Consider the following 112,945-nt stretch of genomic DNA (forward strand, 5'->3'; position numbering starts at 1 on the left):
TTTTATTTATTTATTTATTATGTTTACAATATTCTTTCTGCGTGTAACCCTGAAGGTCAGAAGAGGGCACCAGACCTCATCACAGATGGTTGTGAGCCACCATGTGGTTGCTGGGAATTGAACTCAGGACCTTTGGAAGAGCAGGCAATGCTCTTAACCGCTGAGCCATCTCTCCAGCCCCAAAATAAATCTTAAAAACAAGCAAGCAAACCAGTGAGTTCTTGGGGAATGGTGATGGCTGGGGTCCAGTCTAGGACCATCAGTTGTAAGATAAATAAATCTTTTTTTTCAAATTTATTCTATTATTATTATTTTATGTTCATTGGTGTGAGGGTCAGATGCCCTGGGACTGGAGCTACAGACAGTTGTGAGCTGCCGTGTGGGTGCTGGGAATTGAACTCAGGACCTCTGGAAGAGCAGCCGGTGCTCTTAACCGCTGAACCATCTCTCCAGTCCGATAGATAAATCTTATGGCTCTTGCCATCCTCTTTATTCCAGGAAGCCTCACCTGGCCTCATTTTGTGACTGGGGAAAGAACAGTCTCCAAGATGTCAGGGAAGCTGAGCGCTCCCAGGAGTCAGGGAAAAGCTGTGTAGAGCCGATGCATGGCCGAAGGGAACAGTCTCACTTACCAGGTGATTTTGTTGTAGTCCCCTGGGCTCTCTGAGACGGGGCAGTGATTTCCCCCCAACCATACCTGCTCACATTGTGGCTAGAAGGACTGGCCCCACAAGTAGTGAGTGCCATGCCAATGTGGTCAGTTCTGAGATGTTGTCACTCGGCCTTCCCCCAACTTATGAGCATCTCGAGGGAAGAGGGATGGCTTCTTCTGCACAAGGCAGGCCGTATAGCCCAGAAGCTGAGGTTCAGTTCTGGAGCCAGGCTGCCTGAATTCAAATTCCATTTTTGGGGGGGAAGATTGAAACAGGGTTTCTCTATGTAGCCCCAGATGTCCTGGAGTGCTCTGTAGATCAGGCTGGCCTTGAACTCAGAGATTTGCCTGCCTCTGCCTCCCAGTGCTGGGATTAAAGTTTTGTATCATTGATGCCTGGCTTGAATTCAAATTCTTCTTCTGACATATCCTCACTGCAGACCTCAGATAGGTCGGTGAACATCTTTGTATCTGAATTTCTTTACCCATGGAATGGGGATGCTCTTTCCCTCTCAGAAGGTTGCTCTTAGAATGAGTAAAGCGTCTGAAAATATGTTTAGCACAGGGACACAGACTACAACTATGCACACTACAGCCATGACGCTGGGTGGGAGGCTTGGAGGATGGTGGTCATGGGCTTTATCATGCCTTGCTCCAGGAAGAATGTGCAAGAAAAAAAAACTAAGGGAAGGTCAGAAGTTGTTGTTGTTGTTGTTGGTGGTGGTGGTGGTGTGTGTGTGTGTGTGTGTGTGTGTTTCAAAACACATAAAACCCAGGGCCCCTTTTTGCATGGAGTAGCTCCTTGGGTCCAGATCCCACTTCCGCTGGCTCTAGAGAAGCCCCTTCCAGCATGAGCTGTATGTCCCTCCAGGCCTCTACCCACTAACCATACACAATTCTGAGGGTCTTTATTTAGGAGGCAAGTTGACAGTCAAGAGTGCAGCCCCCACAAACACACTCTAGGCCTGGGTATTCTCCCACCCTGCTTAGCCACTCTCAACCCCACTCCAGGCCCCCCAGCTGTGCCCTGGTCAAAATTAGCCATTTCCCTTTCTCCTTGGCCACCTACATCATTTTCACTCACTTGGGAAAGAATGGTCTCCAAGGTGACCAAATCCTTTCTCTGGTCAGGACAAGGCTCTACCCAGCCAGCATGTTTGAAACCGTTCGGTTTGAGTCTTAGCCCTCTCCACGCTTCCCCAGCCTTGCCACTAGCTCATCAGCCTGGATGGGCCCGGGGTCCCTTGCTGGTACCCCCTTCATGTATAAAACACGGCCCTGCCTTGGATGGGACTCTGGAGGGTGAAGACTGTCTGCTCAGCCTCGTGGTGAGTTCTCTGATGGGCTCTATGTAAGTCATTTCTGCTGTGTCCCGGAAGGGCTGAGGACATGGGGCCCACAGGACTTGGGTCAGGAAGTCTCACTCACAGATGGGTCCCGAATTTAGTGGCTATGTAGATGCCTCCTAGAGGGACAGAGAAACGGCTAGGGAGGGGCTGCACCCCTCCAGGTCGTTTTTTGTAGGACACGACAGTGTTTGGGGTTTGGGCAAGCACCAAATAGGGGTACACAGTGTAGAGAGGCGCATAACTAGCCCATTTACTAGCCCTGGCAGCTCCCTGGCCTGGGATGGGGGGCTGCTGCCGCTCACTCAGGCTCTGCCATCTGCCACATCTCCGTGGAGATCAGAACTGAAGGGCTCATTGGAGGCAGAAATTTCTTTTTCCTTTTTTTTTTTTTTTAATGCAGCAGGATCAGGCTCAAGATGTCACTCTAGTGAAAGGGACCGGAGATGGGAGAGAAATGTCTAGGAAAACAGGGGAGAAATAAATGGAAGCTTCCATGCTCCAGAAGGAGGGAGGAACAGGGAACAGCAAAGACAGGAAAATGAGAAGAAGGAGGAGGATTGTGCAGAGAGGGACTTGATTTAGCATCCATCTTTGCTGGGCCGCTCAAGGCAGCAGCAGCCCAGGAAGCAGAGCTCTGGGTGTCAAGCGACTTCCTCCTGCCAACCTTTATTTTTGTGTAACTACAGACTGAAGTGGCTCTGTCCTGCCTTTACCCCTTCCGGAATGTCTGCTCTCCTGACCTTTGGAAATATCACAATGATGACAGTGAGGATCATAATGGAGGACCCAAGAGTGATTTTTAGGTGACCGAAAGATTCAACGCAGACTTTCCCCTTGGACTCCAGGGGCCTTTCCACCTCTGCACATTACAGCAGTGAGCTACCTGGAGCCCACAGGACACTGGCTAGCAGACACCCCAAGAGACCAGATTTCTGGAGTGAGTCCTGCTGTGGGAGACTCCTGCAAATCCAGAGGTGCTCACGTTTGTCATCACCTCACTGGGTTTGTGGGTTTGTGTTCTAAGAAATCCTCTAAGGAAATGGACTCCAAAAGCCACATGTGGCACAGGTTAGAGATGGAAACATTGATAGCACTGCCGGCAGTTTGTCTTTCTGGAGGCTTTATTCAATGCCAAGTTCAGTGTTAGGGATGTGATATTTATTTGCTCACTAACTCCTTAGACATCTATCTGCTATGTCCATTACACAGGTAAGAAAGTGTTACCCTGATCTGACTCAGGCCCAGATTCTACATGGCAGCACTCAACAATGCCAACTCCTCTCCACAGGTAGCGCAGACCTTCACTTAGAACCCCACTCTTTCCCAGTCATGGCTATTACCTCATTTCTACTTACCTAGAAAAAGCATAGGTCAGGCTGGGTGGTGGTGACAAACACCTTTAATTCCAGTACTCAGGAGGCAGAGGCAGGTGGATCTCTGTGGGTTTAAGGCCAGCCTGGGCTATAGAGCAAGATCCAGGATAGGCTCCAAAGCTATAGAGAAACCTTCTCCTGGAAAAAAAAAAAAGCATAGGTCAGGTATGGTTGGGCATACCTTTAATCTCAACACTTGAGGTGGGAGGATCTCTGTGAGTTCCAGGACAGCCTGGTCTATTAAAAAAGTTCCAGGAGAGCCACAGTTACATAAAGAGACCTCACCCACAACCCACCCCAAAAAACAGAAAAACAAACAAAAAATGTTGAGTCACCAGAAATAAACAAATTTTCTTATCTTCCCACTAAAAGACAGGTCTGCTTGTTTCTGCAATGCCTGCGCCAATGCACCCAGCTGCACTGTAGGCTGTCCCCTCTCTACTGGGTTGCCCCAGCACTCCAACTCTAAACACACTGAGGTCTTGCCTGGAGAGACCATTCAGCAGTTAAGAGCAAATACTGCTCTTGCCGAGCCAAGTCCAGACAATTCATAGCCACCTGTAACTTCAGCTCCAAGGGAGCAGCTACCTCAAGGCTGCTTCTGCAGACACATGCACTTATGTGCACAGACCCCACCGCTGACACACAATGAAAAATGTGCACCCATGCCTTGACTGCATGAATGTCTGTATACGTGTGTGACAGATGAAGAGAGCATCATGAACTGTAGTTATAGATGGTTGTGAACAGCCATGTAGGTGCTGGGAACTGAACCTGGATCCTCTGGAGAAGCAGTCAGTGCTCTTAACCACTGAGTTCTCTTCATCCCTATATATAATTTTCAAAATTAAAAAATTTAAAACATGTTCTCATTTTGTAAAACACACACACATACACCACCACACCCTCCTGTGCTCCTTTGCCTCCTCTGTCCTTTCCATCGCAGCCATACCTGGAAGATTTGTCTGGACACCTTGACCAGGTACCTCCGTGCCTCATTTGCAATCTTGCCCTGAAATGACCATAGTCACTGAGGATTGCTGTGCTGCCAATTCTCCTTTGCCTCCCTAGTGCTTGGATTAAAGGCATGCTCGCTACAGCTGCCGCCACCACCCAGCTGCTATGCTGCTGCCAATTTGAATGAACATGTTTTAGTTTTTCTTGATACTTTTAACACATTTTGTTAAATTTTCTGGTTATCATCACTTCATCACTGGTGGTTAATATATTTTTTTTTTTTTTGAGACGGGGTTTCTCTGTATACCCTTGGCTGTTCTGGAACTCCCTCTGTAGACCAGGATAGCCTTGAACTCAGAGATCCACCTGCCTCTGTGCTGGGACTAAAGGTGTGTGCCATCACCATCTGGCAATTTTTTTTCTTTCTTTCTTTTTTTTTTTTTTTTGGTTTTTCAAGACAGGGTTTCTCTGTAGCTTTGGTGCCTGTCCTGGAACTAGCTCTTGTAGACCAGGCTGGCCTCGAACTCCCAGAGATCCGCCTGCCTCTGCCTCCCGAGTGCTGGGATTAAAGGCGTGCGCCACCACTGCCCGGCCATCTGGCTAATTTTTAAAGCAAATTTTGTTAAACTCTAAGCTCCCATGAGTGCAAGGAACAGCTTTACTTGTGGCTGTGTGCCTACATACATACAGCATACTCGTCATACTGTCTGTTAGATCTGTGAGGGAGTTATTAGCAGTAAAAAGAAACAGTATAAAACCTTTAAAATATTTATTTTTACTTATGTATATGTGTATACATATATACATATGAGTGCAGGTTTCCCGAGGCCAGAGGTGTTGGATCTTCTTGGAGCTAGAATCACAGGCAGTTGTGAGCTGGGTGCTGGAATTCCAACTTGGGTCCTCTGTAAGAGCAGTAAACCACTGAGCCACCTTTCCAGCTCCTGAAGATTGCTTTTTATGGGTGTGTGTTTGTATGTTATGTGTGTGAAGGTCCCCAAACAGGCCAGAAGGGGGCACTGAACTCCCTGGAGCTGAAGTTACTGGCAGTTAGGAGCCACCTGCCATGAGTGCTGGGGACCTAATGTGGATCCTCTGCATGAGCAGTCCATGCTCTTACCAGAGCTATGGCTCCAGCTTCTCTAAAACCTTTCTGGGGCCAAATCAAGGGAAAGACTTTTCAGTTTTGATGGGAGGATTCTGGGGACCACCCACTGACAGCTGGACACACTCAAATGCCCTTTCTTTTCTAGAGAACTTTGGAAGGATGCACAGTAGAGGCCACGGCCCTGGGAGGACTGCTGGCGATGGTGGGTAACTCCCTGGTGTTGACGCCTGCTTTCCATTAGCGTTCCATCAACAGATTCCTAGTGCTGCTGAAAGACAGAAATAAAAATGTGTTAATTTACCCAGAGAGATCAAAGCATGCAATATGACTATTGGTTCATGTATCAATGTCAACAGATCTACAGATGAATAAAAACACACTATTTCATTTTGCCATTAAATGGCATAAGTGCATTTTAAAAATTTATTTTTATTTTGTGTGTATGGATGTTTGCTTCCATGTGTCTGTGCACCACAAGCATTTTGGTGCCCAAGGAGGACAGGTGGGTGCTGGGAATTGAACCCAAGTCCTTTGGAAGAGGAGCCAGTGCTCCTAACTCCTGAACCCTCTCCTCAGACACAAATGGCATTTTAAAGTACCGTGGGTCAACAGGAAGTAACCAGGTACAGATCTCAGAAGACAATCTGAAATCACACTTCTGGTGTGCTAGAGCTGGTTCACATTGGCTTTCTAGAGCCAACTGATTAATTTTCAGGAATCTTAAAAGCTGGCTGTTAAATAGCCATAGCCATCACTAAAAATTACAACTGAGAGGTGGTGGTGCGTGCGCACGCCTTTAATCCCAGCACTTAGGAGGCAGAGGCAGGTGGATCTCTGAGTTTGAGGCCAGCCTGGTCTACAGAGTGAGTTCCAGGATAGTCAGAATTGTTTTTCTTTTAATATTTATTTATTTATTTATTTATTATGTATACAATATTCTGTCAGTGTATATGCCCACAGGCTAGAAGAGGGCACAGATCTCATTACAGATGGTTGTGAGTCACCATGTGGTTGCTGGGAATTGAACTCAGGACCTTTGGAAGAGCAGGCAATGCTCCTAACCTCTGAGCCATCTCTCCAGCCCGATAGTCAGAATTGTTATAATAGAAAAACCCTATCTCAAAAAAACCAAATAAATAAATAAATAAATAAATTGTATGACCATGGCAAAGCACTCAAAAGCTCTTCCTAATCATCTCACATCTTACTGTCTATGTGTATGGGTTTTTTCCTCCCCCCCCTCCCCCGAGACTCTCTGTAGCTTTGGAGCCTGTCCTGGAACTAGTTCTTGTAGACCAGGCTGGCCCTGAACTCAGAGATCTGCCTGCCTCTGCCTCCTGAGTACTGAGATTAAAGGAGTGCGCCACCACTGCCCAGCTGTGCGGAGGTTGTTTTCATCTACGGTATCTCTACAGGGGAGATTCTAGAAAAATGGCACACTGTACATCTCTTTCCAATTTTCATTCAGTAAGGTCACCTTGAAGATGTGAAGTCAGCCATGGTGAGAGCATCTGCATCATGCAGACTGGCAAAGGGCTTCTGTATATAGGAGCCAAGTAACATGCCTTCCTTCAGTAGCATACCACTGAATCCACCACTGGCCCATGAAAACATTTAAGGTGTGAAGAAACTTCTACTTGAAAGATAGGCTGAAAAAGCCCAGAAGTGGGTCTTTAGGGAATCATTCTCAAAAGAGTGTAGACTGAAGCTGGCTGTTTTCTTCCTCATCTGAAAAGCCCCATTATTCCACAAACATGACTTTCACTACATTACAAATAGCCGTGCCTGCAGTGTTGGAGAGAGCAAACAACCAAGTGAACAGCCTGTACACCATTACACACTGAAACAAAGGAGTTCATTGACTTGACCGAAATTATGTGATCAGGGGTTGGTTCTTTTCTTCTCTCATTGTCAAAACTTGTGTCTTTGTACTCTGTTGATTTATCCTGTCAACCTTGGCTGCTTCTGCCTCCGTCATGACTGAAAATGCTTTACGGTAACTGCTGTCCTCCTAACGTATATGCTTTTGGTCCTAGTTCTAAGGGCTCTCTGGTTTGCTTCTGCCTCTAGGACTTCATTGGTAGAGCAGATATTCTACCCACTACCCTAGACCTCTCGAGCCGTATAAGCATTTGCTCTCTTAGTGGCCTAAGTGTTAGTCTCTGTCCTTTGGGCCCTTTTCCTCTTTCCTGGATGTCTGTTTTCTCAGACATGAAAAGATGAATTTTGTGACCACCTCCTTCTTCAGTTTGGGAAGTTGTCACCATTAAAACCTTTCCTCTGAGCATTAGCAGCCAAGTTCATGTTGCCATCAGACAAATGTGGCTTTTCATCTTCTCTTTGGTCCTTGGTCTAAGCTCCAAATAATTCTACTGACTGCTGTTGTTTCTTGGCTCTGGGCCAGGAGGTGTGACCTTGAAGAAGTGACATTTCCACCTTCCCAACTTCCACAAGTGCAATGAATGAGAGCTACACAAGCCAAGCCAGTAAGTGCTCAGGATGCCCGTGACATCTGTCAGCTGCAGGTACGTTCCTATACTGGAGTGGCATGTACTTTATCTTCATAATGCCTTTCCCCTAGAGTTGATCCCCTTCAACTCCTTAATCATTCCTGCTGCTTGTATTGAATTCCCTGAAGTCTACAATTCTTTTTTTCTCGGAGTGCAGGAATCAGCAAACAGTATTGTAGATGCCACTTCCTCCTCCAGCATCACAGGCAGGATTTACAGAGGGGAGCACTCATTTTGCTAATGGCTTAAAGATCCCATCAGTCAACAATATTCAAGTTCTGTTCTCATCTGGAGGTCAGAGCTTCTGGTTCTCCCAGCTCATTATCCCAAAGACTGATCTTCCTACATCTGCTTTCTTGCTCACTGTATCCAGGAGGCATCCACCTAATGGGTCAAAGGGCCCACAGTGGCAGAGTCACCTCTGAAATTAAAAGCGGGAAAGTATAGCTACCTTGTGCATGCACATACACAGCAGGCCAACAACACTTACCTGGTTGTTAGATTAGTCAGCAGGCCATTGGAAATGAATCTAAATGATGGGGGGCAGATTTCGATGAAAAGTCACGAGACAAAAGGAAACACACAGGGCCCAGGCTGATTAAGAAGATAATTAGTTTTCGAAAATAAGGTTGGGTTTCAGCCAATAATTTGTTTGTAACAAAGGTATAGGAAGGGATGCACGGCAGCCATGCTGCACGCTGATCTAGTGGCTCTTTCATAGGAGCTGACAGTGCCGGGCGCAGCTCCGCCCCTCTGCCCAGTCTGTTGTTTGAGCACATAGAAGCCGTTTTCCTTCCATTGGCACAGGGCTCATCCAATATGGCGGTCCCATAAGAGGTTGAAGCCACCGTTTAAAAGGAGCTCCCAGAACACTGGTCCAGCGAGAGATCTTCTGGCCCGTCGCAGGGTCTTCATGTTCCTGGCTGGAATTAAAAAGGACAGCAAAACAGCAGCAGCTCTCTGAGAGCTCAAGTCCAGCAGCCTTATCAGTGAAAAGGGAAAGAGACATTTCTTTCCTAAATTGTTCAAACCTATAAAGGTCTTCAAGTTGCCTGATAACTGACAGGTTTAATCTCTATGTAGGAAACAGGAAAATCCCCCCCCCCCCCCCCATGGATGGCCAGATATGAGGCAGGGACTGACCACAGGGAGGTGGGGAGATGGGGACACTGCCAGATATTCTATTTGGCCCCCAAACCTGCAACTCGGAAGGTTCTCTGGAACTACTTGCCTGAAATATTGTTTTGATAAATAAGCCATATCCTTGTGGAATTGCCATCTCCAACTGTTCCACTGGCACGGACGTCTCTGCAGTGACAGCACATGCCCCAGATTGTGGAGTTAACTGGAATTAGGTTTCAGATGTGGGGGAGCTAAGGAAAGAGGTGGTGGCAGTGGGAGGTTTATGAACAGTATGCTGGGGCTCTGATGTTGTCATAACCAGATGGCTTCAACTGTATCATTTAAACAAAAACAAACATGGCCAGAAATAATATAATAACAGGAGCAGCATTGAGCATCATCCTCTATACCTGAAATTTCATCAGTTTTCAATCTACAGTGAAGTCCACATCGGAAATTCTATAAGTATGGAAAATCCCAGAAGAGACCTTTTATCCTGCCAAAGCCAGATGTCAGGCCAGCTCCCTTCCTGAGAGCACATGCTCTGAGTCCTCCATCCTCAACCCCAGAACTGTGAGTGAAGCTCAGTGAAGCAAATCTGCTTCACCCTGCTGGGAGCTCTCAAGAACAGGCCAGTAGAGGCACCTTTCTGGAGCTTTGTTCTTACTATTCCCAGAGGAAGCAAGTTTCACTTCCAATTTTATACCTAAGCACTCCAGAAATGGAACTTCCTCTACTCCTTATGTAATCTTCAGGATATGACATTAGACGATCTGGTATTCAGTATTCATGTGACCTTAGGCATGTGCCTTCCTCCAGTTTCACCTTTTCCAGCTACAGACCAACACTAACAAGCACCTGTCCAACTACACTCGTTGAGAGGTTAGAGGTTCAAAAGGACAGTACAGACGAAGGTCTGCTGAGAACTGAAGGCTGTACAACAAACACAGAGGCAGTATGGGCAAAGCAGATGTGGTCTGTGCACCAACTTGGGAAATGGGGGCCAGAGTGACAGTGGTCAGCAGCCAATACACAGAGAACCAGACACTTCCTTACACAGGTCACACTTGGGAGGAAACCGGGAAGGACCACGGAATGCAATAAACAAGTCCCACTTGTGAAAAAACTGCCACTAACTCATACATACCCAGCCCAGTAGTAGGTACACAATGAAAACCAGAGAATTTGCAATGAGCAGTCACTGAAAGGAAATAGAGTGTGAAAAGAGCTGAGATTCCACCTAAGACTAAATAATGCAACCTTGGCCAAACAATGTATTTCTAGTGTTCCACTGTCTGGCCAGTGCTGTGTAGCTGGGAGCTCCATGCATTCTTGTGATCTCACTGCAAGTTAAGACCTTAGTTTCCTCAGAAACACATCAGTCAATGACAGGACCCATCAGAGACAATAATTTCCCTTTATTTAATCTCCATATTCATGTCTCCTAAATACTTTTTTTTTTTTTGGTATTTGGTTAGGAGAACGGAGATTTGGGATTAGGTATTAACACACATAGGGGATGGGGAGGCAGAAAAAGCTCACTACAATTGCTTCTCTTGGCAGAGTAGGGCCTGGTTCCAGTCTCTCAATAGGACACGGTTGGCAGATCCTCAAGGAGGACAAGACTGGCAGATGCTCACAAAGGAAACTTGAGATTATGGAGAATAAATAAATCCCTACTGTTTCTTGGACATTTTAGATATAATTCCTAAAAGATGAAGATCAAACCAGGGCTTCAAAACCCTGTAAGCAAAAAAACTCAGATCCGAGAAACAAGCCAAGTGAGTGAAACAAAAGACAAGAGATACCACACAGTACAAAATAGTAATTATTTATATTTTCAAAAAGAAAAAATTAACATTTGGAAGTCTCCCCTTTGGAAGAGGGGCTAATCAGAAGTGACAGGACTGGCTCCTATGCAGGCAACAAGTCAGGTACAAACAGCCGGGCAATCTGGGCTGGAATTTTTTTCACATAGCAATAATAATAAAATTTCTTTTTCTCTTCTTTTTGTTTTATGTATTTTCTGGATTTATTTCTTCTTCTTCTTTTTTTTTTTAGAAAAAGGGAGGGGGAAGGAAGAAAAAATAAAATCAGAGAAAAATGCCAAAAAAAAAAAAAAAAACCACACCATTTTCCACGATATCTAAAAACAGAACCATAGTTCTTGTCAAGACAGTATGAATTCTGGATGAATAACTTTTTTTTTTTCCAGTTTTCAACACCAATAAAGATTTTGCAAAAGCCACTACCATCAAAACACTCATCTTCCAGATCAAATAACCTCCTCCCCCCTTTGCCTTCATGTGTCACTTTTCATAAGAGGATAAAAGGATGGGCTCTGTATTTGCAAACGGTAAGTGCGAATGAGAGAGCTCTGCTGATACTTGCATGGTAGTGAGGAGTTTTCACAAATATCCAAGGTTTAGCACGGCTGGAAGGACTAAAATTTGCTTCTTTCAACATAAATACTACTGGAATTCACAAAATGATTTCTGAAAAAAATTCTTTCTTCTTTCCTTTTCCCTTCTCTTAAAACTAAATGTCCATTTTGTTTTCCTTTTTGCTCCAGGCACCTGACGATTTGTTCTGCTCAGTCAGATGCAGGCAGGTTTCTCCAAAGTACCACTGCTGGGATGTGCTTGGGGCCAGCACCTAAACTGAATCCCAGGGTCAACTTGGTCAGGCCAAAGGGAACACGGTGACACGGCAACAGGGTTTTCATTAGGTTGAGCAGCCCCGAGTCCTGGGCCCTTCCCTCCCCCCACCCGTTCCCCTAAGTTATTTAGTGCTGTTTTAAAGTCTGGGTCATGGTACAGTCTTTCCCCTGACACAGAGAAAAAGCTCCACAGATTGCGCCGTCTACCTGGTGATCAGTGGCAGCAACGATGGCTGCTGCTTCTGGAAAATAAATGGAGTCTTATAACAGGCAGGATCTTAGGATTGCTTCAGGCGTTTGCGTGGGGGCCCCAGGAAAGGGCATTGTGCTGAAGCCAGAGAGCGGTATGCTTCAGCCACTAAGTGGGGATGTGATACCACCATTGACTTCCACCCAGAGGTCTCCAAGACATCCGAAGCATGACTAGGAGAAATGCGGAGAGAGAGGTTACCAAAGGAAGTGTGCACATGGACCAAACTGCTGCCTAGATAGCCCACTTTTTTAGTGTTTGGTGTAGATGTTGTTGATACAATCAACACTACCCAAGACAGAACCCTTAACATGCATAAAATGTGCTTGCTAGACAATGTACAGACCCGTGATTAGGCTGTGGCTTTAATTCCCAAAACTTGGACTCTGAGGCACTGCACTCTGAAAACATGGCCTGTTTGACAGAGTCAACATTGTTGATGGTAATTATATTCACAGTAGACAATAAAGAGAAAGAGCAAGGGCTTCCTTGGACATTCAGCTCTGAGCTCCCACCTGGTGTTCCATTTACTAGTCTTGTTAACCACAAGGCACATCACATCCAGGACCTATCTGATGAGCTTTTTGCTCAATGGTTGAGTTACCTTCTAAGAAGTAACAACATATAGTGAGCCTGAACAGAACTGACACTGGTCCTTCCCTTCCTCTTCTGTCTCAGGCTCACACCTCAGAAACAACCATGTAACTAGATCTAGAAGATATTACTTCTGTATTAAACTTGACCCCCTCATCTACTTTTTTTTTTTTTTTTTTTTTGGTTTTCGAGACAGGGTTTTTCTGTAGCTTTGGAGCCTGTCCTGAAAATCTAGCTCTTGTAAACCTGTAGACCAGCTGGCTTCGAACTCATAGAGATCCATCTGCCTCTGCCTCCTGAGTGCTAGGATTAAAGATGTGTGCCACCACCACCCAGCACTGTGAGGACTTTTTTCACTCCAACTTTTGCTTCCCATCAGGCAAGGAAATAATAGAGTATGTCACAATGAGAAGGACTACAGTTATAACCTCCTTCAAAGCATTTTAGAAAGTGCTGCGGTAAGGTCACCTGTCCCTTGGAGTGAAGGAACAGATCTGGTAGACTGTTTCCTTTTCAAAATAGTCTCTAACAATCAGTTAATGTCCACGCCTTTTCTTTCCCTAAGCCCACCAGAGACATAAAACATATTTTACCAATTCATAAAAAATGAACCTCTGTTCTCTTGGAATCTGTCTATCTTTTATTTTGCCAGTGAAAGTAAAGTGAGGTTGCTGTCATTTGGGACAAACAGCTTTTCCAGGTCAGCAAATTATCACTACTCAGTTCCACCGCTGTTTGAAAGTAAGGGGATTCACACTCACGACTAGGACCTGATCCATGCACGCAAAACCATTTTCACACTGTCAAGCTGAACAGAAAGACAAAAATTTTCTACTTACTACCAAAAGGTTAATGAATCTCCTTGCTCACTTTACTCACTAATTCAAAGTCTTTTTTATTTCTTTATCCCAATTATTCTGAAAGAAAAACTTTGAAGATGCTACTCACTAGTTGATGAAATCCACTGCCTGAGTTTTCAGTTGATCCGCGCTGTGGAGGTCAGCCAGGATGAGAATTTCTGCAGCGTTCTCCACGGAGAGGTTACTGCAGAGGGCATCCTCACACATGACCTTCAAACGCTCCAGGGCATACTGTAAAACAAGCAGTGCTGTCATCAGAGCAGCAGTCGCTCAGGGCTGACCGCTATTGAAGTTGTTCTCTGTAGTGGCACTGCTGTATAACTGGGTATCTGAACAGAATTGCAGAGTGCAGGAAAAGCCACACCACAGTTATAAAGCACAACCACACTCGGAAGGCTGGTCGCTTAAGCTTGAAAAGAAAACAACCTAAATATGGTGGGCAGCATCTATCAAAAATTCCAAAGTTTACTGCTAGAAAATGGCAATCAGAGCAGATTTTTATTCCAAAGCTCATTGCATTACCTGTCTTTCTTAACAATCACCACCTACCCTGACAATGATACATTAGCCACCCGCAAGCCAGCAGAACATTTTATTACAACTTACAGCTGACTGAACTAAAAGCACAGCTCTTTTTGTCTAAGCAGTGTCACTACCCTGGCAAGATACCCCAAAGACCTATCAAGCTGTGAAAAGGGACTCTAGGGTAGTTTTCACCAGCATTTCTACCACACTGTTCCTGAGTGGGGTGAATCAGGGGCTCCTTTGAAATAGGAAAAGATAAATTAAGTCCTACTTTATTGGGGTTGATGTTAAGCAGCAGAAACCCTGGTTCAATTTCAGTTTAAAACTTCTATTTTCTTTTCTTTTTTTTTAATATTTATTTATTTATTATGTATACAATATTCTGTCTGTGTGTATGTCTGCAGGCCAGAAGAGGGCACCAGACCTCATTACAGATGGTTGTGAGCCACCATGTGGTTGCCGGGAATTGAACTCAGGACCTTTGGAAGAGCAGGCAATGCTCTTAACCACTGAGCCATCTCTCCAGCCCCAAAACTTCTATTTTCTTTTTTTTTTTAAATATTTATTTATTTATTTCTTATGTATACAATATTCTGTCTGTGTGTATGTCTGCAGGCCAGAAGAGGGCACCAGACCTCATCACAGATGGTTGTGAGCCACCATGTGGTTGCCAGGAATTGAACTCAGGACCTTTGGAAGAGCAGGCAATGCTCTTAACCACTGAGCCATCTCTCCAGCGCCAAAACTTCTATTTTCTAAACAAACAACACAAACATCTGGAAATGGAAAATCTAGGCCCACTGGGCACACTGATCCCGCTGACTAGGCCCTTCTGCTACCTGCTCTACCACAGCATAAACTTACTGAGGAATAAAGAAGGCACAGAGCAAAACATCATTACTTCACAGGAGAAGCGTTTGCTATGAGGCTTTCCAGGCTCTCTACAGAACCTCCACCTTCAGGCCCCAGAATCATGACACAATGCCCCTCCAGGCTGAATCATGGCAACCAAGCCAAGACAATTTTATTATGAATTTCAGGCAAGGAGGCATACCCGCTGGCACTGTCATCTCCTGAAGCAGAATGGAGCTTTATTGGTTTTGGTGCCACTTTAATTTCTTACATTTGAGTAACTGGAAAACAGTTTCCATAGAAAAGGGGAATGGCACTAGACAAGTAAGAGACAAGGGTGCTGGGAAAGTTGAATGACGTTCAGTTTTTCTGCAGTGTTACTAGACTGTTCCTCTCACCTTTCTTTACACATTCTTTTAAAAGGACTTCTGCTGTGAACAGCTCTGATCCCGCCTGCATAATTAGACCAAAGTAGCCACTCCTGTCTCTTGGGGGACAAAGTTTTTTTCTTAATTATGCTTCTGAAAACCCTGCCTAATGGCAGTACTTACTCAGGAGATTGAAATTGTGTCTCCCAGGCCTGGCCAGGGTGTTTTGTTTTGTTTTTGGTCTAATTACACATGTCCCCAGGAGATTGGAAAAGCTCAGAAGAAGCTGTTTCAGCCTCCAGGGTAAATTCTAGATGTTTAGATCCTTTTGTGAAAGATTTTTTTACTGTTTTCCTAAACTCACAGAGAGGTGTAAAGGTAAAACCTGCTTTCAAACAGGCTTGGATCAAAGGCTACCCAGTGGGAAATTCTGAACGGAATTTGAAAATGCACCTACCAGTTACTACCCCTGCCCCCATTTTCCTGAGATAGTGTTTCTCTGTGTAGCCTTGGTTATCCTGGAACTTTCTGTAAACCAGGCTGGTCTCAAACTCATGAGATTTGCCTGCCTCTGCCTCCCAAGTGTTGGGATTAAAGGTGTGTGCCACCACTGCCTGGCAACTTCTCATTTATAAATTTATTGCACTATTGGGATTCAACTTTTTTTTTTTTTTTAAAATCAGAAGGAAACACGCTACATTGAAACCAACATCTAAGTGGCAATTTGGGCTAATTCCCATTCCTCTTGCCCCAAAGGTCACAATTAGCTTTTTGGCAGAGAATGAAAATGCAGAAACATAGAAGTTTTTAACTTTGACTCTAGGTATGTGTAACTTTGAGCTTCAGTCTTTCTGTATAAAACGTGGGCTTTGTAGTACTCATCATTCTTACAGGACCTCAAAGAGAAGTGATAAATACCTGAGGTATATAAGAACAAGGGACCACTTCTTTGGAAACCAGAGGCAGGTCAGACAGAACCATTGTAACTCTATGAAAGTTTGGATACTCAGCTAAACCCAGTACTCAGGCACTGAGTAAGGTTCAGGGTGACTGTGTGGTTGAAGGCAGCTGGGGCTACAGAGAAAAGCCTTGTCTCAAAATAAACAAAAAATGAGCATTGGACTGTACTAATTTTACCCAGCTTAAAGAGAATATTTTCTCATTATCTCCATTGTAACCAAGTTTCTCCTAGTCAGAAATGAGGTTGACTAGAAGGGTGTGGAGTTTTCATGTTGCCAACTACTAATCAAGTCTCCAAAGGTGATAACAAAAATAGTTACTATCCCAATCTTCATCAAGAGCAATGATTAGGTCTATATGCCTCACATTCAGTAATACTCCAAAATGCTCAACACAGATAAAGCCTCTGTGATAAGTCTAGGTACCCTCCTTTGTCCTCAGACACAAAAGGAGATATAAGGAGACAATTATTCATAGCAAAAACTAGAAGGCTTTAGCGTTCTTAGCTAGAGCTACTTCTTCAGAAAAGTACTGGAACTCGGACACAATAGGAGAGGTAGCACCCCTAGCAAGCATTTGCTTTCTCCTGAGGTCTACTGCTGGCAGCTAAGTAAGCCTTTTAATTCTTCCACATCAACTGCTCCTGCCTAACACACAGGGAGCAATTCTACATGGCAAATATCAGTCTTCCTGGCCACCTCACAAGTGATATCTGCACAGGCCCCAGGACACAAGCAGGCAGCCATTGGGCTCCACATGCCTTCACAATACAAGTCAGTTCCCATTGTGTTCTGAGGTCCTTTTATCAGATGTGATCCTTGAGAAAAATGCTTCCAGGGTGAACTATATTGGAGGAATTCTGTCTATTGTAACTTATTTTCAGAAAACTATTAGTAAACCGAGTGTGGTGGCCTTCACCTTTAATTCCAGTCAGCACCTGGGAGGCATAGGCAGGAGGATCTCTGTGAGTTAGAGTCCAGCCTGGTCTGCCTGCCTCTGCAAAGGCATGTGCCACCACTGTCCAGCTGGTTTCTCTCTTTAAAATTACATTTATTTGAAAAAAAGAAGACAGGAAAAAAAATAAAAGCCAGGCAGTGATGGTTCACACCTTTAATCTCTGTATTCAGGAGGCAAAGGCAGGTGGATCTCTGTGAGTTTGAGGCTAGCCTGGTCTAGGGAGCAAGTTTCAGGACTACACAGAGAAACCCTGTCTCAAAAAAACTGACACACACACACACACACAAAATCCATTGATTTGTTTTGTGTATGGGGCATGTGTGTGTGTATGTGTGTAGGTCAGAGAACAACTTGTGGGCATCAGTTCCTACACTCTGTGGGTTCTGGGAATTGAACTCAGATCCTCAGGCAAAACACCTTACCCATTGAGCCACCTCATAGGCCCAAGACTATACAGTCTTTTTGATAAAGTTTGAATAAGTTAATGAAGTAAAAAATATCTTGAAAATTATAAAGTACAACCCAAACGTTAGCATTACCTGAATCTTTATTCTTGTTGGGTTAAAATTAAGACAGAGTAAGAAGAGGTGACTATCAAACATCGCCCTCCGCTCCACTGGATGACTTCGATAGTTTACCACTCAGAGCACAACACCTCGAGCACCAAAAGGTTGCTACTGTGCTGGAACAACAGGATAAATAAGATCGTCTTGTCCAACTAAGATGTATGTATGCTCACTTCATCCATGATACTGCACATAAGCCCTTTCACAAAACTGAAGAGGTCACAGGAACACCTGGTCCTATGATTATTTTCCTATTCTTTTTTATCTTACCTTGTCAGCAGCTGCCAGCAAATCATCAGCCATTTTGTCAAGGTTTGGCGCCTTCCCTGTGTAGATGAAGCACATCATTTCCTTAAAGACATCAGGTTCCACATCGTTGATTTCGACCCGATTCTGTGCCGGAAAAGTCAAAAATGAGAAGCATTCCAACAGAACACAATTCTAAACTATACTCATGATGTTAAGTTCTGGTGAAGAAAGCAGCTTGTATGAGTTAAAACCTAGCATGGATAGAAAGCCTCCTCCCTCTTCTCTTCCCTCCCATCATTGTATACTACTTTTATTTTATTTTCTCACAGACAGTAGCAAAACAACTACATGTGTGATTTTTTTTTTTTTTAAATCTCTGGACTTTCTAGTATCTTTAACCCAAACCACTGAGATGATCTGCTGAACAGTAAGTCCACATCAACTGGGACACTCCCTGCTCTCAGAAGGTGTCTGTTCAAGAAACAGCACTTTAATAACATGGCAAGATAAAAGATAATTAGGAAAATAAATCTGCAAGACTGGGAAAGGTCTTACTGTAGTCACTGGGTTAAAAAGAAACATGTCCGTTCTGTTACACACCTTTTTGCTCTCCTCCATTTCGTGTTCAAACATGGCACTGAAAACTGGAGACCGAGCTACAAAGTGAGAGGGAAACAATGAGGTTATGGCATGGGAATTGCTTGATTACCCTAGCAATAATGATGATCTTTGTTCTTCCTATTCCATTCAGAAGGAACCGATCTTGGCCTCAAATCACATCAGAATTATAAAACTTATGTTTTCAAAACATTTCTTTGGCTCTATTTTAATCATCCACATTTAAATGAAATTATTTATCTATATTGGGCAACAATGGTATATATACTACTTATGTAAACTTTGAACTTCAAACTGGAAGGTATTCCATGGTCTAAGCAGGGTGTTCTAATATCTGGACTTTTGGCTGGAACAATGACTGGCACCTCTATAGAGACCACACAGGAAGAAGGTCAAGAGCTGGGCTCAATGGCATGCACTAGCTTGATAATGATCATTAATGGCAAATTGCCTGTCCCTCTAGTTATGTGTTCTACGCTCTTTCTTGTTTGGTGAAACCATCTTCCTTAACATTTAATTTTTTTTCATCACAGAGAATTCAGTTTTTCTCTTTAGAAATGGGAATGAAGACAAAAGGTCAAGAAACAGTGCTATATATGTTCCACAGTGCTATGGTCCACATGCTTTCTATGAACACCCATGAAACACATACACACAAAAAATAAGTAGACTTAATTCCAACCAGAACAGTAATAAAGAACTCATTTTTTTTCATATTGTTGAGTAAATCAGGGGTTGAGGCCAAAGTTGACACTTCCAACCCAGTACCTAAGAGCAAAAGGACAGATAGAGAGTGGGTAGGATGGTGGCAGAGACCTAGAACTTTTGGCCTTTACATCAGAAAGAACTAATTTTAGTTCTGCCATTTTCTAATCATTTTCTTGGTAAAATCATTTAACTCTCTGAACCATTTACCCCTGCTTCTCTTGATATATATATATATTTTTTTAAATTTTTTTACAAAAAATTATAAATAAACGAGGCATAGTGATGCATTAAGTGTAAGGTAAGAGATTCCGAGTGTGAGGTCAGCCTGGTCAGAAATTTCTCCCCACTTTTTAAGATTTTGAATGTGAACTTCAGTATTTTAATCTATTTCAGAAGGTTATCTATACCTTCTGATCTTATCTCAGAAGAATTACAGACTATATGGTGCTCATGGACTGGTACTTTAATACAAAGGAAGGGTCCACAGCAGCAGGTGGGGTTTAGAAAGTCATCAGTGAGCAGACCACACTAATGAAATGGAACAGAATTCCCAGCAAAAATAGAGGGAATACTGAAGCAGACTGTTAGGGCTGACAGCCACATGAAGAAAAGGTGAAGAAAAGGGAGGGAAGGCACACAGGAGAAATAGCTGGGGCAAGCAGGAGATACAGCTTGGCGATAGAGTGCTTGTTGAGCATATGTGGGGCCTAGAGTTCGATATCCTGAACCATAAAGGGAAAGAACAAAGTAGTCAAAGAACCAGGACAAAACTGGAGCAGAGTCAACTAGGATAGGATCTGCAGCCTTTCCAACTTAGGGACTATCAGGTAGTTCACATAACTTCAGAAAATTCTTTCCTAGTAAGGAGGTGAACTGAGGACAACGTGGAGAAAGGAAGCAGACAGTGAATGTGCTACCTCAAGAAATTTAGCTCAGAGTATGTGGGGAAAAGAGCACATGCACTGAGAGAACCAGGTTTCTAGGAAGGCAGGGCAAAACTCAGAGAGCAGAAGTATACAGAACCATTCATCCTCAAGTTAGGGACACCTCCTTACCACTGAAAGACAGGTAAGGGAACAGTAGTCAAAGATGCTCCTACAAGAGGGCCTCTTGGAAGGAAATGTGGGCAAAGGCATCCTTTAGGAGTTGGAGGAATCTCGAGGGGATGACAGAAGTCTGAAACGTCTACTGTTGGGAAAAAGAAGGAGGCTGACTGTATCTACAGAAAGATACACTGGGGGTCGGGTGGGGTGGGGAGTTGAGTCAAGGAGATGGCTCAGCAGATAAAATGCTTGCTGTACAAAGCACGAGGACCTCTTTTTGGATCCCTAGTACCCACTTAAAAGCCAGATATGTATCTGTAACACCAGCACTGGGAGGACACGGGAGAGCCATGGGAGGGATCCACTGTGTCCCTCCCATGTCCTCAGATCCCTGGATTGCACTAATCAATCAGCTCAGTAAAAATGGTAAACTGCATGTCACTGAGAGACCTCAGCTCAAAAAGTAAGGTAGAAAGCAACAGAAGAAGACATGCAACTTCTGGACTCTGCATATATACACACAGTAATGTAGTTGCACAGATATGTGCAAAAACATGCTTGTACCACACATACAAGAAACAAACATTAGGCCGGGCGGTGGTGGCGCATGCCTTTAATCCCAGCACTCGGGAGGCAGAGGCAGGCGGATCTCTGTGAGTTCAAGACCAGCCTGGTCTACAAGAGCTAGTTCCAGGACAGGCTCCAAAACCACAGAGAAACCCTGTCTCGAAAAAAAAAAGAAAAGAAAAAAGAAACAAACATTAAAAGAAAGAGAAAGAGAAAGAAAGGGAAGGAAGGACGAGAAGGAAGGAGGGAGGGAAGGAAAGAGGAAGAAGAAAAAAAAGAAACATGTTGAGGGCTTCACTATACAGACAGACACTAGTCTGAGTTGCTCACTTCCTTCAGCATTGACAATCTAGTTGAGGCAGAAAATGGGAAGTTGTGGGCTGGAGAGATGGCTCAGAGGTTAAGAGCATTGCCTGCTCTTCCAAAGGTCCTGAGTTCGATTCCCAGCAACCACATGGTGGCTCACAACCATCTGTAACGGTGTCTGGTGCTCTCTTCTGGCCTGCAGTCATACACAAAGACAGAATATTGTATACATAATAAATAAATAAATATTTTAAAAAAAAGAAAATGGGAAGTTGTCACATGAGACAGCTTGAGCTCGTTTCAAGAGTAAACCTTAGAATGATAGAGTCAAGATGTCTCAACAGAGGAGTCCTGGGAAGAAGTATGTTACTTGGAGAGCCACACAATACTCTCTTATGCTCTGTACTCTGCAGAGCAGTGTGTAGCTATGGCTCCCATTTTCTATAGGGTGAAGTCAGCCTTCTCTCAGTTCCTCCTCTGGGTGGATCTTTCTGGTCTTAAAGATCAAGAACCTGATGAACAAGACCTGATCCTCTGGGTCAGTAGCAAGTCTCATTCTTCTTGTACTTTTATAGTGAAGAGACAACTTAACCATCTGAGGCCTAAGTCTCAGCTTGATAATACTTACTCCCTTGACCAGAATCCTCTACATTGCATCCAAAGCCCAACTAGGAGCTACCACCTGCTCTTAGGTACTCTAAGAGATACTTTCCCAATGCAAAGATATGCAATATTTTTATATAACCACCATTTACTCAAGACAAACCAGAAATGCTGCTTTTATGAAAAGTAGCCTTTTTGGTTATAAGAACTATCCTCAGAATACAAAAATACAGTACAGGTATGGTGGCATATGCCTATTATTCCAGCACTGGGGAGTTGGGGCGAGGATGGGGTTAGGACTAAAAGTTTGAGGACAGTCTGGGCTAGTAAGTTCCAGGTCAGTCTAAGCTGTCTCAAAATACCAAAATGAAAACGAACTTTGAAAATGTATTTAGGTGCAGAGTTCAAAAGCTAAAGTTGTTCCAAAGGCAATTTTGTAGCCACTAGTTTTCCTATTGCATCAAAATTATAAAGTGAGTCATGAATAAATACTAACCTGCTAGGATAGCCTTGTGAGCCTGGAATTCTTGGCCAGCCACACACAAGCAGCAATCTGTGAATCGGGAATTCTCCCACAGTCCTCCTAACTCATCCGCCAGCCGGCACTCAGGAACCTTCACCATATTCATGGTGTTCTGTCCAGAAATATTGACGGAATCTTGTACTACACTCACCTGTGAAATATAAGGAGACAGAAACAAAGCTTTTGTTACCAGCAGGTGGAGAGAGAACTTCTGCCACAGTGCAGAAATAGAAGATTTAGATACCACACATTTTCTTGAAACTATCTCCACAAATCAAGACTTTCTCCTTTGAATCAATTAACCATTTATTATAATCGTACTTCTTTTATACCACACTGTAGACAATGACAGCCTCACAGAGTAAGTTCTTCTCCAGTTTCTAATAAGTTCCATCTCCTTGCAAACCCAAGCACAGCTATCAAAGAGAAACTGACAGGAACAAATGCTCAATTTCAAGTATTCCCTTTACCCTGCCTTAAAAGAAAGGCTACACGCACAAAGAACTACTATAGAGGTCACTGCCTTAGTTGGCATTTCTATTGTTGTGAAGAGACACTATGACCACGGCAACTCTTATAAAGAAAAAATATTTAATTGAGGTGGCTTACAGCTCAGAGGTTCAGTCCATTATCATCATGGCAGGACACGGCAACGTGCAGGTAGACATGGTGTTGGAGAAGTAGCTGAGAGTCCTACATCTTGTAGGCAACAGGAAGCGGTCTGTCTCACTGGGCATGGCTTGAGCATATATGAGACCTCAAAACCCACCTCCACAGTGACACACGTCCTCCAATAAGATCACATCTACCCCAACAAGGCCACACCTCCTAGTAGTGCCACTCCATTTGAGGAACCATTTTTTTTCAAACCATTACAGTCACTATATAAAACTCTAAAGAAATGTAGTAACTTAAGCCCAAAAGCATTTCAGTTATTTTAATTAAGTCAGGAAACACAGATAAACTGTGGTTTCTGTAGAGCTTGGTAAGTAGCTGACACTTCTCAAAGACATTTGATTAATGAACATGATGGCTCACAACCCATAAAGATTAGACTAGGGAGAACTTCCAGTAGGGAAACTGGGTGGGTATACCATAAGTTTTATACCTGAATTCAGTCATCTGTGACAATGACATTCAAGATGGCTGACTGCAGCTTAGATATGCACTTATATATACCCCTGGAACAGAACGGCAATGCCAATTGTATGGAAGGCTCCTTCAACCTTCCACTCTGGTTTCAGAAGCATGTTTCAACTAGTTTAATTAATTCAGCCTAGACAGAAATCAAGCTAAATTTTTAGATGAGTTAGTGAAAGTCAGCTGTTGGGATACCAGTTATAAGGACTTACAAATCACATTAACATTATAAAATATGCTAGTCATTAAACAAAAAATAACATCCGACAAAGCAGCCATGCACCCAACAAACACTGTGTTTTGTTTCCTACAACAAACACATCATGTTAGAAAAGTTAAGTTCAAGCAGAACTCAAGCCTTGAGAATTAACTCCCTGCTCTTCTACTGCTAAGAATCTGATGAGAAAGACAGTTGAAGAACATCCTGGATGACCCAGATTTCTTTTGACCTTCAAGATGCAAGTCATCCTTTAGCTGCAGTCATAAACCCAGAGGCAAAGTTAATGCTTGATCTATATGACCTATAATCCCTTCTGTGTAAGAGTGAGGTATTTACTACCAGGTCAAAAAACTTATTCATTTGTTTAAAACTGTTATGATCTTGCACAAGGAGGCAGTCAAGCTAATCAATTATGAATGTGCTCAGCATTAGAGCGCATTTATCAGGAACAGATTATAACAATATTTTAATAACCCGGACCCAGCACAAACCACCCCACAGAGATCCTCTCTTGCTTTTTTTTTTTTTGTAAGATTTCTAATTTGGTTCAATCATTTTCTCATATTAGTATCCTCACTTCTTTGATATAATATTAACACTAAAAGTGAGAGTTGTCTGTTCCCAGTTATAATTCTAAATACTAATTTAGGAAAAAAAAAGGAAAAGACCAATTAAATCCTACTTCCTCACAGAGAAAGGCAGGAATCCCCAGGGATGGACAATGTAGAGAATGGAGAAAGCTTTTGGCACTATGTTTCTAGTTTGAATTAAATCAGGCTGACAGGAGCCCAAAATCATTAACACTTAATAGCAATTGAGTAGACTGGGTAAATGAATTGGCAAAAGCTAAGCTGAATTTCAAATGAACTATGGTTACCAGTGGACTTTCTGCTGGCTAGATACATGCTTGGTAATGAATGGAGCCCAAAGACTGCGACACCCCCCAGTAGGGCTATTCTCCTCTTTGGACACAGACAGGAACACAGCAGGAAGGAGAAGGTACCTTTATTGCCTGAGTCAGGCTTGTTCTGTAGATATATGGATGCTTGGAATCTCCAGAGTCCTGAATGTCTGGCACCTCTTACCAACATTAAATACGCTTAATTAAAAATAAATTTTAAATGGCACTCAGAAATGAGTCTTCAGAGCCCAAACTTTTAACTTAGAGAGGAATTGTTTTCCTTTGCAAATGATGATGCTAAAATGAGACCATTTTGAGAAAAATGAAAGTTTTTTTTTAATGCCTATAAAGTTGACTATGGAGACTCATTCAGAACTGCAGCTGTGAAGATGACGTGACTGTGACATTTATGTCGTCTTATAAATGAATGCATGAAAATGTCTCAGGAAGACTGTATAATCTACAAAGTTTCAAGTTATGGGAGGGTCTCACTTTTAAAGTCAACTTCTTTTTCTTTTCTCTCTCTTTTTTCGTTTTGTTTTTTTCAAGACAGAGATTCTCTGTGTAGCCCTGGCTTTCCAGGAACTCACTCTGTAGAACAGGCTGTCCTCCTATTCAGAGATGGGCCTGCCTCTGCCTCCTTAAGTGTGGGACTAAAGGTGTGGGCTACCATGTTTGGCTTTAACTTCTCTTTTTTAAAAAAGGAAATTACAAAGAAAAAATTTTAAAGAAAATTTCATGAACAACTAAGGACTATCAAGCCTTGTATATGTTCATCCACTAAAAGGGAAATCCATGGAAATATTTAATACCCATGAAAGACTAAGTACTGTCAAATCTTGTACAGTCATCTCTATAAAAGGGATAATCCATGAAAGGCTCTTTAGTGTCTATAGAATTAAAAATTGAAACAATAAGGAAATGCCACACATTGTTTATAGCGTAGCACATCATCTGCAGCAGAAGACTAGCAGCAACCTGAATGTCAATCAGTAAGAGAACAAACCACACAATCATAAAACAGACTTTCCCTTGTACTAAAAATAAACTGTGGTTGCATTTAAAGTATAAATCTTAGAAACAATATTTTAAAAAAGCAAGTCCTAGATGACAACATTAAATCTCATATCAGTTTTATAAAGCTCAAAACCAAGTAAATCTTAAGAATGTATTGTTCAGGCACATAAACATTAGGGAATAACATAAAAAGTGAAGTAACTGCCTCATTCTTTGGTCAGGGGACAAGTATTCCATACACGGGAACAGTACACAGGCTATCCTCTAGTTACCGAGATATCAGTGTGGTAGTGGGTTTGCCTCATAAACATGTTTTATAACCTACCAAGATGCTACATAGCAAGCTAACATCTCTGTAGGTCAATAAAAAGCAAATATTAGTTGTTCCATATAGTATAACTAATACATACGACCAATTCACTAAAAAAAAGAAAAATATGAACAGACATTATTTATTTAAAATTGGTTAAAAAAATACATATTCTCAGGTAAACAAAGGAATAGTCTATTCTTGAGAATGGAAAGGATATTTTAAAAACATAAGCTAATGTCTGGATATTTTATAAGTGGTGTTTATATTTCATATGATGTTTCCTATTTCATCTTAACTGTCACCTTACAAAAAGGACTCTTCTACCTGCATAGGCAAAGAAGGGGGAACATATGACACCTTCATAGCTAAAAGATATTTGTTTTCAATATAAGTGACTGGAAAGGGTTAACAGAAGCTGAAAATTTTCACAAAGATTTCCTATGGCTCAAATTATTAAGGAGAAAATTTTAAAAATTTAATTTAAACATGCTTTGTATGTTCTCCCTTTCAATACTAAAGTCAATACGCTCTACTAAGAAAACTTGGGAGAGCCCTTGCTCTCTTGGGTGAATGGCATTCAGCTCCACTTAGTACGGCACAGCAGACAAGAAGTGGGAAATGGAGAGCTGACATGGCCTTGACATTAATTTGCTGTACAATGTTAGGAAAAATTACCTGACCTCCTGAGGCACTGCTTCGCTTGTGTAACAGAAATGAAGAAAACAGAACTAGTCTAGCTCAAAGGATTGCGATAAAGATGATTCAAGAAATGCTTAGAAAACATTTAAGTATGTTAATTAAACAAATGCAGCTTGGGAAAATCGCCATATTTTCTAATAGAAAAAACTCATCAAGAACTGAAAGTGAACCCCATGTGGCATATTACAAACAAGACCACCCACCTGGTACTTTCAGTGATACCACTGAATTAAAGGCCAAAGAGGCACAAGCACGGTGCTCAGTCTTTCCCTTCCTGATTTCCTGTGACCTCTGGGAGCACCAGAATCTCTGAACTAGCTGCACTCAGTGCCCATCAGGAGAGCAAAGAAGTATCTGGCGCAGACTGAGGGAGCAATGCAGCATAGTGTGTACTTGTGACTAAATTCCATGTGGATATCCTTTCATAAAAACCTCTAAATAATTAGAAAATAAGGGAAACAATAGAACATAAAATATAAACAGGAATTAAAATAAACTTGTTTATAAGTACTCTACTGATACAAGAGAAACAGGTCAAAGGAATAGGACTTACATGGAAATGGTCTAGCTGTGAAAAGTGCTAAGAACTTGGATGAATTGCAGACATTTTAAAAACCCACATATCAAATACACACCCCCACACAACCGTCTTGCAGTGTTGAATGCTACTAAGTCCACAGAGAGCCTTGGAACAGGAACGAGTCTCACTAGGCACAAGACCAAGTACGAGAAGCAACACTCAGCACCTGTGGCCAACTGGGAAGTGTGAGAGGAACAGATGGCACACCTGGTTCTATGGCGAGAAACCACGGCATCAGCAGAACCCAGCAGACGTTTCCCCGTTCAACATCTCCTCATTTCCAACGTGTCATCGCACTTCCCTTCTAAGTCAGTAAGGCAAATCTAAACTTAACCACAGGATTTCTCCTAAGAGAATTTCATATGGGGAAGTGAAAAAAGAATGCTGGAACTCAGCCTCAGCCCTAACCATAGGATAAGAGTAACCAAGTGAGGGCAGGCCAAACAGTTTCCAAATCACAGATCACAATCCAGGGGTCAGAGCAGCTGGAATAGTATGGGGACACCAGGAAAGGATGGACCCACTGTAGACTTGAAAATGTTACGAGTCACGGTACTGCCTAAAATGCCAGCGGTAATATTTAGAGAAGATTCTCTTTAGAGAGAAGCTTGAAGACTGGCTTTCATTTTCAACAAAATTAGAATTTTCTACTATCTTAAAGGGTTTTTTGTTTTGTTTTGTTTTTGAAATACAAATCTTCAGCACTCAGGAGGCATAATGATAGGAGTGATCTTGAGGCCAGCCTGGGTAGACAGAGCTGCTTTTAAAACCAAAGGGGTAAAAAAAAAAAACAAAAAACAAAACTCACAAATTTCTAGGACAGACAACAGGCAAAGACTGAAACTAATGCTGTTTCTACAGCATCTAACCTCAAACAAAGCCATAGTTAATTCTTATTGTTCTATTCAGGCAAACGAGTGTGACCTGCAACTTAGCAAGACTTAGATTAGATGAAATTCACATTTCAAGTTCATTAAACATAAAACTGCCACTCTTTACTTATTTATTCAGACGCTGTTAATCTACCATTTCTTTCGGTTACTCTGGAATTAAAATGGAGAGGGAATGGCTAGTATACAAACTAAATTTTACCTTTTCAGTGTACAAAGTTTTCTAATCATTAGCAATTATTTGTTATAATCCACAGTCTGCTACTACCGGCCATGCTTCATGAAAGGGCAAGAGTTCTAAGGGACAAGTTCCTGGACTACACAGGTGTGATATGCCTTTGGAACGGTCATTGACACACAACGCAAGCCTATTATTTGATGAGCTAGCTGGCAATTGCGACACTTGCCTGAACTCAGCCTCATGAAAGTACAAAACCACTTGCTTCACTCTCAGGAAGCAGTTCCCTGACTGTGAGATATACAGGGACACTAATACTCCAGTTTAATAGAATTTTTATTTATTTACCCCAAGTTTCTTGCATTTCTCCATGTATGGAAAATGGCAGGAAATGTCTCATTACAATATATTGTACCCATTTTAATAAGCCCTTTTCAGTTGGATCTTGGGTCAAGAAATTTTTCTAAGCTTCTCCAAAGGCTCTTAGGCCACTGGTGAGAGACACTGACCCTTCAATATGATGACAGCTGACTCTCACCTTCTAAGCTACCAGTTTCCACAGCTTTTACCCTAGAAAAAGTAGCCCCTCCCTTTCCTACTTCATAATGATTCCAGCAAGACAAATCATGAACACTCAGCTCCTCCAAGCAGTCCAAAGAGCAGAAAAGGAGAACAACCCAGCCAAACACTTGCCACCCAGGAAGGAACCAGAGACTTTAAGCAACAGAAACACAAATTTAGTTGCAGTTGCTAGTCACTGCTCAGCTTGAATGTTATAGTATTTGAACCGCCCCACACACAAAAAAAAAGAAAAGAAAAGAAAGAGTGAAGATCCTGACTCAAGCATCTCAAAACTGACAGATACAATCTTCATTCTTATGAACAGTAACAAGTAGAGAGCCCAGGTGCCCAACAACCTTGAAATCATAAGGCAGTTCAATCAGTCACATAAATAACATTTGTACAGAACCACTCCCCTTGGGGATTTTTCTCATTTCACATCCTTGACACAATACAATTAAGTCTACCAATACACATCAGGTCAGGGAATTGCCAGTCTCAAAGCAGGGCAAAAGGACTCACCTCGCAGAAGAGGGTGAGCTTGTCATCAGGGAGAAGCCCATTGGCCTCGTCCAAGAGAAAGTCTCTACGAATAAATTTTTTGAATCCCCAGTCTTTGCCTTGCACGAACCTATAAGCTCGCTGACTCTCTAGAATGAAAAAGAGAGTCATATTTAGAATTCTCAAAGACCAGCTCAAATCCACAACTTATCAGTGTATGAAATTACTGGATGTGAAAGTAGAAACATTTACCCATAGCTTTGGTTTCTTCTCCCTTGGCATTCAGGATGGAGAACTTGAACTTTGCCCGAACTTCACTCTTTGGACAGCTAACCAATAACAGGTAAAGTGACAGGTAATCTTTGCTTTCTTCATCTAACCCTTTTGGGTTTACTCGCAAACACCTGCCCAACACAGAAACAAATGTGGATTAAAAAAGCCTTATGGCTCCTGAAGTCTAGCAGGAAACATCAGAATCCAGAGGGGAAGAAGTGTTTCTGTTGCTGTTGTTGTTAGGTTTTGTTTTTTAGAGTCTAAGTCCCTTACCAGGAGACTGATTCAACAGAAACTTGAAAACAATATTTTCTACACCAATTTGGATCAGCTTTTAAAAATTAGACAAAAATAAAAGGGCATTCACATCTCTTACATCTCTGCCATTTCCTTTATAATTGTCAAATCATTCACCTATCTCAGCCTAAAACATTTAAAATGTTTTTCAGACTACTCTGTTTTTCATTCTTTAATCCCAGAAAAGACAGCCCTCAGTTTCTCATGGAGAAATACTTTTTTAAAAAGTTGAGAGCCATTTAGTAACCCTGTGCGAGAAAAATGTATTCTGGAGAAGTATCCACATAGCACATACTCTTTTTTATTTGTTTGCTTTTCTAAACAGGGTTTCTCTGTTTAACAGCCTTGGCTGTCCTGGAACTGGCTCTAAAAACCACGCTGACCTTGAATTCAGAGATCCACCTGCTTCTGCCTTTTGGAATTAAAGGTATGTGTCACCACGTCTGGCTGATACATACTCTTTTATAGATATTTTATTGTGTATGTGTGTGTGACATGCCTGTGGAGGTCAAAGACATGGGATCCCTTTGGAGCTGGAGTCGGGTAGTTGTGAGCCATCCAATGTGTGTGCTAGGAACCAAACTCAGATCCTCTGCAAGAGCAGCAAGTATTCTTACCTGCTGAACCATTTCTCTAGCCTTCAGCAATTATATTTTAAGAGTTAAAATAACAGAGGTATTGTGGAAGAAGCATATTCGACAGGGGAATGTTCTAAGCTTGGCTTCTAAATAAGAGTTTAAGATGCCAATCTGTTAAGGATGATTCAAAACAGAATCTAGACAAAACTTAATAGGTTCAACTGAGTTAAATTGTAAATGTCATTAGCTGAAATGCATGGAGTTCAGACACTGCTCTACCACATAGCATACACAAGCCACATGTATCTTCAGGCTTTGCCAGGGTTATGTCACCTTTCTCAAACAGGTGGTCTAATCCAGTGACTCTCTAGGGAGTACAGATGCCAAATATACCACTATACAGTATGCTAGAAAGGTTAAATATAATGCCAAGGATAAACATTTCACTCAATAGTTAGTCTACAGTTTAATGTACAAAGTCAGAAAATATTAAATTAATAAACTCTTCAGTGGGTTATCAGAGATCAAAGTGGAAGATCTTTTTTTATTTTTTAAAAGATTTATTTATTTATATGTATTCAATGTTCTGGCTGCATGTGTGCCTACACTCCAGGAGAGGGCGCCAGACCTCATTACAGATGGTTGTGAGCCACCATGTGGTTGCTGAGAATTGAACTCAGGACCTCTGGAAGGAAAGTTAGTGCTCCTAACATCTGAGCCATCTCTCCAGCCCAAAGTGGAAGCTCAGAAACAAAAATGTTCTGATTTTTGCTGGGGACATATAGCTGGTTGTGTCCTTAACTACTTGCTCCTATTTCTCAAGATGGCACTCATCCTCACTCCCAGATGATAGTCACCTTGCAATAGGCACTAGTTCAGGAACCCCAAACTTAATCCATTCAGAGCATGAACAACATACTATACAGTAAATTCAGAGAAAGCTCAAAGACTTATTGGCACGTGGTAGATATACCTATTGTTACTTTACGCACAGGGAAGCTACGCTTAAGACATGTAATAGCATGGAACGTGAGTAGAGGAAATGAAGCCTGCTATGTAACAATGTGCCTCCTGGATAAATTTTATCTCCATCCTGCCAGTTACAAAGCCAAATAAGGATGACCTTGAACCATTGCCCTGTTCCTTTTTGAGAAAGTCTCATCATGTAACCCTGGCTAGCCTGAAACTTGCTATGCAGACCAGGATGACCTGGAATTCAGAGATTCACCTGCCTCTGCATCCTGAGTGCAGGGATGAAAGGTGTGTGCCAGCATACCCAGCCTAATCTTGAACTTTTATGAGACGTAGAGAACGACTCTACCTCTGAGCAGTGGGATTTCAGGGATCCACCACCATGTCCAGTTTATGAGTTCTGGGGATGGAATCTAAGTCTTCATGTATGTGCAGGTAATTTAAAAGTCAAGTCAAGATTTTATGTTAAAAACCTTAGATTTGTTGCTGCATGTGATGACACACACCTTTAATTTCAACACTCAAGAAGCAGAGGCAGGTGGATCTTTGTTTTGAGTTTAAGGTCAGCCTGGTCTTCATGCTGACTTCCAGGCCAGCCAACACTTCTTAGTGAGACCGCATCTCCAAACAAACAAAAAGAAACCCACAACAACTAGACTTGTTGCTTTCTAAAAAAAACCAGAAAATCTGGTGATAGTTGGCCCTTCTCCAAACAAAACTCTAGTTAGCTGAACTGGGTGACTACCAATCCTTCATACATTTACTGGAGTGCCAAGAACTAATCCTAGAACCTCCACATGCTAGTTGAGCACTCTGTCACTGAGCTACATCACCGGCCTTCTATAAACCTTTAAAAATTTTAAATTACACTTATTAATTTCTTTTTTAAAATTTATTATATATAGTGTTCTGCCTGCATGCCAGAAAGGGCATCAGATCTTATTACAGATGGTTGTGAGCCACCATGTGGTTGCTGGGAACTGAACTCAGGACCTCTGGAAGAACTGCTGAGCCATCTCTCCAGCCCCTAATTTCTTCTGTGTGTCTGTATCCGTGGGTCCATGAGTGTCATGGTTCTAGTGTGGAAGTCAGAGGACAACTTGCAGAAATCAGTTCTTTTCCTTCCACCATGTGGGCCCCAGGGATCAAATTTGGGTCTTCTGGTAACACTGGCACTCTTTCCTCATTTACCCTATACAACCTGAGTTTGCTAAATTGTATTAAACTCATTAAATTATTTCAAACACTTGTAGTTGAGTACCTACTGTGTCTGGCACTATTATAGGCAATAGGACAACAAAAGTAAAATCTGTGCCTTTAAGAACTTACATTCTGCCCATATCCTATTCAAACCAAGCAAAACAGGCAACTTATGGAACAAGTTTACAACTAGAGGTGTTCTTCCTCACCATTTCAGTTTATCATTGGCTCCTGATGAAAAAGTTGAACTTTTTATGACTTCACCCATTTCCTCCCGGCAAAAACTAAAGTTATTGATGGTCCACATGTAGGAGAATTTCACTACCTTGATCTGTTGATAAAAAATTAGGAAGGAATTAAATAAGATGTGGGGAACCTGGAAAAAACAGGTTGAAGATCAGATAAGCACCCCTCCCTTATCCCCACAGAAGACTGCAGTTCAAGCGGTCCCTCATCTACATGGAGAAATCTCTGACCTACTGCTTTTATAATGCTTTCAACTTTTGAAAACACTGGTTGGAAATGAGAAAAACACAGTCAAAGAAAGAACAGCAACAATAACAATACAAGAACAGGGTAGGTAAAGTCTGAAGCTTTGTGGTCCTAAAAGAGTCTGTAATTGACATGCTGATGCCATTCTGGGGGCTGTGAATCTCAAATACTGCTCTGAGCTTTAGAACACATACCTATCAAGGAGGATCTAAAAAAAATCTAGACAAAATTTTCTCTGTGAGTTTGAGGCCAGCCTGGTCTACAAATCAAGTTCCAGGATAGCCAGAGCTGTTACACAGAGAAATCCTGTTGCAAAAACAAACCCCAAAAAAATCTAGCTAAAGATTCCCTCTTGAATCACCATAGAAAAGCATTAGCCTTGGGGATTTAGACTCCATGTAAGGAAAATAAGAAATGCAAGGCTAATAAGGACCTCAACTTGTGCTTTTTAGCCCCAGAGAAACTAGGAAACCCAAAGTTGAAAAATGATTATGTTGCTTTTGTCCAATAGTGAAAACTTGAACTTACCTGTGTATAGCACCAGCTCTCAGCCACGGGACCACTCGACATTTCTGCCGGAGGTGGAGGACTTGGAACCCTTGACATCGCCAGTTTGAAGGTTAAACTGGGTTTTCAAAGTCAGGGGGCAGAGATTTCTGGTTTTTCTTCACCCTGGTAAGATCCAAGAATTAAGATTTATTAGCCCCCTTTTTAACTGATTTTTTATTTTATTTTATTTTTTGGTTTTTCGAGACAGGGTTTCTCTGTGGCTTTGGAGCCTGTCCTGGAACTAGCTCTGTAGACCAGGCTGGTCTCGAACTCACAGAGATCCGCCTGCCTCTGCCTCCCAAGTGCTGGGATTAAAGGCGTGCGCCAACATTGCCCGGCTTAACTGATTTTTTAATGTTAATCTGAATTTTTATTATTCTTCTCTCATATAATACATCCTGACCTCAGTTTCATCTCTCTCTACTCCTCCCAGTCTCCCCAGTCCTTTCCCTCTTCCCTATTATCCTATTATTTGTTTGATCTTCTAAGATACTGGAAACTTTGTGGCCTGTCTGAAATGTTCTGTCCTGATTTAAATATTAACTTCAGAGAAGACCATGTAGTCTCCTGGGCAAAATTACATTATTGTTCAAGCACAGTCGCTTACATTTTTTTTTTTATTTTTTATTTTTTTTGGTTTTTTGAGACAGGGTTTCTCTGTGGTTTTGGAGCCTGTCCTGGAACTAGCACTTGTAGACCAGGCTGGTCTTGAACTCACAGAGATCCGCCTGCCTCTGCCTCCCGAGTGCTGGGATTAAAGGCGTGCGCCACCACCGCCCGGCAGTCGCAGGTAGATCTCTGTGAATTAGAAACTGTAAATCAAGTTTCAGGCCAGCCAGGGCTACATGAGACCTTGTCTCAAATAAATGAATGAATTAAATAAAAAAAATAAAATGCCATTACTCTTCTGCACAATGCTCAACATTATCTTTAAAAACTGCTGGGAAGGATGTCATACAACTTTCATCCCAACACTCTAGAAACAGAAGCTGGTGTATCTCTTGAATTGGAGGCCAACCTCGTCTACACAGTCAGTTTCAAGCCAACATGTACTGCACAGCGAAACAAAACAACAAAAGAAACAGACACACGTGATCAAAGGGTGTATTAAAGCACATCTCTGAAAAGCTGTTTGACAAAGTCAGCATGGCTAGCACTAGATACCTCCTTGCCACCAGAACCTTTCCTTAGGACACAAATGCTCTGCTCCAGTGGAAAATGACCTTGGTACCTTAACCTCCAATTTTCCTGATCACCTGTGCTTCACTGCAAACTTAAGAACAGCCTTCTGTTCATCTTCTCCGCCAGCTGCTCTCTTAAAGGGCAACATTTTTACACCTCCCCTAGATGTGCTCCTTTCTCCACAACATCACGTCAAATTTTCACCTGACTTTCTAGATTTTTTCTTGCTTTCTCTGCTAATCATTCCTCAACCTCAACCCCCCCCCCACACACACACACAACAGAATCTATTATGTAGCTCTGGCTAGCATGGAACTCACTATGTAGATCATACTACCTGGAACTTAAGAGATCCATCTGCCTGCTGCCTCCTGGGTACTGGTATTAAAGGTGTGTGCCACTATATCTGGCCTTCTTCAATTTCTTTTATTGGATTTTTTCTTTTACTGTTATTCCCCATGGCTTAATTTTCAATCATATTCCCAATTTACATTCTTATGGCAACCAATCATTTCAACAGTATCAAATTTCTGCCAGTACACAAACATTCTCAAGTCTCTTAAACTTACACCTCTTCTATAGCCCCAGGCCCCTTCCAAATAGCTGCTATACATCTTGATGGGATGTACCACTAATAAATCCAACTCAAAACTATTTTTATAAATTAGGTCATGGACCAGTGTGATGGCTCAGCGAATAAAGGTGCTTGCCATCAAGCCCATTGACCTGAGTTTAAGTCCTAGAATCCACAAGGTAGAAGGAAATAACTAAGTCCTACAAATTTTCCTTGTACTACATGTGTGCCATGGTACATGCATGATATCCCCACAAAATAAATAACATATATATAATGAAATTATTTAAAATGTAAGGCCAGGAGTGCTAGTACATGCCTGTATCCCAGCACTTGAAATTCAGAAGCAGATCTCTGTGAGTTCAAGACTAGCTTGGTCTACATAGAGAGTTCTAGGTCAGCCAGAACTGAGAACCTGTCTCCAAAACAAAACAACAAAAAAACAATTAAAAGTCAAAAGATGCAAAGTTGCAGAGATATATAGGGTAGACACAGAAACTCTGTTCCACTGTTGGTGAGACACTAAATAAAACAAGACATATACTGTGTATGTAGAATTTGGTCAAAATTTGTTTGAAACCACAGAACTTAGTACTCCCACTTTGAATAGAATGTGCACTACAGCGGGGCTTGCCAAGTTTGGAAGTCACAGAATTACTTCTTAAGAAGAATGTTGGTCTTACCCCCAAGGCTTCTGATTCAGCAGCTTGAGATGGGCCCAAGAGTGCACTTCTAGCAAGGTCCCAGGTGGTCCTGCAGAGCTAATTCTGGGACCACGGTGAGAACTACTGCCCTAGAGAAGCACTTATGCACAAGACATGGGCTAGAGTGTCAATGTAACAGTGAAAAACTAGAAACAAATTAAAAGCCCTTTAGTAATGAACAGGTAAGTAAACTGGGTTATTTCCATATAATGAAAAATGAGTTTTAGTGTTTAAAATAACTAGATTCTGTAAGACTGTGGTCTCCAAACACAGTGCCAATATAAAGAACAAGTTTTTGAAAAATAAGTGTAGTTCATTATTTCTACAAATATAAGTATTGGTACAGATAAAAGCATACTGTAGAAGCAAAATAAGAATAAGAGAAACAGCAAGTTGTTACCAGTTTCATGGGGAAATAAAATTTGAAAAAAATAGAAGATACTTTGTCTCTTATGTTTTTGTTCTTAAAGATTCATTTTTATGCCGGGCGGTGGTGGCGCACGCCTTTAATCCCAGCACTCGGGAGGCAGAGGCAGGCGGATCTCTGTGAGTTCGAGACCAGCCTGGTCTACAGAGCTAGTTCCAGGACAGGCTCCAAAGCCACAGCGAAACCCTGTCTCGAAAAACCAAAAAAAAAAAAAAAAAAAAAAAAAAAAAAAGATTCATTTTTATTTTATGTAAATAGGTGTTTTGTTTGTATATACACATGTGCACACACATGTGCCTGGTGCCAAGGCCTGAAGAGGACATCAGATCCCTTGGAGCTGGAATTACAACAGTTATGAATTGCTATGTAGGTGCTGGTAATTGAACCCAGGTCCTCTGGAAGAGCAGCCAGTGCTACTAAGCACTGAACCATCTCTCCAGGCCCTCTGATACCTGCTTTAAAATAAGGGTGCTAGGAAGTAAACAAAAATTACAAATCTCAACTAGAGATAACAGGTGCTTGAGTATCTACTATTCTAACTTAAATAATTTTTAAAATGATAACGATAGTATGTGTGTTTATTACATATGTGCATGGGTATGTGTGTGTGTGAGCACATGCCATCGTATGCATGTGGAAGTTAGAGGACAACTCTTTAGAGTCAGTTTTTTCTCTTCTTCCCTTTACATGGACTGCAGGGATTGAACTCAGGTAGTCAGGCTCGCAGAGTGCGCACTTTACCTCCTGAGCTATCTCACCGGTATGGTGCTGTCTTTCCTTCTGCCTAGCTACCTGGAAGATCTAAGACAAACTCTTTGACTCATCTCCTAAAATGACAGGTTTACGTCCTAGTCTACAAGCTTCATTTTATATTTAATCACACATTCTACTCTACATTAGTTTATTTATTTTTAATTTTTAATTTTTTTTGGATTTTCGAGACAGGGTTTCTCCGTAGCTTTTGGTTCCTGTCCTGGAACTAGCTCTTGTAGACCAGGCTGGCCTCGAACTCAGAGATCCGCCTGCCTCTGCCTCCCGAGTGCTGGGATTAAAGGCGTGCGCCACCACCGCGAGGCTACATTAGTTTTAAGTTCATTATTTTCCTTTACCTCTTTGCTATAATTCTTTGCACTATTATAGTGTGTGGTTTTTTATGGGTGAAGGGATCAGCACTCAGGTCTTCATGTTTACATGGCATGTTTATCACCTGAACTGTCTCCCAAGTACTTTTTCAGTTTGCCTGATGGTATAAATGAATAATAGCAAAATTATTCAGTAGTAACACTATTCACAAACATTTGCTTAAATAGCACTGGCAGGATTAATAAGATATATCTATCTGTACTTATCCAAAATAAATGTAACTAAATGTTCCATTGGTCATAACACTGCCCTAGTAGAAGCATTTATAACTAAAGCGTCATCTGCCATCACAGATGAAGTTAGTTGTCTTACACACATGGCATGCTGTTCCAAACAACTGCGTTCACCGTGGGCTTGTGCAAGTCATGAGACCCAGTCTCACAGGCTTGTTTGTCTAGTAACAAGTTAATATACCTTAGGCAGTTTTACAAATCCCAGTTATCATTGCTACCAAGAAAGAAGTTGCAGATTTCCTACTTTTGGGTAGTGCAGCAATGAAGATGTGAATTTTACATGTGAGTTAAGAGCTTAAAACCTGGCTCGTGAAGCGTGTGTTGAGGCTATCCTCCACATTGAGTCATCACAAAATATGGATCTGAGCTCATTTTGAAGTTCTTTCTTTTAACCTTCAAATTCACTTAACAATAATTTATAGGGCTGGAGATGGAGCTGAGTGGTAGAAGGCTTGCTTAGCCCCAGTTTTAATACCCATTATTTTAACAACTACAAATTTTAATTAAAAGTCTAGGAAAAAGACATATTTTTTCTAATGCTATTCTGTTAATTTCTTAGTTTCTTTCTACTGATTATTACTCCATTATGACCAGGAATAAAGAAAGACTATTTTATTGAGATTGGTCAAATATGTGTTTTTTTCTTTTTCTTTTCTTTTTTCTTTCTTTCTTTTTTTACATTTGACTTGTTTTATAACCAACTCTTTCTTTGATCTTTTTTTTCTTTTTCTTTTTTTAAAATGCCCAACCTAGCACCTAGAAGAACCGAAGAGTCAATTTCAGCTCTGAGAAGCTCTAACCAGACAACCTGCTGGGAGGGAAATTGACTGGGATGGCAGAAGTCTAATTAATTTCACTTATAGTGAGTACCATGGGCAAAGTGTTCATCAGCAAAGTAACCTGGTGCTGCATGAACTCTTCAGCACTTCATGCCAACCACTGCAGATGCTCGGTAAAAACAATCTTAGGAAGGAAGAGATCTATTTGAGGGTCATAGTTTGAGAATGTTCACAAGAGACAACTAGAGCCAAAATATATTGTTCACAGCTTCAAACAAGTTAAGACATGACAACCCAAGTTCTCCTTAGAAAATGATTTTCCCAGCTTACCAAACTCTAGTGCACTGACAACTCTAGGCTGAGGATGCCTTTATATACCACCGTTTATTTTATTTTATTTTTTTTTTTTGCTGTCTCTGTAAAATCCTGACCTGTAAGGAAAGACCTTCCTGGATTACACAGAAAAAGATGCTCTTCAGCATATTCCTCTCAACTCCAACACTGCAGGCAGTGTTACTAGTTAATGGCCATCTCTGATGGGATGCTTCCTAGCAGTACTATAAGACCCTGAAATTACTAACCATCTTTTGACAGGGAATTTAAGTCAATAAATATCATACAATTTCTAACTAGAAGGTTAAACTGTGGAAGGTATGGTGTAGGTAAAAGATAAACATATAAATGCTGTCATGCAAAAACAATGCTTTGCACTGAGTCTATACAGTTCACTTTTCAACTGAAACATCTCTTCCTGCTTTGTTATAAACTTGTAAATATCCGATTGCCTGTAGTAGGTGGGTTTTTTTTGAAACAGGGTTTCTCTGTCGTTTGGAGCCTGTCCGGGCCTGCAGTAGGTTTTAAAGACACTTAAACATAATTTGCATCTGTTCTTTGTATCCACTCCTTTATTGCCTAACATAGTGCCTAGAAACAAAGGTATTATTCACTCTGTAAACATACTTTGGTTAAAATCCTTATCTAGTTACATTAAGTTAACTTTTCTGGGTTTTGTTGTTTCTTTTAGACAGATCTCTAAAACAAGATTTCAAACCAATACTGAGTACATCAGATGTGCAATACAATGACAATCAGTAATCTGTTCTTTTGGATAAATTGAAAAACATAGGTGCAAACTGTTGAAGGAGGCTGCTTGGCCACTTGTTCATTCCACAGCCCCCCGAAATAATCACACAGACACTGTATTAATTAAATCATGGCTTGGCCCATTAGCTCAAGCTTCTTATTGCCAACTCTTACATATTAATTTAATCCACTTCTATTAATCTGTGTATCGCCATGTGGCTGTGGCTTACTGGCTAAAGTTCCAGAGAAAGGCAGGGCTACATGGCTTCTCTGACTCTGCCTCCTTTCCCCCAGCATTCAGTTTAGTTTTTCCCTACCTACCTAAGTTCTACCCTATCAGGCCAAGGAAGTTTCTTAATTAACCAATGGTATTCACAGCATACAGAGGGGAATCCCACATCAGCAAACTCCTAGCCTATAACATCAAGTCCAAAATCTAGGGAAAATGAGGGAAAGAAGAAAGATTGACTGTAATTTTTTCATTTTGGAAATACATACCAAGTGGGCTAATTAGAGTTAGCCAATAATTAATTGGCTTCTTATATAATCAGAATTATTTCAACATGTAGACAGATTCTATTAATAATAAACAGGAAAGCCAATTGTTTATGTGTGTTTTTCACTGAGGTAAGCTAGGATACACTAGAAAAGTATAAATCAGACAGCTTGTACAGCTATTTTGTTTAATCTTTCATGAACATTCCTTCATCATTAATCTAATCTACTCATCCAGAGAATTAAAAAAATAAATCATGCACACAGTTTACCTCATACATGCTGAGTTAACTTTACATTCATCAGGTTTTAAATGACAGGAATAAATAAGATCATAAAAATATTAAGTTAAACCATGAAACTAAATAGTGCTTACTGGCAATCCCATGTGATACAACATAATACCTAGCACAAATGAACTAAGAATGTAGCATGAGCTAGGAACAGAGCTTTCTACCAGAGAAGAGTTAAGAACTTTAAAAAGCCTACCTCTACCTTTCTTCACTTTTAGACTTGTTCAGTTTCTAAAGAAAACTCCCATGTCATACCTATTTTAAACCTGAGAGATGTTAACATCTTCTAGAATATAAGATGCCAAAACAGCTGATTTACAGATACACACACACCAAAAATACATAAAAGATTTGGGTATATTATTTTCAAAAGGCTAATGTGACCTAAAAGGAGTTTCTGTTTCTTTTGTTAGTGTGTTCAAGCATATTCAGCCCAGGAAGTAATAATTTCTCATTACCTTAGGGACAGCTATTACAGGTCATAGTGACATCTATTAAATACACTTTTTTTTCTTTTTTAAATATAAACACTGTTATGGTTTTCGTCTCTTTAAGAGACAAGCCATGCCCACTCCCTGTGACCTCTGCCCTCCTCCCGCCATCTTAGATTCTGTCTGTCCCATCTTGGCGGGCATGTGTCTCTCTCTCGGGCCCTTCTCTGTCTCTCTCCTTTCTCTTCTCTCTTCCCTTTCTCCCTCTCTCCTTTCTTTACCCTCTCCTTTATGTAATAAATATTCAATTCTATTCTGTACGATGTGTTGCCTATGTCCCTTCTACCCGCCACCTGCTCACACCCACTAGCCACATGGCAGGACCAGCCAGCCCCACCAAAAGCCACTCTACCGGACACAGTGCTAGCAGCTTGGGACCCTCTAGGGTCATGGCTACTCTGTGGGGGATCTTGCAGCATTTTTAAAAAAATCATAAAAGCACTTGGGAGGCAGAGGCAGGCGGATCTCTGTGAGTTCGAGACCAGCCTGGTCTACAAGAGCTAGTTCCAGGACAGGCTCCAAAGCCACAGAGAAACCCTGTCTCGAAAAACCAAAAAAAAAAAAAAAAAAAAAAAAAAGAGAGAGAGAGAGAGAGAGAGATACTTTTTAAAATAAAAACACTCCAGGTAGTGGTGGAGCATGCCTTTAATCCCAGCACTCAGAAGGCAGAGGCAAGAGGATCTCTCTGAGTTCAAGGTTAGCCTGGTCTACAGAGCAAGTTCCAGGACAGGCTCTAAAGCTACACAGAGAAACCCTGTCTCAGAAAAAGAAATAGAAAAAGAAAAGCACTGGAGATTTCAATCAGCAAAGAAAAAGTTAAGGTTTCTTGTATGTCTATCCAGCTCATGTTCTGTACAATCCTACAGGACCACAGCTTTTTGTTTGTTTTCGTTAAAAAAAAAAATCCTATGTGCCTATACAAGGTCTTTGTAATATTAAGTGGATCTAGAGATAAAAAGAAGCAACTACTTCCAGTGTGGCAATGGTGGCCAAGGCAACCACAAACCCATTGCAGTTCCTGCATCTAGCGCTTGTGGACAAGCATACAGGATCAACAATTCATACTGTAATGAATAGTGATAAATTGTCGGTACACTTCCAAGACTTGATGACTTTGTAATATGGTGCTGGAAGATGTCCGAGTTTGAAATTACACCAGAAGGATCAGATTTTACTAATGGAAATAATGTAACAATGCTGGTTCTTGAAGTAGAAGGGCGTGAAGTATAAGTGGAGTTCCTTGACTTATGCTACATTCTGGCTTTTTAAAACAAGCTTCAGGACCTGAGTTCAGATCCCCAACATCCTCATAAAAAGCTGAATATGGCAGCACACATGCATAATCCCAATGATGGGAAAGCAGAGACAAGTAAAGCCCTGGAGCCTGCTAGCAAACTAGTCTTGCCAAGTTGGTGAGATCCAAGTTTAGTAAAAGAAAAGATCCTGTCTCAAAAAAAAAAAAAAAATAAGGTGGAGAACAATAGAGAAAAAAACCTGAGGCCTAACTCTACACACACACACCTTTAATAATAAATTTTTAATTCAAATGAGACAAGATACAAATTCTTTGGCGATTTATGCTGCTCTGAGTAAAATTTGCCTTCTTGTCCTGACCTGACCACCATGGCCTCTCTGCCTCATAGTAATGCCTACATTTCTTTTCAACTAATATGCTTTATCTAGGCTTTAATTTTGTTGGCACTAATCACTACTGAGCACATGGACTTTTTCTTCAGCCTGGAGAACTTTCTCTCCTCACGTTCCTCTCCTATGGGGGCAGGGGTTAAGATAGGGCCTCACTTTGTAGCACAGGCTGGCCTTCATCTCACTGCAATCTTCCTGCCATTTCCTCCCAAGTGCTGGGATTAGAGGTGTGAGGCACAGTACCTGGCTCCATCAGGTCTTTCTAGTTGACTCCCTTCTGTCACGGAGGTATCCTATAAAAAGTAATATAGCCTGGGGGCTGGAGAGGTGTTTAAGAGCACTGGTTGCTCTTCTAGAGGTCCTAAATTCAATTCCCAGCAACCATATGGTGGCTCACAATCACCTATAATGAGATCCAGTGCCCTCTTCTGGCCTACAGGCAAACATGCAGGCAGAATACTGCTTACATAATAAATAAATAAAATCTTTTTTTTAAAAAAGTAGTATAGCCTAAGAGATCTCGTCCCTGACCACCTAATCTAGGGGCAGTCCTCATTTCCTAACCTGTTTCTTTTTACCACATTATTCATTTTTTCCTTTCTTGTCACTAACTAAAGTTATCTTGCTTCTATTTCCACAACTATCTAGTCTTCCCCACTAGAATTTAATACCTCCCTGTCTCTATTAACAGGTACTCAATAAATATTTGTTCCATTATTCTGTTGTTTGAAGCTACACTCTTTGGGATATATTTTCCCTAAGTGGTCCTAATTACTAAATTAAACTTCATGAACTACTGAGTAAATATAGATATAAAAATTCTGGCATACCTTTTTTGTATGTATATGCATGCATGGTATGCATCCATGTGTATATGTGCATTCACAAGTGAGTGGGTACATGTGAATCTGCTCTTCTTATGTGTACGTGTGTAAAGGTCAAAAACTGATGTTCAATATCTTCCATCACTCTCCCTTTTATTTACTATGGCAGGGTCTCTCATTGAAGCCAGAAGCTTGCCAATTCTGACTAGTCTAATAAGGCAGCTTGCCCCTGGATCCTATTCCTGTTTGCTGGGATTACAGGTGGCTACCACCTGCCTGGTTCTGTAAATCCAGCTATGGTCCTTGCACTTGCTTGGCAGGCACTTTATCCAATCCCCCTGTCCCTCAAGCATACCTTTAAAAATTAAAAAATAAAATTGTCATTCTACTCATAAAAGATTTATTAAAATTATAGTCAGGGGGCTGGAGAGATGGCTCAGAGGTTAAGAGCATTGCCTGCTCTTCCAAAGGTCCTGAGTTCAATTCCCAGCAACCACATGGTGGCTCACAACCATCTGTAATGGGATCTGGTGCCCTCTTCTGGCCTGCAGCATACACACAGACAGAATATTGTATACATAATAAATAAATAAATATTAAAAAAAATATAGTCAGAATTCCTTTTTTAATCTTAGAAAAAAAGGAGAAAAGGGAAGCTGCAGGGATATGGGAGAATTCCTGAATTTACAAGGCAATACTGAGAGAAGCACACTACCCAGAACAATTTCTCTTACAGAACATCCCATTAGCAGGCGCACACCTTTAATCCTAGCACTCAAGAGGCAGAGGTAGGAGGATCTCTGTGAGACTGAGGGTAGCCTGTCCATATAGTGACTTTCAGGACAGCCAGGACTACACAGAGAGACTTCAACACACACACACACACACACACACACACACACACACACACACACACGACAGTAACTGCCAGTCTAAATTTCTACATTATTTCAAGTTAAATTCTATATAATAAAATTCCAATAAAATAATCAAACTGAGGCAGATAGTTAGCATTTACTTAGATTCAATCTATAATTTTCCTATTTGACACAGCCTGATTACTTTAAAAATGACATATACAAAAAAGATAACTAAACATGTACAATGGCAGACACATCTATGTCTAGACACTTAACTAAGTTTTCTAAACTTACTGTGTTTCAAACTACTGTATATGTGGGAAACTCTGAAACTAGGACAGCATTTAGTATATAAGATTTTCCCAGGCTACAGGCATTTCTTAGGCAAGTACAGATTCTGAGAGGGATGTGAGGACTCAGATGTTTGAAACTAAAGATCTACTGTTCCTTCTTCCCTAGTACCAAACAGACTGAAAGGGCTCATGCGTACAAAGTTAAACTGGCAAGGAACAAAAAAGTATATAAAATATAGACTATCAAGTCTTTCTCAAAATCAATAGGTTAAAGCAGAATGTTCCCACTCATTCCCAAGCTTCAAGGTATGCTGGAAGTTGACAGCCTTATTGCCCTCTATAGAAGGCAGTACGTTATAAATAACCACAAACTGTCCTTGTCCCTAAGGAGATCTAGCAGCCAGCTCAAAGATTAAAATATGGAACAATTTTCACTTTACATACATCTTTTCCAGATAGCAAAAAATAAAAATGCAAAAATTTTTATTGCCAATTTAAGGTTCTGGAAGTAATTTCTTTACCCAAAAATCTACTCTCCACTTTAAGAGTTACTGGTACAGACACACTGGCATCATTCTCTACCCTCAAAATAACACTGGGAGAAGGCAGCAATGCATCTATACTCCAAACTCAGAAGCTTGCCTTGGAAAGGAGATCCCTTCAACTACTTGTAGGACTGAAAAACTACAGATATTAGAAACACTTTTGGAGTTCTGTTTTGCTTTTTAATTTAGGCAAAAATATCTATGAAACAAAATACATGCAAATAACAATATGTGAGGAAAAGAAATTTCACCTTAACTTGGACGGGAGAATCCAGAAAAACAAAACAAGTCCGAAACAAGCATCAGTTCACAAGACTTGGGCTAAAACCAGCAGGTGATATGTTGTTTTTGTTAATTATAGAACCCCCATTGGGAAGCAAAACTCTACCAGCTGCTTAAACAAAACAAAACAAACAAAAAAGTAAAACAACAACAAAAACAGGACCTAGGACTCATCAGAATAAGCTCTCCACTTTAAAATCTATCACTTGGGAGATGTCTAAAATGGAGTAACACAAACTCAAATAAAAAAACAAACTTGCTTTTAAAGCGGCTGTTTCATTTCAAAGTGGACTATTTTTATGACCTCATTTTCGTAACTTAAAATCATGTGTTACTTCCAATGAATGGCATGGACAAAACCTTCCAAGACCACAATGAGCAAGCCTGGTAAAGATAAAGATTTTAACATCTCCCACATGTCTAACATTTCTCTAATGGACAATAATCAAAAACAATTTTTAACTGGGATCATCCTTGTAGATCCCTGGGAATTTCTCTAGAGCCAGGTTTCTTGCTAACCCTATAATGGCTCCCTCAATTATGGTAACTCTTTCCTTGCTCTCATCTCTTTTCCTCCTTCTTCTCAACTATCCCATTCCCTCATGTTCTCTTCACCTTTACCCTCCCTTCTCTCCCCACCCCTATGCTCACAATTTTGTCAGGCGATCTTGTCTGTTTCGACTTTCCGGGTGGATCTATATATGTTTTTCTTAGCTTCTCCAGGATCATGAACTATAGGCTCAATATCCTTTGTTTATAGCTAGTATCCACTTATGAGTGAGTACATACCACATTCATCTTTTTGGGTCTGGCCTATCTCACTCAGGATAGTTTTCTAATTCCATCCATTCGCATACAAAATTCAAGATGTCATTGTTTTTTACAGCTGAGTAGTACTCTAATGTGTAAATGTGGCACATTTTCTTTATCCATTCTTCATTTGAGGGGCACCTAGGTTGTTTCCAGGTTCTGGCTATTACAAATAATGCTGCTATGAACACGGCTGAACAAATGCCTTTGTAGTATGATTGAGCATCTTCTAGGTATATGCCCAAGAGTGGTGTTGGGTCCTGAGGTAGGTTGATTCCCAATATTCTGAGAAACCACCATACTGATTTCCAAAGTGGTTGCTCAAGTTTGTATTCCCCCAGCAACGAATGAGTGTTCCTCTTACTCCACATCCTCTCCAGCATAAGCTATCACTGGTGTTTTTGATCTTAGCCATTCTGACAGGTGTAAGATGGTATCTCAGAGTTGATCTGCATTTCCCTGATGGCTAAGGATGTTGAATGTTGGGGACTATGGACCCCCAGACCCTGAATTTCCTGTGACCCCTTGCCTGCCGGAATAAACAACTTGTTTTCCTTGCTGGCAGGGGCTCTGAGCAAACAACTTGTTTTATAGCTGCTCTGAGCACAAGACCCTCAAGAGGTCCTGATATCAAGGAAGTGTTTCTTGGGGGATTTGCAGCTGAGAGTTAAGGCCATTAGTCAAGGAGACCCTATATAAACTGCCTTGGAACACAATAAAGGGGGGGAATTCTTGGCATTACCCCCCCCTCTCTCTGTCTCTCTCTGTGTGTGTATGTGTTTCAATCTCCAACCCCTTGCCCAACTCGCAAACTGTACTGTAGCGCGTAGAGCAGGCGTTGTTGGGCTGCAGTTGAACATTTCCTTAAGTATCTTTTGGCCCTTTGAGGTTCTTCTGTTGAGAATTCTCTGTTTAGTTTTGTACCCCATTTTTAATTGGGTTACTTAGAATTTTGATGTCTAATTTCTTGAGTTCTTTATATATCTGAGATTAGTCCTTTGTCTGATATGGGGTTGGTGAAGATGACCCCAGCTAAGACCCTAGGCAATAGAGGAGAGGGGGCCTGATCTTGACTTGCCCTGTAGTCAGACTGATGAATATCTTAAATATCACCATAGAACCTTCATCCAGCAACTGATGGAAACAGAGGCAGTGCTCGCATCGGAGCACTGGACTGAATTCCCAAAGCTCAGTTGAAGAGTGGGAGGAATGAGAATATGACTAAAGAGGTCAAGACCATGATGGGTTCACCCACTGAAACAGTCTACCTGAACTAATGGGAGCTCACCAACTCCAGCTGGACTGGAAAGGAACAAGCATAGGACCAAACTAGTCCCTCTGACTGTGGTTGACAGTTGCATGGCTAAGGCAGACATAGAGTCCACAGGCAGTGGCACCAGGATTTATCCATACTGCATGTACTGGCTTTTTGGAAACCTACTCTCTTTGGATGAATACCTTGATCAGCCTAAATATAGTAGGGAGGAAACATCACTAAAGCAATGTGCCTTACCCTCTCTGAGGACTGGATGGGGGTGGGATGGAAGGGTATGTGGAGGGAATAAGAGGAGGAGAGGGAATGGGAACTTGGATTGGTATGTATAATGAAAAAAAAAAGATAGTTTGCTTTCTTTTTTAAAAAAATAAAAAAGGAAAAAATTTAATAGGAGAAAGTAGAAAGAAAAAGAAGAAAATCTTTTTATATTAGTTAATATTCCCAAAACTCACATGTGTGCCCCCACACACAAGATAAACAAAATGTGAGGGAAAACATAGATTATTGCATAAAGTTTTTATAGGCATAGTTGAAAAATAGAAAAAACAATTTCAAATTTAAACAAGTTTGGGGGTTTTGGTATTTCTAGCAAAAATTTCATATTTATTTAGTGTGTATGGGGTGAAGTGAATACCAGGGTTCCTGTATGAAGGCACAAGGCAATTTGTGGGAGTTGGTTCTCGCCTTCTATCATGTGGTTCCTAGGGATCCAACTCAGGTCATGAGGCTTGAGGACAAGTGCCTTTATCCACTAGCCATCTTGCTAGCTGACCTAAAATGTTTTATACAAGTAAACAAGCTAAAAAGATGCCTCTGCAATTAAGAGCCACACTGCTCTTAAAGAAGACCTGCTCGATTCCCAGCACCCATTTCAGGTGCATCACAACCCTCTGTAATTCTGACTTTAGAGAAGAATCCGAGCATTTGGTCTCCACAGGCTTCTGCACTTACGTGTACATACTTACACACAGACACACATGCCTACACATAAGAATACTTTTAAAAAAATCTTTGAACCATAAATAGATGAAAAGTTAACTCTAACACTATGTATGTGTGTCCAGCATGCAAGGTATTTAAAAACTGAAATCATTTCATTTAACAAACAGAGCTGCCTATAACCCATAGTATCCTCCAGTCTTATAAGAAAAACATTTAACGGTCAGAGAGCTGGCTGAGAGGAATGGAGCGCCGCCCACAGAGCCCAAGGTCGCCAGGTAAGTCTGTTGTGTTGTAATGTGTCTCTGTGCTGTGTGTGACTGTAACTGTGTATCAATGTCTCTGTGCTGTGTGTGAATGACGTCTGCATGCATAATTAATTCAAAAAAAAAGAAAAAACATTTAAAATATTTATTGCTAATAAAAATTGGCCACATAAGGGGTCCAAGGAATGAACATAAAAGAGAGTCAGAATCACCATTGGGATATAGAGTGAGGAGTAAATTTATTAACTTGGAAACAAAAAAGCCTCACCTACTCCAGGGTATTACCATACTACAAAAGCAACCCATTATATTCCACATTAACCACCTCAACCTATCAGGGAACTCAATTTTCCTCAGAAATACTTTTTGAAAGGAAAAGCCCTATCCTCTCCAACTAAGATAAGCAAGTACTCTACCAAAGAGTTACTTTCCCAGCCCGCCCGCCCCCCCCCCCCCCCGCCGTGTGTGTGTTTGTACGCATGTGTGTGTTGGCTCACCGTGCTTGTCATTGCCTTTCTTAAAAATAACCAAATTCAGTCAGGCATTGGTAGCACACACCTTTAATCCCAGCACTCGAGAGATGGTGGGATCTCTGTAATTTGAGGCCAGACTGATCTACAAAATGAGTTCCAGAATAATCAAAGCTGTTTCACAAAGAAAATCCTGCCTCAAAAACTAAACAAACAAATGAAAATAACCATATTCTGGCCTGGGCATGGAGCTCAGTTGGTGGAGTTCTTGCCTAGCATACAGGAAATCCTAGGTTCGATTCCCAGCACCACCATAAACTGGGCATAATAACAGATGCCTGTAATCTCCACATCTGGGAAGTGGAAGCAGAGAAGACCAGTCACACAGCTTGAGGCCAAAACTACCTGATACTCTATATTGGTGTGTGTGTTGGAGATCAGGGGGGCAGAGAGGAGATAGATAGATAGATAGATAGATAGATAGATGGATGGAATACTCACAAGAAGATGGCTCTTTGGGTAAAGTCTTTCCAGGGACCTAGACTGGAAACCCCAGCACTTGGAGGTAGATAAGGAGAGTCTTGGGGGCTCAATGGGCAGCCAGTCCAGTTAGGCAATGAGCTATGTTAAGGATCTAAATAAACTCAACAGAACAAAGGAAAACCAGTGTGCATTCCAAATTCTTGAATCAAGGGGAAAGTAAAAACATATAGGCAGACAAAACAGGAACACTGAACAGGATGTCTATCTTAAGAGAATGTTCTTAGTTCCTGATGAGCTTTGAAAAGATTAAAGGCAGTAACACCCATTTGCCCAGTAAGACTCTGTAAAAGAATACACAGATGTTTGAGGCATAAATCAGAGCACAGAGTAAACACTTGAAGAGTCATTTTGGTAGCAAGATTTTAAGTCAACATTGAAGAGCTAAGTTCTAAGGTACAATACGAAAAGGTAAAATGCTCAAAATTCAAACTCCTTTTACAGTCCAAAAAAAGCCACCACACTGCTTATGGTTTTTTGCTTTATAAACCGTAATCCTAACCCTCTAAGGAGCTCTACTTACTCTACTGCTTCCATATCATGTATTATCAACCCTTGATTAAAAATTTAAACCCAGCTGGGATTGCTGGTATACACCTATAATCTTAGTATTTGAGAGGGCTAAGGCAAAAAAAGGATGATGAGTTTGGGGCCAGCTTGTGCTATACAGCACCATTATGTCTCAAAAAAAAATTTAAATTCAAACACAATTGCTTCCCCCATCATTAGTACATATAATCTTTTCCTAGTATATATTAGTCACCAGAAAAAATATGATCAAAAGGTTCTAGCTTATTCCCAGCAGGGATATTTAGAATAAAACCATTATTAGAGTCATTTACAAAAATGTTACTTTGGGTTGGGCTGGAGAGATAGCTAAGTTGGTAAAACACTTACCTTGTACGAATAAGGACCTGGGTTTACTCCCCAGAATCCATGCCCATATAGCTGGACATGGTAGTACTCGCTGCTGGCAGGCAGAGATGGGGGAATCTCTGGGACTCACTGGCTAGCCAAACTATCCTAATTGGTAACTCCAGGCCAGTAAGACACCCTTGTCTCAAAGGAGGTAGATACTGTTACTGAGGATGACAGATTACCTCTGGCCTCCATAAGCACATACATACAAGTACATACACATTAAAAAGAAAATCAAACCTATATTTTCTTTATATGACTTCAATTTTACCTTCCATAGGCACTAAAATCAAACAGTAAATTGCACTAAAGAAGTGCATTTTACAATCACGACAAATATTTCTATCTCATTCTGCTTTACCCCTTTATGATCAAACTGTATAAATAAAACTTCATAAAACTCACCAAGTCAAATCAGTAGGAAAGCTCTAATTTGTCTTGTCTAGCAGGAAATCTCTGTTGGAAATAGAAATGATGAGTCAGCTTAACTAGATTCTGAATTTCATACATGCCTTACCTTGGCTGTTCTTAAAAGGGAAAGTTTACAAAAATCAGGTGATACATTTGCAATGATATGACTGATAAAAGGACTTAATAGACAAAATTACTATTTTAATGTTCTTGTCTGAATGATCTACTTTTTATTCAGCTCTCAAAAAGGGTATACTTGAAAGTCAGAAACCCAGTTGGTTCTAACACTCTTGCTTATAAGCAAAAATAAAATCACTTGCCCCATGTTAATTTTGTTGAGAAAAATTACTACAAAGTATAAAATGTGCCTTTAAAATGTGGCTAAATTACAACAAAGCAATACCCATTTAAACAAAGTCATTTATCCCATGGTTCCAGGAAACAGCAGGAAGGAGTCCACAAAAGACCAGGTTATTAATACTGATTATACTGTGAGAGAAAGGGGTTTGTGTTGAAAATTGGTGAGATTATCTTTGCTGCTGTCTGTAGCACAACCTCTCCAATAATCTATCACATATCCTGCAAAGGGAATTGGGCTTGTGGGAACAGAACCTAGGCAAGAATGGGTAGAACAGATCCTGTTTTCCTTTAATATGGAATTCTCTGGTTAGCCTTTAAAGTCTCTTGAGTGTGTGCACATGAACTTTAACACACTGACTGAAATTAATTTTCCTTAGACTGTAACAGATTTTGGTAACGACAAATGTGGTTACTATTAGTAACAGAAAGAACCACCACCCTAAACAGGACACCCTAAACAGGATGCCAAATCAGAGATCAAAAAAATGAAACTTAGAAAAATCTCACAAACTTATATCAAGAAGCAGAAGTCGAATCAAATCCATTCAACAGATATTTGGTGAGCACCACTGTACAAGGCATTTCTTTGAAATGGAAGTAGTCAAAGGGAGACAGTTCTGGCCGACCCAAAGGCAGGAAGATAAATGCCTTACAGTACTAACTTCCAGGCAGAAGATATCCAACTTTTTCAAGTGAAAAGGCTCTGAATATGTGTGAATTTTTTGTTTTTTAAAAGATAGGGTCTCACTATGTTTCTCTGGTTGTCTTGGAACTCACAATGTAGAAGAGGCTGGCCTTAAACTTAAAGAAAATTCACCTGTCTCTGCCCCGAGTGCTGAAATTAGGGCATGAGCCACAATGCCCAGCTTATATGTGATTCTTGAAGCAGAAACCTTTAGCCCTTTCCTCAGTTTTTCTTAAGTTTCTGGGTTTTATCTTAATTTCCTAGAATTAACATTTCTAGGCCCATATACTGGAAAAGGTTAAAGTAACACTACAGTGTATAGATACGTAGCTATCCTCTACTGCTTACAGTGAACAAAAGGTCTCCCACAAAACACACCTTTGACTTTTCTCTTTTTCAAAGATAATTCAGGATTGAGAACTCAGTAATAAAGCAGGGTCACCCAAGAATAAATATTTACAGACCAATATCCTATCACATTACTTAAAATTTTACAATATAAGACCTGTATTTCAGGAGTTTTCTCTAGTGACGTAAGTGTTGAAGTCTAATGCATGTGACTATTCTCTAGGAGCCATCACTTACTCCAATTTTATGAGAAGCAATGCTTCTGGAAGAGCAAGATCAGGACATACAGATTTTCTTTTGCTTTGTGAAATGTAACAGCAGTCGAGGGAACTTTCAGTCACCCCATCTCACACTGAGTAAAAGCCACAGTCTATACAATGGCCCAAGGGCCCTGCACAAGCAGTACTCTATTACCTCTCTGGCCTCATCTCTACTCCATCTTCTAAGCTCGCTATGTTCCAGCCGTGCCACTTTTCTTTGTTGTAGTTCCTCAGCACAGGCTCATTCCTGTCTCGGGGCTTTGTACTTGCAGTCTGCTGTCTGGGTAATGTTCTCAGTCCCTGAGAGATTATTGGGGCACATGCCCCGCTACTGGTGATTCCTTAATTGTCACCACCACTGTGAGAGCTTTCCTTGACACCCTTAAAATACAATTCTCTCTCTCAGCCACAGTCTTATTCCTGCCTTGTTATTTTTCTATATTAAACAAAGTCATTCAGCATACTATATTTTTTTACAATCTGTTTCCTCTAACTGAAAAATAAGCTGTATAAAGGTAGATTTATGTGTTCTGTTGCTGCACCTAGACAGTGTCTGGCACATGAAAGACCAGAAACAAGCCTATTTAATACGTGACTAAATTCAGCTTTCCTTCTGAACTTCCATCCTTTAAAGACGTGAAAGTAATTCTATGCATTCCTGTGGTGGCAGATGCTTGTTACCCAGCACATGGAAAGGTAAGGCTTGAGAATAAGTTTGAGGTCAGTAATAGTTACAGACTAAAGCTCCAGTCCAGCTTGGAATACATAAGGATACCCTGTGTCAAAACAAACAAAAAATTTACCTCTCTATAAATTAGGAATTTTTTTGTTTTATTTTTTGAAACAGGGTTTTTCTGTGTAGCTCTGGCTGTCCTGGAACTCGTTCGGTAGACCAGGCTGGCCTTGAACTCAGAGACTCGAGCACTGGGATTAAAGATGTGTGCCTTCACACCTAGCCTAAAAGATTTATTGATTTGTTTGTTGTTTATTTTATGTAATGGAAGTCTTATCAGCATGTAAGTCTGCACACTGGAAAAAGACATTGGATCCCATTAGACTACAGTTATAAGTGGTTGTGAGCTTCCATGTGGGTGCTGGGAAGTTGAACCCAGGACCTCTGTAAGAGCAGTCAGTGCTCTTAACTACTGAGCCATCTCTAGCCTCTTAAAATTAGCATTTTTAAGGAACAAGGTTTAGGCTTATGCTTTTAATATCCAAAAAGTTGATAAAGTATAATTATATTTTCCTCCAACAAAGAAAAATACTTGTTTTTTATGATAACATCCTTGAAGACAAAAAAAGTTAAGAATTCCTATGTTAAGCCAGGCGGTGGTGGCACACGCCTTTAATCCCAGCACTTGGGAGGCAGAGGCAGGCGAATCTCTGTGAGTTCAAGACCAGCCTGGTCTACAAGAGCTAGTTCCAGGACAGGCTCCAAAACCACAGAGAAACCCTGTCTCGAAAAAAAAAAAAAAAAAAAAAAAGACTCCTGTGTTATGGGAACTAGTTGACAATGCACAACAGAGTTCCCTTTGTACTTATTACTAGTTTTAAGTTTCCAAAAACTGAGCATGCTTTGTTTATACTATAAGGTAAAATATTTTTAAAAGATAAATATGTAAACAAAACAATTATAAGAAAAATAAATGGGCCTCAAGTAGTGGTGCATGCCTTTGATCCCAGCACTTGGGAGGCAGAGCAGGTGGATTTCTGTGAACTCAGGGCCAGCCTGGTCCACATAAAGTTCCAGGCCAGGCAGGGCTACTTAGTGACATTGTTTCAAAAAAACCAAAAAGAAAAGAAAAGAAAAGAAAGAACAGTTCCCTTTCTGCTTTTTAAATACTGTGTTTTAAAGATTTATTTTTATTTTATATGCATGAAGTGTTTTCCTTAGATGTATGTATGTGTGCTGTGTGTGCAGTGTCTGCCAGAGACCAGAAGAGAGCACTGAATCACCGGGGTCTAGAGTTAACAATTGTGAGCTACTATGTGGGGGCTGAGAACTGAAACCCAGGTCTTTTGCAAAAGCATTTCCCAGCACCCAGAAAACGTACCCCCTTTTTTTGCATTTGTTTGTATTTTACTGTGTGAGCAGTACACATGCAGAGGACAACTGCAGGAGCAAGCTCTATTCTTCACCATGTGGGTTCCAGGGAATATACTCGGGTCATCAGTGTTGGCAGCAGGCACCTTTGCCATACACGGAGCCATCTTATTGGTCCTTAAAAAGAAAATTCTTTAATATATTTTGACTGCCACAGAATAATGCATGCTGTTATGTATCCAGATGAAACAGACCAAAAGGATGACTATAGTTTAAAAATATTCTTTTGACTAAAAAGAGATTCATAAGCAATTTTTACAACAGAAAGAAAACTCCATAGTGTTAGTGTTCTTTTTGTTTTTTGTTTGTTTGTTGTTTTGTTTTGTTTTGTTTTGTTTTCGAGACAGGGTTTCTCTGTAGCTTTTTTTTGTTTGTTTGTTTGTTTCTTTTTTTTTGAGACAGGGTTTCTCTGTGGTTTTGGAGCCTGTCCTGGATCTAGCTTTTGTAGACCAGGCTGGTCTCGAACTCACAGAGATTCGCCTGCCTCTGCCTCCCAAGTGCTGGGATTAAAGACGTGCGCCACCACCGCCCGGCTCTCTGTAGCTTTTAGAGCCTGTCCTGGAACTAATTTTGTAGACCAGGCTGGCCTCGAACTCACAGAAATCTGTGTACTGCCTCCCGAGTGCTGGGATAAAGGGCATGAGCCACCACCACCCGGCTTTGTTTGTTTTTGTTTGGCTTTGTTAAAGATGGGGTTTCTCTGTGGAGCCCTATTTGCCCTGGAACTCACTCTGTAGACCAGGCTGGCCTTGAACTCACAGAGATTCAGCTGTCTCTGCCTCCTAATGTGTTAGAACTAAAGGCATGCACCACCACCACCCAGCAGCTAGTGTTAGTGTTCTAAAGAAAGATTTAAGATTCGTCTCTGGGCTGGTGAGACAGCTCAGTGGTCAAAAGCAAGTAGTGTTCTTGCAGGACTAAAATTTGTTTTTCAGCACCTGTATTAGGCACCTCACAACTGCCTGTAACTTCTGCTTCAGGGCAATCCGATGACTCTGGACTCCAAAGACACTACCCTCAGACACACCTACATTTAACAACCGAACAAAGAAACATATCTTTGCAACATAAAATATAAAGTATGGAGTTGATGTGACAAAGAATAGGTTACTAATTCCATTTCAACTCCATGATTATGGAATAAGGAAGAATATTCACTAAATAAAAGCACCTAGTAAACAACATGAGACATATTTCAGCATATAGACAGCATTTGTTATTTTGCTTTTTTTTTTTTTTGACAGGATCTGGCTGTTTAGCCCAGGCTTATCTAAAACTCTCCACTCTCCAGCCTTCCAAGTGCTGGGATTACAGGCTGGCAGTAAGCCTCACTGCATTTGCACTTTTGAAAGAATACTTCACCCACATAAAAGTGAGAATATGCCTGATTGTAAGGTACTTTCCAGATCCAGTACTTATGACCTGAGCCACGCCCTAAGATGAGAACACACATGAAAGAACACAGACATCTGGGACTCGTTTTATTAATGTGGTTTCCAATTCAAGGTCATACTGGCTGTTAAAAAAGAAGTATATAAATTCTTCCAAGTTCTTAAAGATAGTTCATATATTGATGAGACAGGTTGCTCCCCAAACTGGTTGTTAAAGAAGTCCTACTTGACACTTGCAATAGGCAGTGTATGCTATTAAAGAAGAGTAACAGTTTTCACTGTAACACTTCTAGATTCCAAGTGCTAGAAACCTCTGAACAGCATCCAGGTTTAAACGGGGAAAAGCACGCACAGGACAAATTAAAAATATACTCAACCTCTCAATAATCAATAAAGCACAGCTAATTAAAGGTCACAAAAATTTTTTTACATGAAAGTCATTGGTCACTGAAATATATGAAAATATATTTGACAAAATTTATACGAAATAATTCTAAACTAATACCAATATAAAATCATATTTTAAAAATGCCACTCCTCTCTATAGCACTTAATGTCATTAAATTTGAAGGAGGCAAAGGAATGAGGAAAACCTTCCAGAATTCAGAATAGTGGTCTTCTTTTACTAGGACGAGGCTCTGAAATTTTCTTTCCTTATAGAGTCTTCTAAGAATCTGATAATGAGGTAGCACTGCATTTTTATATGTTATATTTCTAGCGACAGCCCAGTGGTTTAGCAGCTACAACTGGGACACACTGAATTTCCAAGGCAACACAGACTGGATCAGAGGTCATTAAACAGTCCCACATTTGTGTATTAAAGTACCCAAGTAGTTAAAAGATAGTAAAATAGCTAAGCATTGTGGTACAGCCCATAATCCTAGCTCTTGGGAAGAGAAATCACCACAAGTTCAAGACTGGCCTAGTCTATATAGAAGAGAAAAATCTCAATAGTTATGGAAGTTTATGGAAAACAGATATTAGATATAAAACAATATAATGTGGGCTGGAGAAATGGCTCAGTGGTTGAGAGCACTGGCGGCAATTCCAGAAGACATGAGTTCAATTCCCAGCACCCACATGGCAGCTCACAACTGTGTATAACTCCAGTTCCAGGAATCTGACACCTTTACAAGACAACATGTAGGCAAAACACCACTGCACATAAAAATAAATCTTTAAAAAAGACTTTAAAAAGAAAATAAAATGCAAAATATTAAAATGTAAAGCTGTCATCAAATTCTACACAGGGTCCACAGGAAAAAAAATTTCAACACTTTTCATACCAGTAAAAAGGAGAAGTATTAAAATTACATAAAGGTTTTCCTCATTCCTCTTCCTCCTTCAAATAATGACTATAAGATATTGGAGTAAACAGAAAATTCAAATGAAAGTCTAGATAAAAATCAAACAAATTCAAACCACTGAAGGAAAAAAGGAGCAGTACTCCTACACACACACACACACAGACACACACTACCTAAATTCTTTGATGTTTTTGTCTTTAATGGCAAATTAAAAAACCATCAGCCGGGTGGTGGTGGCACACACCTTTAATCCCAGCACTTGGGAGGCAGAGGCCTGCGGATCTCTGCGAGTTCAAGGCCAGCCTGGTCTACAGAGTGAGTTCCAGGACAAGTTCCAAAGCTACACAGAGAAACCCTGTCTCGAAAAACCAAAAAAGGTTAAAAAATAAAAAGCCATCAACAGAGTGGTGATACTATAAAGTAAAAATAAAAATAGTATCATTAGAACGGGAAGCCTAGGGCCAGGCTTGATAGTGCATGTTTTTAATTCTAGAACTTAGGAAGCAGAAGCAGGTAGATCTCTGTGACTTCAATGCCAAACTGGTCAACAGAGCAAGTTTCAGACCAGCCAGCACCATATAGTGAGACTCTGCCTCAAAAACAAAACTAACAAAACAAGAATGGCTGAGCATATATATAGCAACATGGATAGAGGTCAGAAAATAAGAACAAATGAAAAAAAAAATGATTGTTGTAGAATCTTTAGCCAAATGTGGTAGTGCACACCTTTAATCCCAGCACCTGAGAGGCAGAGGCAGAAGTATTTCTGTGAGTTGGAGACCAGCCTGGTCTACATAGATAGCTCTAGGACAGCCAGGACTACATAGAGAGACCCTATCTAGAAAAAAAGAGCAAGAATCTTCATATATGTACAGTATACATGCATAAGTACTTAGAAATTAACATAAATATTATTAAAAACTGAACACATATAGCAATACAATATCCATACCTACACTACACTGGAAGGATACATATTACATTCTCTGTGGAGCACAGACGGGAAACTAAGGATGACTTCTTTAACTGATAGCACTCCTCACAATCTCTATGGTTTTGTTAAAAACTTCAATGAAAACTCAGGGGAAATGGAGAATTAGAAAAGCTAAAAACAGAGCAATTTTTTCAATAGACAATAACGAAGCCTGAATGAAGCCTTACCACACCCCAAAAGTCAAAAGATCTAACCAGATCTCACCATAAAATACCTTTCCTGTGATTGTTGGAAATAATATAGTGGCGGGTGACTTAAGCAAAGAGGAAAAAGACACTGGTTTCACACACTTTAGTAAGGAAGCACTTCCTAAATAAAAGAAAGCTCAGAAAGGCTTTGGTCCCTGTAGAGAATGTTTTTCATAGCAAACCTCATTCCTCCCCCACACTACTCTGAAGAAGGGCCCTCTCTACCTCTGAAGACCAATCCCTCCTCCTCTAAATGACCTCGGATTTTAGTGTGTGAAAACTCAAAGACAGATTTTCCAAAAAACACTTGAGACTTTTTTCTTTTTGAGGGGGGAGGACTTCTTTAAAACATTTTAAGTCTTTTTTCTTTCTAATATTTTTCCTTCCCTTCCTTTACTTTTCTTGTTTCTGGCATATTCGTGCTTTTCACTTCTTGAGGGAAAACATAACTCCAAATAAACCAAATAAAATTCACGTCATAGCTCAAATCTAAAATAAAGGGAGAAAATGGGGGGGGGAGCAAGAAAAAACTAACCTTATATTGTTGTCTTCATTTTAGCAATAAGACTAGAAATAAAGCTCTGATTATCAAGTACGGGAGTGAAATCAAACTTACTTGTACGTCACAAACCTTCAATTAATTTGGAGTCACCAGTTACAAATCACCTTGTTTAAGAACTATAAAGCCACTTGAATAGGTCTGTACAACTGACCACTATAGTAGAACTTATAACTTCAAAATACAGAGCTGTGATTCAATCTATATATCCCTACCTCATCCTCCTGGTCTCCCCTTCAAGGACCTGTTTATTTCAGTGTTTTGAGCTATATAAGGATTGCTTCAAAAGCAGAACTGTATTCAGTGCTAAGTGGCTTCGGTTGTTTTCAGAGCACTCTGACATGATCTTATTTGGGATTTTTACCAACTTAGTGAAGCATGCAGAATAAGCATTTTACAAACAAGGAAATATGCTTCCCAGCTGTCCTGGTCACATGGTTATTAAGGAGCTTAAGCTAAACTACAAGTCTTTTAACTACTAATCTAATAGTCTAATCCTTTGACTTTCTGATTCTTACATAAGGTTATATGTAAGAATGTATGTTATATGTGTTAGGATTCAAGCTTTATGCTGGCCCCTGTCACCTGGCAGGATGAACTCAGGCAGTACCCTAGCCAGCCTAGGGTCCTATGGCTGCTATGTCACTATGCAGGTGCAAAGGTCCTTTTAAGAGGCAAGTTCCACCCACTCCAGCTTTCTTCCTTTGTCATTTCCCCAAGGAAGCGGCTTTCTGTCCTCAGGTCTCTCTCTTCTTCTTTCTCTTCTCTTCTCCTCTGCCTCTGCCTGCCTGCCCCCCCCTCTCTCCCCTCCCCCCCACCCCCGCACTGGTTCTCTTTCCTCCCCTATTCCTTTTTTCTCAATAAACTCCACACTCAATCTTTATCTGTATGGCGTATTTGTCTTTCACCCACCATGGGACCCTCCAAAAGTCGCACCTTGCGCTGTAATCATAACAATATGTCTTTTATTCAACATGTAGAAAATTGAGGAAATAGCTCACAGAAAGCATGTTTATATACCATTCTTGCATTTAATGTTTTTTTTTTTTTTTTCGAGATAGGGTTTCTCTGTCCTGGAACTAGCTCTTGTAGACCAGGCTGGTCTTGAACTCAAAGAGATCTGCCTGCCTCCCGAGTGCTGGGATTAAAGGTGTGTGCCACTCTGCCCAGCTTTTAGCTAGGATCTTATGAGCACAGATTGGCTTCAAAGTCACTAGGTAGCCAAGGATGGCTTTGAAATTCTGATTCACCTGACTTGGCCTCCTCAGTGTCGGAATGTGCCATTGTGCCTGGCTCAATTTCATTTTTAAGTGGCAACTCTGTAGAAATAGTCTTAGGTTCTAATGAATTCTGATCATGTGTGTGTGTGTGTAATATTATTATATATTTGTTTTCATTTCTAAAAACAGGGTTTCTTTGTGTAGCCTTGGCTGTTCTGCAACTTACTCTGCAAACCAGGCTGGCCTTGAACTCACAGAGATACACCTGCCTCTGCCTCTCCAAGTGCTGGGATTAAAGGTGTGCACCACCCAGCATTTGAGCATCACTATTAATGGAGACATCAGTAAGCTATTGACTGGGTTCATACCTTTCTCTAAGACTGAGTACTGGGAACAGATACTAAGTACCTAATTCTTCTATAGTGACTTTCCACACATAAACAGTTCATCCATCAGTTCTTAAAAATAAAACATTTACTATTCCAATCTCTCAGAATAATAGTCTATTGTTTCCAGGAAACTAGTATCTTTTCTTCTAAAGCCTCTACTGCTCCTTTGCCACAAATTACAGAATTAAAAAGCAGAATTTCTAGAGTTCTTAAATTACATTTACTTGTGGTATCTAGCATAACTACAACATTAACTGCCACTGCCTTCAACACAGTTGCTCAGGTCAACAGGATGTGTTTACATACCCCACCCATTATCAAGTCCTACCAGGCACTAGGCCTCTTTACTCCATATTATTCACTGTGTCCAAGCCACAGTGTTCTCTCCCCTGAACAGTGTTACCTGACTCTTAACTTGCTTTCTGACTTCCTCTGTAGTTCAGTCTACAAAGTACCCACAGTAAACTTTTTAAAATGCCAACCAGATCATGCACTTTTCCTCTTAACCACATTTAAAATAAAATTCAGCCTCTATATCAGACCCTATAAGATCCTTATATATGGGAGCCAGCTCATGTTAAATTCATTCCTACCTCTCTTCCATCTTTTTGACTCCAAACACACTGGCCTTCTATAAACGAGTCAAGCTTGTTTTCACCTCAGGCCTTTGATTCTCTCTTCCTTGCTGAGAAGTTCCTTAAAGATCTTTTTCCTAGACATTCACATTGCTAGCTCCTTTTTGTTATTATGAGACAGGGTCTCACTATATATCCCTGGATGGCCTGAAACTCACTATGTAGACCAGGATGGTCTATTTAGACCTAGCTGGTCTCATTAGAGACCTCTCTGCCACCACTGCCTCTGCCTCCTAGCACTGGGGCTAAATGTGCTCATTGCTAGCCACTTGTTACTAACTCAGGACACCTCTTAAGGGGTAGAAAGATGGGTCTCCGTTTTATAGACGTTGTGACCTCAATCAAAAGTAACAGCCCAGTCCCTATTCCTTGGATGATGTTTCATGTGCATTAACCCACTATGGTATTTATAGACTACAGTCCAATCATCTTCTTGGTGCAACTATATAATAATGACATTCTAGTCAGGTGTGGAGGCATATGCCTATAATTCCAGTTCTCTAGAGGCAAGAATTCAAAGACAGCTTGAGCTATGCAGTCAGACTCTCTATCAATTAACAAAAAGAAAAAAACAACAAAGACATTCTGTTCCTACAGAGCTGAGGACCAGGACAGGGTACCGAGGCTCTCATGAGAAAATTCAACAGTGGTTTGCTGCTTCTTTTTTTTTCTTTTCTTTTCTTTTTTTTTCCCCATACTCAACAAGATTTTATCTTTATTTTGGTCATAAACTTTTTTAACAAAGTCACAGATTTATGGTACAGATTAGATATGTTTTTGAAACAGAGATTCACTATACTACATAGTGAATCTCCTAAGGTCAATGGACCCTCCTAGTTCAGCTTCTTGAGTAGTTGAAGACAGGCCCATGCCACTATACCCATCTCTAGGCCATACTTAATCTCATAAAATTCCCTTATACAATTAATTTAGGTCTGATTTAAAAACAAATAATTATTATGCCTCTAAATTTTGTCTCTTTTAACCCACTGAGTCCAATTAGTGCTGCCCATATGCACAGAAACACAAGGAACCTACCAGTGGCTACACCTGTAAAGAAAACCAACTCTCCTTTCCCCAGAAGCTATCAACTGCCAACCACTAGTTTCTCAGCCAGAGTAGTAGGGTTTCCTGAGATGCTGCTGCTCTTCTTTGATTGTGTGTGTGTGTGTGTGTGTGTGTGTGTGTGTGTGCTGCACGTGCACATGTAGCTACAAATATGCCATGGTGTGCATATGGAAGTCAAAGGACAACTTTCAGGAGTTGCTTCTCTCCTTCCACCCTGAGTTCTATGGATAGAACACTCATATTCTAGGCTGCAGAGCAAGTGATTTTACACACTAGCCACCTTGCTGACCTCTGTCCCACCCTCGCAGTCCCCCTCTACTTCGAGAGAGATCACTAGTTTAGGGCTGAGAGCATAGCTTCATGGTAAGGGTTCTTACCTAACATTCGAGAGGCCCTATACTCAGTACCCACCACAGAAAGAATGGGAGAAGGAGTTAAGGCAGGAAGGCAGACCAGTTTTCTGAGCACTGAATATATTTTTGTGTATTTTATTTGTTGCTTGCAAATACATCTGTACACCATGTGCATGCCTCACACCCAAGCATTCCAGAGAAGGTAAAAGTTCCCTGGGTTGGAGTTACAAACAAATGATGGACAGCCATGTAGACATTGGAAATATCCTAGACCTCTGCAAGAGCAACCAGTGCTCTTAACTGCTCAGTCATTTCTCCAGTCCTCTAACCACTGACTTTAACTTTATCGATCTATATAGTAGTTCCAGGCCAGCCAGAGCTACACAGTGATGCCCTGTCTCAAAAAAGAAAACAACTAATCATAATGAGACCTGACAGTAACACTGGAATTTTCCAAGATGAAAAACTGCTTATAAACAGAGCGGTGGGGAAAGGTACCAACATGAGTATTTTAGACGATTTTGCCTCTGGATTCATATTCATTCTCTCTCTCTTCTCCTCCTCTTCCTTCCCCTCCGAACCCACTGGATCCAATTAGTGCTGTCCATATGCACAGAGGCACGGGTCATCCACTGGGGCATGAGAACCAACCTGTGACCACATTTGTAAAGAAAACTGAATCTCATTTCTACATCAACCACTTTAACGAATATCTTATTGAGTGAAAATTGAATTTGTTAATACTAAGTTTTCAGAAGTAAAAGACTAAACTGATCTAAAGAAAGCAAAGGAAGTTCTTTGCAATGAATCCAACTATTCTCTTGAGGGAAAAAGGACTACACCCACAGCATCTTATACTGTGGCTGGCACATAGAATGAGCTCCATAAATGTTTAATTAATAAAATCACCCTGAAGACATATCTAGAAAGATAATTTATACTAACAATCAGGAAGCTAAACTCCAAAGCAACTTAGTGGCTTGCCAAATGTGACATTGACACTGAAGCAAACAGCAGAGCTGAGACCAAACACAGTTATATTGGGAAAGGGAAGTACTGGGCTGAAGAATTTCAAAGTGCAAATGGAAGATAACACACTGTTGACATACTGTCTGGCTGTAGTTAAGAACAATAGAGCTAATAATGATAGACAAATTAAAGCAACACCACAAAGATATCAATAAGTGCATTAATTGGATAGAATGTCAAATAAGTGGCTAGGGTGATGACTTAAAAAGTAAAGTGTTTGCCCTATAAAAGTGAGCTCCTAAATTCAATTACCAGTATCCATGCTTATTAGTTTGTTTGGTTTGGGGGGAGGGCATGTTTTTTTAAATCCCCAAAGTGGTGGCACGTGCTAGTAATGTATGCACTGGGGAGGCAGAGAAAGGTAAATCCCTGGGGCTTGCTAGTCACCACTCTATTGCAATCAATGATCCTCAAGTACTAGTGAGGATACTGTCTCAAAAAACAAGGTGGGACAGGCCCTGAGGAATAATACCAAAACTGACCTCTGGCCTCCACACACATGTGCACCCAGATACACACAAAAGGAAGTCAAGACCAAACAGACACCTTTAATCCCAGCACTTAGAAAGTAGAAACAGGTGAATCTCTATGAGTACAAGGGACAGCCTGATCTACATAAGGTCCAGGTGAACCAGATACATAGCAAGACCCTACCTTTAAAAAAAAAAAACAAAACTCATTTACAGTTTACTTAAAAACTGATTAACAAAGAGTGTGGGCGTCCCCAAACTCTAAGACTATTAAGTCTTGATCTGCAGGCTTATGATTTAGGAGTTTATGATTTGACTGCAAGCTGAAGAAAAACTGAAATCTTATAGGTGTGTTGACAACTTCTACCTAACAGTTAAACATCCCATTTACCAAACAAACTCTATACATTAGCAAGTAAGAATTTTTTTAAATTTATTTATTTATTAACGATTTCTGCCTCCTCCCCGCCACCGCCTCCCATTTCCCTTCCCCTCCCCCGATCAAGTCCCCCTCCCTCATCTGCTCGAAGAGCAATCAGGGTTCCCTGACCTGTGGGAAGTCCAAGGACCGCCCACCTCTATCCAGGTCTAGTAAGGTGAGCATCCAAACTGCCTAGGCTCCCCCAAAGCCAGTACGTGTAGTAGGATCAAAAACCCACTGCCATTGTTCTTGAGTTCTCAGTAGTCCTCATTATCTGCTATGTACATAGCCTGATAAGCAAACTGCATATTCATTGGCTGCTGTCTACTAGTAGTAGAAAACTTTACCCAATCAGATTACAGAAAGCAAATAACTTACAAAAATAAGTGACTTTGAAATTGATAATCAGCTGGGCGATTGTGGTTCTTCTTCCTAGCACTTGGAAAAAGAGGCAGGCAGATCTCTATGAGCTAGAGGCCAGGCTGGTGTAGCATGAATAATAAAACCCAGAGACAGATACTGGGGTTCAAGCTTTAGATCAGAAAAGCAAAGCAGCCAAGCCACTTGAGAATTCTTACCTTTACCAAGGCTCAGACATACAAAGGGGTGATCCTGTTCTCAGTATGACTGCAATGCTCTCCATCAGACCTCAGACTGCACTGAGCGGCTGCTTTATATTCCTCTCTAGTGCTGAGATTAAAGGCATGTTATCCCAAGTACTAGGAACAGAGGTGTGAGCTCTGTTTCTCTTTTAGACTGATTCACTCTCAGGTAGCCCAGGGTGGCCTTGAGCTCACAGAGATCTGCCTCGTCCCCTGAATTTTGAGATTAAAGGTGTGGCCACCATTGCCTGTCCTCTAAGGCTAACTACTGGTTTAGGTATATGGCTAACTAGTGGCTTAGCTCTGCATTCTCATCTTTAAGCAGGTTTTATTTGTTAGATTACAAACAAAATACCACTACAACCTCTGGCAACTACAGAGGGAGTTCCAGGACGGCCAGTGCTGTTATACAGAGAAACCCTATCTCGAAAAATCCAAAAATAAAGAAATATAAAACTGATGACCAATTTATATACAACTCAGCTGCTTTTTATAAACTTTAAACTTCAATTTTCACAAATTGCATTAACTTGGCAAATTCAACATATCTTTGTATTATGGTTAAAAACAAAGATGAGCCGGGCGGTGGTGGCGCACGCCTTTAATCCCAGCACTAGGAAGGCAGAGGCAGGCAGGTTTCCATGAGTTCAAGGCCAGCCTGGTCTACAAGAGCTAGTTCTAGGACAGGCACCAAAAACTACAGAGAAACCCGGTCTCAAAAATAATAAAAAATAATTTAAAAAGATGATACTGTTTATCCTTTATTCTGGAATGAAATTATGACCTTGAATATTAACTATATTAACCATAGCTGAATGAGCTCAAAAGCATATTCATAAAAATTTAAATACAAATTATTTTTGGCCAGGTGTGATGGCTCCCACCCATAATCCTAGCGCTTGGGATGTAAAAGCAGAAATAATAAATTCAAAGTCATCCTCAGATATATGGTAAAATAGAGGCCAGCCTGAAATACATGAGGCCCTCTCTCAGAATAACAACAAAAAATTATGTTAAACAAACTATATGAGATCACTCTCAACTGATTTGGATAAAGAAAGGCTAGTGTTGAGGCTGGAGAGATGGCTCAGACTGCTCTTCCCAAGGTCCTGAGTTCAAGTCCCAGCAACCACATGGTGGCTCACAACCATCTGTAATGAAATGAGGTCTGGTGCCCTCTCCTGGCCTGCAGGCATACACACAGACAGAATATTGTATACAAAATAAATAAATAAATATTTTTTTTAAAAAAAGAAAGGCTAATATTCATTCAGTAACTACTTAGCAGTTTGTGGCTCTTCAGGACTTTTCTTACCAGCTTCTCAAGTAGAAGAATAGTTATATTCAAACCAACATGTTTCTATTTGTGAACTTGACCAAAGAAGTAACTACAAAGTTTAGAGGTGCTAACTAAAATGAGGTTTGAAAGTGGAGAAATGTCTCACATGTTAAGGGTATTTGCTATTCTTGCAGAGGTTTGGTTCCCAGCACCCACGTGGTAACTTACAACAGACTGTATCTCCAGTTTCAAGTGATCCAACTTTTGACCTCAGGCTCCTGCACACATGCAGTACACAAACATACACTCGGGCACACACATACATATACACATAAAATAGATTTAGCCAGGCCATGGTGACACACTTTTAACCCCAATACTCGGGAGGCAGAAGTAGGTGGATCACTATGAACTCGAGGCCAGCCTAGTCTACAAAGTCAGTTCTAGGACAGCCAGGGTTATTACAGTAACAGAAAAACACTGTTTCAAAAAGCAAAAAAGGATTTAAGATAAAAATTTAAAAATTAAAATTGAAGATTTTATATTTTCAAAAGATCTAACCATAGGACATAGACAGTAGAATATCCACAAAATTCTGGAGCAATCTTTTTTGTTACAATTTTTATATAAACAAAATACACCTTATAGTATATAACTGTGAATTCTGACAAACACCTATAGTCATGCTACTCCAATCAAGACACAAAACATTACTGAGGTAAATTTCAGGACAACCACCTAAATAAGAGTAACTAAAAGAATACATTTCAGTAGGAAAAAATTTTTTTCTTACCAAGTTTGAAGCAAATAAACAGGATCTAAAAATTTAGACCAGAGCCAGGCATGGTAACATGCACCTTTAATAACAGCACTCAGCAGGAAGATCATCAAGTTCCAAGCCACTCTGATCTACATAGGGAGCTCCAGGCCAGCCAGGGCTTCTTAGTAAGATCCTGTTTCAAAATTTATAATAAAATAAAAATGTGGGTGAGGATTTAATGGAAACAGAGAAATGGTCCATTCTCTACTCCTAATCCTATTTCTGAGACGGTCCAAACTATCCCATGATCCACCCATTTCACTAAGTTGCAAACTTGCCTTCACTCTTCACACTGTAACTTCCTGCTACTCAAACAGCTCTGTAGTCTTCCATTTTGGACTTAGAAACTCTTTCCACAAAAACCTGATTATCGCTAGGCAGTGATGGTGCATGCCCCCCTGAGCAGTGGTGGTGCACACCTTTGATCCCAGCACTTGGGAGGCAGAGGCAAGTGGGCCTCTCCAGGACAGCCAGAGCTGTTACACAGAGAAACTCTTGTCTCAAAAAACAAACAAAAAACCTGATTATCTACCACATGATTCTACTATATGTCCAAGTGTTAAAGTCTAGCACCCTAGAGACAAAGGCAGGGAGATCTCTGTGAGTTCAGGACAGGCAGGACTATTGAGATCCTGTCTCAGAAAAACAAAAACCAAACAACAAAAAACACACAATCTAGTCAAACTAAAAAAACCCAGGAGTCAGCCTTCACTCCTCACTCTCTTCTCCTCTACCTCAACTCCCCACCTCCAATTCTAGTCAATATTATCTTAGAAACACATCCCTTTTTTGATCTCCACATCAGCACAGAACCATCAATATACTGGAATATTATTTTAATTGCAATACTATACTCTCTCCTCTCTCACTCCTATTAACAATGAACTCATTTTTGCTACGGCATTTTTGAGTGTTTTTCTTTTTCTTTTCTTTTTTTTTTCTCGAGACAGGGTTTTTCTGTCGTTTGGAGCCTGTCCTGGAACTAGCTCTTGTAGACCAGGCTGGCCTCGAACTCACAAAGATCCACCTGCCTCTGCCTCCCTAGTGCTGGGATTAAAGGTGTGCGCCACCACCGCCCAGCCTTGAATGTTTTCCTTCTATCCAGAATGTTTCTCCCTCATCTTTGCAAACACTACTGCAACCTTTCCAAGAAAATTAAATGCTTCCTCCCTACTCTCAATGTGTAGGTCTCTTGCTGTTGTAATTATTACTATTCTTTCCCACTAGACTGAGACTCCCTGGAGAGCACCTGCTATGTTACATGAACCTTAGTGAGTTTGGTGTTTAGGCAGTACCCAGCAAGTTGCAGGTATTTAATAAATGTTTGAACAAGTGTATACATCATGATTTAGATAATCAGCCTCTAGGTCATTCACTTTTCTGGCTAAGATTTCAGGCTTACCATGTAGTAATGATCTTTTTTCGGTTGATTGTTTTGTGAGACAGGGTTTCTCTGTGTAACAATCCTGACTGCCCTGGAACTCGCTCTGTAGACCAGGCTGGCCTTGAATTCACAGGGAGCCACCTGTTTCTGCCCCCCCGCCCCAGTGCTGGATTAAAGGTGTGGGCCACTACCAGCCAGCTAGTAATGATCTTTTGATTATTATAGCAGAGAATATCAGTTATAAAATTTCAGGCGAGTTACTTAAAACCCTTTCTGTGTCTGACTCCTCACATGTAAAACACAGAGGAGACTATCTTACTAGAGTGTCGTGAACACTAAATGAGTGTAAACACTAAAAGAGTGTGTAAAACACAGAGGAGACTATCTTACTAGAGTGTCGTGAACACTAAATGAGTTCAACACATGAGAAATGTCTCTTCCAGCTGTGGAATTCAGTTGCTGTTCCCCTTTTGAGCATTGGACTGTGATCTGTGAGCCTACCCCAAAATAAATAACTTTTTATTATACTCAAAAAAGAAATATCTAGTGCAATGCTTAATATGTGTGATCAAATATTACAGTAATTATTTTTTGTACTACTGTGTCTCTAGGAAGGTAAAAGACTGAACAGAGATGTGTTTTCTGTCACAGAAAAGAACACTTTTCTTTTTTTAAAAAATATTTATTTATTTATTATGTATACAATATTCTGTCTGTGTATATGTCTGCAGGCCAGAAGAGGGCACCAGACCTCATTACAGATGGTTGTGAGCCACCATGTGGTTGCCAGGAATTGAACTCAGGACCTTTGGAAGAGCAGGCAATGCTCTTAACCACTGCGGCATCTCTCTAGCGCCCCCCCCCCTTTTTAAAGATTTATTTATCATGTATACAATGTTCTGCCTGCATGTGTGCCTGCAGGCCAGAAGAAGGAACCATTTCTCATTATAGATGGTTGTGAACCACCATGTGGTTGCTGGGAATTGAACTTAGGACCTCTGGGGTGTTACGGGAGGTCCTCCCACTCCTCCAGCCTATCGCCGCTGAGATACCAGCCCATTGGGGCGTGGTCTCTCTCCCTTTAAAAAAGCGGCCACTTCCCTCTCCTCTCTCTCTTCACTTCCTGCTCGGCTGGCGACTAGAATCACTTCCTGGTTGCGCAGAGGGCTGACAGTGATCTGTAAGTTTTTTCCCCTTTAAATAAATACCACCCTATTAATCATAATTCCAAACTGGTGTGGCATTGTTTATGACTTACGCCTTCACTGGAAGAACACTTTTCAATGTAAAAAAAGATATTCTAGTTTCTCTGTCATTCCCCGTGAGTTTAGTTACCTAAGAACTCCAGTGTCAACAAAGTTGAGGGAGTTTGAATCTGAAAAACTCCACAAGTCAACAGGATTCTGAGACAACCTGTCAGAAGAACTATTTATTGGCCACTTTACGACAACTTATGTTGATTCTCCCTATAGTCAATACTTTGGTCAAAAGTAGTATTGCTTAGGTTTTTTGTTTTTAAAATGCTCCTGGCAGAGAAATAAAGTACATCATTAAAGAGTTTTCAGTATTATGTACTTTAAAGAGAAAGCGCTTGAGTTTTTTTTGTTGTTGTTTTGCTTTGTTTTCTGAGGTAGGAGTTCTCTGTGTAGCCTAGGCTGTCCTGGAACTAGCGTTTAGACCAAGCTGGTCTCAAATTCAGAGATCCATCTGCCTCTGACTGGAGGGCTGGGATTAAAGGCATGCATCACCATTGCTGGGCTGAAAGTGTTTGAGTTTAAAAATTACTATTATTATCTGTACTCAGTTTTTAAAATATATGAATAACTAAAAATAAATTCTAAAATAATCCATAACATTTTACTTTCAAATGCACTAATATAATTCTTCCTAAAGATTTGCATCCAAAATTATCTCCTCAATGAAATAATCATTTAAATATCCTTGGTATACATTAAAGATATCATTAAGGTAAATGAAATACAAAGCCAGCATGAGTAAAATGAAAATAATTATATAACAATTCCCTATGACCTCCTATCATCCTCTTGCTGCTTTTTCTCAGCCATAGGATACATTCAAAAGAAAATCTCTGGGCAGCAAGAAGATGGTTTAGTGAGTAAGTTCACCTGTCACCAAATCTGAAGAACTAAGTTAGAGTCCTGCCACCCACAGGGTAAAAGGACAGAACTCCTGCAAGTAAGTCCTCTGACCACCACCCTCCAACCATGGCTTGTGCATGCACGTGAACACACACACACACAATGTGCAAAATAAATAATATGAAAAAAAACCTCTAAATGTCATTTAAAGATGAAAGATGAAAAGAATCAAGCTGCATGGAATAGTACTGTGCCTAAAGAACCAGAAATGGGCACCAATATAAATATAAACCAGTTATTTCATAAACCTCTTATTCTTGAAAGTTTCTGTAATAATTTCACTGTCAAAAAAACTAAACCTTTTAATTTTACAGGAGAATAAGATACCTGCAATACACCTATCAAACTATACAGTAAAATAAATATTTGTTATTGGAAAGTTCATTGTTTAATTTACACATAACCTCTATTCCTTATTTCTTATAAAAAGTAACCATACAGTTTCTAGTTTGTTTAAAATTGGGCCACAGCTGTCTACTTTATATTTCTATACTATACAGTTTAAAATGTACTAAAAATAAAAGCAGTCCTCTGAGATACAATGTAGCTCTCATAAAGCCTTCCAACTATATCACAATAAACTCTCCTCTCCAACTAACTGTCTGTGGTCTCTTTGTCATCTCACTAACCTGCCTTTCTCAAATTGATTCACAGCACTCTGAAAGCCAAAAGCATTCTTCTTCCTCTTATCAGAATATTACTTTTTTAGATCAGGCCAAGTTCTACCTTGCTGCCCCAGTTCACTCTGAATCCCCACCACTCTTACTGTAACTAAATGCTATTTAGAACTCAGGAGCTGACAATTAACTAGAATTATCTTTCCTAAATCTCTCATACTCCCCTTTTAAAGATTTATTTTACGTATCTGAGTTTTTGCTTGTGTGTGTGTGTGCGCGCGCGTGTGTGTGTATACCACATGTGTGCTTGATGTCAGGGGGCAGAAGGTATAAGATCCCCTAGAATTAAAGTTAAGGACAGTTGTTAGTTGCCATATGAGTGCTGGGAACCAAAACCCAGTCCTTTGCAAGAGCAGCAAATACTCTTAACTACTGAGCCATCTCTTCAGCCTCTCACGTATCCTTTTGATAGAGATAATGACACCTAGGATAAATGCTTAAGAAAAAAATTAAAAACCGGGGCTGGAGAGAAGGCTCAGCAGTCAGTCTTGACAGTAGGCGCCTTTATAAATCTACTGAGCCATTTCATGAGTCCTGATGCTCACACTTTTACAACATATGACACTTAAAAAAAAAATCAATCCCAAGAGATCTGATCGCATATAAAGATTTGTGTACAAGAATGTCCATGGCAGCATAATTTATAGATAAAACTAGAGAAGATATTTTTGATTAATAGAGTTAGTTAAATGCAGTATTATATTTTCAGGAACTAGGGATGTAGCTCAGTTAGTAGAATATTTGGCTAGCAGGCACAAAGCTCTAGGTCCTATTCTGAGAACCACATAAACCAGCAATGATGGTACATGTCTGTACTCCCAGCACTTGAGAATTAGATAAAAGGATCAGAAGTTCAAAGTTATTGGCTCCACAGCATGTTCCAAGCCAGTTCACACTATATGAGACCCTGTTTCAAAAACAAAACCCAACTAACTTAAAAAACAAATAAGCAAACAAAACCACACTAATTAAACAGAACACTAATGTATTATGAATCCGTACAACAGACTTCTGTGATTACTTGTGGTTTGTTTGTCCGTGTAAACGTGTGTTGTGCTTGTGGTGCATGCACCTGAGTGTGTGGGTCTGGGTACTAGTGTGTGCATATGAAAAGGCCAAATGAGGATGTCATGTCTTTTTTTTTTCTGTGACTCTTTGCTTTCCTTCAGACAGTGTCTCTCACTGAATCTGAAGATCACTGTTTTCCTTAGGCTAACAGGCTAGTGAGTTCTCAAGATCCACTCGTCTCCACTTCCCAGTGATGGAATTAGATGTATATGCAGCAGGCAGTTTTTTTTAAACATGAGTTCTAGGGATGTAAACTTTTGTAAATATTAAAATATATCTTGGGCTGGAGAGATGGCTCAGTGGATAAGAGCATTGCCTGCTCTTCCAAAGGTCCTGAGTTCAATTCCCAGCAACCACATGGTGGCTCACAACCATCTGTAAAGAGGTCTGGTGCCCTCTTCTGGCCTGCAGGCATACACACAGACAGAATATTGTATACATAATAAATAAAATAAATATTTTAAAAAAAAAAGCAACCTTAAAAAAAAATATATATATATATATCTTTATTTAAATACATTAATACAAAGCTGGGTGATAGTGGCACACATTTTTAACCCTAGCACTTCGGAGGCAGAGGCAGGCAGATCTCTGTTGAGTTTGAGGCCAATCTTGTCTACAAAGTAAATTCCAAGACAGCCAGGGCTACACAGAGAAACCTAGTCTCAAAAAAAACCAAATATGTATGTATGTATGTATTATGCATGTATGATGTATGCATGTGTATGTGTATATATACATACACATATATAAACAAATATGTGTGTGTAAACACACACATGGACATTTTTAAATGCCCAATAAGAGTTAGAAAACGTTAGGCTAGTGAAATGGCTCAGAGAATAAAAACTCAGTCACTAAAAAAGAAAAAGGGGCCGGGCGGTGGTGGCGCACGCCTTTAATCCCAGCACTCAGGAGGCAGAGGCAGGCGGATCTCTGTGAGTTCGAGGCCAGCCTGGTCTACAGAGCTAGTTCCAGGACAGGAACCAAAAAAGCTACGGAGAAACCCTGTCTCAAAAATAAAAATAAATAAATAAATAAATAAGGGGCTGGAGAGATAGCTCAATGGTACAAGTGTGTACTGCTCTTACCGTGAGAAAGAAGTCAGAGGAAGGAAAGTCACTGAAAAGTTCATGGACCAGATAGTATCAAGTACACAGAGAGACAGAAACAAGACAGACCCTGCCTCGACAAAGTAGAAGATGACAACTGACTCCTCAAAATTGTCCTTTAACCTCTACATGCCCTTGATGGCATGCACAGCCCATATTCACACACCTGCACTTACAGTAACAAACAACCAAATGGTTTAGAAAAATATAAATGTCAACAGTTGTTAATTTCATGCTAGGTCTTGGGGTGATTTTTTTTCCACTCTTATTTTTTTCATGAACTATTTTATAATGAGAATCTGAAAAAAATAAAGTACAGGGGTGTTTTTTGGCTTTGCTTTTAGTTTGTTTTGGTTTTTCAAGACATGGTTTCTTTGTGTAGTCCTAGTTGTACTGGAACTCACTCTATAGACCAAGCTGCCCTTGAACTCAGATCCACTTGTTTCTGCATCCTGAGTGTTGGCATTAAAAATGTGAGCCACCACTGCCCAGTGTTTTTTAAATTCTTTAAGGCCTAGTGTATGGTTTCATTATTCCATTTACTATTATCACCACTACTTAAGGAGTGACAAAAGTAGTTAATAAAGAGCTACTTTCACTAACAGTGAAATCCCGAAAAGTGTATCAAAGTTGGTTTAATAAAATTCTCAGCTTTTTTTTTTCTCATGCAGTCCTGCCTGGCTTCGAACTTAGTATGTAGCCAAGAATGCCCTTGAACGCCTGACTGCCTGCCCCTATGCCTCATTTACAGGCCTACATCACCACTTCTGATTTATGTGGTGCTGAGGATCAACTCTAAAGGTTCTGGCATGCCAGGCAAGCACTCTGCCAACTGAGCTACACATCCAGCTATCTTTGTCATAGTATTTTCAGAAGTTTCTCAATTAATTTAGAGTCGTTTTCAGGAACTTTTTGCCTCTGTAGAATTGGTTTCCATACGCAGTAACAGGATGGATGACCATGAGTCAAGTCATCACCAAATCAACTTACATTCCAAAGGTTAACCATCACAACCACCCCACTACTTTGGCATCTCTGATCAAAAGATTTGAGCAGTAGGGTATACTAAGACCATCATGTACCATGCCTTTGTGTTGACAGGGTTTCAACTGCTTCAGCTTTCATAGCCATTCCATTTTAAATGCTAACCTGCACTACAATATTTTTTAAAAGTTTCATTTTGTTTATTTGTGTCTGAATGTATGCATACATGTATGTGTATTTTATACATCTATGTACATGTGAAGGCCAGAAGAGGGATTGGATCCCTTAAAGCTGGAGTTACAGGTGTCTGTGGGATGCCTAGCTTCTTACATGGATACTGAGATATGAACTCCAGTTCTCATGACTGTGCTTCAAGCCCTTTTAACCACTGAGCCATCTCTCCTGGCCCTAGTCCCACCTTACTTTTGGGACTTTCTGGGCTTCTCATATACTAACTTCTGAATTCTTCTGTCTGTATTCACTATCCCTTTAATCAGAGAAAAAGAATCAAGATGAAGGGGGAAAAGTATAAAAGTTACAAGGGAAGAATTAACTTGGGATACTAGAAATACAGGAATAAAGACAGTAAATCTCAAGAACAGTGGCCAAAGGGAAATAGTACATTACACAAAAAACAGGCAAGGACACATGACAGACAGCCTAACACATCAAAACTGACTGTAGATGTTACCATTTTTATAAATCTTAGTGAATCAATTTTATATAAATGAAATTATTTCATGAAAATGAATTTCTAGAATTGTACTTTGAACTTCATTTGTCCTTCCAAAAGGCAGTATAAAAAAATCCAAACTGCCTACTGCTGGGAATGCTTCTTATAAATGGTAAACCATCTAAGCCAACCACTTCCCAAACCCGCTCCTCCTGGCTGTTTATAGCCGCTAATGGGCCCACCGATTCATCCAAGTTCAGCATTCCAAAGCTATCGTCAATTCCTTGCGCACTGTCCACTTCCACTGAATACGGTTCCAGATGTCCTCAGATCTCCAACCTACTTTCTGTTCTATCCAGCTGACACAGTTCTCATTCACACTAGCGCCACTTCTTGTTCAGATAACTGTGAAAGGCTAACTAGTTCCCACACTCCCAGATCTTTCTCCATCAAATTTATCGTGTAAAATGTCATTTAGACATTTTAAAGACCATCAATAAGCAGATGGTATACAAATGTATTACCTTAAGGTCTGATTTCATTTGAAGCTCTACTCATGTATCTGCCTACTTAACATAGTTATACTTAGCCTCATTCACATCCCAAATTTGACATATCTAAAACTGAACTCCTGATTTTTAATCTTCCCTCTAAATCCCACACCTACTCCCATTCCTCTCTATCTCTCACCCTCATCTCAGTAAGTGACACCTCTACCCATCCAGTTGCTTGAGCCAGAAACCTGAAATCATTCATGACACTTTCCTTTCCCTCAACCTCCACATTCAATCTATAATTAAATGGATTCTGCTTTGACATACTTCTCAGATACAGTCACTTCTCTCACTCTCCTCTGCCACAATCCCACCTGCAAAGATTCCTATTTAGTGGTACAGGTACAGCCCAGGAATTGGGACTCTTGAAGGCTCCCTAAGTGTGCTATCCTAACAAACAGCTAGCTATAAGAACTAGACTTCATTAGCCTCTTACTTTATTTCTACTTTGTCTCTTGCTCATTTAATTCTGCTGTCTTCCTTGCTGGGTCTTTGAACACACCAGACACAAGCAGCAGCATGCCTCACAGCTTTTCTCTTTGACCTCTAACAGATATTTTCTTAAACCTTATGTGTACAGTGATTTCAAGAGGCCCTCTCAAACTAGACCTAGGATTACGACCCAATATTCTCCATCCCTTCTCCATCTCTATAGTCTTGCTCTTGACATCTTCTGCCTGAATTTCCCTTTCCCTTCTCAGCTAATCAAAGATCTACACTTTTTGATTCCTAGGATCTACACAGTGAAAGACGACAACTGCCCCCCCGACTGTCCTCTGCCTTGCACACACACACATGTGCAAACATAAAATAAATAAGAATGTACCTAATTGTTTTAATGTTTAAAAAATGTTAAATTGTATATTATATTAACTACATATTATTAAAATAGTTTATGCCAAGATTATTACATGCTTTAAAGAATATCTAGCTGAAAAGCTCAATCCCTTAGTCTGGTGTTTGAAAATGTTAACTCCTAGAATGCATTTCTAATCAAGAAGTCTAAAACATTTTAAGCTCTTTTAAAATACAGCATTCATTTTGATATCATGTTAAGCAACTCAAAGCGACTATACTAGCAATCCAGGAAGATTACACAATGAAGCACTTGTATCTCCTCATAAGGTTGCAGTTCTCAAAGTGTGGTGTGTCAGTGCCTGGCAAGGCTTTCAAAAGGTCTCAAAGTCATAACTATTTCAAGAAAGAAGCAGGAAGAAGAAGAAAGGAGGAGGAGGAAGCTGTTTAGCTTTATGAATATGTTGACATCTGTTCTGATTATGTAAAGTAATAATGAGTAAAAACTGTTATGTCTAGTATAAAGCTAGGTAAATGGCATTAAATTAATATTAATCTTCGAGACATTATCCACTGATGATTTAGAAATAAAGGCAACTGCACTAAGAAAGTTTCTGTGGTTTTTTTTGAGACAGGGTCTCATGCAGTCCACGCTGACTGACTTTCAATTAAACTCCAGATCCTCTTCCTCCACCTCCCAAATACTAGGATTACAAATGTGGGCCACCATGCCTAAACTCAAGAATGTCCTTGATAAAGTAATAAAGCCATGGATATGCTGTGACAGAAACACGAGAGATGCATAAAGCACTTCTCAGTATCCTCGAGCACAGTGGTTTCGAGGAAAAGCACTTGTGACTGGGTTTTGAGATCAACTAGCTTCTTTTTTCACGAAACTACTTTTTCTTGGAAAAAGAATAAACTGGGTATTCAGACATAAATATCCAGCAGACATTTTCTTGAAAATGAAGTGAGTCTGTCACATTAAGGAAAACAACTGACAGTATTTGTTGCCAATGAAAAAATCTGAGTGTTTAATGAAAAAAATTACAATTTTGCATAATTGTAGCTGCTTGACAGCTTCCCAACACTGATTTTTTTTCTCATGAAAAGGGTGGTGATCATAACTAAAGTGTTTTCGAAAATGCTGAGATGTTTTAGACATTTAGAAGATCTGCTGAACTCAATGAGGCAATAATTTTCCAAATGACCAGTGCTTGATACTCATGGTAAAATCCATCAAGTGTGCACCTGCTCCAGCTGTTCAGGAAGTTAAGACTGGAGGGTCTCTCAAACGGAAGAGTCTGGAGCCAGCGTGGGCAACACAGCAAGATTCTATCTCTTTAAATAAAAATCTAGTCAAATGCAAGACAAATCAACACATGTCAACATAACAATTGCATCAATATAATTTCAGATCAACAGTGCAAACTAACTTACAAGAAACTAACGTTTGTCAGGTTTTTTTTTTGCACATACAAATAATAATAAAAGGATATAGAATGTTGGGCGTGGTTTACATTTTAATCCCAGCACTCAGGGAGGCAGAGGCAGGAGATTCTCTGTGAGTTTGAGGCCAGTCTGTCCCACCTCTGTTCTACATAGTTCTAGGATAGCCACAGCAACATAGAAAGACTGTTTCAAAAACAAACAAATAGGGCTGGAGAGATGGCTCAGAGGTTAAGAGCATTGCCTGCTCTTCCAAAGGTCCTGAGTTCAATTCCCAGCAACCACATGGTGGCTCACAACCATCTGTAATGCCCTCTTCTGGCCATACACACACACAGAATATTGTATACATAATAAATAAATAAATTTAAAAAAAAAGAATGTTTCTATGACATTGGAGACACAAGAAGATACAGATGTAAAAATGGAACAAAACTGAGTGCCTTATTTGATGTGGTACAATCTCTGGGAGATGAGCTCCACAGCCTAAAGACCAGAGCACAGCTGAGATGAAAAAAAAAAAAAAAGAACAAAAACAAACAAATAAAAACAAAGAATATAGACCCAGATACAAAAATTTAGCTTAGCTGTCTTCTATTAAGATAGACATTTAAGGAACTTATAAAATTGTAAAAAATGCCAACCTCACTAATTTTTCAAGTTTTTGTTTAATACTATTTCTAAAAAAAAAAAAAGTTGGGTAGTGGTGGCGCACGCCTTTAATCCCAGCACTCAAGAGGCAGAGGCAGGCGGATCTCTGTGAGTTCCAGGCCAGTCTGATGTATAGGGCGAGTTCCAGGACAACTTGGGCTTATGCAGAGAAACTCTGTTTCAAAAATTAATTAATTAATTAAAATACTATTTCGTTTAATATGAGATGGAGGAGTTTGGTTATCTTGAGACAGGGTCTCACTATACAGTCCTGGCTGGCCTAGAACTCACCAAATAGATGAGGCTGGCCTCAAATTCAAAAGATTCACCTGCCGGGTGGTGGTGGCACACGCCTTTAATCCCAGCACTCAGGAGGCAGAGGCAGGTGGAACTCTCTGTGAGTTCGAGGCCAGCCTGGTCCACAGAGCTAGTTCCAGGACAGGATCCCAAAGCTACAGAGAAACCCTGTCTAACAAACAAACAAACAAAAAAAGAGATTCACCTGCTTGAGTACTGGGATTAAAGGCATTCATGCCTAGTGACATGACTTTAACTTTATTTTTTTTAAGTTAAAAAAAAATTCTTAAAATATTTTTCTTGGTGTTTACTTTTTTATTACAAATATCTAGAGTGTGTGTGTTGTGGCATGCAAAGTAGAGGTCAGAGGACAATGTACAGAAACCAATTCTCTTCTTCTCCCACCTTGTTAACGGTGAGCACCCCACCTGTTGAGCCATCTCTCCAGCCATGTATTCTAAATTCTAATTTGGTAATGATCAATAAATATAACTCACATTTTAAAAAAAGAAAACAAAACTCTTTAAAGCACTCAATAACTTTTAAGATTGTAAGACATCCTAAGATACATTTCTCAAAGAAAACCTGTCTCTAATTCCAGCCATTCCCCAAATTTCTATTTATACCAAACTTCCCCTTCCCCATAAACAACTGGAGTTGAACCTGGGGAACTATGTGGCTCATGGGAAATCAAGCCTTGGCCTGACCAAATCAGATCTCCCTTAGGGATCTGAATTAAGCCTCATGGAAACTAAAGTTTATTTATAGAGCACCAGAGTCCACCAGTTCTTATTGCTGAAGTCCCTGTAAGCAGCAGTTTTGGTTCCAACACTTTCTGAAACCTGATTGTTTAGCTTTTCCTGTACTATACAGTTACTATATATCATTTGGTAATCTCTTTGTTTTAAATGGTTCCATTTCCTCATGATCAAGATTTTAACATTACTGGGCAGGGTGACTCACACTTGTAATCACAGCATTTAGGAGGTTGCATCAGGAAGATTGCCACAAATTAGAAGCCAGTCTGAGAAAAACTGAGACTATGTCTCAAACAACAAAGACAAAAACAAAAAAAAAAAAAAAGAGGAAGAAGAAGAAAGAGAGAGAGAGAGAGAGAGAAAGGAAGGAAGGACGGAAGGAAGGAAGGAAGGAAGGACGGACGGAAGGAAGGAAGGAATCCTTAACACCATCATGTTCAATATCAATGCCATTACCAAAATTGTTTTATTGGTGTCTTTATACCATCGTAACAGGTCACTTTCCAGGTGAATAACTGATCTATATATAAAAATGAAAGCCACACAAACCAAACTAAAAAGGGAATTGGAATTATAAACTCATTCAGAACAAGTAATCAGTTGCTTGATAAGGAAGGCTTAATTTTCCCCCTTTGAAGGCCATAATATACCACACGACATATTTCAACAGCAAGTGACTATGTTAAAATGTATCGACTGATTAGACAGGGGTTTTCAAGAAGCTTGATGAACATAAAGAAGTACTAACCCTTGTTTATCAGATAAGAACAATCACTATAAGTTTCTGATAATGACAGCACAAGATAGGCAAGCTGACCAACCAATGGCATAGAAAAGAAAATAGAGAGGCAACCCTCATAGACACAGACAAACACAGATGACATTTAACAAGAATAGGGAAGAGATGGATTATCCAAAACATGGGGCTGGGTAACTGAGTTAACCTCATGGAAAATTAGAACCATATTTTAGGGTCATCCTTATAGAAAAAAGTAGTTTTATCTTTCCCATACTAAATATCAAAATAAATTGAAGGCAGAGAACTAAATGTTAAAAGCAAAACTATAACCACACATGCACCTTTAATCCCAGCACTCAGGAGGCAGAGACAGGTAGATCTCTGTGAGTGTGAGGCCAGCCCAGTCTACAAGAGCTAGTTCCAGGACAGCTAGGACTGTTAAACAGAGAAACTCTGGGAGGGTGGGGCGGGGGCAAAACTATAAAACATATAGGAGAAAACAGGATTTAATTTCCCTCTAATATAAAAGAGAATAAAAAACCAGGTGGGATGGCATATGCCTGCAATCATACTACTCGGGAGCCTAAAGCAGAAAGATCACAAGTTTGAAGCCAGCCTGGTTTATACTGCCAGGAAGACTCCATCCCCCCATCCCCCTACCCCCCCACCCCCGCCCTGAGACAGGGTTTCTCTGTAGTTTGGGAGCTTGTCCTGGAACTAGCTCTTGTAGACCAGGCTGACCTCGAACTCACAAAGATCCGCCTGTCTCTGCCTCCCGAGTGCTGGGATTAAAGGCTTGTGCCACCATCCCCCGGCTCAAGACTCTCTTTCAAACAAACAAACAAGCATCAAAAGGAGAACAAAATAAATCTGATTATTGTAAAATTTATGCTGGTCATGATGACTCATACTTGTAATCTAGAATCTAGCACCTGAGAGACTAAGGAAGGAGACATGAGTTTCAAGCCAGCCTAGGCTACAGAGTACAACTATGTCTCAAAAACAAACCTTGTAGACTGGAGAGATGGCTCAGCAGTTAAAGCAGTTAAGAGCACATACTGCTCTTCCAGAGAACAAGCATTCGGTTCCCACATCACGTGGCTCATGAAAATCCAGTTCCAAGGGATTGGATGCCCTCTTCTGGCCTCAAAGGGCACCTGAATATTCACTGCATACAGACACATACACATAAACAAAATTATAATGCCATTTTTAAGAAATTAAAAATAAAACTCAAAACTCAGCCTCAGTAAAAGATAAAGCTAAAAAAGGATTCGGTAACACTTGCTAGGATGCCACTACCAAGAAGAAAAAAAATTGTTGGTAAGGATGTTGAGAACTTGGAACGTCTTTGTACTGTTGAAGGGAATGTAAAATGGTACAGGCACCATGGAAAACAGAATAAAGGATCTTGAAAAAACTAAAAATAGAATTACCATACGCTCTAGCAATTCTAACTCTAGATATATACACTAAAGAATTGAAAGCAACATTTTAAAGATAAGTTTGTTATCAATTTTCAGAGCATTTCTAAGTTAGATTCTGAAAATCAATATACCAATGTCAGGCACAGGTTGGAGAAATAAATGACTCAGCTGTTAAGAACATAGCTGCTTTTCTAGAGAACCAGCGTTTGGTCCAGCACCAACATGGTAACCACAATTACCTGCAATTTCTGTTCCAGGTAATCTAACATATGGTACATATACATACTTGCAGGCAAACACTCATAAACCTAAACTACAAATAAACAAATATTTTAAATAAAAGACTTAAAAAAAAAAAAAGGCTGAGCACATGGCTCAGGCTTGTAATCCTAGTGCTAAGAAGGCAAGAGGATCCCTGGGCAGCTTGCCAGCCAACCAGTCTACACCAAGTGCTAAACTCCAGGCTAATAAGAGACCTTGTCTCAAAGAAGGTGGTTGTGTTTTTCGTGGACAACCTAAAGTTGTCCTCTGGCCTCCACATACATAGATACAAACAAAAAGATTTTTATATAATTTGGTGATAGTATATGAATTGCATTATTCCTTATACTTTTCTACATGTTTAAAGTATTTTATATTTAATATTATTTATTATTTTGGGGGTAGTGAACGTGGGTGCATGTGGAAGCAAAAGTCAACATCAGGTATCTTCCTCAATCACTTCACCTTGTTTTTTGTGACAGGGTCTTTCACTGAACTTAGAGTTCACTAATTTGACTAGACTGGCTGGCCAGGAAGCCCCAGGAATCCTCCTATCTCTGCCTTTCAGCATGGAGACTATGGGCACAAGGTGCCATGTTGTTTTTTTTTAATGAGTGCTAGAGTTCCCAATTCAGTCTACCAACTGAGTTCTCTCCAGTCCCTACTTTTTGTGTTTTTAAGGCAGGATCTTACTACGAAGCCCTGTCCAACCTGAATCTCCATACTAGCCTTGAATTTGAGGCAATCCTGCTCGCTCCCTCTACCTTCCTTTTCAATGCAGGAACTACAGGTGTGTACCACTATACCCAACTTCTAATTTAAAAATGAAGTATAAATAATGTCCTATGTTGAAAAGCTTATTTTTATGTTTAGCAAACTTCTACATGGCTGCCTTTTTATTTAAAAAAATCAAGTAAAGAGACATATATACATCTCAATTTAAGGAAATAAATAATTACAAGTACATTTTCCTTCTTAAAAATAAAAAAGCAGATCTGCAGATAGAGAAATTAGAAGTTTTTGGAAAACTTGTGCAAGCCCCTCTAAGGCAGCTGATGATGGCAGGAAAATCTACACCAACAGTCTCTCAGGAGCAGTTAGGGAAAAGGTCTCTGTATCAAGGAAGACTTGTGCATGTTGAAGCTCCACTCTGTATCTAGCTTCCCTAAGCTGCATGCCCAACTTTACTATACAGAGAGCACCTAGGCAACGGTGCCCGTCAGACTTATGAGATGGCTCAGTTGGTAAAGGCAGTGGCCACCAAGCCTGACAACTGGAGTTTCATCACTGTGACCCACATGTTAGAAAGAGGGAACTAACTCTTGCAGGTTGCACTCTGACCTCCCACATGCACTGTAGAATGCATGTACATCTTTACACATACACTCAAATAAATAACTATAATTTAAAAATAAATGTGACTGCAGTAATAAGAATTATGGTCTAAGCATGCCTTTATAATTCTACTTTCAAAATAATTTCTGTAATGGGAGCCTTATAAAAGTGAAAAAAGCAACTGGATCCAATTTATTAGCAAATGTGTCCACACAGCTTTTCAGAGTAATTTTACCATGCCTGAAAACAAACACAAGAAACAGGTGTGCTTCCTCAAATACACAAGCAGAATTTAATGTGGAGCCAGTATTGTTATAAAACCAGATTGAGAATAAATAACCTTTGTAAATATGACAAGATGGTAAAAAGAACAGATAAGTATTAGAATACTGTTATTGTCTGGCTTTGAGTAACCTGAAATCAGTGAAAATATTCAAAATATCACCATATGGGAAGAGTCTAATTAAACTTCTGTTGCTAAAGCAAGAATTTAATCTAGACCCTAAGACCAGCTACAAAATGTGGTTCTATTGTATCTTTTATTTGTGTGACATTAGTGTGTGTTCATTAGTGTGACAGAGCTGCAGAAAGCACTTAAACGAGCAGACATTTTCCTGAGCCTACAGTACACAGTACCACAGGATGCAGCAATGTTCCCGACTCTGAGTTAAGACAACTGGGAATCAGAGGTCACGGTTTGGCTGAAAATTTTCCTTAATTAAGAACAATTTGTCTTGCTCCTTTTGAAAGATGAAAATCTAATGATAATAAAAAAAATATGCTATAACAGCAGAATCTTACATAACATTCTTATAGAGAAATAAATGTGGAGAATTTTAAAGAAATGTTTTAAAGAGGAAAAGGAAAGAAAAACAAATCCAAACATATATACCCACAAAAAATTCTTTTATATAATGTTAGAACACCACATGCTCCAAAAAACTTGTGTGACAAACTCCCTGTGTAGCTAAGGGATGTCATAAACTTCTAAGACTCCTGCTTCTACCTCTAAGTACTTGAATCATAGATGTGGGCTAGATGTTCAGTTTACGTGATGCCAGGAATAAAACCCAGTCCTTCCTGCACACTAGGCAAACACTCTAGAACTGAGCTATATCCCAGCCCTCATTTCATATATTTCACCTCAGGAAAAACAAACAAATAAACAAATTTGTTCATGGGAAAAAACAAACACTCCAGTATTTTCTATAGCCAATTTTATATCCATGTGAAGATAGCAATGTGTCCCTTGGGACACTATCTTTCACAAAGAATATTCAAGACAAAGAAGTTGTGAGTTCTAAAATCTAGATCCTAGCAATGCCAGCAGCACAGAGGTTAGTCAAACACTAGGTATACAGAGTTTAAATAAAGGCAACTTTGTTTTCAGAATTTAGCTACAGAGACCCACAAAGGACATTAACAACCTCTTTACGGAAAGGGAAGCTACAGAAAGATAATGTGGAGGGCTAGAGAGTGGTTGGTTGGCTAAGTATACTGGCTGCTCTTCCAGAGGACCTGAGTTCAATTCCAAGCACCCACACCGCAGTTCCTAACAATTCAGGGAATTCCCTCTCCTAGCCTCCAAGGACACTGCATTCACACAGTACACTGACATACATACAAGCAAAACACCACACACATAAAATAAAAGTCAAAATATTTAAATAAATAAAAAGAAAGGTAAAGTGAGGGCTGCACATCTGGGACAGAAAAAAATACAAAAGAGTCAGAAACTTCTTGTGCCAAGCAAGGATGCACTCTTATCCTGAGCTGAGAGGACTCCAGAGGCCAAACAGGGAAGGAACATCTCGTGCACCATAAACAATGTTGTAACTGTTGCTAAGACACAATACATTAAAAATCTATGCATGTAAGACAACAGGAACAGAAAGAAAAAGAAACTATTCATTTGCTACCAGTAAAGATGACTATTTGAGTTATGGAGATAACCCTAGAAAGAGTACTTACTTGTTTCCCATGTTTCAAAGCCTTTAATAAATCCCCAGGACTGCCGTTTGCCCGTGGCCTTTCTACCTACTATACCACCTCCTTACTCAGAAAATATTAAATGGAAAGAAAGGTTCATCTCAACTTTTTTTTTATAGAAACTATAATTTACTAACCCATAAAGAAAAGTTTTGTAGAAAACCAAAAACTAGTCAAACGAAAGGAATTGCAGAATTTTAAAATCATTTTGCAACTACTGAATTAACTAAGGTAAAAAACCATCATCCTAGGATAAAGGCTGCTGGAAAAACAGCAGTACAATGCCAGAGTGGGACCACTCTCCAGAGTACCTGCTAATTTTAAAAAGAGGAAATTTAACTGAAGAGTCTGGGTTTCATCACTTAAAACACACGACCAAACCCCATATCATAAACAGAGGGTTCTGGTCCTATGCTTCCTAAACCTGTTTAACTGGAATCTAACCAAGCCTTTAGGTCTCAATATCAGCTTATACTGATAAAAGAACAAATTATTAAAACCAAAAACATTTTTAAAATTTTTAATTTTTTAAAAATCAGAAAATTCCAAGAGATGATGTACCTTGGAACGCAAATGGTCTGGTCCCTTCAAAAAGCAAAAGCCACTTATCCTGAGTAGCTTCGAATAGTTTTGAGACTAAAGAGATACACATGTTTGAAGGGGGAAAAAATACAAACAACGCAGGTATGGTGGTACTTGCCTTTGATTCCAGGACTTGAGAGGCAGAGGCAGAGGCAGGTAATTACCTATGAATCTGAGTCTGGTCTATATGGTAAACTCTAGTCCAGCCACAGGACTACACAGGGAAACCCTGTCTCAAAATATAAAATAAAATTTAAAATTACTCATTATTGACTTGTGACAAATACTGTAAGAATAAGCGAGTAAAGCAATGTATTTCAAGGAGATACATCTAAGGGGTGAAATATATCTGCAATATATAAAAGTTTGTATATTATACAACCTAAAATATATCACATATAAATTTTAAAATACACTGGGCAGTGGTGGCTCATGCCTTTAATCCTAGCACTTGGGAAGCAGAGGCAGGCAGATCTCCAGGTTTGAGGACAGCCTGGTCTACATGGTGAGTTCCAGGACAGCCAGTCTACACAGAAAAGCCCTGTCTGAAAAAACAAAATTAAAAAAAAAATTAAAATACAATAAAAATGTGAACAATCACAGTGATTGACAGAAGGTAATAAGTGTACCATCCTTTCTACTTTTCTATCTCTTTAAACTTTCATTTCAACAGTTGGAAAAAAACAAAAACCTCAACATACACTTTTTTCAAAAAGCCCTCAAAACAAACTTTCCTTCAACCGTTGGTCCCTCCTTTGCAGGTCTTCTCAGTAAGAACACAAGCATACTATTTATATTTTACTTTCTTTTTCTTTTTTTTTTTTTTTTTTTTTTTTTTTTTTTTTTTTTTTTTTTTGTATTTCAAGACAAGGTTTCTCTGTAGCTTTGGAGCCTGTCCTGGAGCTAGCTCTTGTAGACCAGAGCTGGCCTAGAACTCAAAGAGATTCACCTGCCTCTGCCTCCCAAGTGCTGGGATTAGAGGTGTGCGCCACCACCGCCCGGCCTATATTTTACTTTCTAACTCTTATTATTTCATATATTTAGTACATTCGATTGTCCAGTGATCAAAATATCCTTTATGCACAGAAATCTTTTCATTCATTCATTTTTTTTGGGGGGGGGGGTGGCGTTGTTGGGATGAGAGTCTCACTATGAAGTTCGAGCAGGCCTGGAACTAACTATGTAGATCAGGCTGGTCTGCCTGCCTCTGCCTCCTGAGTACTGGAATTAAAGGTGTGCTCCAACATACCCAGCTTTTTCATTTCTTTACAGCTCACAGTAAGGTATTCTGCAATCAGAAGACTGCTAAGACCAACATTCTGGTGGAGATAATAGACAGTACCTTAACAACTGAGTTACCTTTTCAACACAACAAAAAGCAAGTAACGTACTTTCAGTCATAGCTACCAAAAGGGCATCAGACGATATCACATAAGCTTTTGGAGTTCCATGGAAAGAAACTAGAATCTGAGTGAAAAGGAAGAAACTGAAATACAGGTCTATACACCTTCTTAGTGCTGCCACTAGGGCTTACTGTTCTCCAAACATGACTTCACTCTAATGGTATTGTTCCTCGATTGAGGCATATTTTTTAACACCATCAACATACAGAACAGTGACAGAATGTATCCATGGCTCCTCAATGTAATGAAACTTAGGAAATTATATTATGAACTTAAAATCTCAGAGAAAACACCATTTAAAATTTATCTTTAAAGTATGAATGATAGTGTTGGTTAAGAAACAGGCAGATGAGCCGTTGGCAATAATATAAATTCATAAACCACTGTGGAAAATGATTCAGCAATATTGCCAACATTAAAGATGTATACATCCATTGATCTGGCACATTCACAAAAATAAATTAATCCAATAGACACCTAAGTACACATAAAAAATGAACTGTGGCTTTGGAAACCTACTGTTAAGTAAGAATTGGCTAAATGATGGTCTACCATATACAATGCAACCCTTGCCACTTTTTAAAAAAGATACTACAGATACTATATGATCACCAAGACAAATTGAGTGAAAAAGTAAAAATTGGATATAGTGCCTTACCATTTGTGAAAACCAGACACCAAAGAATAAGGAGATATATGTATCTGTAATGTATGGGTTCTGGAAGGAGATGATGTTGCCTTGGGTAACTTGATGGGCAGGAGAATGACAGAAGGCTTTTCATTTTCACTGTGTACCTTTTGAATTTTTTTTCACATTTGTATTACCTTTTATTTTTTAAACAAATTTCTGTGCCAATATGAATTAGCAACTTATCTTTATTCTAAAAGCGGTCCATTCTTTTGTAGCATCAAAAATTTAAATAAGGCTTAAGTGAATTTAGAAATGAATTGTTTTCAGATAAGAACAAAGTATCCTAGATGAAGAAAGCCTACTTAGAAGAAAGACAAGCATTACCTCAATAGTTTCACTTCTAGATTCTACTAGAGCCTGGTCCAAGTATGGAGGTAGGTCACATTATTTCCAACTACCAAACTAGCCACTGTAATAACTCTTTTAAAAGGTATAGTCACCAAAATACCGAAAGGACACCAACTACCCTGATTGTTCAATGTGGAGTGAGCACAGTAATTTATACTATTCAGAGGGGGGGAGGAGCAGAGTAACCAGCTCTCTTCCAACACAGGATGACATTTGCTCCCCCCAATTCCCAAATCCCTTGGCTCCAAGTGCAACATGGCAACCGGAAACAGCACAATAGACACCTGAGCCACATAAAGGCCAGTGTTAAATGAGGAAGTGAAAAGTGTATACAATCTTTAAAGCCCAGGAACCTAAGGTCCTAAAGTTAACAAGGCAACCAAATAAGTCTTGTGAGAATACCCAAGAATGAACACAAAGAAAAGGGAATTTCAAAATAAGGCTGTTATTTTCAAAATAGACCCAGGAGTCTAGCTGAGACATTAGGTTAGCCAGCCAACCGAAAAACAGAAAATGCCCCTCCCTTTTCCATTCTCCCCACCTAACAACAATTTAGCTATTCATTTCCATACAATTCAGCAAACCTTTTGCTAGTAAAGAGTTTATCTTTGTAACCAGATGTGGTGGTGTACACCTAACACTCAAGAGGCAGAGGCAAGCAGATACCTGTAACTCCAGTAGAGACCAACCTGGTCTGTATAGGCGGTCCAGACCCGTCCTGGCTATATGAGACCCTGATTATCTCAAAACAGAAACAAACCTCTCCACCCCCATGGTAGAGGTAAGACAAAGTTTCTTAGAGTGACGATACAGCAGCAAACTAAAGGACCAAGTATACTCCGTCGACTGAAACTCCAAATCCTAAGTCACTGAAATATTTACGTAAAGTTCGTCAGTTTAATTTTCTTGGGGATTTGCCCATATGAAAGAATTATCACTCTGTTTATTTAAAATTAATACTTCTGGGCAAGCTGTTCAATTGTTTCAGGTTGCCTCTGTTTTCATATGGCCACAGAACATCAGCTACGTACAGCTAAACTGAAAGACTATGGAAGAACTCTGACCCCCCTCCTGTCCCCCCCCCGCCCCCCCCCCGCCCCAGCAAAGAACCAACTAGGTCGGACAACTGAGATGAAGCTCCTGATTTCATTTCTGTTCTGGTTTTGTTATTACCCCAAGCCTTAAACTGTATGTGACACTTTCCCCTTCCTTGCCTAACTCTCTAAAGGCAACTCTGAATTTTACTAAAAAGGAATTCCCACTGTGGTTTCTTTTTTATGGTCCTTAGTCCTTCATAACAAGGCCATAAAAAAAAAAAAGTCCCCTGCCAGAATAAATGAGTTGGACTTACTCCCAAATTTAGGGAAAGTTTGCAGTAAGGGTTCGGCATGACGACCAGAGTGGTGGAAAGGGAAGTAAAGTAATTCTAGAACTAGAAGTTGCAGTCAGTTTCAAAAAGAGGGTCAGCGTGGGACACGTTGGCTCTAGGAGGCGTTGGTAGCCTGGGAGTCTCTAGGGCAACACCAGATGCGAATAGTGCTTTGTCCTTAAATCCCTCGCATAATTTAAATTCTCCCTCTCGGATCGGAGCGACAAGCTCACTATTGGGTGGCAAGTCTAGCGCTGCCTGGGAAGAAGGCGGGCGCGTGGTCAAGGGGCTCTTTATCCCGCAGGTCCCTGCAACACAGCAATGCGCATGCGTCCTAAGGCAGCGACCAGGCACCCCGAGCTCCTTCACATTCGAGCATGCGCAGTCCTCCATCTCGCCGCAGGCGACAGCTCACTATTTGGCAAGGGGGATGGGGTTGGGATATGATGGTAAGGGAGGCTGGAGGCAGGGGGCGCGTTTGTGTTTCCTGAATGCTTGAGGTAGGAAGAACAGACGGCTGACTAGGCTCTGGCTTCCTCAGGCCGTGAAACCAGGGTGTAGGAAATGGGGCAGAGAATAATACATGAGGGGAAGTGTGTGTTTGTGGAAGGGGGGGTCAGTCACTTCTCAAGGAAAACCCCCGCACCCCGACAGGCCAACCCCCTTCCTCGACTCTTGACACACACACACTCACCTGAGAACGGCGGCGACAGCTGCTGGTCCCTGTCCCCCTGCGCTCGCCTCATACTGCCCGCAACATCCGGGACCTGCGGGACCGCCGATACACAAATATACACTCTCGGAGCGCGCACACACACACAAACACACACACATATATACACACACACACACACATACACACCGACACACACCGGCCCGGGCGTCCTGTCGTCAGCACGTCGACGCAGCGAGCGCGTACCCGCCGGGCCCCACCCCGCGCGGCCTCCTCCCCCGGCTTCCCGCCCCGCCCCGCCTCGCCCCGCCCCGTTCTGCCCCGCCCCGCCCCGTTCAAGGCCCTCCAGCTCCTCCTCCTTTAAGACCCCGCCTACCTTCCCTAGTACGCAAGCGTCACGAGGCGGTTCCAGAGCCCTGGGATTTGAGCGGAAGGCGGGGCCAGAGTGGGAAGAGGCGGGAACTCGGAGGGGGTCGCGTGCGGTGCGCGGAAGATCACGACGAGGTGCGAGGCCGGAATGGAGGAGGCTAAGAGCCAGGGCCCGGGTTGGTGGAGGAGCTACAGGCATTTCACAACTGAAATCTAGATGTGCAATTTGTGGATTACAGATGACTTCGCTCTTACTTTCTTTTTTAGCAAACTCTCAATAAAATGTTTTCTGAATTTTAATGATTGCCAGAGACCTTCTTTGAAAAGAACTTTTACATTTTGTTTTTGTTTGTTTCGTTTTTTTGAGATAGGGTCTCCCTGTGCAGCCAGGGCTGGCCCGGCATTCCCTTTGTGGACAAGCTGGTCTCAAATCCAGAGAGATCCATGTCCAGTAAGTCTAGCCTGCAAATGCTAACATTTATAAAGTACTTTACTCCGAGACTCTCTGGCACACCTTTAACCCCAGCACTCAGGAGGCAGAGGCAGGAGGAGTTCTGAGTTTAAGTCTAGCTTGGCCAGCCAGAATTACATGGTAATACAATGTCTCAAAAATCAAGTAAATTAGCATTTGTAAACAATAACCAAAGGACCATTCTTTCTGGGAAAGGCATAAGATGTGTGTGTGTGTGTGTGTGTGTGAGAGAGAGAGAGAGAGAGAGAGAGAGAGCGCACAAATGTCGAGAGGAGGCTGATTCTGTGACAATTTATTGGCTAGGACACCTGGGTCCCCAGTCTATCTCATGTTTTAGCTCCCATGGGCCAAAAGTGATTCCAGAATTGAGTAGAATTGTCTCGGAGCATCATCTTGGCTCTGGAAGAAAACAATCATCTTGTGTTGAAGTGATGATGGCAGCAATGGGATGTTTGTTGTTGTTACTCACATTCTTTGCTTACCTTAAACGTTAAGGAAAAAAAATTATTTCTGAATCAAGCCCTCAAAATCCTAAGCAGAGTCTGTCTCTTTTGCCCACACGACTCACACATGCACCTAGCACTGGACAAGAGAGCAACCCGGTGACCCAGTGCGTTATGAGGTAGGCACAGGTTGCAGCCTGTCTTGCTTTCCAGGCCTGTGGGACAGTCTCTAGGAGACTGTGCTTCTGTCTCTTGCCACAGGATTCTTGGCACCGTGTGGCTGGTGAGCCTGTTCAGCAGGGAAGGCTGGCAGTCCGTGAGCCAGGCCTCGGGGTTGGAAAGAACTCTTGACAGTGCCCTGCTGCCTTCCACTTTCAAGTACAGAAGCAGACCCCGTTCCCAGTTTTAGATGTCTTAGGAACCATGGGCAAAACTCTCTGAAAACCCCAGGACTTAACAGTCTGCCTTCCAGATAAAATTACTCTCGTTGTTGTTTGTTTTCTGCCTTGTTTTTGGGTTTTGGTCCTTGTTTTGAGACAATCTCACATAGGCCTGGCTAGCCCCAAACTCACTAACAGAGGCTGGCTTTGAACTCCTGACCCTTCTGCCTCTACCTCCTGAGTGCTAGGATTGCAGCTGTGTTTCACTATGCCCAACCAAAATTGTTATTTTGTAAAATTGGAGAGCCTTGATTCTCTAATGATGCGGTTAATGTGCTTGCCTCTGAAACAGAAAGAGCTCTTGTCACCTATTAGGCAGTTGCCTGAAACTTTTCCAATTAGATTTCATTAATCACCATCATCAACAAACGTTCATCTCTTTAGCTGAAGCCAGAAAGGTGTTTGGTCCTTGTAAAAATTCAAAATGTTCCAGTGGAAACCCAGTGGCCAGTTACAAGTCGCTAGCTCTTGGTGACACTGAGGCTGTTTAATTACCTGTTCTCTTGACTTCAGATTTCACAGAAGAGCAGAGGAAGAGAGAAAGAGACTCCCTTGGGAAAGGAGCCTGGGGAAGAGGTGCAGAAAGGAACGGACATCTGTTTCAGCTTCCTTACAATCGAGACTAATCCTTACAGTTTAGCTAGCCTCTGCCCGGGATATGGGAGAGGGCTCCTCTGGGTATGGAGTCTGTGCCAGCAGCTTGTCCAGACTGGGCCTGAATCCCCAGTGATCTGGAAGTCCAGAAGAGGTCCTATTGCCATCTGTGGCTCTGTGCAATGAGGCTCCCATTTTACTGTGAGGACCACACCACCCACCTGAGATATGATCCCAGCAGCCTCTGCACAAAGGGCTTTGATTTGGTGTGGAGCTGATTAAACGATTGTAGATGTCCTTGGAAGCACTGTGTGCAAGAATTTTAAACAGCTTCTCCTTTTTAATATGCACTTCCTCTTCGGTTTTAATTATTTTGTTCCTACATTTTCCCTTTCAATTTACTAAAATCTAGAAATGTAATTAGAGCAGAGGCCAGGCTCAGAGAAGGCTGCCAGGATTTCTACAGCATGATTAAATATACCAGGCATCCCTTTAGTGTGGGACTGAAAAATAAGATTCTCATTATTATCTTTCCCTTATCCAGGAAAGAATCGGCACCACGTACCAGTCCGGATTTATTGAAAATGCAGCACTAATTAAAAACTCACCCAGCCTCTTGACAAGGTTTGGGTAAAGAAAAAAAAAAAGTTCAGTTATTTAATTATTTCCTCCATTTCATGTTTTGTTGTTGTAACCACAACAAGCAAAGAAGCCCTCATTGCTCCTCGTTCCTCAAAATAAAATTTTTCTCTCCTCATGAGGGACTTAATGAGGCTTTTATCTATGCAACAACAATCAAGCCTACTATGGCACCAATTCAATTCGCGGCTCCTTGTGATGCTAGGAGACGTGCAGAAGTCATTCTCTTAATCCAAAACACAAACGACAAAATGTTCATTGGCTGTCATGAGCCAGGTCTGGGCAAGGGATCTGTCCCCAAAGACCCAGAGATGTCTGGTGTTTATTTATTTTTGCCAACAAGGATCATGGGCTCCATTTTACAGTTCAATAAGAAAAGGTACAGCTTTTCTTGGAACAACAGGGGAGGTAGAGGCAGGCCAGCCTGAAGAGAAGTATGAACTGCCATTTTAGTTGTAAGCACTTCAAGGAGGTAAGTCTCTTTTCTTTCTTTCTTTCTTTCTTTTAAAATTTATTTATTATGTACACAGTGTTTAGCTTCCATGTATGCCTGCAGGCCAGAAGAGAGCACCAGATCTCATTACAGATGGTTGTGAGCCACCATGTGGTTGCTGGGAATTGAACTCAGGACCTCCAGAAGGGAGGTCAGTGCTCTTAACCTCTGAGCCATCTCTCCAGCCCTCTTTTTTTGGTTGTTGTTCTGTTTGTTTGTTTGTTTGTTTGTTGAGACAGGATTTCTCTGTAACTTCGGAGCCTGTACTGGAACTAGCTCTAGTAGACCAGGTTGGCCTTGAATTCACAGAGATCAGCCTGCCTCTGTCTCTTGAGTGCTGGGATTAAAGGCGTGCACCACCACCGCTGGCTAGTCTCTTTTTCTTTGTAAAGTTCTTCAGTTAGTTCTCTGACAACTTTGAATCCCCCTGACCGCCCCCCCCCCATCCAGCCCAATGGCTGCCATGCCAGGATCCTTTGTAGAAATGGATATACAGGAAGACTGGCAGGGAATATAGTCCTGTGTGTTGGCAATGCCCAAGCCTAAGGAAAAAGAGACAAGTGACACATTCAAGGACAAAAATGTAAGAGCACAAACAAGAAGAAAAAAAACCAAGAACACATTGACAGTGTTGTTCTAGGGTCACAATGAGGTTAATAGAAAATTGACAATGGAAACATGTTCATTGACTGATTAAATTTCATGGTGAAGCTGAGGCTTAATGAATGAGCAGACTTCTTTTCTGCAGACTCAAGTTCAAACCCAGAACTAACATTTACTATGACATAAATATAGCTAAGGCTCGCATTTTCCAACTTATTGTGTGGTGGTGGGATCTATTTGAACACAGCTCTCTCTGTGGCCTGAGTAGACTTGCTTATTTACGTGTGTGTCTTTGAACACGGACTTGGGGTGACTGTTCTTCTCCCCTCACCCTCTCGTCTATGCACCATGCTGACTCTGTGCCTCTGCCCTTTTGTGGGATTCTCCACGCAGCACAGAGTCAAGGAAACACAACAGCACAGCCGGCCCAGCCAGAACACTGCCTCTTACCAATTGCGGCTCCTGAACAAACTCGTTGACCTTGCAGCCAGTTTCCTCACATTCCACCCAGAGCACCTGGCTGCAAGCACCATACCAACTCTGGTTCTATCCACCCGGACTGGAATTTTCTAAAGAAGTACTACAGAACTGACTAGAGTTTCCAAGAGGCCGACTTGGAAATTTGGCTGGAGACCACAGACTGGTGGAAGAAGAATCACCCTCAGAAAGTGTGGCGACGAGGTTCAGCCTCAGGACACTGCAGCTAAGTGCCACCCACCGTCAGACTCATCACCACTGCCACAAAGAATGCCTAATCCTCTCTCTCTTTGTGCTTTATGCTGCAAAGCCCAAGCCCCAGCTAGCTGCACCCAGCTTACCAATCCTAGGTCCCATCTGAGACCCTGGCTACCAAGGGAACAAGGAGAAAAGGCCTCACTGCCATGATGTGCATAGCATGTTGCACATGACTCCTGTCCCTAGATGATGTCAGTGGCAAGGGACTCACAGGACGCAGATCAAGTGTTTTCCCTATCTCCTTGGTGAAGTGGACCGTGCATCATGGGATAATACAAAGCATTGAACGATATATTTGTTCAAAAGCTCTTGGCATATAAAAGGTATTCTGTCATTTTACTTCCCTCTTTAATAAAACAAAAGACTGGGAATGATGTACTTACCCAGGTATTTGATTTCAATAAGCTTATAGATATTGAAGTGCTGAATTTTTAACCTGAGAAAATGGCTGGGAAACATGCTGTCTCAAAGGTGGGGCGCCAGGCAAAGAAGCAGCAGACAGAGAGCAGGCCTTGGACCAGCCACACAACTCCATCTGCATGCCATTAATTTTCAAGATGAGTCTAAAGCAAGATGTAGCAGCTCACGCCTATAACCCCAGAACTAGGGAGGTTGAGGTAGGAGGATCTTTCATGAGTTCAAGACTTGCCTGGGCTACATAGTTAAGTTCCAGTCCACCCTGGGCTACAGAATAAGACTCTGTTTCAAATAACTCAATAATAAATAATAAATAAATGCTGTAAAATTTATCCAAACTTATCACTTCAAAATAAATTTTAGAAGCACAATGTTTTACACAAAGAACACACTAAAGACAGGAGGCAGAGGCAGGCAGATCTCTGTGAGTTTGAAGCCGTCTGGTCAATACAAGTGAGTTCCTGGACAGTCCAAGTTTTATAGTGAGACCTTATCTCAAAAAAAGAAACAAAGGAAAGAAGGAAGGAAGGAAGGAAGGAAGGAAGGAAGGACAAAACAAAGAAAGAGGGGGTATACTAAAGAGTAGATTTTATCCACTTTGCATGCCCCATTACGAATTTTTATAAATATATTTTGGGGGGAGGTTATTGATGTGGGAATTCCTTCTGTATATGTGTTGCTTTTATTGGTTAATGAATAAAGAAGCTGCTTTGGCCTATGATAAGGCAGAGTAGAGCTAGGCAGGAAAACTAAACTGAATGCTGGGAGAAAGAAGGCAGAGTCAGTGGGAGCCATGTAGCCACAGAAGAAAGATGAAACTTTGCTGGGTAGGCCACAGCCCTGTGGTGATGCACAAATCAATGGAGATGGGTTAGTTTAAGATTTAAGAGTTAGCTAGAAATCAATGGAGATGGGTTAGTTTAAGATCTAAGAGCTAGATAGAAATGCAGTTAAGTTATTGCCAAACAGTGTTGCAATTAATGCAGTTTCTGCCTGGTTATTTTGGGTCAGAGCAGCTGGGAACGAACAAGCACTCTCCCCCAACAGGTCGTTTTTTATTTTTGTTTGTTTGTTTGAGACATGGTCTTACTATGTAGCCCTGGCTGGCCTAAAGTGTTTTGGGTAGACCAGGCTGGCCTCAAACACTGAGATCTGCCTGCCTCTACCTCCCGCCTGGGTGCTGGTGTTAAAGGTGTGTGCCACCATACCTGGCTGCTTTCTTTTTTTTTTCCTTTCTATTTTGAATAAAATTGATTCACCTGTTGACATCTGCCCCCAAACAACATCTGCCTAAATGCAGATGCAGATGATTAACTTAGAAAAAAAGGATTTCCTGCCTCTGCTCACATAGGAATTACTTTGAATTTTACAATTTTCGATTAGCTTTGCCATGGCTCTACTTTCTCAAGGTGAATTGATTTCAAATGAAAGTTTACTCTACATTAGAATTCTATTTTTTTTTTAGGAATTTAATCTAAAATTCAATTATGAAAGTTTGGTGCCCAAGTGAAAAGTCAGCTAGCGATTACTGAATGCTCTTTGGGCACGGAATTCCACCCGGTGCTAACGGATGGGTCCAAGGAAATCACAAGATTATTCCAATTTTCAGATTTTTCAGTACATAACAAAACTAGGTTATAACTAGCAGGGACCTCACAGATTGCGACTTTTGACAAGGCTTGTTTCTCAAGCTCCGGGCTTCTGAAAATTTCCCCATGGGCTCCAAAGGAAGAGTGGACCAATGGGGTTAGAACAGGCCAAGCCTCTTTCTGCTGGTTCAGGGCAGATGTTAGGCACCATCTCTTGTTCTTCTATTTCCCCAGAACCTCTCATCAAATCTTTTGGGAACTCCCATAAATTCCGACCTCAGATCGCTTTTGAATGCACAACTTTTCACTGTCTCATTCAAGTTAAAGCTAACATCTTCGCCGGGCAGTGGTGGCGCATGCCTTTAATCCCAGCACTCGGGAGGCAGAGGCAGGCGGATCTCTGTGAGTTCGAGACCAGCCTGGTCTACAGAGCTAGTTCCAGGACAGGCTCCAAAGCCACAGAGAAACCCTGTCTCGAAAAACAAAAACAAAAACAAAAAAAAAAGCTAGCATCTTCTTTTGCTTGGACCTAGAAAGTCCTAACTGGTTTTCTTAATCTTTTTGTTTGTGTTTTTAAATTTGAAACAGGATCTTACTGTGTAGCTCTGACTAGCCTAACAATCGCTATGTAGACCAGGCAGGCCCCTAATTCAAAGAGGTCCTCCTCCCCAAGGCTGATTTTAAAGTGATGTGTTGCTATGCTCAGTGGTTTTCCTAATCTTCTGTGTATCCCTTAGTCCATTTTTCATTTAACAACTAGGGCAGTCTAACAAAAACTAAAGTCATTTGTAAGTCCCGATTGAAACCATTGACTGGGCCAGGACTAGTATTGCACACCTGTAATCCTAACAGGAGATAGAAGCCAGGAAACCAGGAGTTCAAGGGCACATTCTGCCACAAATCAAAGTTGAAGCCAGCCTGAGGTATGTGAGATTCCTCAGTCTAAAAAAACTAAACAATGTACTCAGCACTTAAGAGCACTTCCTGTTCTTGCAAAAGACCTAGGTTCAGTTCCCCAAACTGGCAAGGTGGCCCACAACCACCTGTAATTTCAGTTCAGGGTATCCTGTGCCTTCTTCTGGCTTCTGCAGGCACCAGGCAATACACATATGCAGGTCCTTGCACATACACATAAAATAAAAACATATAATTTTTTTTTTTTTTTGGTTTCTCGAGACAGGGTTTCTCTGTAACTTTTGGAGCCTGTCCTGGAACTAGGTCTTGTAGACCAGGCTGGCCTCGAACTCACAGAGATCCGCCTGCCCCTCCTCCCAAGTGCTGAGATTAAAGGTGTGCACCACCACCACCTGGCCTAAAATATATAATTTTCGTTTTGTTGTTTTTTGTTTTTTGGAGACAGGGTTTTTCTGCAGCTTTGGAGCCTGTCCTGGAACTAGCTCTTGTAGACCAGGCTGGTCTCGAACTCAGAGATCTGCCTGCCTCTGCGTCCTGAGTGCTGGGATTAAAGACGTGCACCACCACCGCCCAGCTAAAACATATTAATCTTAAGGGGAAAAGAAAGTACTTTGGCCCCTGCGCCGAGAGTGAAATCCAAACACTGCAGCCAACTGCAGAAACCTAAACTCATGCTCAATCCTTTGTTTTCTGCTCTCCCTCCAGACCCCCTGGTTGTCTATCTGAGTGCCTAGAACCCATCAAGCTCCCTGCCTCCCCAGATCTTGGCGGTTACTATTTCTTCTGCCTGGAGCGCTTTCCCCTTGCTCGTCACAGAACTGTTTCTTTTTCCAGGACTAGGCTTAACTGTCATAACCTCAGAGACCCTTCTCTGAGCGTCTCTCCCGACACAGCACTCTGGGTTGCACTGGCTTCATTTGCCTGTTTGTTTCGTTTTTGTTTTCAACACTAACAATAATTTATAAGTGTTTTTGCGTAATCATTTGTGCATGAGTCTTCTCTGCTAAGATTATCAGTTCCCTGGGGCCCTGTCCCCTGTTATCCCTGAAGTCCGATGCTGACCATGACAGAAAATGCTAAGCACATATATACAGGAAGAATAAGTGGGGACCATAACTGGATCTGGGAGGTCCGAGAGGACCTGAACCCACGTCAGGAGTTGTCCTGGTTAGTTGTTTTTCGATAGAGTAGAGTCATTTGGGAAGAAGACCCTCAATGGAGAAAATGCCTCCATCAGCTCCAACTGCAGGCACACCTGTGGTGCATTTTTTGATTAATGATTGATGTAGAAGGACCCAAAACTTTGTGTGGTGCCACCTCTGGGCTCGTGGCTCTGGCTGATATAAGAAAGCCAACTAAGAGCTGGGCGATGGTGGCACATGCCTTTAATCCCAGCACTTGGAAGGCAGAGGCAGGCAGATCTCTGTGAGTTCGAAGCCAGCCTGTTGTACAGAACGAGTACCAAGGCAGGCTCCAAGGCTACACACAGTAACCCTGTCTCTAAAAAACAAAACAAAACAAAAATGCCAACTGAGCAAGCCATGAAGAGCAAGGAAGTAAGCATGCTACTACTCCATGACCTACCTCCAGGTTCCTACCTCCAGGTTCTGGTCCTGAGTTCCTGCTCCGACTTCCCATCAGGAAGAACTGTAAACTGTAAACTAAAATAAACCCTTTCCTCCCCACATTACTTTTGGTCATGGTGATTTGTTTTTATTTGTTTTCTGAGTCAAGGTTTCTCTCTGTAGCCCTGGCTGTCCTGGAACTCACTCTGTAGACCAGGCTGACCTCGAATTCAAAGATCCACCTGCTTGTGCCTAGTGCTTTAAAAGCCACCAACAACAACTCCCCACAGTCACAGTGTTTTATTGTGGTAATAGAAACCTAACAAGGCTGGGCAGTGGTGGCGCACACATTTGATCCCAGCACTCGGGAGGCAGAGGCAGGTGGATCTCTGTGAGTTCGAGGCTAGCCTGGTCTATAGAGCGAGTTCCAGGACAGGCTCCAAAAGCTACAGAGAAACCCTGTCTCGAAAAACCAAAAAAAAAAAAACCAAAAAAAAAAACAAAAAAAAAAAACTAAAAGACCAGAAATTGCTATCTGGATCGTGGGATATTTCTGTGGCAGACCTGACCACGTTGTGTTTGGGAGAACTTTAACGAACAAACTGTAATGAAATAAACCCTTTCCTCCCCAAGTTGCTTTTGATCAGCATTTTATCACAGCACTAGAGAGCAAACTGGGACAGAGTTCTAAGTGGAAAACTGATAAGCAAAGGGGTAATAGAGAAGACAAATGAGGAGAACAAACCATCCGGACAGAGGCCAGGGAGGGTACGGTGTGTGTGTGTTTGTACATCCATGAAAATTAGTGGCTGAAGGGTGGAGAGCAAGTGGGAGGGCCGTGTGAGTTGGGGCGGGGGGGGGGGGGGGGGGGGGGGGGGGGAGCGGGGTGTTGTTGGCATAACCACAGAGATGAGGATGCGGAGCAGTGGAGTTCTGCTATTGGCAAGAGAGGAAGGAGTCTGTCCCCTGAAGACCCCTGTTCTTGTTCCCCCTCTCTCTGACTGCTCCTTCTGATACATCAAACCCTTTTCCCTAGCTCTCTTAGAACACTGACTTTCCTTGGATCCATTCACTTCCTCTTGTCACGCTGTCCTTACTTGCCTGGCGATGGCTCAGTCTCTCTCAGTTCCACTTCCATCCATCTGCTAGAATATTTCCAGTCTGCCTGGAGCCAGGCCCTTCTCTCCAGCCCCAGACTTACCCAGCTACCTCCCCGGTGGCCCACAGACACCTAACAACAGCAGATCTGGAACCCGCTTCGTCTCTGGACCTCTCTAGCTCAGCAGCAAGCCTCACAAGCCTGGGAACTGGGAAGTGCGCTCTGCGCCCCTGGGCATCGCTGAGGGTTCTAACACTCATTCTTTACTCATACCTCAGGCCCACCCGCTTCCTTCCATCTCTGCTGACACATCCCCGGGTTTTCTGTGGATCACAAAAGCCTCCTCCCAGGCCCCCCAGCCTTCCATCCGCTCTCCAGCCAGGGTGACATGCTGAAATGCCAGCCTAATCCGATCACTTGTTTGCATAAAACCCTTCAACGGCGCCACATTACCCTCAGGGAAATAAAGTCCAGACTCTTTCATGAAGAAGAAAGACTCTCTGCTGGATGACCTATGCCCTTTGACCTAGGCTTTGTCTCCAGGCTCCTCCTCCTTCCCTTAGCAATAGAGTTTCCAGTCATACAGAGACCTGCTTTGGTCCCTGGGAGTGGACCAAGTTCTGGCTCTTTGCACAAGTCACCCTCCCCCAACACCTTTCCCGGTTCTCACTCATCCACTACTACCCATGTTAATTTTCTGCTTAGGGCCGGGCGGTGGTGGCGCACGCCTTTAATCCCAGCACTCGGGAGGCAGAGGCAGACGGATCTCTGTGAGTTCGAGGCCAGCCTGGTCTACAAGAGCTAGTTCCAGGACAGGCTCCAAAGCTACAGAGAAACCCTGTCTCGAAAAAAAAAAAAAAAAAAAATTCTGCTAAGGGACCAGCGTGATGAGGTCAGTGGGTAAAGGTTCTTGCTGCCCAACCTGACAACCTGGGTTCAAGCCATCGGGCCCATGTGATAGGAGGAACAAGCCAATAACCCACAACCCACAACCTCCACATGCATGCCATAGCATACAAATATGTACTATGGCATGTTCCCTTACATACATACACACACACACACATTAATATAATAAAAAAAAGTTTAATTCTCTGCTGATTGTTGAGGCTCTTTACCCAGATGCCTTCAGGGCACTGTCTGGTGTTCCGAACCCTGAACTACTTCTACCTACATCTCTGGCCTTGCACTCTCATTTTAGGCTACAGTTTGTCTGGTTCCTTCCCCCAAGCTGCGGCCAAAACTGTCCACTCCTAAGGGCGGAGGTTTTCTTTTGCTTTTTTTTTCTCTCCTGTAAATCTGGGACCAAGCAGCATTCCTGGCACATAGCAGGTATTTGGGTAAATGTGTGTAGGCTGAATGTATAAACGAAGGAGTGAAATAAACATTCCTTTCAAGAACGTGACTCCTGGTCTTTGGGGCACAGAAGCTTCCATTAGCTTCCTCTTCCTGCATCCATTGTTTAGCCAGGAGCTGGTTCTGAGGACAGGGACACTCTTCCAAAAGGCTCCTTGACTCAGGCCCTCTGCTGGGAGCCAAGCTTCCCTTAAAAGGCCACCTTATCGGAAAGTGCCCGTGATGGCATTTATGAGACCTATTTTTATCTGTGCTGGAAAGCCTCAAAGTTAATTCCCAAGCCAAAGACATTAAACTCAGGAACGTGGATGAGCAAGGAAGCATCTTGGAGATGCCTTTGAGTCACGGCTTTGTTTCCTGTAGAAGAGCTTCGGATCCTCCCCATCGCCAGCCCTTGTTTTTAAGGACAGCCTGACTCTAAAAGGCCTTTGATCTTACTTTCGTTAAAACTAGATCCTGTGGCCCCTAATGACCTGGGCTGCGGTGTCAGATTCTTTCTGTTCTGCTGGAGCTCTCAGGCCGAACACAGCAGCTTGCCTAATAGCTCCAGTTTATTCCAACTGCTTTCCCAGCCCCACCCGCAAATGGAAATTAATCACTAGATGTTAGAAGGACGCAGGATGGCTAGAGGGAAGGGCTCCCACCCAGCCTGGCCAGAGGGATAATTGGACAGAAGCTGCAGAAGCAAGAAGAGGAACCCAGCAGGATTGTCATGCAGGCGAGGGCCTGTGCCAAGGAAAGGATTCAGTGTGGCCACTGCAGAGCTGGGGGAGGATTGCACTGGGGGTGTAAGGAAGAGGGCTATCAGGGAAGGGGGTTGGCAGGGAGCACCAGGGAAGGAGGGGAAGAAGGGGCAGTGGAGATGAAAGGGGTTGGAGGAAAGGAGAGAGAGGGTGCAGGCGTCCAGGTGGGGTGGAGTGGGAGAAAGTAGGTCAGGGTCAGATGGTAGCCCCAGAGAGATGGTCAGACCTATCCTGAGCTGTGGCTAGAAATCTAGATGTGTGCATTAGAAATGAAAGCTGGACCGAGCACGGCGGTGCATGCTTGTAATCTTAGCACTTGGGAGGCTGAAGCAGGAGAATCAGGAGTTTCAGATCAGATTGAACTATATAGTGAGACTCCATCTTTTGTCTAAAAAGAAGAGGGGGAAGGATGTAGGGGGAAGGAGAGAGAGAAGGAGGGAGAGAGTGAGACAGACTGTGAATGTAGTTTAATCAGCAGAACATTGTCACACACACAAAGTCCCGGATTTAACCCTCAGCACCCAAGATATCAGGCAGAGTAGCACACACCAGCAATTACAGTTTTCAGGAGGTAAAGACAGGAGGATCATAAGTTCAAGGTCATCCTTAGATGCATAGTGATGTTGAGGCTAGCCTGGACTATGTGAGACTCTGTCTCCAAAACGAAAAGAGAGAGAAGAGGAAGAAAAGCAAAGAGGAGGGAGGAAGTGAGGGAGGGAAATGGAGGGGGAAGAAGATGGAGAGACAGGGAGAAACACTAACAAAAATCTGGGCAATGTAACAATGAATGCTCTTACTCCAGATTCAAGACCTGGACTTTACAGAGGAGTGTCATGGTACCCCCCTATAATCTTGCCACTTGAGAGGCTGATTATACAGGAGGATTACGAGTTCGAGTCCAGATTGGGTTACATAGCAAGATAATACATCCGATAAATAAACCTGGGACTGTAGCAACGGCTGCGTGGTTAAAAGCACTTACAGCTCTTGCAGAGGACCCAGGTTTGGTTTCCAGCACCCACATGGTGGCTCACAACCACCTATAACTCCAGTGTCAGGGGCTCCAATGTTTCTTCTGACCTCCTCAGTCACTGCATGCACATGGTAACACATACACACACTGAGGCACACACACATACACAATAAATAAATAAATACATACATAAATAAATAAAAAAGGCAGGGAGATGATTCAGTAGCTAAAATGCTGGCCTTGCAAACGTAAGGACCTGAGTTCGAGCCCCAACACCCACATTAAAAAACAAAACAAAACAAAACAGGCCTGATGGTATGCGTTCATAATCTCGCTACTGGGGAGGCAGGCACAGGCAGATCCCTCAGGCTTGTGGGCCAGCCAGCCTACTTGGTGAGTTATTGGTGCATGAGATACCCTGTCTCCAAAAAAAAAAAAAAAAAAAAATGTGTATGGAGCCTGGGAATGAGACCCAAGGTTGTCCTCAGGCTCGCTCACACACACAAATAAATAAACCAGATCCCGCTTTTCTCGCCATCCCCAATGGGATAGTGAAATTAGGAAAGATATACTATACTGTCTTAAAGAATGGGAAGCTGGACCTCTTTGATCCTTTCTCCCAGCAAAACCCTCCCTGGTTTAGGATCTTTGTCTCATTTCCCTTTTCTCCTCCCCTTTTCTCAGCCCCTTCCCTGGGTACCTCTGCCTCATTGGCCACTCTGGGACAAGGATCAAACAAGAGCTTGGAGCTGGGCAGTCCAGAGTGGCCCCCTCACTCACCAAGGGATTGCTTCCTGGGAAAGTCTTGCTCCGGGGATTCCCTCTCACCATGCCCTGGGTGACTGAGTCAGGCTTGGGGGGGAGTGGGGTGGTTTATACTTTTTAAAGCTGTTCTCATCAGAGAGGACAGCATGGGGCAGATGCTTCTACACCAGCCTAGAGAGTGACTCGGATCTACTTCAGCTGCCCCAATCCTCTCTGCTCTACCCTGTTCAGAAAGACTCCAGAGGCATTTTAGTGCCGAGATGGAAGCTCTGCTTCTTGAAGGATCTGGTTACTTGGAAGATGAAATATACTTTGGAAGCCTCAGATAGCTAGTTTTCAAAGACTTGCCCTTATTCACTGGGGCAGGGAGAATGCATATGGGTTGCTCTGTGTGGGCAGGAGGCAAAGTCCTCTCTAGATGAAAAGCACAGCACAGCCTTCCAGAAAAGCAGCCGATTATGGCAGGGTCAAGCAACTGCTCTGCTTCTGGGGGCCACGATGAGGAGTGTGAGCCACCCCCGTCTTCTCTCTCCCGGGCAAGTTTTGATCACTCATACGTCTGCTCCCCCAGCGCAGGGGAAGGGATCATCCTGATGATCTCATTTTGGACAAGTGAGAAGCGAAAGCTTTTTAACTCTGACCCACGCGACTGCTTGCTATGCAGTGGGCACTCTGGTGTGTAGGCAGTGGGTGGCAGCAGCTGCCAGACACCTTCCCCCGAGGATGCATCAGTTGGTACCAAAAGCCCACATCAACTCTTTCTCATCTCCGTGCCAGCGGCTGCAGGTCCTGGAAGAAAGCCAGAAAGTCCACCATGAGCCCTGCCTTCTTCCCCGGCCCCCATCCTCCAAGAACAAGAAGGGTTGGCTGGAGAGCCCTTTGAGAATGGAACCGAAGGTTCTTAGACACGTTTCCAGCTGTCACACCTTCTAACATGAGGACTCACATGCGCGTGCACACATGCACACTCAGCAATAAATTCAGTGTCAGGCTTTTGTGCTCCATCTGTCCCATGCCCAAAGCAATGGCAAGAAGAACTTCTGTCAGCAAACTGTCACTCCTTGTCTCCTGCCTTCCTCCCTCCCTTCCTCTCTTTCACTAGCATTTGTTGAATGCCTACAGTGAGCCTGTCAGTCTTGGGGTTAAGGCCCTAAGAAGCACTACTCTGATAATAGGCTCTGACATTAGTGCCGTAGCAAAGTGGGTGGCCGCTTGGTGGGCCTAGGGCAGACCTGACAGGAAGGCCTGTTTATTTTAAGCCAGCCAGGAATGATACAAACAAAACCCTGGGAAAGAGAAGTCTTGAAAAAGGAAGCATTTCCAATCTCTTCTCCTCTCCCGCCTCTTCCATCCCCTGTCTTTTCTTTCCTTCTTTGAAGCTGAGAGGGTCTCACATAGTCTAGGCTGATCTCGAGTTTACTGTGTAGCTGAGAATGACCTTGAATTTCTGGTCTCCAGGCCTCTACCTTTCAAGGGTTGGGATTACTGGCATGCACCACCACGTCTGGTTTGCGAAGGGCTGGGGATTGAAGCCAGGATGTGGTGCACGCTAGGTGAGCAGGGCCGTCTTCTCTTACCACGACAAATGTCATTGATTGGGAGAAGATGAAGATTCACTGCACCCTGTAGGTGGATTTGCATTCCAGTCTATTGCAAACAGTTCCATCCTAACCCCTCATGCTCCTCTCTTCCCTACTGACTTAGATTGGTTACTTCCTGTATGTGTGTTCGCTGCAATGACTGGACAGGTGTCGGGATTTTGGACCCTTAACATCAGAGGATCTGAGATGGAACAGTTAACTCTATTTGAGGAAGACAAACCAGTTAACCCTTGAACTAAGTCCAAACGCTTGGTTATGTGTTTACTTGTATCACCCTCCCCCAATGGGAATCATAGGGGAAGGGTTCCAGGCAGCCTTCTGCTCCACAGTCTCTCTGGCACACAGCACGTTGTCACGGTCTGTCTCAGCGCATACCAATGCAATGTGTTGAATGAACAGAGTGGCTAAAAGTACCAAATGGAAAAGGGGATTCCAAGCGTAGGGAACTCTGGGCACAAAGGCACGACAGTAAATACCATACAAGGGAAGCTGCAACTGGTTCCCGGTGAATGGGAGCGCTGGGAGTGTGAGGTGAGTGGGATGGAGCAGGCTGGAAGTAGCAGGAGTTGACGGAGGGAAAATAGACACCAGTGGGCTCCCGAAGGGCTTTTTATGCTGCCTTGAGAAGGTAACCGGGGAACCTTGGAAGTGATTTTGGAGCGAAGTGACAGGATCAGGTTCTTGATTCACAGAAATAGCTCTGGCAGGGTGTTAGGGTGAGAAGTGAGCTCCAGGGGGAGGACAGAAGCAGCAAATAGAACCTTCAGTTCTGTGTCCCCCACCTTTCTCTTCCTGAAGCCCCCAGCTTCAGGAAGAAGCTGGAGAATCTATTCTAGGAGAGTGGTGCCCCCTGCTGATAATGTCTAGTACTGCACTTCCCTGGGCCACGGGGGAAATAAAAAATTTGGCCCTGAAAGAAAAGTACCTGGAAGCCTTGAGCACAGAACTGCGACTTGAATGAAAATGAGAGCGCCTCCTTAGGAAGAGAGGGGCCCACGAGGACATTTTGGATAATGACTAATGCCAGATAAAATATAGAATGCTGGCTAAATTTGAATACAGAGACATATACCAAAAATGTGTTGTTTATCTGAAACTCAAAGTGAGATAAGCCACTTGTATTTTTGTTCATTAAACCTGGCAGCCCCGGAGAGTATCTGGAGGGTCCAGGAGGAAACTGGAAATTCAACTGGATGGACTGCTGTTGTTGGTGTACAGTGCCCTCCGCCCCTTCGCCTCATCCATAAAGCCACTGAAAGCAAGTACCTTATTTTGCAGGATGCCAAGTTGCACCGTTCTGTTTTGGAAATCACTGTGTGTGTGTGTGTGTGTGTGAGAGAGAGAGAGAGAGAGAGAGAGAGAGAGAGAGAGAGAGAGAGAGAGAGAGACAAGGTCTCCCTACATAGCCCAGGCTGGCCTCGAATTCACAGAAATCTGCCTCTCGAGTGCTGGGATTAAAGGTGCGCACCACCATGCCTGTCTGGGAAGTCGCTTTGACTTAAAAAAGCCCCATGATTATGATGGATCTTGTGTATGGAGCCCCCAGTAAATCTGAAGGGAGTATGGACCCTTCCCACATGAACATGAGCCCTACTTGGTGTAACACACACACACACACACACACACACACACACACACTTCATGGAATGTCCAGCCTTCATGTATAGAGTACTTGCAGGTCTGTGGGCTGAATGTGGTGATTCTAGGATCCCAGGTAGGAGGAAAAGCATTTAGTCAGATCTAAGACAAAACATGGCGCTTTTGCTAGCTGTGAACGTCTAGATACCACAACCAAGACAGGCCCCTTGTCTTGGCATTGGCTTGAAACATTTCCTTCTTTTCCTTCCCCAGAAGTCACAGGGAGTTCACCCATTTGAACAAAAAAAGGTGAACTTCAGGAGAAGGCAGAAGCAGCAAGCTGCACTTGAGGGCTTGCGTCGCTGCGGGCAGGAGCTGCTGACTGAATAGTTCTTAGATTCTCAGCCCTGTGGGTCTCCTGGCTCCTTGCATTGACTGAATCACTCATGGTTTCAAGTTCCTCTGGGTCCTCTTCCCGCCCTCCCTACCAATGGCAGACAGGACTCACTGGCTCCAAGTCTGCCGAGTGTACAGTAGCTACTCTCCAGTATGTTCTAGAGGATACTGGGAGCTGGCTGATTAAACCAGTCTGAACATACTTAAGGGAGCTTTCAGGAAGAACCATCAGAGACTCCTTGCAGCCCCTCTCGAAAAGCCCCTGGGACCTCCACAGCCTACCGTCCACCTGACCTCGCAGAGAGGACAAAGGCCAGGAAAGGTTGTCTAGGGCAGAGGCCAGGGGAGGTCATTTGGGGCACGCAGATTGCTCTGAATTATGGACACTCTCATCCCAAAACTTGTGTCTTTTTCAGAGTACTTGGTTGGCATTGCCCCTCTGCTGGGTCGCACTGTGGAACACGGCCTCCAAATCGCAAGGGGTTTTACCTTTTCAGGGCTGTGAATTGAACCTGGGGCTTCCCTCATGCTAGGGAAGTGTTCTGTCACTGAACTACACCCCCAGCCTTTGCTAATTTTTGTTTTGAGATGGGGGCTTGCTAAGTTGTCTAGGCTGGCCTTGAACTTACCATCCTCTTACCTCTGGCCCTGGGCAGCTAAGATTACTAGAAGTGAGTCATAGTTCTAGCTCAACCTGAAAATTCTACCACATAAACACTCCTAGTGAGATACCCTTGATGTCTAATCAAAGAATATATTTATTTATGTATTTATGTGGTACTAGGGATTGAACCTAGGGTTTCACAAATGACAGCCTCTGACTATATTCCCAGTCCTGGCCTTATCTTTTTTTTTTTTTTTTTTTTTTGTCCTTTGACTCCAGATTTCATGTAGCCAAGGTTGCCCTCAAAGCTGCTATTTAATTAAAAGGGCCTTGAATTTCTGAACCTCCCACCTCCCACCTTCGTCTCCTGCAGAGTGCTGGGGATGCAGGCATGTTCTACCATGTCTGCTCTTAGCATTGTGCTGGCATGGACCTCATGCACACTCAGGCAAGGACCCCACCATGTGAACTGTACCTCCAGCTCCACTCATTAGTTACCCACCATGTGAACTGTATCTCCAGCTCCACTCATTAGTTAATTCAATTTGGTTTTGGGTTGTTTTGTTCCTTTCTTTCTTTTCTTTTCTTTCTTCCTTTTTTTTTTTTTTTTTTTTTTTGAGAAAGGAAGAGTCTCATATAGCCCAGACTGATCTTGGACTCTGTATGGAGCCAAGGATTAGCCTGAATTCCTGATCCTTCTGTCTCCACCTCCCAAATGCTGGGATTTCAGGCATGGTGACCACGCCCAGCACTCCCCGCCCCCACCCTTTGAGTCAGGCTCTCATTAACTTGCCCAGGTTGACCTTTAATTTGCTACCTACCTTGGCCTCACAAGTAGCTGAAATTAGAGGCAAATGCCACCGGGCCTGTCTACAGAGAATAACATTTTGTCCAACATCTCCTGCAAGTGAAAATGGAATTTATCATCGAGATAGTGGGATGATTATATTCTCTTTGGAAGAAAATGGATAGCCTTTCCCGACAGCTTTTAGTTAGAACGCTCTTTTCTGAGCTGAAACGGTGCTGGGCATGGCACTCCACGCCTGGTAATCCTAGCACTTGAGATGAAAAGCCCGGACTTAGTGTGTGTTTCTTAATTATATATATGTGTCTGTGCTGTGGTGCGTGCACATGAGTGCAAATGCCCTCGGGCAAAAGGTGTTGGATCCTTGGCAGCTGGAGTCATGGGTGGTTGTGAGTCACCAACTTGGGTACTGGAAACCCTGGTCCAGTCATCTGCAAGAACAGCAAGAGTTCATAACCCCTAAGCCATCGCTCCATCACCTAGACAGGTGTTGAAGTTTAGTACCAACTACATATTGAGGTCTAAGCCACCCTGGGATAGATGAGACTCTGGCTCAAAACATAAAACAAAGCAAAACAAAGTAAACCATAATGGTAATAGAGTCTATGTTTCCATTTCTATTTTTAAAATTATTTACTGTCAGTCCCCAAGTTCTCTGGAAGTTCTACTAGGAATTTCCAGAAAATCCGATCCACTAGCTCAGCTTACTGCAGACTAAAGAAGTCCCTGACCCAATATAGAAAAACAAATCAGGCTCCCTGCCCCCGCCCCGCCCCACCCAAGTGTGTTCAATCATCAGCTGATGCACCTTAGTGAATTTTAGGCTTCCTCCTTCAAGTGTGGGAGGCTGCTTCTGGCCCAAGCTCTTCCCAGGAGTGCCTTAAGGATAAAATGGCACAGCATAAAGAGCCCTGGGAAAGCAGGAGCATTATAAACATGTGAGCTCACTGTTCCTGAAGACAGCTGGTCTGTTTTCAATGGGAAGGGCTGAATGATCCCACAGAGACCGAGGGCAATTTCTCTGCCAGGGCATCTCGGGGAAATGACCAGTTCTGCTTGTAAAACATACCAACTGTTCCCTGACAAGTAGAACCAGCTATTGGAGGCAATGGGCCTCCTGAGGGGCTTCACTTGTCTTCCTTGGAGGGCCCAGGTCCAGAAGACAGCCATAACTGGAGGACATCCCAAAGACCTACAGCTGGTCACCTAACCTTCTTGGCTCTTAGGTTCTCCTATCTCTGAAAAGCAGACATGAGTTTGGTGCTCCTTGCAAGTGTGTTACTTGCAAGGATACAGAATCTGTTCCTTATGCATGATCTACAGTAACACTTAGTACCTGCCTTTCCACATCCTTTAAAAAGCAGCATCATTTTTATTTCTATGTTTAATTCCAGAATACTTTAAGATTGTACTCCAAATAGCAACTGGGCTACTCTTCCTTGCTGTAGGCCAAAATGGCAAATCCATTTATCAGGAGCCTTAGCACAAAGACCCAAACCGAGAAAGCCGACCTTATGTTTTGACCAAAATAGAGCTAAACACAGCATAGCCCGCAGAAAAAAACACAGGGCTTAGGGAAGTCTGCAGGCTGGGTTCCTCTCTTCTGCACATAGCTGAGAATTAACTGCAGAGGAGGACCTTTGATCTTTCGAAACCCGAGGCATCAGGTTTTCCAGGGTTAGCAGATCAACATCGCCTGTTTGAACTTGCCTGGCATTTCAGAATCAGGCCTGTTAGAGACCGACATAGGGCTGACTTAGTCAACTCTGGCCTTCTATTTCCGTGCTCCGACAGGTAGCATGCCAGCCGGAACAAGCTGGCGGCTTAGTTCTTGAGCAGAACATTGCCTCAGCTGAAAACCATAGTCCTGCCATGTGTTCCCACGGAAACTAACTGGAGACAGCAGACCAGGGGAGAGTACAAGGCAGCTGAAAACCACCTTTCCTGCTTAGCAGGGAAGCCAACGCTCCAACCTCTCCTGCTTTCAGCTTCCGACACGTGAGTCAAGCCCCACCTTGCCCAGACACCTTCCTGCATATACTTGCATTTCTGAGATGTTGTGGTTTGTCTTCCAACCTCCCTATTAGATTATGAGCAAGAAGCAAGCACCAGTCTTAGCTACCACCGAAGCTCCTGCATGCTCACTGGTAGCACCGGAAGTGTCGGATGAGTAGACAGGAATACCCAGGAACTGAACTCCCAGGCACCCAGCTGGCAGGAAGAGCTGATCCTATGAGCCATCTCATCTCAAGTTGCTGAAACCAGTCTTGTCTCAGTGACCAGCGCTGGGTACTTTCATGATAGATAAATGGCAGGGAAGACTGATGCTTCTTGTTAGAACAGTAGATACAGATGACGGCCACCTGTGGGACCCTAGCCCTGCTGATAGGCCCTCATCCCCAGCCAACCACAGGAGAACACACAAAAACTTTGAATACAGCAGAGGAAACAACCTTCACGGTGCTGAAAAAACAGGGAGACAGGCAGTAAACGCTACCAAATAGATTTAAAATTTCCCCCAAGGGGAAGGAGTTCAAGAAGAGTCGGTGCATCATGACACCCAGTCCCTAGGGAGCATGAGGAGTGGAACCAGGGCAGGGCTTAAAAGGCTGGGCAGGGGGTGGCAAGGCAGCACTCAGGAAAGAGGCCAGGCTCCCATCTGGAGAGCCAAGGGGCGGGGGCTGGAACAGATGGAAGGAAAGTTGCAGCTGGTGGCAATGCACTTTCATGTGTAAAGTTTGGTCCTTGGAGGATTGCGATCCAGCTCTG

At 41.8% G+C, this 112,945-nt stretch overlaps 1 protein-coding gene across 8 annotated transcripts; it reads right to left on the reverse strand.

Annotated features, from left to right (window-relative positions):
* Positions 1–10,876: 10,876 nt before the first annotated feature.
* On the reverse strand, positions 10,877–91,230 carry LOC121456506 (speckle type BTB/POZ protein). 8 transcript variants are annotated; one of them, XM_041664719.1, is made up of 13 exons: positions 91,004–91,230; positions 67,578–67,737; positions 51,117–51,167; positions 49,755–49,887; positions 33,620–33,763; positions 32,809–32,930; positions 29,532–29,683; positions 29,301–29,428; positions 22,253–22,430; positions 18,512–18,567; positions 17,933–18,055; positions 13,523–13,665; positions 10,877–12,153 (listed from the first exon to the last, which is right to left on the reverse strand). In XM_041664719.1, exons 5-13 carry the CDS (start codon positions 33,695–33,697, stop codon positions 12,009–12,011), a joined length of 1,125 nt encoding a protein of 374 aa, XP_041520653.1. In that variant the 5' UTR covers positions 33,698–33,763; positions 49,755–49,887; positions 51,117–51,167; positions 67,578–67,737; positions 91,004–91,230; the 3' UTR covers positions 10,877–12,008. The 8 variants fall into 8 exon arrangements, with proteins under 8 accessions (XP_041520653.1, XP_041520651.1, XP_041520650.1 ...); XM_041664717.1 differs by having other exon boundaries at positions 49,755–49,896; XM_041664716.1 differs by lacking the exon at positions 49,755–49,887 and adding an exon at positions 81,913–82,072 and having other exon boundaries at positions 91,004–91,229.
* Between the last annotated feature and the right edge of the window lie 21,715 nt (positions 91,231–112,945).

This window comes from Microtus oregoni, unplaced genomic scaffold (assembly GCF_018167655.1).
Source record: "Microtus oregoni isolate MIOR12 unplaced genomic scaffold, Mior012 000015F_ref0000493, whole genome shotgun sequence".
In the NCBI taxonomy this organism is placed as follows: Eukaryota; Metazoa; Chordata; class Mammalia; order Rodentia; family Cricetidae; genus Microtus; species Microtus oregoni.

What these genes read in the sequence shown, in the direction of transcription:
- LOC121456506 (XM_041664721.1), bottom strand. Translation starts at nt 33,697, where the DNA reads ATGTCAAGGGTTCCAAGTCCTCCACCTCCGGCAGAAATGTCGAGTGGT. An exon ending in TCACAAGGCTATCCTAGCAG is followed by an intron (nt 18,568 to 22,252) that starts GTTAGTATTTAT and finishes CTCACTTTGTAG; the next exon opens with CTCGGTCTCCAGTTTTCAGT. An exon ending in GCAGTGGATTTCATCAACTA is followed by an intron (nt 12,154 to 13,522) that starts GTGAGTAGCATC and finishes CATTTCTCCTAG; the next exon opens with TCATGCTTCGGATGTCTTGG.